Here is a 113,506-nt window from a genome sequence, read left to right as displayed (position 1 = left end):
TGCCTTGTAATTGGCATTTGCCTTGGACTGCAGTGCATGGATCTGGGCAAGCTCAGAGAGCTGCTCTGGGGCAAGCCAGTGCCATTTTCACAATGTCTTCATGGCAAGGGCTGTCCTGGCCCCACGTCTGTGCACAGTGCTTCTCTTCACCTCCAGCCAGGTGCCACGTTTCACCTAGGTAAGTCCCTGCACACCATCACCCCTTAAAACTGGCTGCCATCCTCGAACTCTTCCTTTTTCACGAATGTTTTAAAGGACATTTCATAGTGTATTCTTAGTAAGGCTTTTAAAAAAACATCTCTTGCGACCTTGAAAATGGGGAATTTGAATTAATAAAAGCTCAACTAAAATGAGCACTTTTCAAACCCAGCAGAAGAGAGCAAGCCATGAACACGGGGGCTTGGCTCATCTGCCTGGCTCCACACAGCAGCAGCAGCAGTGCCTAGGGGCAAGAGCTCATCCTTGATATACAGCTTGTGTATGTTGCCTTGTCACCCTTCCTATCCCGACTTCCCCTTAAAACAAGAGAAAAATCAGCTTATACAGCAAGCGCGGAGAACTTCTCTTCTAGCAGTGGAAGGTGGAAAGTCATTTCAAATGGACTTTCCTGTTCTCCCTGTACCAATCCTCACAAAACCATGTAGCTGACCCTATAGGAATCACATATCAGGAGAGCAAAGCCTTCAGGACAGGCAGGCTCTGGGTCGGTGCTCTTACTGTACCTGCCAGACTGAGCTTTCACACTCATTGGGATGGTCCTACTGAGTAATACGAATTACGGTCGCTTTTAGAGGACCCTTTCTTCGCATTCGACACATCAAAGCTGAGCAACTCTTGGTTCTGCAGTTTCCCCACAATTTGAAGAAACGCAGTACTTGAAAGTTCATGTTGAACTTTTCCAGGAAACTGAAGAGGATCAAATGAAGCATTTTATTGCATTCTAAATAGGTCTTTTTTTGTGTTGTTTGCACGCTTGCTTTCATCAAAAGAAATGTTCGAAACAAAAAGCCCATGGCAAATTAGAGGGATGAAATGCCACATTTTCAAAGAGCCAAAATTAAAGATTTCTGCTTTGGAAGTTTGCCTCTTCCTCTCCGTCGTGAACCATTCTGGGATTTTGATATCTAACCGTCACATTTTTCACTTGACCTGATAGATATATTCATTACAAAGCCCAATCTTTTTTGCAAAATGCAAATAAACGTTTTGTTAATCTGGCCAGATAGGATCACCACACAAAGAAGAGTGCTTTTGCTTTTGTAAGCTCATAGTTCACAGGGACTGGTATTAAATAGAAAAATCAGTCACATCAAAATGACAGGCTTAAAAATCTAATTGAAAATGGTAAGCTGCCAGTTACAATGTTGCAGGAGATTGTCCACTAAGTATTCACAAACACATCTGCAACACAGCGACGCATCTTCTCCAAAGCCATATCTGATCCTGACATCAGAGCTCACCATAAAAAGCAAGTGAATTCAAAGCAACATTTATTGGCTATTTCCTCTGTGAAGCTTCACTTTCTCTATAGCTCTTCTGTTCTCATAATAATATGCTGAAATCTAGTCAGAATATCTGAATCTTAGAGAAACAAAACACAGCTGAAGTAGCTGGAAGGCGAAGGGCTCGGGAGGCAATTTCCTCTGATTCATCGGGAGACAAAGGCAGAGCAATGACTGTTTTTGTGTTAATAACCGCGGAATTGCCTCCCTGGCACTGTTATCCCCATTTTTCTTTGGCTTTTGCTGTCATGCCCCATCTTGCAGCCCCCGACTCTTGCTCTCAGCCACGGTCAGGCTGGACGTGTCCATGGGAAGTCACAGCAGGACCTCCTGCCGTCCCCATCCCGGGGCACTGCCCTGAGCTCGGTGGGGCTGGCAAACCGAGCTGCCTGGCCCTGTGTGGGTATTCCTATCACAGCTGCCTGCTTCACAATCAAAGTCATGTTTTCCTTACTTTGAGCAGTCCCATCATACCCCATTAAAAATCAAGCTGAATTCACCATTTCTATGACCATGGCCCTTGGGTTGGGATCCCCTGTTGCGTGCAAGGATGGCTGGGAAAATATTGGCAAGCTCTTTCGCTGAGAGCGGCTGGTGGGACCCAGCATCCCCAGCAGCTCTCCTGGGTGCTGCCAACGCATGGTCGGAGATGACACCTTCCCCACGGGATTGTCCCAGGGGAAATGGTATTATTTGTGTGTCTGTAACTCCCCAGGCAGTGGCAGAAAGTAGAGAGTGCAATGCCATCAAATGAGGATTAAACTGTGTGCCACACCACAAAATGTCAACTAAATTAATTCCAGTTGTAAGCTCCCTCCACATATCCCAAAAGGCAAGGGAGGGCTATGTACACAAGGCTAGAGAGACTTTCATACGCAGGCATTGCAGGGGAATTTCCACACCAGAGTAGGCCCAGAGAGAATAGTATGTAAATATGAGTTTAGTCAGCCTCTGCTTTCTTTCCTTTGCTATCTTCAAGATATTTGAGCTTGTAGAGAGAATCTTTTGCTCTAAGCAATCCCTGCTTGATCCTATGGGATTTATAATCCCCTGCTCTGAAGTCCACTGCAATGAAAGGCATCTGATGGTGCCTCTGCTTTGTTTAGATATGACTTCGAGGCAGGACTTTGAGATGCAATATCTAATTTCAAGAGCTTTCCAACCCACAGCCCAGGAGGGACTGAGGCCCCCAGCAAAGTGCTCTCATCACTGCGGTCACCCCGTTTTGTTGGAGTGGAGGGGTCGCTAGCACCATGGGTGCTGTGATGCACACAGCCATGGCTAAATACCACGCACCAAGGAGTGATGGGAGTCTACACTTCCTTAAATGCTAAAGAAGCGGCTGTATGTGGGTATATATATGCATATACAGATGTATGTATATATCTATTTACAGATCCAAGGAGAGTAGTTGACTACTTCCTAATATATTTTTAATTTATTTATACATATGTATAATATATATTTTTACATGTGTACACACATACATAGATATATAGATACATAAAAGAGCGTTTATGGGCTTTAATTGCAGAACAAGCCTATTAAAAGCAAGCAGGATGCTTCCCCTGTTTCTGCCACTGCAACTGTGTCCAGACTAGATCTCCAAATTCCGAGTTATAAGTACTGCTCTTGTAGAGAAAACAATCTCCTAAAATAACTCTGTTTCTGCACTTTGCCCTTTCAAAGACATTTGGAGAGCAATTGGTGGCTGTAAATCACACAGAAGACTCTTGAGTGGTCTCCTGTTGTGCAGCCCTTGCGCCTATTACATCCTACCAGCCCCGTAAGTGCCAGCAGAGCCAGTAATACTCATCTCAGCGGTGCCCTGCGGTTTGAAGGGCTGCGTCCAAAAGCCCGCATCTCACCATAGCAGCAACACCGGCTTTGACCGAGGGGCTGCCTGTCCCTCCGTGACCATTAACAGGCATATAGGAAATACAGAAGAATATGGCAAATATGCAGTGATCCAGGGCCTGGTGAGTTCACTCAGCTTCAAGGTTGTAAAGACTATGCTATTTCTGCAGATGTATGGATGAGAACCGGCTGATGCAGCTTGCAGCCACTAACATCTGCAAATCAAAAGTTAAACCCATTTATTCTGGTAAATCAGGAAAGTAGCTTCTCTTCTCTTGCATCTGTAATACGCAGGCATAAGCATCAATCCTGCTTTGGAGGGGCATGCAGAATCACACTATCAACCTCTACCTCTGAGATTTTAAAATAAACTTCATTTTCGCAGATCCCATTGTCTGGGCCGTGGACTGGCCAGGACACACGCTCTGTTCATGGCTACAGTCCATGAATATTCTTCAGAAAGCCTGGATCTTCAAGAGGATAACAATTACATGATACAGTGAAACGAAGTGGCTTCAGCAGTAAATCATGGTTATTAGTGTGTGTTCTGGGATTTGTGTCACGAGAGACAAGAAGTAAACTGAAGTGAGACTGTCTGAAAACACAGAAATGCCCAATGAACACTGCCAGTGGTTCTAGTTCTTCCCTCCTCTGGAAGTGCAAAGGACTCATCCGGCAGCGCCACGAGAGATTTACTGTGTTTGGCTCTGGGTACCACAGAGCTGAAGTTACCGCTGGCTGCAGTTTTGATTTGTAACGCTGCAGCGAACTGCAGGTAGAAATGTTTGGTGCTCGTTGCGGCTCCCAGGGCCTGGTCCTCTCATCCATGCAAAGGTCTCTTGGCAGAAGAGTCCCTCCTGCTTCGCGCCCAGCAGTGCAAGAAGGAAGCACAGGCACCTCTGCCTTTCGCCCTGCCCTCTGCAAAAGCCAAATATTTCAGTAGAGATCAGAACAGCGTTTCTTAGAGATGGTAAATAATGCATAACTAATCCATTAGCCCCTAAACACAGAGCTAAAGGTTGTAGTCACAACACACCCAGTGAAACAACAGTGGTGTAAATTTACAACAATACTGAGTAGCTACCATTATGTAGATTTAGAGCAGAATAAATCACAGAATCACAGGCAGTCACATGGAGAAAGAGCGGAGAGGCTGTCCGATGACTCCTCCTCCCCACGATGGAACAAACTATACTTCTGCTGTTCAACTGAGCCTCTTTTTTATGCTACGCTCTCTAAAGTGTGCATCCAGAAATAAAAATGTTCTGGTAAGCCTCAGGAAAAAATACATCTATTACACAATCACAAAATCACAGAATGGTAGGGGTTGGAAGGGACCTCTGTGGGTCATCTAGTCCAACCCCCCTGCCGAAGCACGGTCACCTACAGCAAGCTGCACAGGACCTTGTCCAGGCGGGTCTTGAATATCTCCAGAGAAGGAGACTCCACAGCCTCCCTGGGCAGCCTGTTCCAGTGCTCCGTCACCCTGAGAGGGAAGAAGTTCTTCCTCATGTTCAGACGGAACTTCCTGTGCTTCAGTTTGTGCCCATTGCCCCTTGTCCTGTCACTGGGCACCACTGAAAAGAGCTTGGCCCCATCCTCCTGACACCCACCCTTCAGATATTTGTAAGCATTTATAAGGTCCCCTCGCAACCTTCTCTTCTTCAGGCTGAACAAGCCCAGTTCCCTCAACCTCTTCTCGTAGGGGAGATGTTCCAGTCCCCTCACCATCCTTGTAGCCCTCCGCTGGACTCTCTCCAGTAGCTCCTCATCTTTCTTGAACTGGGGAGCCCAGAACTGGACACAGTACTCTAGATGAGGCCTCACTAGGGCAGTGTAGAGGGGAAGGAGAACCTCCCTCATCCTGCTGGCCACACTCTTCTTGATGCACCCCAGGATCCCATTGGCTTTCTTCGCAGCCAGGGCACACTGCTGGCTCATGGTTAACCTGTCGTCCACCAGGACACCCAGGTCCCTCTCCGCAGAGCTGCTCTCCAGCAGGTCCACCCCAAGCCTGTACTGGTGCATGGGGTTGTTCCTCCCCAGGTGCAGGACCCCGCATTTGGCTTTGTTGAACCTCATCAGGTTTCTCTCTGCCCAGCTTTCCAGCCTATCCAGGTCACGCTGAATGGCAGCACAGCCTTCTGGTGTATCTACCACACCTCCCAGTTTGGTGTCATCAGCAAACTTGCTGAGGGTACATTCTAACTCTTCATCCAGGTCGTTGATGAAGAAGTTAAACAAGACTGGGCCCAGTACTGACCCCTGAGGGACACCACTTGTTACCAGCCTCCAACTAGACTCAGCGCCGCTGATGACAACCCTCTGAGTTCTGCCATTCAGCCAGTTCTCTATCCACTTCACCGACCACTCATCCAGCCCACACTTCCTCAGCTTCCCTAGGAGGATATCATGGGAGACTGTGTCGAAAGCCTTGCTGAAGTCAAGGTAGACAACATCCATGGCTCTCCCTTCGTCTACCCAGCCAGTCATGTCATCGTAGAAAGCTATTAGATTGGTCAGGCATGATTTCCCCTTGGTGAATCCATGCTGACTACTCCTGATAACCTTCTTTTCTTCCACTTGCTTGATGACGGCCTCCAGGACGAGCTGCTCCATCACCTTTCCAGGGATGGAGGTAAGGCTGACCGGCCTGTAGTTCCCTGGGTCCTCCTTCTTGCCCTTTTTGAAGATTGGAGTGACACTGGCCTTTCTCCAGTCCTCGGGCACCTCTCCTGTCCTCCAGGACCTCTCAAAGATGATGGAGAGTGGCTCAGCAATGACATCCGCCAGCTCCCTCAGCACTCATGGGTGCATTCCATCGGGGCCCATGGATTTGTGGACATCCAGATCACTTAAGCGATCCCTCACACAGTCCTCCTCGACCAAGGGAAAGTCGTCCTCTCTGTAGGCTTCTTCTCTTACCTCCGGGGCCTGGGATTCCTGAGGGCCAGTCTTAGCACTGAAGACTGAAGCAAAGAAGGCATTCAGTAGCTCTGCCTTCTCTGCATCCTCCGTCACCAGGACACTCGCCTCATTCAGCAGCGGCCCCACGTTGTCCCTAGCCTTCCTTTTGCTGCTGATGTAGTTGAAGAAGCCCTTCTTGTTGTTTTTGACATCCCTTGCCAGCTTCAATTCCAGGTGAGCCTTGGCCTTCCTCGTCACATCCCTGCATGCTCTCACCACGTTTCTGTACTCTTCCCAAGTGGCCTGCCCCTCTTTCCACATTCCATGGACCTTTCTCTTCTGCCTGATCTCCGCTAGAAGCTCCTTGTTTAACCATGCAGGTCTCCTGCCTCCTTTGCTAGATTTCTTTCTCAGGGGGATGCATTGCTGCTGTGCATGGAAGAAGTGTTGTTTAAAGAGCAACCAGCACTCATGGACCCCCCTGCCTTCGAGAGCCCTGGCCCACGGGATTCCTCCCAGTAGCTCCTTGAAGAGGGCAAAGTCAGCCCTCCTGAGGTCCAGGGTTTTGATCCTGCTTATCGCCCTGCTTCCTCCTCTCTATTCACAAAGATGTCTATTAAAACTGCAAGTTTTGAAGTAGAAATTTGTGACAGCATAATCTGAAAAAAATTAAGAGATAAATGAATGTGAACATTGTTTCTGAAGGGAAAAAAGAGACTGAGAAAGGATCCAAGAGCGAACGCTGTCAGCATTGACTCTGCTGAGGCACGGTCTTACCAAATGCCCTAAAAATCACCCTCCTGCATACTACCCATAGGCACTTTGGCAAGAGGTTGCCTGCAAGCCTGCACTGTCCCCGTAAGCCATTTATAGGGTCTGCCAGACTGTGGGTCTGTGCCAGTGCACTGGGGCAGGGGCAAAGGGAATCACAGAATCACAGAATCACAGAATGGCAGGGGTTGGAAGGGACCTCTTTGGGTCATCTAGTCCAACCCCCCTGCCGGAGCAGGGTCACCTACAGCAGGCTGCACGGGACCTTCTCCAGGTAGGTCTTGAATATCTCTAGAGAAGGAGACTCCACAGCCTCCCTGGGCAGCCTGTTCCAGTGCTCCGTCACCCTGAGAGGGAAGAAGTTCTTCCTCATGTTCAGACGGAACTTCCTGTGCTTCAGTTTGTGCCCGTTGCCCCTTGTCCTGTCGCTGGGCACCACTGAAAAGAGTTTGGCCCCATCCTCCTGACACCCACCCTTCAGATATTTATAAGTATTTATAAGGTCCGCTCTCAGCCTTCTCTTCTTCACGCTGAAAAAGCCCAGCTCCATCAGCCTTTCCTCATAGGAGAGATGTTCCAGTCACTTCATCATCCTCATAGCCCTCCGCTGGACTGTCTCCAGTAGCTCCTCGTCTTCTTGAACTGGGGAGCCCAGAACTGGACACAGTACTCCAGATGAGGCCTCACTAGGGCAGAGTAGAGGGGAAGGAGAGCCTCTCTCGACCTACTGGCCACACTCTTCTGAATGCACCGCAGGATGCCATTGGCCTTCTTGCCAGCCAGGGCACACTACTGGCTCAAGGTCAACTTGTCATCCACCAGTACTCCCAGGTTCCTCTCCACAGAGCTGCTCTGCAGCAGGTCAGCCCCAATCCTCTACTGATGCCTTGGGTTGCTCCTCCTCAGGTGCAGGATCCTGCACTTGCCCCTGTTGAACCTCATCAGGTTCCTCTCTGCCCAACTTTCCAACCTGTCTAGGTCATGCTGAATGGCAACACAGCCTTCTGGTGTATCTACCACACCTCCCAGTTTGGTGTTATCAGCAAACTTGCTGAGGGTACACTCTAACTCTTCATCCAGGTCACTGATGAAGAAGTCAAACAAGACTGGGCCCAGTACTGACCCCTGGGGGACACCACTAGTTACCAGCCTCCAACTAGACTCAGCGCCCCTGACGACAACCCTCTGAGTTCTGCCATTCAGCCAGTTCTCAATCCACCTCACTGTCCACTCATCCAGCCCACACTTTCTGAGCTTCCCTAGGAGGAAGTTATGGGAGACAGTGTCCAAAGCCTTGCTGAAGTCGAGGTAGACAACATCCAGTGCTTTCCCCTGAGTCTGGAACGCTTCACGAATGTGCGTGTCATCCTTGCTCAGGGGCCATGAAAATCTTCTCTGTACCATTCCAATTTTAGTATAAGTGCTGCCGAAGCGAGCACGATTTTTTTTTAATTAACTTTTTCTCCACTACCACAAATTATGCAGTTGAGTTTCCCGTGTTTGGGGAAATCACAGAGGTCAGGACACCTGGAGTGCAAGGCATGAGCCTCGCCCTGGGAATGCCACCTGCCTGATCACGGTGTCTCCCCTGCCAGGTAAGTACACTGACTCCAGCTCTCACTAAGACCAGCTCAGCAGATTTTGGAGAAAGAAAGCTGGGTTTTGTTTTTTTCTTTTTTTTTTTTTTCTTTTGTTTTTTCATTGTTAAGATATGTTATAGTACGGTCAGGCCAACTGTTGCTCCTGCATTCCAGGAAACTCTGACTTCAGGGAGGGTTGGGGGGCTGAAGGTCAAGGTTGGCTCTCTATCTCTCCACTCTCCCATCACCCACCCATGTGTTTCCAACTGTGCCTGCTTCAGGGACAGCCCTTGGCACACCCTGCAGCTTCCTCCCCCTCCCTCTGTACACCCTTACAGTGCCAGGGTTCTTCAGGCAGCGGTTTGGTTTTCATCTGCCGGGTGACAGGGCAAACAGGCAAGGAGAGCAACAAAAACACGAGCAACAAGGAAACACGGAGGTGCGTGCTAAAGCAGCATCTGAGAGCCACAGCAGGGCCCAAAAAAAGCTTCCTCCCCGTAAAACCCTGGACAGACATCCCAGGACAGGCTTACCTGTCTGGGCAGGGGCATCTGGGAGAGAGGGAGAGGAAATCCCCCCACGAAGGGCAGGGAGGTGTCTGGGACACTTTCTTGGTACCCAGTTGCCCTGAGGGTTGGTGGACCTCTTCCCCTCGTTGTCCCATTGTCCCCCCTGTTCTGTCTGGCCACTTGTGTCATGGGTTCCCAGGGCCGTCGCAAAGGGGCAAACAGGGAGACGGGGGCTCCTGCCAGCTTGCAATACAGCCTGGAAATTTTGGCAGGGCTGCGGCAGCCTGGCATAGGGCTTGGGTGATAGAGGGGACAGGGATCTGCCGTGGTGAAGGATGTGCAAGACTGCATCCTTAGAGGTCGGGACTTCCCGACTTGCTGGAAGCAGGATGCCAACCTGCTAGCTCGTCACAGAGAAGGATTGGTACCACTAGCACCTGAGGCATCTTGCCCCAGGCAAGTCCTGAGAGGTTGCAGGTGACTTGCCCTTGTGTGTTTCTCCACAAGAACCTGGGCATCTCACTCTTGGACCCACCTAAGTCACAGTGGATGGTTTCAACCCGAGGGCTCCCTCGGGGGTGTTTTTTTTCTCCACATGTTGCATCCTAAGCCCTCTATGGCATGAGCTGCCCCCACGGTCCCCAGCACATGATCATCTTCCTCCTGTCTGGCTGCTCGTGCTGGGGGGTGGAGTGAATTAGTGACTCCTGCTGTCCTTAAAAAGGGCTCTCCAGCTTGGTGGGTTTTAGGTCTTTTATACATATGCCTTTTCTGCCCTCCCCTCCAGAGGTGAAAGAAGGTTGCTTCTTATTCTGGCAGCCAAGTATCTGAGCTGAAAGGTCCTGGGGTCCTGGGGAAATTGCAACCGCCACTGACTCAGGCAAACACTGCTTCTTCATTTCATTCACAGATTTCTTGAAAGGAAAGCCAGGTTTAAAGGGAGGGCTTGCTAAAGTCCAGCTGTGAGACGTACCGGTGGTGTTGGGAAGTTTGCGGCCCTTTCTCTGCTCTCTCCAGCTGTGTTTTACCCTTTGCAGCCAGTTGCTTCGAACCCCTCCGTGACACTCCAGGCTTGAGATGGGCCCGGGGGCTGACCTTACAAAATGCACAGAGAGGAATTCTCCCTTGTGCTCAGCAGTGCCTTGGTGAGGGTTTTTTTTTTTTGTTTTAAAGGGAACAAATGACAATAGGTGAAGCAAAACACCACAAGGTCAGCGGCTGGGCATCCAGGCTGCCTGTAGAACTTACTGCTTTTTGTTACCTGCAGCTCGACACTGCAGCCTGGTTTTCATCTTTTGTGGGACCAGCGGTAAAAATTGAACAAAAATGTCAACAGGTTTGACCTTTGCCTGTGGTCCAAGATGTTACAATTGACAAGTCAGCAGCTGGAGGGTTGATGGGGCTGGAGGAGCTTTCCTCCTCCTGGCTCCTCCTGCAAAGGACAGGGAGAAAGCACCAGATAATGATGAAAAACACGGTGTTTAGGGCCAGGGACAGTGCTTGCCCCCTCTCCCGGACAGCCTTGATTTAGATTTTCACCTTGTGTCCCCAAATTTTCCCTAAGGGTGCCCAGATTTGGAAGTTTCTCATACAATGGTGCTGTCAGTCAGAGGCTGGCGCTTGGCTTCCCGTTGCAAAACAAGGAGTGTTTTTGTGGACGCAGGGGGCATTCCCTAAAGTGCAGTAATTTAAATCAAAATCATGTATTGTACTGTGCATACCTCTAATACACTATAGATTTTATAATTGACTGTAATTTCTCACTAGGAAAAAGTCAATTCCTGCATGGTAGGGCAGCCAGAGGGAAGGATGCTCTAGTCTGCTCAGCAAACAGGGACCTATTTTTAATCCAAAGGCTCTCCGTTAGTTCTTACCTATTTAACGTAAAAGCAGGATTTACTACACATACAACTTAATCCCCTTTTTATATTTGCATAGAGATCCCAGAGCATGTGTATGAACAGTTTTTGAGATAAGAGAGAGAAGGCCTTGGGAGTCAAAGTCATTATTTTTGCATGAAGTATTTAATGCTAAACATAAATATTGAGAGGACTCAATTCCCATGCATTTGCAGACTTCACTCTTGTGCTCCCGAGGATTTTTGCTTTACATCCAATTATGAAGAGCACGGTTGTAAGTGAATGAAAAAGACTACAGGAAGCCTTTGTAGCAAAGACACTTAACAGGCTTCATTTTCCAGTTAAAAAGAAAGACAGATTACAGACAAAACAGAAGCAAAGGTGGTATCTTTGTCACCTCCCCCAAAAAGGGCGCGGCTAAGGAGTGGATATGTGAGGCAGCAGAAACCTAGTCCTAGGAAAGGACTTTCTCCAGTGATGACCTCGAAGGAGTTCCTGTGGTGCACATTCATCAACCCCGCTCATTATAATTCACATGATTTATGTTCTTACAATCATGATTAGATGGTGAAAAAAATGATCCACATGCGGGTTGACTTCAGAAAGCGACATTCTTTGTCCAAATCCAATCAAGCCCCTCAGCAGGCAGTCCTTTTGATTTAGCATTAATTTTAATACACGTGGCCCTGAAAATAACCCTTCTGGCTTTGGAAACCTCAGAGGTGAAAAGACTATTGGGTAAGTGCTGGGTAGAAGATTATCTCCAAGAGCTGTCATTCCTTCCTCCAGAGGCAGTTTTGCTGGAGTGAAGAACGGGATGCTGCGCTGGTGTGAAACTAATTTTAAAAACCTAGTCAAAGGCAACTTGGCAGAGAAATTTACTTCTCCAGACATAAAAGTGGGTCCAGAGGAACTCCACCAGAATGGCTCATGGAGTTGTTGTGGGCTCAACTGTGCGATGCAGTGAAGAGCAGACTTTTGCCATACGGGGGGCAACATAACCAGATTAATTTTTGCTCTTTTGCTTCTAATGGCTGTAAGAAGACTGGAAAAATGCATCTATCTTTGGATGTCAAAAATCCCTGACTCACCTGATGTCGTTGTGACTTCAAAGGGCCAAGATTTTATACCAAAGCTTCCTGCTGCTGCTACTCAAAGCTTTCCAAGATTGTTGAAGAAGGGCCTCACTCTTGTCTGCCGACAACTAGGCTCTCCATTGCAAATCAAAGAACGGAAACCAGCAAACTGCACAGTCTGATTCTTACTCCTAAACCAGGGCAAAACAGGAGGATAGAAAACCCAGGCAGCATCTCTCCAGCATGACGTTCTATATCACATTGCTCCATCAAACTCCAAAAGCAAATCTTCACCAGCTCTAATGAACAGGAACAGTCTGTGGCCAATCATTCAGGCAAACGGCCCATGGGTACAGGGGAGGAGGAAATCAGAAGAAATGTGTTGCTTAACTACTGAAGGCTGAAAGAATGAGTTTGAACCCCAAATTTGAGTCTGGTTCAATCAGGCAGACAAATGAACAAGAGCGTTTTTATTAGCATGCCACATACTGAAATTAAGGAACTGTTCTCTCCTAATAACTTTTTTGAAACCATTAACCAGTCACACTATGCCGGTGACAGCTCTTTCCTATGCTCTTGAGTGGTTCCCCCGCCCTACAATTTTTCTCCTATGAGCAGAAAGCTGTAGTGCTGATTGCAAAGGACAGATACCTAATTACAGGGCTTGTTATTAGTAGAGTCTGGGAAATAAAAAGTCTGCAGCAAAGAATGATGAAGCATCTCAAATTGCTAATGTGACTTAAAATGGGGTCTATTGGAATTTCACATTTTTTTCCCCGTTAAATCCGTGGGAAAGCCTATTCACAGCAAGATTTGGAAGGCTTTGCAGTTCTTTTTTCTTGACTTTTGCTGAAACTAAACTTTGAATGTTTTCCTGATGTCTTTATCCCATCGGTCTGTCAGTCAGGCTCACAATGCCCTTCATGCAAACCTATCAGGGCGTTCTATAATCCTGTGTTTAACAGATGTCTTGAAGGAAGGCAAAGTTTGATAACATCTTAAAGACTTGAGATCCCGCTGCACCCAGGCGCATCCCTGCAATTTTCTGGGACACGTTGTCCCTTTGTTACCCTTGGTGCACGCTCATGGCTGATTGCGGTGTTGCAGGCTCGTTGTCCTCATGTGTGGCTAACAGAGAATGACCTTGGGAAGGGAAGGGAGCGGGACTGTTTCCAGTTGGCACACACCTCTTTCCTTGCTAACAGTCTGCTTTATAGTTGCACTCAAACTAGATATATTGTTTAGACTAAAACAGGGAGAGAGAGAGAAAAGAAAGCTTCCAGCAGTAAAGATGTGAAGTGAGGGGAAACAGGCACTTCTTTCTGTGTTGCTGAAGGCTTCGTAAAGATAACAAGCCAATAAACTTAATGATGAAAGTCTCAAGGTAGTACGGGTTTGTTTTTTTATGCTGCAGTTGCCTGCACAATTTTCGGACTGCTTTTGACCCTTCTCCTCCCCTACTGCATTTTCCCCCCTTCCTCCTGCCCATTTCTGTGAGATATTCAATCCTTTGAATAAATTGCACCTATTCATTTCTCAAGGGCTCATTGTCAAGTCCAGCACCTGTCTCTTAAGGACAGTCCATCAGGCTTAGTTAACCTCATTTGGTGATGGTGTAAAGCACATCTGGGCTTTTCTCTTCTCAGTGGATATTCCTGGAAATTTTCTGTGCTGGTACTCGCTCAGTTGATGAGCACTGTGTCTTTATGGCCTGAAATACTCGACTCCAGAGTCCCTGTTATGTGACACAGGGTATACATGGAGAGAAAACTTTGGATTTCTCCACCATTTTAATCTGTGCAAAAACATAGAGGAAAGGGTCATTTCTAATTCCAGGCTTTTCAGTTTTCACAGGAAAAAATATAGATCCTCTAACCCTTCTTCCTTCTCACACCCTGCTTCGGGACTATTATATTTTAGGCTAGTTCTAAACTTTGGCCAAATCCCAGAAGAGACACAGCTCATAATCAGCAAATTACCACTTGTCAGACATAGAGGTATGAAATGCAGAAGTTAAAAAAGGAAGAAAAAGAAGAAGAAAGAAGAATGGTGCATGCTTGGAACTGGATGAAAGGAATTAGAGTTTAATGTAATGTGCAAAGGAGCAACAGAGCAACTTAAGTTAGAAGGATGTGGCAGTTAAACCCCCCTAAATATTGGAAATCTTAGTCCTTGTAAGTTTTGTGGGAAACCCAAGGCAGTCTCCCAGAAGAGAAATAATGTGATCTTGACATTGCTAATGAGCTGGCAGCTGTGGGATTCTGAAGCAGCTGCAGATGATATAAAGAGTTTAGCAGGGAAATTGAAGAGGAGAAGAAAGCAGTAAGTAGAGAGAGTGACAAAATTATGTTTCGAGGATCCTGCTTCTCCTTGACATAACATGTCAAAATCTGGAAATATCCAGGCATGGGCTGTAAGTAGCTTTGACAATCTGATTGATGTGGGCATTAACTGAAGTTACGACATAAAATATATGATCCTGCAAGTGCTTATATTTCCCCATGAAAGTGATTACCACAAGCGCTTTGCGCAGTGACGTGTATGTGAACTTGTACCTGTGGTTTCTCAGACACACAACAAAAAGCTGTCAGTATAATGAAAAGCCACTATCTCTATTGTTTATTTTATATGTATATGCAAGTGACAAGGCATTTAAAACAAATATCTTTCTAATAAACTCTGTGGTCAGACCAGATTTTCGTTCAACTCGTTACCCATATTTGCCTTTTTTTACTTAGGCAGTTTTTTAGTGATCCTGTCATTTGGGGGGGAAAAAAAGTTGGGTGATGTTACTTCTCAGATACTGGTGTTTTATATGCATAATTTGGAGGAAGTGCTGCTTCAGATTACTGTCTGTGTCTGTGCTATGTATTTTTGCTCTCTAAGAACACAGGTATCCAATAGAAGGATACAGTTTTCTCTCGATATTGACATTCACCGAAATCTCAGAAGCAGTTTCTTTATCATGCCTCTCAGGAGATCTGCAGCTCAGTCCTAGCCATCACCTGGGCATATCTGCACTTTGGTGGCAGTTGTGCATCAAAGATGATGTGTTCCAACAACGAGGCAAGAAATTTCTGGTCTCAATTGCTCAGCCATGCTTATTGCATCTGAAGTTTTGCCTTTAAACAGTACTGCCTGGGGCTTCCTCAAAAGAGGAAATGTGAGGGCTACATTTATGTGTAAATGGCGATGGCTGTAAATGATCTCTAAGGGGTGGGTTTGGTGGGTAGAGCTGGTGCAAAAAGCAAGAAATGGAAATAGTGGTGGGTAACAGAACCGATAGGACTGTAAGGGCTGCTAATAATCACATTGGCCAGAAGAGCTGGACGTAGCTAGCTGTCTAGTTATCTGTCTGCTTTTCTCTTCTGAGACAGACTGGCATGAATTAGATGCTCATAGTGTGGTTTTTTTCTCCCTATACAACAAGGAAACACATGCTGGCAAGAAAATCACAGAGCAAAAGTAAATATGGTAAACCAAAGACAAACAATTAGACAAGTGTCTCATTATTTGTAAGAAAGCATCCGCTGTCATCAGCAAGAAGGTAACTTTCTGCCTCCCATGGGTGTGAAGGAAATCTGACCTCCATAAAGATCCAGATGTTTCTGGGTCTTTATGGAGGTCAAATGAAAAGAACATCATGTCAAATGAAAAGAATCTCACTTTTTTATTTTTTAAGCTGTCTTTGTTTTTAGCACTTTTTATGATTGTTGAAGGCTTGGGGTTAGCAAGGTTGAGCCTAGTCAATGAGACTGCAGAGTACAGCAGATAACAACATCTTTGATCAATCAGGCAAAGCAGATACAGATAAAGTGGAAAAAATGGCCCACAAGCCACAGAAATATCTTTTTTCTGTCATTCATCAGTTCTTGGGATGAGACTTGTAGAAATTAATCAGCATTGGGGTGGAAGGTGAGGGAGATATGGGCTGATGACATGTACCTTGTCTGTAAGCTTATGACAGGCTTTGGTTCAGTCATTTCAGATGAGGCTTCCCAGGTCACTGGAGTGCCCCTTTCTGCCTCGAAAAGGCGGTGTCGGGCTGCTGTCTTCTTATTAGTGTCAGGTAGAAATCTTCACTAGAAATAGGAGGACAGTCTCCAGGTACCTTGTTAGATATAGAAGATGTGACAATCACAGTAGCAAATAATACAAAGCATTTCATGGCTCAGGAAAGACTTTGCTGTCTCATAAAAAAAGGGTTTGCAGAGATTCTGCAGCCAGAGCAACTGTTCTTTTCTGTACAGTTCAAACTTGTGAATAAATGTGCAAGCAGGCACACATTTCAAGGAGCAGTTGTGCAGCTTCCCACAAGCTAAAGGTTAATGACAAGTTGGCTTTAGACAGGACCTATTGACCCATTGTTGTCCTTCTATTAGAAGTACAGGAACCAGTGTCCTTGGTGTTTGTCCATTCAGCAGTGAGCACCATGGTACTTGGTCCGTGATAACCTGCAATGCTCTGACAAGTATAAACAGTAAATCATACTCCTGATAGTCTGTCCATGTAGAAAGCGACTTTGATAAGACAGGAAGAGTAACATCAGCACAATGTGTAACCTCAGTGTTTGTATTATGCAAAACAGTGTTCCAGTTAATGGGCTGACTGCCACATACTGTATGTTTATCTTGTACACAAAGTCCAGGTGGCTTATGGTTTCTACCACAATCCTCAGGTTAAATACCATGGAAAATATTTCAATGGGCATTGTGTATTTCTGCCACCTCATGCCTGTTAATGGTTGGAAAGAGAAGAGCTGTCTTTTCCCCAAGCAGAAGAGGCTTAGCTTTGCTTCTTGTACAGCCAGCACTGCTCAGACCAGGAGTGATGCCTGGTGGTGTCTGAGATGGCTGGCAGCTCAGTCACTTAACAAGACTTATGTTGTAGGAGACACCTTGCATAAGAGACAGCGTCCCTGACACTGTAATACAGAGATCCAAAGCTTATGTATACATAAGTGAGCCCGTTGAACAGTACACATTTCAATTTTCTGCACCCTAAAGCCACCACATCAGAAACCTTGCACAAGGGGTGGTTGCCATCACTTGAGCACACTAGAGAAGAGCAGGTGTAAGAAGGCCACTGGAAGGGAACGAAGGACACGTGCAAGCTAGTAGCACACAGTGAATGTGCAGCTGCGTGGTCACAGACCTTACTTTTGGCCCCAGAAGGGTCCACTCCAATACTCTTCCCATCAGTTATAGTATAATCTGACTGCAGTTCTCACTGAGCAATGCGGGACAAAGTTACAACTGTGTTTGAGGGGTGCTTCTCCCCATCTCGTCCCATGCCTCGCCACATCTAAGTTTTTTCTCAGACTTTGCTCACTGAATTGTTGACATTACAGTAATGTGAACATCTTCAGGGAATTTGTCCCCTCACATAGCTGAGATCTGTGCTTTGACTGAGATCTGTGCTTTTTTTGGCTTCTGGGTGGTTGAGAGTGAAAGCACTATACCAAGTAAGGAACAACAATAGTAATAAAAAGCAGTGTAATATTTTTTAAAGCCCAGTAACTCCTTAGTTGCTCCTGCTGAGATACACCTTACTATGAAGCTTATGCCACTGTTGGGACTGTTCATTTGAGCGAGGCAAAGCAGCAGGGACATTATAATTAATAATACTTAGCAGGAAACAAGTTATTGTGCTTGGGGCGAGAAGGACGAATATTGTTCTCTATTATTTTTTGAAGAGTTAATTGGTAGTAGGCAAAGATTTGCTGTGTTGAGCCAGCAGGTGCTGCTTTATGACTACATTAATGTTAATTATATCCTCCGGACACATATGAAGACAGTTTAACCTATTTCTTTCTCATTGCATTTCTCTGGGTGGATGTGTGTTCTGGTTCCAGTTCTTTTTTGAGTGCCACCGCAGAACACTTGGACAGACAGTGACCTCATATTTGCACAGATGTTTGCAGGTAGTTTTGTAAGACCAGGTAGGTAACTTTAGTAACCTCCAGTCACTCCGGAACAGACTTTGCAGGTTAAAAGTTGAGGGAAATGAGTAAAAGGGGCTGTTTCTCTGGCATCAAATCATTCCTAGGGGTTGCATAACATTTCTACAATTGCCAGTTTAACTGTTCCTAGATGTGCTTAATAGTCGTATCTGGGATCTAACTGTTTATCCTCTTCTTTTATCGCTGAAACCTCTCTTCTTCTGGCACACCATTAAAGAAATACTCTGGCAGCAACTTAAACCGTGAGAAGAACAGGTGTTAAAATTGTGTTCCTCTAAGCAAAGCGTGCCGTGGCCCATCAAAGCATGATACAGGCTAGAAAAGGTAAACCAGTGGAGCCACAGAGCTTGAAATGGTCTCATTTCAGCACTGCTCCACATTTTAAGTTTTGTTATGAGCCTATATCCCCTTTGTTTTTCCTGTGCTTTTTGCGTATCTAGTTTGGCAAACCTACTCTGTCCAGCAATAGGCTTCAGAGACCTTTCAAGCTATTCATATTTGTAAAAAGATACTTGTTTTGAATAAGCCCACTGGCTCCACTCAAAGCCTGGGTGCAATGGTAGCAGCCAAAAATGCTGCAGAAGAACAGTCCTTGGAGCTGGGTGCGGACCTCCTTGAAAAACTCAGGCAACAAAGCTACTATTAGAGAAACCCCTCAGGTAGAGAATGTTTCTGAAAGCCAAACCTGATTTTTAATAAGATTAGCACGTGGGTCTTGTACCCATTGACAGTACAGCTATCTCCCTGCGGCACACGTGTGTCCCTATAGCATGGCTTTGTGTATAAAATAATAACTAGTTATTATTGTTATTGAAAATACACCCTGTTTAATTCAAATTGTGGAAATGTTACCAGTCCTGCTGGTGACGTGTAGAGATCAATGTGGTTGTGTATAGTCAAATTTGCTTAGTTCACGTCTTTAAAAATGTCAGAAAACGCACATACACCAGCACATGTTAAATGAACATTAAAGCTGTAAAGTCAAACAGTCAAGAGACAGGAAACAGCTGAGCTTGCCAGTATTTCAAAATGAGAGGCGTCTTTCTTCCTGGTGGGTTTCTACCGTGCTCTGCCATTTAATCATCTGGGTTAGCATCTGAATGGATTTTTTACATTGCTTTCATGATTCTTCGTGCAGCATTGTTTATAGCATACCATCTAGTAAACCCTAATGGGATACTAATTTTTTAAGAACTTAACGTCTTCTTCTTTACAGCTTTTAAAATAAAATGAAATGGTTAGATTTCAGTTAAACAGATCCTTATTAAAGCAGAAGCTAGTCTGATAATGGCTTAAATTGGTGCTATGTGGCCATCACATGTTATTTGATAAGCAATCCATTACAATTAACATGTGGCTAATAGACAATTAATATACAGGATTACACACTTAGCTAATTAGATGTTGGGTTTTTTTTTGGTTAGATGAAAATGTACAGGACCCCATAAATCACTATAGGAGATTGTTTAATAAGCCTGAATCCTCAATTTTCTCCCTGTCAATCATGAACAGAGCCGCTGACTTTTCCTCTCGCCCAGCGAGACTTCTTGTCACAAGGAGAAAAGCTGCATTCCAAATGAGATGAAACACCCTCAACTCCCAAACCTTGCACCCATTCACAGCACATTGCAGCTCAAGTGTGTGCTCTCATCGTTCGCTCTGCTGGTCGAAATTCTCAGCTCCTGCCCTTGCACATGAGATGGGACATTCCTTAGTGTTCCCCCTGTCCCCACACTTTTTGCAGTCTCTTGCTTGACGCCCGTGAGGGACAGGGATTTTGCAAGTGGTTTTATGTAACCCCTGGGAAAAGGGTGCTTATTTTTAACAGACGTTTTTCAGTTCTGCCAAGGTGGCCTTATTTAGGTGTCTCAGGCCATTCAGCAGTTGTTGGCTTGGCAGCACCTTCCCTTCCCTTAATTAATTATTAAGTAGTCCAGCGGAGGGCTACAAGGATGGTGAGGGGCCTGGAACATCTCTGCTATGAGGAGAGGCTGAGGGAGCTGGGCTTGTTCAGCCTGAAGAAGAGAAGGCTGCGAGGGGACCTAATATATACTGACAAATATCTGAAGGGTGGGTGTCAGGAGGTTGGGCCAAACTCTTTTCAGTGGTGCCCAGCGACAGGACAGGGGCAATGGGCACAAACTGAAGCACAGGAAGTTCCATCTGAACATCAGGAAGAACTTCTTCCCTCTGAGGTTGACGGAGCACTGGAACAGGCTGCCCAGGGAGGTTGTGGAGTCTCTTTCTCTGGAGATATTCAAGACCCGCCTGGATAAGGTCCTGTGCAGCCTGCTGTAGGTGACCCTGCTTTGGCAGGGGGGTTGGACTAGATGACCCACAGAGGTCCCTTCCAACCCCTACCATTCTGTGATTCTGTAATTCTTTGCATAGTGAAACAGCTTCAGCTGGACAAATTGAGTAGTCTGAAGCTGTGGACAAAGCACTCAGCTGGGAAGTTAGTTCAAACCCTTCTTGCAGAGCAGGGGTTGCTTGTCTCTTGACAGGGAGGGGAACACACTCAGCATTATTTCTGCCTTTGCAATCTTGTGAATGACATCTCAATCCTTTTGAGAGTCCAGCTCAGAAATCAGTGTAGCTGCTATAAAAAATTCTGCAGTGAGCTGTTGCAGCATTTCCAATTCTGATCTACATGTATACACATCTGATGATATTCACTAAATTTGATCCAAATTTCTGGTATTTGAAGTCATAATTTTCAGCAAATACATGACTTGCCAGAAGAATGTTATCCAACTGTAAGGAAAATATTGCAGAAGAAAAGGCGAAGGTACACACTGCTAACAGTTCTCAATGGCTCAGGATTAAGAAGGCTTTGTCTGCTGATCAGTCCTATGCTACACTTGTCTCTAATAACTCTGTTTCCAGTGGGTTCTTAAACATTAAAATGTTCATCCAAGGTCTGTTCCAGTGGGCCACAGTCTCAGTTCTTCAGAAGTTTGAATTGGCTGTTTCAGTCACCCCTCCTGAAAACTGGCTGCACCTGGGCAGCACCCATAAATTCCCACCTGATGGCAGGCAAAGCACAAGCACCCCATGATAAAATCTTTTCCTTTCTCTGTTGAGGACATTTTCCTGCTTTCCTGTGCAGGATCCTGGAGCACGAATAAAGGAGAATGCTCCCTGGGGAGTTGCCATAGTAACCTGTGATGTTTTTTGTTGTCTGAGATTAGATATAAGCAAGGAAGAAATTACAGATGAGAATTTCACACTGGAGTTTATCATCTTCGTGTAACACCAAAGCTGAACTGTACCCCCAACTTCCTAAAGCAATAACAGTCACCTTGAGGCTGATGTCAAGCTGGTAATTTTCACTGGAAAAGAAATTAACTGCTGTATTTATTATTCAAGAACCCTGATTACAAAAAATTTCCACATCTGAAAGATGTAGCGAATAAGAAAAAGAATGAGATCACTAGAAATGTTAAGACATGGATATGGGAATAGCTGCTACAAATAATATCTAAACTTGCAATGCATGAATGCCCTCCATATTCCATTTTCCTCTTAATAGGTTCAGTGACAGTTTGCTCTTAAACTCAGTCAAAGAAAAACTCCAAACCCATGTTGTTCTTGTTGTCTCATAGCACACAGAAGGAAATGATTTTTGAACGTGTCGATATTGGTTCAGCAACAAAAATAATGCAAAGATTCGGAATAAAAGCAAAAATTGTTTTAAGAGCATGTGATGGAGAAAGAATCCACGCAAACTGCTATCAGTTACGAGCATCAAAGGCAGATGGGGAAGTCTGGGATCAGGAAAGGGCATGAGAGCTAAGCTAGCAGAAAGGTAATTTCCATGAGAAATAACCCCAAAGCTGGGGAATACCAAAGACAACCCTGGGAGGGCAGCGGGGAAGGAGCGTGGAAACGGGGTGTATGAGGAGGGTGCACAGGAGCTCCCAGCCCGAGTGAGGAGGGAACAGGGGGCTGGCTCTGGGGCGAGGTCCCCGCCACTGCTTGCATCACAGTTGGTCCCTTCTGTCCCCTGCTGCGCACCCCGGACACCCTGGCAACAGCAGGACCTCAGACTGGGCTGCTTGACAGCGGCATGGTGAGAGGGAAGACCATCGGACCCCGTGAACAGGTGAGCATGTGCCGGGTGTGTAATTTAGCGCTGCCAAATTACCCATGCCGGCTCGATTTCATGCACCTTCCCCCCAGCCGGCTGCCCTGCCCGCACACCCCAGCTGCCCAGCATTTCCTGGGATTATTTAGTTCAGAGATGGGGGGAAAACCCGATGGGATGTGGGAGGACTTGAAGCATCTCTCTGAAGCCTGGTGTCTCCCTGCAGGCAAAAGAGCTGACAGAGCAGCTGTCAAGTTTAATTGTCCCCAAGATGATGTCCTTCAATGCCGTATATGTTCTACCTTTCTGTTTATCCTGAAAACATGCCGTCTAAGTGCATAGTGACTTAGACTTTAGATATAAGTGACTTTAACTACTCCAGCTGCTTGCCCATGGTACGCAGCGGCAGGTGGGCCTGGGCTTATGGTGCTGGATGTTTTCTGCTTCTCCTCTGGATAGGTAGATGTCCATTCCCCCTGATTTACCTCTGAATCCTGGGGCTGTTGGTGGATACAACGGGACTGGGAACCTCGAAGGAACAGGACTTGTCGGAAAGTCTGCAGAGAGGAGGGTGCAAGGAAGGAAGCGATATATGGCTCTGAACACAGCATGAGCAGAAACCAAAACCTCCAAAACTTGGAGTTTTGGGGGAAGTCCCTTTTAGCAGGGGAATGATATTATGAAAACACAAGTCTGATGTGAGATAAACCAGCTGGTGATGTGGAAGACAACCCTGAAAATCAGATGGAGAGCCTGTTGCCATAAAATCAAGTGTTACTGCAAACAGACCTATATTACAATTGCCCTCTCCTGCATGAAGGGATTTTGGATTTGAAATGCAACCAATAATTCTCGGAGCTTTTGGACGAGCTTGGGAAGGGGGTGAGGGAAGCATCTATGGATGTTGGATCTCAGAAGTAACCTGAAGGAGCCCAGAGATGCAGTACTGCATGGTGGAGATGGCAGGGAAAGTGGGGAGCAGCAGGTTTTGGAAAGGAGAGGGCGAGAACAGGACAGGGGTACACAATGTGATGGCAGGGCTGGAGGGTCTGAGGAGCTTGTGCGTGGTTGTCACCCCACGCCTAATGCTCGGGTCAGAGACATGGGGACAAAATTCGTGAAGGTAAAGCTCTCCTGACTGACGGAAAGGCAGAAGTGGATTTCCCAAGGGACGGAAGAGCAGCTGGGGGACCTCAGTGGGGGAGAAGGGTAGATCTGGGTGAAATATGACAGCCAAATTCTTTTTCTTTTTTCTTTTTTTTCTTTTTTAACTAGAAAAAGGCACATCTAAGCAGTTATAAACACTGTGCATAAACCCTAAGAATTCCAACAATTTGCTTATAAAAAATAGTTCGACCTCAGTTCAAATGACTTAATCATGAAAAAACACACAAATTTAATTTTGGTAAAAACTACAGATTTTTAGGGGGGGGATGTTCTGTTTTTTGTGGGTTTTTTTGTTGTTGTTCATGTGAAAAGACTGAAATCCATCATTTGCCCAGGTTTACTTATGACTAGAAGGTGAATTAAAGCACAACATTTCTCGCAGAGGGAAGGAGGGAAGAGTGTTGAGCAGATAAGTCTGAGGTTTCTGTGACTGAAATAAGAAGCATCGGAGGTGCGGCCCCGCAGTACGGATTTTAAAGAGATGGGTTTTCTGATGATGTGAAAAAGAGGCAGATGGACTGTAGGAAAGGGATGAGCAATCACTATTGCAAGACTGGAAAGCAAGAAAAATAATGGAGCTATCAAAGGAAATAAAGAAAAGAGGGACTGGGGAGAAATGAGAAGTAAAGATGGAGCATTACCTATTGGTTGTGACAGTTTTTGGACTGTGGTGGTAGGAACTGGTCAGGAAAACATGCAAAGAGCAACAGATCTCTCCAGGTCCCGGTGTCCCAGGGCTGTGGTTTGGAGTTGTAATTATTTGTGCATGTTGTATCTCTCGGTGCACTTTCTGTTCACAGTTCCGTGGACTTTAAGATCAAAAAACACAACTGCCACTGCATTTTTGTGGTGCCCTGTCAATACAGGCTACTGAGCATCAATAAGAAAAAGCTACTCTCAAGGCCAGTTTTTCGCTGTGATCCTTTAAAAATATTTTACTTTGGAAAGTTGGTTTCAGCCCCACGACATGTTTTAATTCATTTGTCTGTCAGTCATTTGGGAACAGGCTATTCTGAGGCACAAGATATTCTTACATTTTACTCCCTTACATGTCTGTAAAAACGAGGTAGACAGATAAAAGGAGAGTCCAGGTTTTCATACCAAAGCTTGAGGTGCTACCATAGAGCTGCTTTATCTACCAAAGCCAATTTTCTCAGCTTTTATAAACTATTTTTCTGATGTACTCCCTAACTTCTAGGGTCAAAAAGCAACACAGTCAATTGTGGGATCTGACTTTTTTGCTTGTTCCTGTCACCCAGTGTACTTCAATTCTGACCTTGAATTTTGGCAATAACTTTGTGCATTTGTGTTCCCTGTTCTTTCAGTCCTGATCAAGGTTCTCCAGCCCTGCAGTGTCACCTACTCCTTGCCGGTGGACAGTGGCCTCTTGCAGAAGTTGTGGAAGAAGTCTTTTTGCACAGCCCTCCCTGATTTACTGAAGAAAGGCCATGTCTACTTTTGATCTGACGAACCAGAGCATGCAGTGCACAGAGCCTGAGGTAGGCTATATTGCCCCACGGATGAAGCTGAGGGATGAGATGTTTGTGTTTATTGATGGCAAATGGGTGAATGAGATCTACTGCCAGCCACCTTTTTCTTCCCACCAGAAACTCTTTAGCAAGAAGACATAGAATGAGTGGAGCATCTTGGAGGAGAACAGGGCACTCTGGCAGGAAAACCATGTCCTCCGGATTGAGAACAGGATGCTCTGGGAAGAAAACAAGGCTCTACAATGTCTCCAGCCACAGAACAAAGCTGTCCAGGTTATTTACACTGATGCCACTCAGCAAAGCCTCCAGAAGGAAAATAAGCCATTCCCGTTCTTCCAAGAGAGGAACATAGGCTTTCAGGTCAGCCCAGGCAACAAAGCTCTCCAGGTGATCCAGGAAAAGACTAGAGTCTTAGAGGGTTTCCAGCAGGAGGATAAATCAGTCCCCGTCATCTGGAAAGACCATGAAGCCATCACAGTCCACGAAGAGAGAAAAGATGCCAGCTCAGATCTTCAGAAGGATACTGATGCCATCACATCTGTGGAAGAAAGTAACCCTGGTCCAGCCCCTCAGCAGGAAGATGAAGCTAATAAGAACATCACCACTTCAACCCAAAATAAGATCAAGACTACCCCAAGCACACAGGATGAATATGAAATCCTCCAGGCTCTCCAGGACTTATATGAGCTCCTCCACATCTTCCTGAAAGTGAACCATCTCCTTGGGGAGAATCAGGGCGCTCACATTCTCTACGGTGTAAACAGATCCTTCCAAGAAGATTCCAATAGACCGAAGCTGCAGCTCAATGCTGTGAAAAACATTGTGTCAGACATTACGGCTCAGATGGAAATGCTGGAAAAGGAGCTAACTGCCATCACTTCTCCAATGTATGAAGAAGTAGGACAGAAGCTGGCAACTGAGCATCAGCTTGGAGAGCTGTGAAGCTTGTTGCTAAGACCTGCTAGCTCAACTTCCTGGAAAGCTTCTGTCCTTGTTTGAGGGAACCTAATAAAAATCCCAGTCGAGCCTGAAGACATCTGGGGAATATTGTGTTATTCTGAAATTTTCGTACATTGCTTAGATGTGTTTCACTTTCTGATTACACAGACCGGGTGATGGTCATGAATTTGTCTAGTGTCGGGAAAACAGGTTTTTCAGCATTTTTTTTCATAGTTTCTGATAGTAAGGCCTATATTTTCAAAAAGCTAGTCATTCTTTTCACACTTAATTTGAGGTACCTTATGTTGGCCGTACTTTTCAGAACGATGGGCCTTTCCTGAAAATGAGGATCCCAGCTGTGAGCTGATTATGGATCCCTGGTGGTCCCTTTCTTTCTTATGGCTGGCCAAGTTAAATGGCTGAACTGTGTCTTCTGCCACACACCAGCCTTCCCTCTCTCATACAGGGTAAGCAGTGGATCATGGAAAATGTAGATTCCCAGAGGAGGCAGGCCCATGAAAGACAGTGGCACACAGAAAAACATACTGAGTATGCCATATATATATATATTCTTGCTGTTTCCTTTTCTCAGTCCCAAGTTGTTGTCTCTTTCCGTTATTTAAAGCTCTTCACCCAAAGAGAATCCATCTCTTGCCTCAGAGTATAACCAGACCATAAAGCAAACACCGCCCACTGGAACAGCACCTCCCCTTCTGCCTTCATTATCTGTAAATTATCTTCATTGTTTTGTACCTTAATTAGGCCTAATTCTTTTCAAATGGCCTCATTTTGGTGTAATTGAATAGTCCTACTGATTTCAAGTGAGATTATCATTTGCTGATAAATGGCACTTTTAGGATGCAGTGTGTACAGGAAGGACTGCTTAATGTCTTATTTATAGCTCACTACTAAATGCAAAATTCCTGTAGAATTTGGTGGTCTTTTTGGACCAGCCCTTCTTTGTGACCAGGAATTAATTGTGTCTTTGTCTGCAAACAATCACATGTAGTTATGGAGCTAACAGCATTCTAGCCTGGAGGAACATCGATATTTCTGGTGTCACAGGGCAAGGGAAAGGGCAGTGCCCTTCCCCAGTGCATCAAAATTGCGTGAGCAGCTTTGTGAGTCTGAGCTCTCTTTCTGAAATCTTCCGCTGGACTTTGAGACTTGAAAGCAGGACCACATGTACCGCAATAATTTACTGTCACATGCTGAGGACTGGGCTGGGTTGAGCACACTGCGAGGCTAAGCCCCAATACCCTCACCAGCCCTGCTCCATCACCCAGTGGGTCCCCTTTGGCCAGACCACTGCAGGCAGGTGGGGAGGGACTGACCTGCTCTGCACCTTGGTCCTGCTGCTGCTTCTCTTAGAATTTCTACACCTTGTCTTTTCAGAGCTGTTTTGTTTGAATGTCTGATGATTTCCCTCCTTTATTTTAAACTGTTGATAATGGATATCAACTCAGCAGTCCCCTCGCCATGTGCTTTCTTCAGCTTTGCTTTTGCATCTCACACAGCTTAGCAGCCACCATATTGTCTTGCATACAGACCAGCTGATGGGACATCTGCAGTTCACCGTCAAGCTGCTTTCAGCAGAACTGTGCTGTTGTCTGGCAGCTCAAGAATTTGGGTCCTGCCTCAGGGATATGGCCCAAGAGAAAATGAACGGAGGTCAGGGGTATGTCCTCGCCTGCGACAGGGGCAAAGAGAAAGGAAAGAGTTGTCACACTCATGTGGGCGCTCAGGCTGTGGGGGAAAAATTTTCTGGGAGAAATGCCTGTTTCTGCACCATCACTGAACTGTCGCATGCAATCGTAGCCTGGGACGGGCAGGCAAGAAGACTACAGTGAGAAACGTGGGTCCTAGCTCGCAGTCCAAGCACATACTCACAGCCCTCTGCTACAAAGTGCTGACAAATAAAGGAAGATCCCTCCTCCCAGACATGATGGTGGGGCCACAGGAGGGAATGAAACAGGCAGCAGGGTCACATCTCCTGCACAGAGCAGTGAGGTCCCTCTTTATTTCTTGAATGGTCAGATAAGGCAGGTTTTTAGCTGCTCCACAGCAAGCAAATAGGTTGCCAAAAGCAACATTCTGGTGGCTGTTCCACAGCTTAATCTGGTATTTGGATGCATATCTGCTCATATTGTGAATGGACATGCCCGTCTCAAGCAATCTGCTGGCACAGGAGATGGAGAGCCTGTTGATATGCTCATGTTTAAAAATTGGGTCTAGTCTCAATTGTGTGGCTAGAGTGTCTGGAAATGCATTTTCCTCTGTCTTGGACGTCCCTGGTGCAGTGCAATTTGTCACAGTCTTTCAGGCAGAGTACAGACATCTTTAGGTAATCTAGCAAGACAGGTACAAGGAGACTTCCGCAGAGCAAGTGTAGGACCGTTATTGTAAAGCAAAGGGAAGGTTATGGTGAGGTTTATCTCTTGCAACAAGACTTAAGAAGCAGGTTGTCACTCTAGTTTATAGGTCTTTAAGTGATTTGGCACTGAATTACCTAAAGGATGAATTGTCTTTCACCTTGTATCTCACTCAACAGGCCAAATACCAGCAATGACTATTTACTTCAGAGGCCTAAAGTAGGGGGTATTCTCTTCTGCTGTTCTGTTCTGTTCGGGCTTCAGGATGCTGAGGCAAATCTCCTCTCATGGTTGAAGTTGAAGGACTGGCTCTCAGTGGTGCAGGGAAAGCTGAATGTGTAAGGACCAGGAAAGAAAAAAAGGAGCAATGTCCGTGAATAGGAGGATGTGCAGACAGCAAGTTGCTCCTGCTTAGTGACAGGATTACAACTATATTTAGATAATTACCTCAGCTCCATGCTGGGCAACACATTCATGCTTCTGTGCCTTCAGACACACTCCTTTTCTCAGACGCACTCCTTTTCTCCTAGCTGTCTCCCTCATTGTGTTTTAGCATAATATTTGTTAAGAGGCAGGAGAGGGTCTATGAAGACCCTAATGCCAAGCTCTGGAGGGAAGTAGAGGTAGTGACAAACTTTGGTGGTGTGTTTGTATTTTATCAAAGTGATTTGTGTCCTGTTAGAATAAAAAAAACACTCTTATGCCAGTGGCCAGGGCACTGACTCCTACCATGTCCCTGTACATGGGCAGGAAAGACACATGGACTCACGGCTTTCAGCCAGGTGCTTGGGAGGAGTCATCTCACCTAACATCAGGTGTCCATCCAGGACAACACATCCATATCTCAGCTAGTCACCCCGGGCTTCCTTTCTAGTCTGTAGGGAGAAATGGGCAGAAAGGCTGTGATTTATGTGACCTCTCTTAGACAAAAGTTTTAGCATGGGCTGAGTCACCAGCTGGAGTCACCTGCTTCTCTCTGTTGCTTCTATAATTGCTTTGGGAGCAATTATCTCCAACTTAGATGTCCAGTTTGGAACTCTCTGAGTTAGAGGGGACGTATCCTGCCCTCTGAGTGAGGACCTTGGCAGTCCTGAGCAGAGGAGGTGCTTCACCAGGTGGTGAAGTGGCACAAGCTCGAGACAGTGTGCTGCTGGTCCCAGTCCCTGGCTTAGCTTTCTGTGAGATGCCTTCATTAGGCAGCTGACTGAGATGTCTCCATTGTGTGGGGAAATTATTACTTTGTGAATAAAATGGAGTTAGTCTGGGCAGAGCTTAGCTGTCAGGAACACATGTAGGATCCTCAGGGGAACATGATACTTCTCCCGAATGCTAACGATGTTCCTGGAGGGAAATGAGTTTTGTGAGCCCTTCAAGCTTTGATCAGTGCTTTGGATCTTTGATCTTCCTGGTTATAAAAAGTCTATACCTGGTGTATGTTTTTTGGCATCTCTCACAGAGAAGTTGAATTGACTCATGCCTTAAAGGTTCCTCAAGCCTGTCAAGTGCTAGATAGCAGTGCCCATAATGACTGCTCAGTGCCTAGCCTTGCAGAGGATTGGGTTATAAGCAAACTCTTATAATCCCAGAAGGTACCAAATCTCCAATCTGTGCTTATTTGCTTACAAACTGGACAGAGATGGTGACAGTGGGGGAGGATCACTTCTGGATGATGGGAGAAAAGCAGGTGATTATGAGTGTTGCTTGGTCTACATGAGTGTAGCTGAATCTGTTACTCAATGCTGAGGGCACAGATGGTGAGATTTGACTGAGTTGCCTGCAGAGTGCCACAGGACTGCATGGTGACAGTCCTGAGCACTGCCCATTCTCTGCTGTGCTCCATGCTCCCAGGCAGTGGCATTAATCACTTCACAGGGGGCCATCACAGTATCCCATGGGCCTCCATCCAGAGTGGGTGCTGGTGAAGAGGGCTGAGCTCACAGCTTTTGAGGCTATTTAAAGCAGAAATGGAGGAAAAATGCAGCAGCAGGTATTTACAGGATCAGCTTGTTAATTATCGTAACATTTAGGTAGGTTTGGGAAAAAATGGTGTAAGCTTAATTTTTTTTTCCTGGCCTGGTCACTGATTTACAAGTCTCTGGAAACTGAGAGCTATTCTGGTTTGAAATGGATGGATGTCATTACTAAGGTGCATAATTTACCTTTTGCAGAGAGACAAACTTTCTGTCTCTCTCTTTCTTATTGTTGCTGATTAGCTCCTCATTTTTGCACTACTTATTTGTCAGTACTATTTCTGGAAAGCTGAGTTTTTGTCAAGGTCACCATCAGCCTCTTGCTTCCCTGTAAATTGGATTATTGCCTGTAGCTGGGCTCTGTGCAAATGCTGACTTTCCTATTCTTGTTTCTTATTAGGCAGTCTAATATAGCTCTTTTTGTACTGTCTTCATATAACACCCACCCTGGCCCTTTTCTCTTGTCTTAGCAGCCTAACCACATCCTCCCATCCCTAAATTGAAATTTAGGAATTTTTTCAAAGCATTTTGAGCTTTCTTAAGCCCTGGCTTGCTCCTATTAACTGCTGAAGACAGTTTTCCCAGAGTTTTACCTGTGCTTTCATGAAGTTGGGGATGTGCTTCAGTGGATGTGGCACTGGCCAGACCTCATTTTCTGTGGCAGTGCAGGCTGTTTCTTGGGGTTCTCAACAGCCCAGTCTGGTCCTCCCAGTGTCAGTTCCAGTTCAGCACAGAATTAGCCATAAGTGTACTTTTAAATGCGGGATATGGTGGAAGACATTCATTCAACCTTTGTGCTGGAACAGTACTAAGTCATCTTTTTTTGACATTCAGATTTGAACGCAGACTACTCACAATATTGATGCAGTGAGGTGCAAAAAAGTAGGGGAGCAACTCTTCAGGTAAGGTGCATGAAGAAATTGTTTCCTATGGAGGCCATTGCCCTGCCTTAAAGCAGAGAGCTTTAAAACACTATCACATTTTCCAAAGTGGTATTCATCCCACCTAGACAGAAGCACTTAAATTAAAGCAGTAATCGAGATCCATGGTCACCTGACGTGGCTTCTGCAACGGATGGAGGAAGGCAGGCTTGCCAGAAAGACCCTCTCCAGGGGTGCAGGTCTTTCCCCACTGGCTGCAGAGAGCTTGGAGGGGCCAAGGTTAGGTGAGAAAAGTCCAGGCCTGAGCGATGGTCGCATCTCTTAATGCATTTGCCAGGCAGAACCCCAAAGGATACCACAGGAAAGGGAGGTGGGGGAGCCATAAGTGAGTTGGTCACTTGTCTTGCTTTCCTTATTGGCAAAACCCAAAAGCTCATTTCTGAACCCAAGATCAGCTCCCCAACCTGATCCTGGTGGCTCACAGACATTCACACAGCCTCAGAGTTAGGGATTTAGCCACCAGCATTGCATCTGAGGATTCAGTCCTGCACTCCTTGAAGTCCCTGGCAAAACTGCAGCTGAGCTGGAGCATGGAGGAGCATGGATCCTCAGCATGGAGGATCATAGCTAGATCCTCCTTTAGGACAAGAGGAAATGGCCTCAAGTTGCATGAGGGCAGGTTTTGGTTGGATATTAGGAAAAATTTCTTTACTGAAAAAGTGGTCAAACATTGGAACAGGCTGCCCAGGGAGGTGATTGAGTCACCGTCCCTGGAGGTGTTCAAAAAATGTGTAGATGTGGCACTTCGGGATATGGTTTAGCAGGCATGGTGGTGTTGGGGTGATGGTTGGACTTGATGATCTTAGAGGACTTTTCCAACCTCAATGATTCTATGATTCTATGATCCCAAACAATACAACCAAATCTCACCAAACTCATTGTAAATATATACATTTTAGCTTTTCAGCCTTTCTATGCCTTTAGGTTAAAGGGGTTTTATTTTGTTTTGGGCACAAAAGGTAAAATCACAGAACTTTCAATCTTTCAGAAAAATACAATTGGCAGAAATGTTTTCTAAATGCAGATTGAACATCTTCCTTTTGAACGTGGGCTATGCCAAAGCTCTGACATACATCTTTGATCCTATGGCAGTGTCTGAAGAAATTATGAGATTCTAATGTGGAATAATAGATTCTCATCAAGACTTCTAGCTCTAGGAAATTGTTTAATCTCCATTCTCTGTGGCTGTTTCTTTGATGCAGCTGTGACAGAAGGGTCCCAAGTGCTGGGAAAAACAGCTCACCAGCTCAGAACAAAGCTGATTATGTAAATTATGCATTAAGATTCGGCTTCAATTTAATTTTATTCTGTAAATAAATATCCCATTAACATCCATCTGTTAAAAGTCAGGTAAAACATTTTCAAAACCTCCATTGTCATGGCAGATGTGACTGTACCATAAATAGTGACGGGGTGGTGGCATGAGGACATCAAAGTATAAAGTGCGAAGCACATTTTAAGGAGCAAGGAAGGTGATAACATTTAATTATAACAAAAGGAACCTTGTCTGATTGAGACAGACAGTACTTCCATTTGTGCTGTACTGTTTGCATCGTGCAAACTGCTTTCTCTGATCACCGTCTCTGAGATCACTAATAGTTATAGCTCATTAATTCACTTAAAATACAAAAACATTTCAGCTGAAAAAGCTCATTACTAAATGACGTTCAAGCCTTTAGCTTAATATTTTTTTTATTGCAACAGCTTTCTTTTGAGTAGTCATCTTCCCTTGGTCTAGTTGGTACTCCACTGCCAACCATGTAAAAGATTATACTGATCAGGAACAGAATTATGAACCCTGTCAGGTTTTCTAAATTACTCTTCAAAGATTACAAAAAAGGTTCAAGTGCTCATAACCCATAGCTGGTTTTAATTATTTTAAATAATCAGAGATTTCATGGGCACAGCAAAAGAGCACTCGACAAAGAAGCAGGTAGGGGATAGGAGCACAGTTCACTTATGTTGGAAGTATAAAACCGTGTGTCTCTGTCAGATGGAGATCAGAAACAGGTTCCTTACATATTCTTTAACATCCTGAAGGAGGAATAGTAACAGTGCTAATTTAATTCCATAAAGAGAATGGGAAAGCTATTTCCTATGGGACACACTGTAGGGAAAAGTTAGAGGTAGTGCCCTGCTGTAGGTGTCCGAGCAGAACAAACCAGCAGAAATTACAATTCTTCAAGGGACTAGCAGACTTGAATGCAACCTTCCAGTGCTCTGCTATTCCACCTAAGCTTCTTGTTTATAGGAAATCTGCATCATAAGTGCAAACCCTTACTGCTTGGTGGAAGCTAGCCTTAGGCACAAAATTGCATGTCTGTAAATACCTAGTTGTTGGTACAGCAAAATACCATATGCTACAGTAAAGCCAACAGTCCAATTCCCAGTAAAAACAGTATGCGTTAATGCTGCATTGAAACCTTTTTACCAGAGCAAATAAAAGCAGAGTCTGGCACCAGGTTTCATGAATGGTTTACTGCTCAGTGTAAATGTGTTTGCATACCCAAGGCAGCTCAGTGTTTCTCCAGGTATTGGATATCACAAGCCCTGTCCTCATTCCTGTGCAATATTCCAAAGAAAGTGTGAGGTCACGGGGACTGTAGATACATCTGAAGAATATGGTTGATATTATGGGCTCTCCCCATGCATCAGTATGCAGCAAGTCTGTTTTGACTGTACATTTTCTCAGCTGCCTTAGGTTTTCACCCTCAACTGGATTATCCAGTGGTGTGGGTGTTGGGGAAGGAATAGAGGGCCATGCATCTTTCATCACCTCCCATGTCCCCAGCTGTCACAGGTGCTGTCAGATTAGAAAAGGGAGGTTATCCCACCCGACCAGGCCAGAGCTGGAGCTCTGAACTGGCAAGAGTGACCTCTGAGGAGGACATGGTAGGAAGGGGCCCTGAGCTTTGCTGTATTTGGCATTGCTGTCGTGTCCATTGCTGGATGAGGCTATGAAGGTCTTTATGGATCCCTCCTTGAATATCCACATGTTCCTCCCCATCAGCCCAATGTGAATGGGTCCATCTGCCACCTCTCCTATAAGCATGTCTTGGCCAGAAACCTCTTCTTCATCACATGTCCTCTAATACTTCCAGGCTGCAAAGATACCAGCAGCCTGGGGAAGCCGGACTGTAATAGAGGAAAGTGCATTGGATGTTGTTGCCTCAAGCAAAGTTTTGCTCAGGTGTGGTCTGAGAGACCCTGGGGGTTTCTTGGCTCTAACACCACATGTGAAATACAACAAACAAATGTAACCCTCCTCAGAAGATCAAGCAGACCTCACTCACAACATTGTTCAGGCTGACGTGCTATGCCAAGATGTGGTGGGGGGAAGCAGCAAGGGATCCTACTAGAGAACATCTCTAGAGCTGGAGCATTGGATTGACCAAGATGGCCCAAGAAAGTACTATTTTCTGGCATGGCTACCAGCTATTTCTGTAAGTGGAAAGCTCAAACTGCTCCTGGGAATAAACACAGATAGAGCGTGGGTGCACACCGTCTGTGGAGTTGTTCTCCAGGCAAATGAACAGCCATAAACAAAGCATGTGTTGCATGATCTGTACTCTTTCACAACATATAATACAGGTTTCATCTCGTCTGGTTTTCAGAGGATTCAGATGCAAAAATTAAATTAGTCTTAGAAAAAATATTTGTGTTTCTCTCCTCTTGACACCCCATGTCACAGATTTGCTCTGCTAATTATGTGACACCATGGTTAGTGATTTCCTCACTATATTCCTAATCTCTCATCAAATCTTTGCCCACTCTTGTCTCCTAAACTGCTAGAGCCTTACTTGGAAAAAGTTACTGTAAATTACATGACACACATGTTGAAATCAATGCTTTTCTGAGGGAGAAGGTTTCTGGGGACCCTTGGATGTGTGGCTGCTTGTGCTAGTATCTAAAACTGGGCTTCAATTTCAAGCCCAAAACTGGTTTCAGAAAAGACTTGAATGCAGGACTGGTCAGAGCGATTTCTGTTTCACTTACTTACTTTTGGCAAGGAAGAAAAAACTTGCCATAGCTGATGGGTTTTGCATCTTGTGGCAGAGGCAGACAGTAGTAGACTGTCTGGCTGGGTGGGCTTGGTGAATGCCCCCTTCAGCCCATGCTCGCAAAGAGACATTTCCAATTCATTACATGTTGCCTATCCAGAATGAAAATCTTTTTAAAACAGGATTTTTAGAAGACACGTGTTATTCTAATCAGATGCCTCAGTGACATTTGCAGCAGAGAGGCCGGGGATTGTTGGCAAGCTTTACTGAGTATGACTTAAATGCATTAGATTAGAAAGCACTCAGTTTAGCTAGTTGTTTTTCCTGATTTGCTTGGCTATTCCAACCATCTCCCCCTCCCGCTCCCTTATTGTGATGGAGATGCCATGAGGCTGGCATGCAGAAAAGACTGCATGTCAGCATATTCAGGGTCCTAAAGGCGAGATGCATCTATGATTGCATAGCACAAAGACGAACAGAATTCCAGGGCTCCCTAATTAACCTATCTAATTTATCTTCCCACCATATGGTAAATCTGAAGTTAAATACAAGAGAGGAGTAATTCAAGGCCTCATTTTCAGAAGGTCAGCCTTGCAATTTGCATGGACTCTTTCCACCTGGGATTAAAAAGCAGGCTCAGATAAAACTGGTGCCACCTCCAGCTATTTGCTGGGGTAAAGGGGAGTGGAGAGTGATGCAAGTACACAGGAAAATATTTTGCAAATGCAAACATGGAGGTGCAATTTTTACAGGTGAAAAATATCATCAGGCAGAAGGGAGGGCCAGGCCTTGCCCTATATGAAACGTTTCCTCTGAATAAGTTAGCTTAAAGATTTTTACCACTGGAACTTGGGGCAAATCTGTAGGGTGAGTGCAGCCACATGGCTGTTGCTCCAACATGGTGGGACTTGACGTAGCTGTGGTTCAGAAGCGCCTATGGGTTGAGGGCTGTGCTACTCTCGTAAGACATACTTTCTCCTTTTAAACCTCTTTCTTAGGTCTCAGCAGGACAGACTTGCTCAGATGTGGAGCTGTACTTATTTCTCTGAAGAGATGTTTAGAAGAGCCAGGACAGCTGAAGTCCTTTGTGGTTGTCTGTATCCAGAAGAATTCTCCATTAAAAGGGAGATGTCGCGTTAGAAAAGTTGGCATACCGAGATCCCATATGGATTGCCAGGAGTCTTTACTCTTGAAGGCAAAAGGCACATTAGTTCTGGCCCTGTTAGAAGCAGTTTGCAGGGTGTGTGAGGGAGGGTGGGTTTAGGCGAAAGACCTGGTAACAAGCCCCTGTCCCAAGGCTTGCAACCTCTTGGGAAGTCAACCATCAGTCCTCAATCCTTTACCTCATCCACTCCCTCCTTTGACACCCCTGAGCCTCCCACCATAAGAGCACCCTGTAATAACTCTATGCTGCTCCTCTTTTTTTTCTGGAGGGGAACACACAGTTTTCAATAGAGAAAGGAGGTAAAGGAAGAGAGAGGGGCACGGAGGGAGCCATGAGCCTTTCCCAGGACTTGCTTCCAGCCCGACAGCTATGACAGAGGGGCAGGCAGCACCCCCTTGCTCTGGGAGAGATGGCGTGAAGGCAGAGACCAAAAGGCAGCTGCCTGGTAATTTGTTTTTACAGTGGTTTAATAAATGAGATCCCCTGTCACAGAGTCTCCAGGAAAGGGATTTAAACACGTGCAAACCAGCCCGAAGACCTGCCAATCTTACCTTAGGGCTTGACATGTCCTGGAATTGGGCCCGGCTCCTTGACAACTGCTACTTGATGTGCAGACAGTGACTTAACCACCTACTGCACCCAGCCTTGGAGAAATGAGTCTTGGCACTTGGGCTGCATCACCACTGCAGCCTTGCCCAGAGCCTGAGCATCACTCCGGGATGTCCTTTTTTACTGGCGGATTGTTCTTATATAGCTATGGCTTTCCTTTCTTCCTGGCCTCCGGCTCCCCTGCTATTAAGCTAACCAGTATGTGCACCCACTAAATACGCCAGGAAACACTATGGTTGGAAATGTCCTCATCACTGGGGGAGGCAGGAGCCCTCTCGCTTCCTCAGTACTGTGTCTTCGCCATCCCATATCTGTGTAGCAACAGGCTGAGGTGTCACTAACACAGGCAGCGACAGCGAAAAGAAGATGATCATGCAAATATATGTATCGGAGGTAAAATGAAGGTGAAGAGGCACAGTTAGTGCCTATTTAATTCTTTTTCTGGATCATCTGTTTCCAATACAATTCCACATTATTCTGTATATATATATGTACACAAAATATACATAAACCACATACACACATGCATACATGCACAGACATATGCACACACAAAACCATATATATATGGAATTCATTATAATTAATTTCCAGATTCTTTAAAGGTGTCCAGGAATAAACAAATGATGGTCTCTCACTAGACAGGTTTTGTGGATGTTTACGATGGATAGCAATATGCTCAAGTGTGCAGCAACAAGGCTGGTGACGGACAGTCTTGAAAACACTGTCCCAGTAATACTTACATGGCACTTTGAAGCTTCAGAGTGTGCTGAAAACACAAATAAATCCCATAAACTGAACAGCTTGGTAGTGCTACCTGCCTCTCACAAATGGATTTTGAAAGAAGAAATGCTGCCATTATCAGCAACCAGCCTCATTTTTTCACTGAAGAAAGAAATCAGTGGCTTGAGCTCAAAGCTGAAAACGTGGGGTTTCTAAGTTTTAAGGAAAAAGTGGGCTTACCCTGGAGGAAGGCTGTGGAGACCCATCCTGACCGCTGAGAAGGTCTCCAGCGTGGGCACAGGGGATCTCCTCTCATAACTGCCTGCACAGGGGACCAGCGGCAGCACCCCACTAGTCCTTATTTCTTTGGCTATGAAGGAAGACACAGTAATGGTCTTAGATGTAATATCTACATTCTAAACTATGAAGCTGTGTAAGAGTTCTCTGATTCCTTGTGCTACAAGATCAGCTGCTGCAATGTCCAGGTTTCTGCATGACAGCAAAAAATTGAAGAGGTTCCACACTACCATTTTTTACTTTTAGCTGTAGGAAGGAAGAGATGGCTTTAGCACAGACACATTTTTCCATCCTGAAAATGTTTACCAACTGTTCTACTAATAACACATTGAGTATTAAATGCATGTTTAAATACTCTGCATTATTAGGACCTAAAGCAAACAACTTCAGTCCACAGAAAGTTCAGCTGGTGAAATGAAAGAAAAAAGAAAAGTGACTAACCTGTTTTTGTGTTGTCTGTGACAATGGCTAAAATGAAACCCCATGGGATTGCATTTCACTAAAATAAAACTCGCAGGAGAGATAGTCAGAAAATGGTCGTGAGTCAGTGACACACATTGCTTGACCCCTCTTACCTCTGCACAACCCCACAGTTTCCATATGGAACTGATGTTACTGCTGATGCTGAAAAGCGTTTCTGTGTGATCCGTGTTTGTGGTGTTATTTCCTAAAGTGCAATTTGCTTTTAGGTAGAAACCGTTGGAGAAATTAAGCTGCGAGCAACCAAGCTTGAAGCAATATTGCAAATGGCACTAAAGGTTCCTTACAACACGGTACACCTGGCAGAATGATATACTCTAGTTTAAAGGGCAGGTGACAAAGAGTATCTTCTCTGAGTTTTTCCTTTCTGATTGAGCAGCTTAGATAAATTATAACATCCCTTGCACTCCTTTCCCCTCATAGTAGAACTTTTATTTTAAATTTCATACCATGCTGGAAAGAAAACAAACAAAAGCAAATCACAGAATACATCTACTGGGGAAAAGAAAATGATGGAGAGCTGCTCCAGTGACTTCCGAACGTTAGAGGTGTCCACTTGATTTCATGGGTAATACAGTTTCAAAGTGGTCAAGCTACCTCACTGTATTACAGTCACTGCCGTTCAGGCATGAAGGTTTGGCTTCCAGTTTTCATTTCAACCTTTTTAAATCCAGAATGAAAAAAAAAAATCTCAGGTAATAGCATATTTCCTGGACTTTGACCTGCCGAAGCATGCAGCCCATGTTGGGGGCTCACACATCACGTGTCCGAGCGAGCAGTAACAGTGGGGACAGAGTGCTGAACAGAACATTAACAAATCATTTCATTCTGACAGGGCTAAAGTTTACTTTTTCTGCAAAGCGTGACCAGTACTAAAAAAGAGGGCACCATAAGCAACACCCCTTCTGGATACTCTGACATCTTGTTTTCTCACTAGTGACCTCAGAAGGCAGTTGGATGCCCTCCTAAAATGCATGCCATAGCTCAGCAGGGAGTTTTGAGCTCAGTGTGAGGGTACTGAGAGAAATCAAATGGCCCTTAATTCCACCAAGGAGCTCAGACTAGACAATTAGTTCCTTTCTGGCCCAAAAAGATTATGAATTTTGTACCAGCAGTGGCTGGCACCAGGAGCTTTAAGCCAGGAGAAAGTCTTTGTCACAGAGGATTTCTCTCTTGGCTTGCTACCATGACCCAGCCCTTTATGGGGGACCAGAGGCCACTCGCCTTACAGAGAGTGGCAGAAGTTATCTCTTCATAACAGCTGCAGAACTGGGTGAGGGTGAGACGATGTTCTAGATGTTGGACTCCAGGGACAGCAAGACATGTCTCTTTGAGGCTGTGTCCTTTAAGATGCATACAGATTTAACCCTACTGCTCAGATACAGCTTCTCAAACGTTCAGGGTTAGGGAGATGTGGTCCAAGCAGAGGACTACAGTGATGCTCTCTTCATTGGACAAGGGAGAAATCTTCCTTGCCTGAGTGTCCTCTCTACCACTGAGGTGTGATAAGGCTGGCTCAAGCTATCTAAGCTGGAACTGCAATATGGAAATCCACCCCTGAAACTGCAGGTGTCTTGCTCTTTCCTCAGGCTCCTGGGAATTTCTGATGACATCGGTGGAAGAGAGTGATGCAGATATACACAGCAAATTCAGCTAAGGAGGGATGGATCTTTGGAGGACTGACCTTGTCTGTCTGGATTCATATGACGTGTTTGAATGGTAAATCTCCAGCTCAGATGTGTTTGTTCACCATTATTCTCAGTTAAGGCAGATAAGTCCCTTCAAGGTGTGAGACCTCTTCTAGAGCAGAGGTCCAAAAGATGTCAGATGGATTTGATGTTAAATGTGCCCATTTCTTCCCACAGACAGGGATGGGAACCAACAGTGGGCTGTTCAGGTGGAGGCAACTGTTCTGTTGGCACCCCAAGCTAGGTGAGACAAATCCTTGGCCATTCTTGCCCGATTAGCAAGATCCCATCCCTCCAGATCTGCTTCACTGATGGAAAGCTGTAATGGTACCCTCATGTCAGTATGCCACAGAGGTGAGTGAGAACATCACTCACTTCCTAGCAAAGAGGGAACCTCTAAAAGGTGTGCATGAATACGTGTATGCGGAGTAATGAGTTCCCATGTATTACTGGATCTATACTGAATGCCTAATTGGGTGCATGTGCTCCTGGAGGACAAGGTGCACTATGTCAAGAGCCTCAGCTCCAGCTCCAGAGGAGGAGGATAGGTGACTTCCAGGAAGGATCAAGTAAGCTGAGATGTGATAAGATGAGTGACTAGCAACCAGTGGCCAAAGCACGTCCAAGAGCCTTCTCCACTCTTCAGCAGAAAGGAGGTGGTCAGGCTCTAGCCTCTCATTGAGGCAGACAGCAAAACCCCGAACCACGTTTCTTTTCCAGGACAGTCACAGCTGTGGCCTGTAATGCATCGTTCACTGTCTTTATGTACACACCTTGCAAGTGCATCCCACCAAAGACAGAGATCTTCAGGCTAGTCAAATCAAGAAAATTATCATTACTTGTAAAATTACTGCAAGATGATTTTCTCATTAAAATTTCATTAATTTTTTTTTCCTGACTCTGCTAAATCCTGTACTTTTAAAAGCATCTCATTCTATTATATTTCCATTAACACTAGCCACCATATTAATAGCTGGAAAACACAGGTTGGTACATTTGTGCTGCTAATGAGCACTGCCCACCTTCTCGAAACATAGTTATACCATGCAAAGTAAATATTACGGCTAATGCTTTGCATTCCTCCCATGGATGTGCTTGAAAGACATCAGCAGGGTTTCCAGTTGATCTCAAAGGTCTCATTCATGTTTGGTTTGGAAACAAACTGACACCGAGTTATTATTGTCTCCATCCAAGCACAGTCAGAGCCCGGCTGCAAAAGAAAAGTGTCGTACTAATGCTGGCTGCTGCTTTGTCATCTTCTCTGGGCTTTGAGAAGGATCATTCTGCAGGCAGAGGCTCGTCCTGGTGCCCCTCAGCGGGGCTTGCTGACTCCTCCGGTGGCATGGGTTTCTGCAGTGGGTCCCCTGCCGCGTGGTGGCTGCACTTCTCCAGGAGAGTTTCTCTTCTCCATCTGTCCTCCATAAATGGTCTTTTCCTGCTGAAAACCAGCAGCCCCATACGGAGGAAAATTGTGTAAAGAAGCCTTGCACTCCTGCCTCTACCTTGGCTAGGATGTCAGCCAGGAAAAAACCCACCGGGGGCTTAATGGAGTGGAGGACAGCGGGAGGATGCAAGAGGGGAGAGTGTTTCACCATGTTCCAATGTTAAGCATCATCCGAACACCTCTGCCACTGGCCGCTGCCTCTGTCCCCCATCCCTGGAGGACATCAGCCATTGCAGGCCCTTTGCTGTGGGGTGTGAGCTCCTTAGTTCAAAACACATAAATGCTTCCCTCCGGTGATGGCCCAGGAAGCTGTCTTCATGGTGACATTAGGGTTGTGGAGGTTTGGGTGGATCAGGAGCCTCAGAGAGATCAGGATTGCCCCTGGTGCGTGCAGATCACACAGAAAATAATCCCGTTAAAAGAACAGTTCGTGATGACCAGAGGAGCTTGTGAGACCCGAGGAGGCAGACCTCCAGCGCGCCAGCGCTCTGCCCGGCCGCACGCCTGCTTGCTGCAGATTCACACCAGCGCAAATGGGAGGAGAAGTTGACGGATTGCTTCAGCATTTTGCAAAACACCACATAACCCCCAAGGGCTGGAAAAGGTCCCCGTCGCTCAGTCTCCCTGGCTGTGTAGGCAGGCTTAGCGTGCTAATAAAGCAATCAGAGAGCACAGAGGCAGCGCGCTCTGCTGTGCCAGTTACTGTGCAATCAGCAGTGTTTACTTTCTTATACTTTACTAATTAGAGGGAGAGAAAAAGCAATATCCATGCATGCCGACTCCTGGGAGGAGGATGAATTTTAACGCGCAACTTAAGGAAAAGATAGAGTTATATTTTTCTGGGACCCAGACTAATCTCCCCTTTCCACAGGGGGGGGATTAGGGTTGGGGTTGTAGGATTTGCTGTTTTAATCAGAGAAGCCTCGACAACTTTCATTGTCTGCTCCAGATTACTCTGGTGTCTCCATATCCTCCCTTCCCTCTGAATAATGAGGAGCCGTGGACTGAATCTTATCTTACCGATACTGCCAGACATTTATGGCTTTATGGAAATTGGCAGTAACTTAGGCAGCTGCCTCTCTTTTCGGAGTAAAATAAAGGTTTCGTTGGCATTGAGTTCTCACCCTGCTCCCCTCAAAGACCCAAAGGATCTGGAGAGCTTAGTGAACTTTTTTCTACTGATGGTGGGAGCAGCAGGTCTGGTCTTGACTGTGACTGACTTGAGTGATGGTTGATGGATGGCCCAGAGCAACAGCTAAAAAGAGGGAGAGGAGAGGAGAGGAGAGGAGAGGAGAGGAGAGGAGAGGAGAGGAGAGGAGAGGCGAGGCGAGGCGAGGCGAGGCGAGGCGAGGCGAGGCGAGGCGAGGAGAGGAGAGGAGAGGAGAGGAGAGGAGAGGAGAGGAGAGGAGAGGAGAGGAGAGGAGAGGAGAGGAGAGGAGAGGAGAGGAGAGGAGAGGAGAGGAGAGGAGAGGAGAGGAGAGGAGAGGAGAGGAGAGGAGAGGAGAGGAGCTCTCTTCAGTGGAGTCTATCTGACCTCACCACGAGTTTAAGCTCACAACCTCTGAAAGACCTAAGATTTAAGGGAAAAAAAATAACATTTTTCAGGACTGGATGATTCAAGAAATTGATGAATTGTTTCGTTTAGTTTTATTTTGTTTCATTTTCCTACAAGAGTAGTGTTGTTATTAGAGGCCAATGTATTTTGGCAAACCACTATTTATTTTTGCAGAATGAAATCTCATTCCCCTGACTGAAGTAGAGCCAAATATACCTGGCACTTTCCTGGCTCAGGAATCCCATTCTGGTGAGTTCTGTCACCAAAAAATATCTTCTCTGTCCTTGCATGGCCAACTTACTATTGCATATCACAGATACTCTCACACGGCAAACCTAGAGGATCAGCTCCTGCTTGTGCAATCAGAAAACCCCATGACCTGCACTAATTGGCAGCGACCAGAACTTGAGATGAAGGTAATTTTCTTGGTTGAGAAGCTAACACAGTGTCCACCTACCTGACAACAGAAAGAGGCTTAATTTTTATTTCAGCTGGGATGTCTGGGAATAAAATATGTTTAGGAGAGTTGCAGAGAGAACTCTTATTTTTTTTTAATTAAAAAATGTATTTTTCTGCTAGCTTCTTTTTTTTTTTTCCCAAAGAAGATGTTCTGTGGTCATATATTGATTACGACCATGTATTGGCATTATGCTTTAGTGAAGTTTGAGGTGGACTGTCTGGGTATATGCTTAAGGGAGGGAAACAGAGGGGGAGAAATACAGGAAGACCTGAAAGCCCTGACCTTTTCAATCTTCCAGAGGACCTTTGCAATCTGCTTTGACATAATCCCCTTCTGTGAAAACCATCAGAAGCTATAGGATTTCTTCTAGTGGGAAAATTTAAGCAGATTTCAGAACTTCAAAAACTCTATGACACCAAAGTGAATTGCCACCCTCCAGCTGTCCCTTGTGCCTTGCACAGCCAGGTGCTTCAACCTCACCCACAGCTGGCCTTGAATGATAGCTTGCCTGCTGGCCACCACTTATCCCTCTTGTCCTCATGAAATGAATACTTTGGTTTACATTTAGCAGGTCCGTGCCAAAGATGACGGTAAGCAGCCCCAGAAGAGGGTCAAAGAGAGGAGAGAAGGGCTCCCTCTGTGTGGGAAGCAGAGTGTGCATGTGGGAAAGAGCCTGGCTTGGGGCTCTTGGAGGCAGGACACTTGCAGATGTGCAGCAGGACACAGCAGCTGGGGAGACTCCTGGGTGCAGTTATTTAGATGGATGTAGGCACTGTGAAAAAAAAACATCCTTTCACATTGGGGTAGATGTGAGGGTGCCTGGTGTCTCATGTGAAGACCTCCTACTTGCTAGGGAAAATAGCCCTGAATGATTTCTCAGGGGCAGCAGTGAGCCGGAAAGGGGAAAAGCACATGCATAGAAGGTTTTCTAAATAAAAAAAATTAACTGCTCTCTCAACTTCGGTGTATTTGTCTGGATTGCACATAGAAATGCTTATGTTTGGAGTTGGATACTCTCAGCCTAGGGACACCAGGATCTCCATCCACTGGTGCCTGGGGGCTGCTCTGTATTCCCTGAAGTGTCCTGATATAGCCAATAAGGACCCCAAGAAGCTGGCATTGTACTTCCTGGGAGAAAGTCCAAAATTTGCACAAGATTCTCCTGCAGCTGTGCAAATTGCTTTGGATTAATCTCAGTCATGTTAGTGATCCTGGCAGGTTGATAACTGGCCTTTTTCCAATTTCTGCTGTATTGGTTGATGCAGGACTGACTAGCTTTCAGTCAAAGCTGATATTTTTATAAATAAATCTGGAAGCAAATTGAGTTTACATTCAGTCTCTTTGTCTATAATGCAGTTTTCACTGATGCAATAAGTTAGGAGAATGAATTTCTTCTGAGAGTTTTTATTATATTTGTTAACAATAGCAAGGCTATTCCACTGGAGCGTTTCTACTATAGTATTTTAAATACAGAGACATTTTAATCTCTCAGTTATTTTCATTAAATTTAGTGGCTTAAAAATCATGACTCCATGTGGACAGTTGCAGGCATGAAGAATATATCACTTGTTCAAAAATACTCATATCCTTCCTGAATCCACCCTTGTTTTGCCTGTAGCTCTGGGAGAACCACTTTTTTTTTTTTTTTTTTCAGATGTCTGCTGCCTCCTGCATTACTCTGTCACTTCCAGAAAATAGGATTTCTCACCTACAGATGGTGAGGAGAGAGGAGAATAGCCGTGAACATTAGGTTGAAATTACTTGTCAAGTTTGATCAATTCACAGAAAGACAAAAATACCTTTTGAAAAGGCACAGTTGATTTTTGAAGATTAGTAGCAGTGTCCTCGCAGCTCCATTGTTTGGGTAAATTATACAAGGGTGCAGTTTGTTACCTAAATGAAAGATACATTTGCATGTAGATGGTACATAAATTATTTCTTTCTGTGCTGGACGGTGCAATAAACAACCACTCTCCTAAACACACACGCACACAAATGCACATTCACCTACCTGCGACTTACGACACAGGGGTTGGTTCTTCTCTTTGTGTTTTCTTTACCCTTTTCTTACCTTGTAAGTATTATTGTTTGACAAAACACTGGGGAAGGAGTACATGAATCTGTTAAAGATAACAAAGCTCCATTATGACCTGAAACTCAAGAAAGCAGACAAATAAATCTTTCATAGTGTGGAATAGCTAGTCCCTAGCTCTTTAAGCAAAGAAGGAGTTCATGTCAAAAAGAACGCTAATCTGAATCCTGCTGTTCTTGCGGTGACTTCTTGTTGCAGCAATTTCTTCTTACAATTTAGTCATGTCATGATGCATTAATTACCATCTGTGTGGTTCTGTTTAATGGGAGCTTTAAGAGACAATACCTTTTTCGTTCCCTCCCGGAGTAGTATTTATAGGAGACAAGTGTGCGTGTGCCAGAAAAGAACTCCTGATCTGCTGCATGCTTTATGGTCTACCAATGTAGACTGTTAACAGGCAGGCAGTTGGCTGTCTCTGACAGGAAAACAAAGATATGTTTCATAAACACTTCTAGCTTCCTGCTCTGATTTTCAGCCTGGTTTCCTTCAGAGAAGTGGTTTAAGCAGCCCTGCGCCTTGCGATGTCCTCATTGTGCCTAAGCCATTGGGTGGTTTTGCCTGGGTGCACCAGAGCTGGGGGCAGCTCAGCCTCACCACCAGCAGCTGTATCCAAGGATGGATTTTGGTTCTGCTGTGCCCGTGCTGCTCACAGATGAGAGCAAGCCTTTTCCTCTACCCCGTCACTCTCCCAGCCTGGTGAGATGTCTCCTTCCAAGGGACTGTCCATGCGTCAGATGTACAGGCAGCTGGGGAAGCAGGTGTCCCATGAAAGTGAGTGTCCTGGGCTAACCTGGAGCTGCCAGGCGGATTTCAGGAGGAGAGGTGACCAAGCTGAAGACAGGGAGCTCCCAGCAGTGCCTGCAACAAAGGACAGGCTACATCACATGTGCTCCCGGGGGACAGTGTAGAGCCTGGGAAACGGCTGTGAGGCTGCAGAAGCATCTCATAATTGCAGAAAGGTCCAGCTGGAGCTCACAGTCCATCTCTTACACAACCCACATGTCTAAGCTTTGGGCTGGAATAAAAAAAGTGTGGATGCTTCAGCCCCTAATACCTACAAATTAGGGAAAATCAAAGTATTTGTGTATAAGAATTATCCCAATCCCCCATCTTGGGCTGTGTGGAAATCCACCTGAAATGTTATGAAAGCCCTCTCTGACCCACTTTGTTTGCTGATCACATGCTAGCAGCCTTGGGAAAAATAAAGCAGCTCTTGTTTCTAGTCATTTTCCCCTTTGTCCATTAACATTTAATTTTCCTAAGATAAAGGAGAAATATTGAAGACCCAAGCAGCCTCATGTTTCTGAACCCTATGCAGCAGCAGAAAGAAACAATGAAACAACCCCTTAAATTATTGCATTTTCAAAAAGAATCATCATCTTGTCATACAGGCGGTGTGTGCCAGGCCCTCATTACTATCCCAGGCTATTTTTAGACCCTGTTCTTGCTGTGCATGAAATTTGGCTGTATTAAAGGAATTACCACACTGCCTTCCCCAAACATCATGCCAGTTCACAAAAAGCACTCTGACCCTTCCCGCTTTGGGTTTGAAGGTTCAACTAACTGCCTTCTCTGCAAACTAGTGACTGCTCTGCAACCACTGGGATATTCATGCATGGGGAAGTGGAGGAAAATCATCTGCCAGATATCCCTCTTCCATCATCAGATCTTTTTTTTTGTCTATCATGAAGAAACCTGTTAATCCTGAAAGAGATGGAGCCCTGCTCTTTAGACCTTGTTGCATCAGAGTCTAGGATTCTGCTGGCACGCCAGAGAAAGTGAAGACAATGGAAAATAAATTCTCTGTTTGCTGCTGAACTGGAGACCGATGCTATCCCACATCCTAGGATGCTCCTTTGGTAACATTTTGTTATTGCCAGCTGGTAAATGAATAAACTCCCCAGGAAATTTTGGCATAAGGCAGGAGTGCAAGCACAAGGCACGCTTTGTTTCTAGCCTGCAGAATTTGGGGTGGGTTTCACTCTGGTTTTCCTGGAGATTTGAGCCCCCAGCAAAAAGTGGAGGTTGATGTGAGCAATGTAATGACTTTATTCCTTTCCTCCCAAAGTAGGTGTCTAAATAGCTGAAATGGGTTACATCCTCAAAGTGCCCTACCTCCACCCTCTACAGGGGAAACGAGGGACGACCTGTGCAGACTCAGGCACTTCTCTTCCAGCTGTCTAAAATGAGAGGGGACAACATCCATGCTTCACGTCTGTCCTGGTTTCAGGCTGGCATAGAGTCAATTTTCTTTCTGGTAGCTGGTGTAGTGCTGTGTTTTGGATTTGGGATGAAAGTAATGTTGATGACATACTGATGTTTTTAGCTGTTGCTAGGCAGTCAAGGACTTTTCAGTTTCTCACGCTGCCAGGTGCATGGGAAGCTGGGAGGGGACACAGTCAGGACAGTTGACTCCAATGGACCAAAGGAAGTTTCCATGCCATATGACATCATGCTCAGCACATAAAGCTGGGGGAAGAAAAAGGAAGGGTGGGACGTTCAGAGTGATGGCATTTGTCTTCCCAAGATGGAGCCCTGCTTTCCTGGCGATGGCTGAACACCTGCCTGCCAATGGGAAGTAGTGAATGAATTCCTTGTTTTGCTTTGCTTGTGTGTATGGCTTTTGCTTTACCTGTTAAACTGTCTTTATCTCAACCCATGAGTTTTCTCACTTTCACCTTTCCAATTCTCCCCCGTCCCACTGGGGCAGAGCGAGTGGCTGTCTGGTGCTTAGCTGCTGGCTAGGGTTAAACTATGACCATGATGTCCAATGGGAAAGGTTGGTTCTTCTAGTCCTTTCAAGTCCACTTTCATTTGCACATATGGCAGGGAATTTCAGGTGCCTCCACTCTGGATCAGATACAATATTCTTTCACTGTTTTGCTGAATTATTCAACACGAGCTCAATGTTTCTTGCAGCTAGGTTCCAGAGGAAAGAGTGGTAATAAGGCAGCAATTTGTGTGAGAGTCAACAGGTCAGCTGAAGGTACCCTGCTCTGAGAAGAGGGTGCAAGTTGCTCCAATAAACCATGAATATTCATCTTGCACATCTGGCCAGTTTTGATCACTCGGCTCTTTTCAAGGCAATTTCTATCAAGCTTCATGAGTGCCTGAAACAGGTTTTGGCAATAAGCAAGCAGAAAAGAAGATTGATGTTAAAAGGAATTTACAGGCAATATGGTTAGAGATCTTGCCCAATTCTAATCCTGTAAATAACCAGCTTGAAATTAAATAATTAATCTGTGAAGGTCCTTGACCACTTATGGGGTAGTGCTAAAGTCTGTTCCCTGTTAGTTGTCCAGAAGAAAAAAACAACCAAACAAAAAACAGCTCCCAAAGCCTGAAAGCAATGAGGAGCAGCCTCTTGTTGGTTCCATTTAATCAAATAAGAGAAAGATTAGAAAACATCAAGAACCCCTTTCTTTGTTTACCCGGATGACCATCTTTGGGCTAGACACAGGACCAAAACTCTGATTCCTACATCGGTTTTCAAGCTCCCACCACCAAATGCAGGCGGTGCTGAATCCAGCTCACAACAGCAACTGGCGACAGCCCAAGCTGGGAGTGTCGGGACCTGTGTTTCGCTCTTGGTGATGGTGACACTTTTCTTTTGAAACTGGTTGTGACTGTAGAAGATTAAAGGTAACAAATAGTAAGACAAGATTTTGCAGGCAGTACACTTTGGCAATTGTTCTTTTCTTCGTAGTATTTCATTTCTACCCTCCCATGATGCACTACCCTCTTCATAAAAGCAGCCCTCCAACACAAGCAGGTGATACAAGCTGAGAATGCCAAATAGGATTTAATGGCGTTTTTCACGGCAGACATTGTGAACTATTTTACAGATACCAATAGGAGGGTTTATTGCTGCTCTTTCATGTAATACATCATCATAAAGCTTTCTGGAAAATTATATACATTTGTTCAGATTAAAAAATTCTCTCTGAGGCATCATTGCATGTTAAAGCAGAGCACTTCATACAATGTAAAGTATTAAGCCAATGTCAAATATTTAGGGGGGACAGTGGAATATGAACACTAACAAATACAAGTAATATTAAAAGATGTATGGAAGAAAACCCTTCTTAGGGTTTGTACAGTAAATTTCTTCCCTAATCCTATGTCACTTTCTTTACTTAAATTCCAATCTGGCATACCTCACCTGAGTTCAGGCAGGTTACCCATGCTTATCTTCAAGTCTCTGCTTAGTCCTTCCCTGCCCATTGAAATGCTTAAGTATATGCCTAGATGTCCTGACTAAAGTCCTAGGAAAAAATTGCCGTGCATTGGTTCTTAAATGAAGCAGCTGCTTTAGGAGCTTTGCCACCGCAAGGCTCTCAAGTGGCACAGCCATGTACTGCTCATCCAAAAAGGAATAGTTTCAGTTTCTTAAAGGATTATTTTTCTAGAGCCAATAGCAGAGAGATACTACTTGAATTTTAAAAGAAAAAATGGGCTTCTGAAGATACTGTCATTGATGCTGACAGATGGACACTCCTCAGCATCTCAAAGGTTAACATGAGCATTTTGGATTAAGTGACCTGAACTGTAATTAAACCACGGAGTTGTCACGTTCCAGAAATGCCTCTTCTTCTCCACAGTCCTCTGCTGAGCTTCAGGGATCCAAGGACTCCTTATTGCACTTCTTGATGCTTCTTTCTAGCTGACTGAAACTGGAAGCCTCTCTCTTCCTGGTTTTCTGCCTGCTGCGCGCTTTGCAATGCCTTGTGCTAGTTTGCCTTGGGGTTAAATGTGTCTATCCTAGGAAATGACACTGTGTTACGACATGTGGCATCTAGCACAAGGCTGAAGAGATAGCCAGGATCCCCTAACCCTTTGGGAATGTGGAGTCTTGTGCAATTACGCTGACATAACATAGAGATGGTTTGGGTTCACTTTTACAGCTGGGAAGTTTGCTTTTCAGAAGAATTAAAATGAGGGCCATTAAGCATTGCAAGGGGATGGGATTGCTACCCGTGGAGGAGTAAGGATAGTTTTGTGGGGTGTTTGGGCTGGAGGCAAGGCTGCTTGCCAGGGAAGGAGACTGGTCTGAGGTGATGAGTGGACATTCAGCTCTTCTGCCTTGGGAGTGGTGATCCTGTACTCCATGACAATGTTTGAGTCGGAGCTGCAGCCTGAAGGCTGTGGTCTGAGCACTGAGGACTGTTCTCAGGATCATGTTCCACCAGGACCACAATCAAAATCTTCCCCAGACAAAGTGATTTGGATGCGGTTGTCACCACTGGATGAGAAGACAGCAGTAAGCTACAGGCATTTTAAGTGACAATGAAAACGCTTCCCAGCACCACCACTGTTATTTCTGCCTTTCCCTAGAGGATCTGAGACCAAACATTTGTGTAGCTGAACAGTCAGGAGGACCTCTCCTGATCACAGCTTTGTGTGGGAGCTGGCCAAAAGCAGCCTTTAACTACACAGCCCTTTTCCAACACACTTCTACTTGACAACAAATAAGTCCCCAAGCCAGCTCGGATAGTGCTTCTGTGTTCAGAGAAGACTGCCATCGAGTCTTTTAACATGCAATTATACTTTGAAAGGTCACTCTGTGAAAATGGTGCCGTGAGGCTCCATGTTTATTGACTCCCTTCCCTGGGCAATTTGCTCAGTTTACATGTAATGAATAAATGCTGTTCTTGGCTGCTGCCCAGCCCAGCAGGTCTGAAAGCCAAGCTGTGTCAGCTTTCTGCCAGGACATTATCACCAAAACTAAAGGTTGCTCCAGAAAAACCTCTTGACCTGTAGCCCAGGAGTGTATTTTTCCTGTCATATTTGCCTTTGAGCACTTTGTTGTAATCCTCCTTATCAGCATCCCCATTTCTTCTTATTTTCAGCTGCTGCTGAACTCCACCACTCCTTGTATCAGAGTTAGATTTTGGTGTCATTTTGTCCCACTGTCAAGTTTCACCTGCAGTGTAGCTCCTAACCTAGCTGTCATGGTTCAGACCTGTCTCTAGAACTGGTTGTTGTGTCTGCTCAAGGGAATCAGAAGAGGAAAATGGGATTTGTTGTGTTAGACAGTGCATCAGCCTTGTAGATGGCTGCAATACGTGGGGTTAATTTAGCTCCAGAATGGGCAGCTGACCCACGATGGGCTGAGCAAGTGACTTAACCTGGTAAATTGGTGGGACTATTATGGTAGGATGGCTTCTGATGCTTCTGCTGGCTCACCTGCAGCCGGATCATGGACCTCACAGCAATGCAGTGTGAATGTAACTGCTTTACAGTTCTGGGGCTGGAAAGGATCATTCTGATCTTGTGGCTGAATGGTGCAGATGGGGTTTCTGCAGCAAACCTGTACCTGGGTAGCATTATCAAGTCTCGAGAAGAGCTACACTGTGCCTACACAGAAAAGCAGTCATGTCAGTCAATGAGGAACTAAGAGCCCAAAGTGTGGCCCATTTGACCAGACAGCCATTGAGTCTGAATGTGAAGTGAACTGTCACTGTACAGGGAAACTTCATGAGTAGTGGCAGGGCTTTCACTTAGGTTGTAACTTGAGCGAAGACAAGTGCATTTTGGAGATAGAAATCCTGTTTCTCTCTGGATGGGGAGGATCTCTGAAGGTAAGGCTTCTGTTCAAAGACCTCTCAGCATTTGGGCCTGCGCTGTTGGGAGTTTCTCTCTATGCACAGCAATGGGCCCTCCAGGATGGACACCCCTGTGATGCTTCTGTGCTGACCTCAGTGGCCTGGACAGCTTCATGACCAGTGGCTTAGCTCTGGTTCCTCCAGGTTTCCAGCTGAGAGTAGTAGAGCAGTCAGGAAGCATGGGTGAGATGCCATCCAGTACAGACAGTATGATTAAGTGCTCGCCCTCTATACACTAAGGACATATCTCACACAGAAATGTGTTTTCAACGTGACTTCTCAGCGTATACATAACCACCAGTCAGTTCTGTGTAACAGGCTATAGGGCTGGTGAGTTTGCCATAACACACAGCCTGGCTGTCAACATCAGCTGGTACAGATGTGCACTGCTGGAGGGCCCAGGTTTAATCTCCACTGCTTTTCAACGTGGGAGTTATCACACACAATCGCTGTACAACAGCAACAACAATTTGCAGGCTGTCAGGAATGCAGCCAGTCCTCCTCAGACCTGGGGCTGTCCCTGTCTTCTGCCAGTCCAGCCAGAGAAGTGCGTGGAGGCTTACCCAGAGGAGGCTGGATAAATCTCCTTGGCAGCTCTCACACTGGTCACACCGTTCAGTGGATATTTATACTCTTTTTTTGTGTTCCGGTTAAGAATTTTTTTGTGCAAATTCTGGAAGTGACAGAGCAGGGGCTATGACATGCTGAAGTTCAACCCTCTCTGCCTACTGGAAATTCTTTTCCAAGGATACATGTCACAAGAAACTGCTGCCCAGAGGCAACAGCAATATATTTCTGCTTTACTCAGGACTCTCCTAGCTATTTTTTATTTAGTTCAGCGTTTCTTTGAGTAATCAGGGTAGCCCTGAGACTGTCACTCTTCTGGATATCTTCTGCCACATCTCAATAAGGCAAAAGCACAGGCATCACCCGAAGCTCATTTTGACTAACGATCCCTTTCAGTATCAGCTGCTGCTTTTAAAGATGTTATCAGCCCTAAAAGGCCTCACTGCATTATTATTTTATGTTAGTATATTGTACTATTATTCATTTATATTACTGTAGTTCCCAGAGACCTTTCTGTCAATCAAGACTCTACTGTGGAAGGTGCAGTAGCAGCTGGACATGTTTTGTAGCCTACTGTCATCATCAGAATCCAGAAAGGAACCAGTATCCTGAAATAGGAGCTCTCTGATGGAGATATGAATGGGCCTAGTGTTTCTGTGCAAGATCCTGTTTCAATTTCTTCAAGCTAAGGGAGGGACTCATTTGGCTGCTGTTGGACCGAACATCTCTAGAACTGGTGACATCTAGTTCTGTGGTCCAGCCATCTGCCATAGTTTATTAGGAGACACCGAAACTGATCCCTGTGGGTGTATCTAGTGCTCCTGCTGTGAAAGGCAGAGGCAAAGATGGAGGGCTTGCCTGCATCCCTCCCAAGAACACACACCGAAGAGCCTAGAAGAGCCTCAGTGGAGCCTCGCTGTCTCGTTCCCTAAAACCCTCTGAGCCTAAAAGTCAATATTAGTAGATTTTTAGAGAACAGTCTTAAAGTCATCAAAGGCTTCAAGCCAGCTGCCTGACAGCTGTTATCTTCAGTAGCTGAAGCAGGGATTGTAACATGAAGAAAATGTCTATGGAGGTTGTGCTTGCAACCCTGGATTCACCCTGAGCAGGTAGGAGATATAGCCCTCCCCCCACAGCCTGCTGGCCAGGCAGTCTGGTCTGAAAAGGAAAATGCTTTCCAAACATGTTTCATATGTGACAGTGTTTCCTTTACTTCTTAAAGTGGTCTCCCTTAGTAGAGAAAGGAAGAATATCTGAGTTTCTCTTGAACTCAAGCCAATAGGACCTGACTGGCAGTGAAATAACTCTTGCTATGAAGACATACAGTCTGCAGCAAGAAGGAAAGTGCTTTTAAGATCACCTGAAAACTCTGCCCCGAATCTCACATTTGCATTTGAACAAGTTTATTTCTTTGTCTAAAATCTCCGATTTTTCAGCCTGCTCCACATGGATGTTGAAGCAGTTCATCACTGTTGCCATGAAAGTTCAAAGCCATTTATCTTCAGTAAGGTTACTTGATGCAATTTCTAACAGCAAGAACCCCTCACTCCTGGGGCTTTCTACAAGATTAAGTGATGTATTCAGATAGGCAATGTCTCAGGAGGATTTTCAGTACCTGGAAGATATAAAGCTCACTCTAGTCAAAGGACAGCAGGCTTTGCAATTGGTGTTTCCCATTTGCCTGCCACTAAGGTTTGTTAGGCTTCTTTTCGGAGCCTGGTGTCCCTTTGTGAATGTACTATGAGAACAGCCATCTTTGGAATGAATGTTAGTCCTCACCCTTTTCTTGAAGGTGATCACTGCCTGCTAATCCTTCACATGCGTGTTCTGGAGGGAGAGAGCCAAAAGGGGGATAAAAATGCTATGTATTAGTCTATTCCCTTTGTGGAGAGAGAAAGAATGAGTGATCATAGTCCTAACCAGGGTATAAGGTATAGGTTAAACTTGTTCTACCAAAGATTTTTTGGGTGGTTTTCAGCAAATACTTTCCTACCTTGATGGGAGCTATGCAGGTGAAAGAGAACAAAGCTGTCAGGTGCCAGGGCTTAGAGGAACCGCTAGCAACTGCAGGTAGCTGGGTACCCACTAAAACCAGAGGAGCTGTGGGGCAGGATTGGGTCTGGGTATCTGCACTCACTGTGCTGCATCAGGGCCGTCCGCACACAGACCCACAGTGCCAAGGGCTGATCCTCTCATCTGCACTGCTCCCAAGACAAGGCTCCCAGCAGGTGAGAGACCCTTTTGCAGGGTGGAAGGTGCTGATGTGAAGCGACCCGTCTCTACACAAAGCCTCAGCTCGCTGCTGGTTTGCTGCTCTCAGGAGGTTTGACCATTTTCCTGACAGCCCCTGCTGTGACCTCACTCCAAGTGGTTTCTGTTGAGTAATGTTTCTGTACCGAGGTTGAACTCTGCCCTCGGTTGCATGTGTACGCCTCTGGAGCCTGCAGGCACTGCCCTGTGCTACCCTGCTGTGAAAACCCCTCGTTTTCTACAGGGTCATCTCTAAAGAAGATGAATCACCTTTTTGTGTGAATAGTTCTTCTGATGATACATGTGGCAATCTTTGTTTTCTGCCATTCACTCAGACAGTGTGAGAATGCAGAGTTAATTGGATTAAAAAAAAATTTTAAAAACTTATGCGTGTGTCTGAACAGTTCATAATCTGCAGCTCCTTCAAGTGAGAAGGTGTTTCTGATCCAACTGGAGCAGAAGTGCTTCTCTGAGTCTGTTCTGGTGGACTCTTCTCCAATCAAAGTGTTTTTCAGGTGTGTTCTGGGCTAGAAAAGCAGATAAATCATCTATACTACAGTACCATCAATCAGGTTTTATTCATCTCATGCCAGAAAGAGAGAGCCAGGCAGCAGTATTCAGCCATTTATTGCAAACCATTCATTTTGTTATAACCCTTTCACTGTCCAGAATTTACCATCCCTCCTTTCTTCAGTAGCTTACTGGCCTGTATTCATAAAGGATGGTATGCAACTAAGGATGTGATATCAGAGTGCAGTGGAAGAGGACTACTGCCCTACTTCTCAGCAAGCCCCTGGCTGGCACTAGCTCAGCAAGATTCTTTGTCATCTTCAAGACGATGAGAGTCGAGATGCTTCAGCTCATTTATAAGGAGTCATGGATATATGATGTGAGCTTAATTCATAATGGGATTGAGCTGAACTCACTAATGCTGTTTTACTGCAGATCTGACATTAACATTCACACTGTGTCTGACAGATAGCGCAGAAGAACCAAAGTAGGTTTTCCATGAACACAGAGAAGCAAAAACTCTAAAAAAAAGGAATGCTATTTTGACAAAGTAAAAAAAAACCTAAAATGAAGAGGCAACACTGCTCTCAGGTAGGCAGGAAAACAGAATTTTGCAACGTTTGCATAGTGACTTTACAAGACCTCAGTTTCTCCTGCACCAAAATAAGGGTACTTCGTTACTTCACAGAGTAAGCTCTTTACATTTTTTTAAGGAGTTTGGAATGACTGAATGTAATACATTATAAAGATGAAAAATATTAGAGTACAAAATTAATTCTAGAAGTCCTAAATTCATCCCAAATTTGTTAAGCCATGCTACAACTGTCTTTCAGCCATGAGTAGTGACGTGTAAAAAGTACTATATTATGGGCACTGAAAGAGTGCATGTAAATTGAGTTTCATTGTTGATCCTACTTGTCAGCCTTTTAGGATTTATGTCCCATCATGCAGAATATTTGCTTCTCCTTTGCTTTATGGCAGTGAAGGGTTGCTCATAGACTTTGAATTATGATGCGATTAGAGTGTCTTCCATGGTAGAAAGTCCTTAAATATACCCTTAAACATTGGAGTTCTATGTTGAGATGCTTATGAAGACTGGATTTACGTACCCATATCTCCTTTCTCCCCTAAGTGTGTCCTTTTCTGTACTGGGAGTCTTACTGGGCAGATTTTCATCAGTACTCCACAGTATCCGGATTTCTGAAATCCCTGCCAAAGCTGGGGCTTTGCAGCAGTGGAGAGAGCCAAATGAGGAGGTTTCTTGGTTGGCTGCAAAGAGCAGTGAGAGAGATTTGATCAATGGCGCCCAAGATGCAGAGCGGGAGGAGGCAAGCAGCGCCATGGGGTCTGCAAGCTGTAAGCTGAAGCCCAGGCTGAGACCTTGAGAGCGGACTGAGAAGGGTGGCCACCAGACAAGGACTGGGAAGGAAATGGAAAGGCTGAACCTTTGGTGTGGTCATCAGAAAGCTCTGGAAGAAGGACATGTGGGATGTGAGGAGGGAGGGAGGGAGGTCACATTTCCACCGTGCCTCCTGTTCCTTTGAAACCAGAAAACTAGGGCACTGGCAAGGAATAGAGATGCCCATCCTGGAGAAATGCTGCTGTCACACTCATCCTGCCATAAATACAGAGGTCTTTTGGCGAGGGGCATGCCCAAAACTACCAACAGCGCATTCATCATTTCAGTAGATATTTCAAGATCAAAAGGTGCCAACTATCAGGAAGTAAATAATCTGGAACAAGTGAATTCCCGAGAAAGTGGTTGTGATTAGGCAACAAAAGCAGACGTTAGGTCTCTACCACAGTTTACAAAAAGCTCAGGATGTTTAAGCTAGAGGAACTATTTATATTGGAGTTTTATTGCTTTTGCTTTATTTTAATTCAGTAGCAGAATATTTGCCGGAGGAGCTAGAGAAGCCAGTTTCAGTCCACAAAAATGCCAATGATTTATTTATTGCCATCATTTAGGGAAAGGGCAGCTGTGGCTGGTTCTGAATATTTAACATCACAGGGAAAAAGCAAGCCACTCTGAAGCCTGTGTGTTCCAGTGAAGCACTGCAAACCAGCCTGCCCCCTTGACCCCCAAATTTGGAGGCGGCAGAGCTGAGATGGTATGCCCCATCACAGAGGGACTGTGACTTCTTCAGACCTTGGCTTATGTGGTTGTAAGCAATTGTTGAACAGATCCTGGCTCCTCTCTGAGAAGTGACCTGCTATGAAAGCTCTGGTAAGCAGGTGAGGTACATCTGCAACTCAGAAGCCATTACCTGCATAGCATTTGTCTCAGAAAAACTGCAATTTGTTTTACTTCACATGTCTTTTGTAATAATGTCCAGGAGAGCAGCAGGTGGGAGAGATTAGTGTCAGTGATTTTGCCTACCTGAAGCGAGCTACAGTGAGATGCCTTCTGAAACACCAAAGCGCTGCTCTCCACTTGCTTCTCTACCATCCTTGGTTTTCCAAAAGACTCAAGAAACGAGTCTCATTCTCTCCAGCTACTAATTGACCCAACTCACCAGATGTTTCTCAGAAAAAGCATTCAGGAGCAGCCAGGCCACAGCCACACACAGGCAGAAGGGAAAACAGGAAAAGACAATTTCCCATGCTTCTCATGTGTCACACTCACTGTGGAGCCCCCTCCTTCAACACATTCCCTACTGTGGTGGGATTTCACTGCTGTTGTTGGCTATGGAGTAAACATGTCTGACTGCAGATGAGACCAAGTGTCAGGAGACGGCCAGCACTTCCCTCTGACTCTCCCCACGGAGCCATCCAAGGCAGAAGTTCTTAGAGAAACCCATATCTGCTTGTGACCATCGTCATGTGTGAAACACTCTCAGCAGAAGAAAGGGACGACCCGCTCCCCCCCTCAAGTGCATGGAAGAAAAAAAATTAGATTTTTTTTTTAAAGGAAAGCATTTCAAATCTCATAGCCAATTTGCAAACAGATGTTCTGGCTTCATTGTTTTAAATCAACATTTAGCAACACACACTGTGGGTCTAAGGGGCACAGAATTCAATAGCAAGATCAGTATACAACTTACAACTGTCCTGATACTTCATTTTCTGAAGATCTCTTTTTGAATGCTTGAGGAAATAGAAGCTAAAAAGGTGAAAGGCCTGATGGCTGGCTATGGTTATATCCACCCTGGAGCCGGACAGCCTAGCAAGCCTTTCACTTCTCATCGTGATAGAAGAGTGAGATTTAACCATGCTCACAGTGACCATGCACTAACTGCCATCCACCATTTAATGCAGGATGAGGCTTCCCAGGTCCCGGCTCAGCAGAGGTGGTGATTCTTACTTCTGAAGCATTCATTGTCTGGGTGGTTAACATTGCCTCCTCGGAAGCTGAAGGAAGCTCTGAAGCTACGAGCTCCCCAGGGCTTGGCTGTGACCACAGTGTAAATCGCTGTTGCTAGTATGGAAAACCCATCACAGGGAAGTAAGTAAGTAGATAGTGGACAGGGAAGGTGGGAAGGGGACACAGACATCCTCTGATAGTCTGAGACCTACTGCAGTTCAGTCCACTTGAGGTCAATTCGCTGCAGCACACCAGTTTTGCTGAAGTTGCTCTTGAGTCAGTGATCAATGATCCTGTTGCAAATCGGGTGCTTTTGTCCCTTAGTGGAATACTTTACCTTTTAACAGGTGTAGGAGCCTCATTAATATCAGGCGATTAGGCAGACAGTAAATGAAACACATTTGCATAGCATGCTCAGACCAAAGGTTTCTATGAGTCATCCTGGTTGGACTTCCCAGGAGAAAGTGTTGTTTACAGTGTTACTGGAGGGCAACAATAAATTGATTTACCTCTTCAAAATTTCTCATAAAATTGTATTAATAAAATGGTAAATACATTACACAGAGACTGTAACCACGGGATGTTTACATAATGCCCACTGTGGACGAGTACTAAATACCATAAAAGACCTGAGACCCCCCCAAAAAGTCCACGAGTTCTGGCTCTCACAAGGCAGCTAGAGCACCATTGTTTCTCCTCCTCATCTTCCTCTTTTCCCTCACATTTCAGCTTCAGCGTTGTGAACTTTGCTGGTGGTTATAGCAATTCCTATCGCTAGGCTTCCATTGTCGGAAAAAAGCTGAGCCAGAGAAGTGTTCAGCACAAGGCAATCCCCATCTGAAATGACAGAGTCAACACACTCCAGTACCGATCTCGGGGTCGCCTCCCACTTTAGGCGCCTCTGGTTCCTGTTGAGCTCCAGCCGGTAGGTGAAATTGTCGGCTTGGGTTGGCGTGCCAATCAGCATCATCATGGCAAAGAACTGGGGGTGGCCTTCGTACTTCTCCTGCTTCCTGAGGACCAGCAAAAACTGGTGGCCAAGGCAAGAGTGCATGATGATCCAGTCTGTGGGTGCGGGCAGGTGCATGTCCGTGGCCAGGAAGACAATCTCTGCCCCCTGAAGGATGTTGATGCGGTGGGTCTGCCTCAGATGGGACACCACCACCTCCAGGTGCCCTTCCCATGGGCAGGAAAAGAGTGGGCACGTGCAGGGAACCAGCTGGGGGTCGTGCACTGCTTCATGGTGATGGCAGGGGGGAAGGACGCCTTGCTCCGCAGACGTCTGAGCAGCTGCACAGCGAGTTGGTGCATACTACGAGAAGAGAGCAATTACATGTGAAATTACAGGTGCAGATATGAAAGGTGCAGACCCGACAGACATCGGTCACCCAACAACCCGCCTAAAATAGCACCAGTGGGAACACCAAGAACTCAGCACTGCTAAAACCAGGCTAAGATCAGGGGCAAACCAGACCTGGATCTGCATAGCAAAAGATGCTGGCAGTTGCCTTGTTCTCCAGGCAAACAGAGAAACTGAGCTGTGATAAGTCACTTCAAATGAAAGTGATGTATGTGCTTAAAGAGCTATTTCATTAGTTTGGGGGGAGAAATCTGATTAAAAAGAAAAAACAAGCCCAACAAAGGTAGGACAGTATGGGGCATTTTATATAGTTAAGGCTCTTGCAGCTCAGAACAAGGAAATGAAATATGTATGGCTTTATTATTCTTTAATGAAACACACTGGCAAATACAGGCATTCCTCATGAAACAATATGCTTTATAACACCAATAATTTGTGAAATAAAAGTCAGTTTTTATTGTATATGATGCTTTCTTTTTTTTTTTTTTGTCGATGTATTTGCGCCTAATTGATGCGCTTACCTCCGTAAATCTTAAATGACTCTCAAAGGTGGATGGATGGCAAACTTACAGAATTTTTATACTGAAGTAAATTTGAATTAAGGAAAGGCAGCAGCCCTTGCAGAAGGATTCCATGTGAGAAGTAGGAGGCAAACCTCTCTGCCTCTGTCAAGGGGATGTTGTTGAGGAGAAATGAGTAAGTCTTATTCAAGCAAAAGTGTATCCACGTGCAACACTATTCAGGAAGAGTAATGGCTCTCCGCCATAACTCTGTGCAAAGACAAACCCCCACGCACAGGCATGCTGGTCGTGATTCACCCTACCCAGTTTTAAACATTTACTTCAGTCACCCGAGACGGAAACCTGGTTACCTTGGACTGCCTCTGCAGTCAATAGAGGGAGGCAGCCTTGCCCCGTGGCGGATTCAGATCCTAGCTGGAGTAATTCACCTCCTAAAAGGTGGCACTGCCTGCTGCCAGAGTGACTAAGGTTGAGATCCATTCTGTCTAGTTGTACCTAAAGTTTAGATGCTTAAAAGTAGGAGGACAATGTCTCTGTCTGAACTCCTTTGGAGAAGCTTATAAGAAGAATTAAGAGTACATATACATATACATACATTTTGCTTTAAGATATGTTTTAGGAAGATACAAGTAATTCCCCGAATACTGCCCCAGGACTGCTCATTTTAACTTATGTACCCAAAATTACAGGAACAACAGTATGGTTCTAACATCAAACAGTTCTTCTGCTCCATGTCATGCCCAAGCCACAGAAAATCTGGGATTTATTCAGCTATTTTTTAGCAGAAACTTGTTTTAACCGGAGGCAAGCATAATCCCTTATCATAGATGTGAGATACGTTGCAAATAGTGTGTTGTCTCATCTCTGTATGGATACCACTATGCCTTTCATTACAGCCTTGATGTGAGAGTAAGCGTTCTTACTGCAAGCAGTTTTTCTCACCAGAACTTGCACTGTTTCTTTCAAGGATGTTTTGGAAGGCAATATGTTGGGTCAACTGTCCCAGCTCTCAGATGACCAGGGCTTCCTTGCCAACCAGGATGACGAAGTCTTGGAACTCCATTCTCATTTTATCAGTAGCAGCCAAGGGACATGATGGGCAGAACAGGTTTGTGATTGCTGCTGCTGTGAAATTCAGGGTTCTTCCCAAGGCACTGGGTGTCAAAGGGAGTAGTTTCTTCTTCCTCTGACATTTGATATGAAAAATAATTGACTATTTAAGCCTTATTACTGAACCTTGCGCTTTTTCTTCTGAGAATTATTACTTCGACAGTGCTGTTCTACTTTTCCCATCCTCATATTTTATTTGTTTTACTGTGTAAAATTTCAAGAATATAAACTTTCCAAGAAGATAATGAATTGAGGACAGATAAATGACTATCATTGTCTGGGAGATAAAACAGGTCATTATAAACTAATCGAGGTTTGTGGCTTTAGCTGCCTGCTTATCGCGGTGGGATTGCTGGTTTGCACTTAATTCTACATTAATTTTTGCATCCCATTAGGATGAAAGTTATGGTTAATTTAAACTCTTTTTGGTGAAGGAGGCTACTGCAATGGCAGATCATAAAAGCATTTAAAAAAATCCCTGAAATGCTAATTGCCTCATAAAATGAATTCTAATCTCCCAATCTAATACAGTGGGTGTGAGCAATTACTTTCTCTCACCAAACTGTTAATTCAACATTAGTGATTATACTAATTAAAACTAATGAACTCATACTCACATGCTGATAAACCTCTCAACCACTCCGCAAGTTCCAGCCTTCTATCAGTTTTATTTAACTCCTCTTTAGGAAGATGAATCTTAAATTAACCTCTTGAATAACATTCAAAATTAGGTTTTGAAATGTGAAGCTTTATAGACTGTGTATAATTCCTCTCCAAAGATTACCAGAGTCAGAGAAACCATTTCCACTGAGGATGTAATTGAATTTAGAAATGCATTCTTCTAATTTGATAACCATGGAGAGCAATGGTAGCTCATCCATCTAAACTGTATCCAAGGTAAGAAAATCCAAGTATCTTCTAAAATCACTATATCACAAGCATGTTTCTATGGCTCAGGAACTGGAAAAATAAATTAAAATGAGCAATTTTTTTAATGCATCTTTCTCCTTTCCTTCATTTGTGATTTTTTTTGTGTGTGTGCAAATAATTGAGAATTCCCTTTCACATCTCATATTTCTGAAACGTTTCCATGAATCAGTTCAGCAAAGGATTTTTGGTCTGACTTTGCTCAGTTCAAGTTTATTGAAAGTTCTGGAAATCCAGCCCAAACCACATGAGCTATTTTTATTCTCCAACTAGGTGAGAATCAGCTTCAAAATCTGGTTTCTGAATTATTCAACATTCCTGTTTCTAAATTTTGAATTTTGTAATATTCTGAAAGAAACATTTAAAAACTCCCCATCTCTGTGAAAAAAAATCTCACAGAAAATTATTATTTTACATTTACTTTTGAGGTATGAGTGTAACTATTGGGGTGCCTGTGCCCTTGCTGGTCTTTCATATACCTGTGAATTGAATGTCTAAAACTGAAATGCAAAACGGGCATAAAATGGTCACCTTGAGTGCATTTAAGTGCTTGAATAAATATTTATGAACTTTTTTTGCATGTTTAGTCTGTTCCAGTATTTACTTTCCATAATTTATTGCCCAATTACCTAATAAAATTAGATTTATTATATTGTTGTGTCCATCTAGGATTATTCTGATTTATCTTTTAGCATGTTGGCCAATTTCAGTCAAATTTAACTGTGTGATAGAAGTCTCAAAGACTTTAATTTTCAACTGGTTTTCTGAGAACAGGCAGCAGGGTAGAGAACTGTGACCCTTTCGCGTCTCCAGGGAGGAACAGTTTGTCCACGTGGGCAATATTACATTGTCAGATAGGAGAGAACCTAAATAATGGCAGTTTGATCCCAAATGTATGACAGACACCAGAGAAACCACATAAGACAGTGTCTTTCTGAACAGGAGAAAAGGCTTCAGCCAGAGTGCTCCTCATTAGACACGAGATAATCCCACCACGAGACACCAAACTGCAGGAAACCAGGCTCTGCAGCTCACAGAAAAATTTCTTTTTAATGGTGCAGCTTATTACAGTGTAATTCTCTTTAAGAACAATTCATTCAGTAAAGAGCAATTTATAAACACATAGTGCTTTCCTTATGAAAAAAAATAGAAGTTATATTTGGACCTGGGACACAGGACTTCTAGGTCCTGCCCCAGCCTTTCTGCAGACTTTCTGCTAAAAATGCAACAAACCACTCTAGGTGTGACTCATCTGTTCCAACTTTGACATCTGAGGAGTAGGTGGCAAACTCTGAAGAACATCAGCTCCTTTTACAGCCCATGCAGAGCCCCAGAGTGAAACTCACTTCATCCCAAGAGACCCTGAAGGAACATCCCCCTTGTCACCAATCTCCACACATAGTCAGGACCAAACCCACCCTTGGGGCAGACCCACAGAGGTTTTACTGGTTTCTAGACAAGCAGCAGAAGGGCGGCCCTATTTCAGACAGGAAGAAGTTGTACCTCTATAGGCTTCTTCTGCTGTACTGGAGACAACACCGTTCATGGAGAGAGAAATGGATGCCTGTTCACGTGAGGGTGTAAATCTGTGGCTCCTTACCACCATTACACTTGCAGTCACCAGTGACTTGATAGAAAATTGAGGGGAAGATCAAAGGGAAGGTCCAAGAGGTAGAGATCTCCAAGATCTCCAAGAGGGAGAGAAGACACAAGCACATCTCTCAGGGTGCAGATGCGAAGCTGAGGCACCCACCCAGAAAAGAGGGGTTTGGTGCTGCTCCTCAAGCTCTGGGGGGCCTTTTGTATTTTAACTAGCAAAGATTGTAGGTCAACTCTGGTAAAAATAGTGGAAATGGAGGCAGCAACCCACACTGCACCCCTGCTAGCTGAGCTCCCGGCCCTGTCGGGTGCAGGCACCCGCTACACTGCGATCCCTCAAGCCCCGCTTCTCTGCTGCATACCAGCACAACTTCAAACTGGAAAGAGAAGGTGTCTGCTGCCCTGAGCTGCCAAATGCCTTGCAGTTAAAGTCCTGACTTGCAAATGGGAAATTTCCTTGGTGGAAACATCTCAGGGTAAGGGAGGATTGAATCCCACCCTCCCATCCTACGGGAGAGGACCCAGACCCTGAAGATCTAGAGTAAAAGGAGGGTGAGTAGCACTGCCGCATTGTGGAAGAATAAACTGCTCAGTTCTTCAGAGTGAAGGTTAAATGTCACCTTTCTGCACTTTCTAGTGTTCCCCAGTGTTATACTGGGAGTCTGGATGCCTCACTCATGCTTTTACTTACAGTAATGCACATAATGTGCAAAAACTCAGCCTTTTACATGCCTGTGAATAGTGCAGTGTGGGCTGAGTAGAACATCCCAAGGAGTGAGGACAAGGACTCATTTGCTGCCCAGTCAACAGGGATTTTGTGACAGCAAAGCAGGTGCTGTGAATAACCACCCTGTTCCAGATACTTCACATTCGTGCAACTGCATTTTATCCAGCCATCACACACAACTTTGCAAACACGTGTTAATTCACCCATGGGCTGAGCTACTTCCTAGGGGAAGTCAAAGATATAGTATGATGGCCATCACAGTAGAGCTTCTGAGTAGGGTCACACAGATAATGGCAGAGATGATGAAAATAAAGCCATCGGGCATGCCAGCCAGCCCGAATTAGCAGACTGCTCCTTCTCTTCCCCTGTCCAGTTTTACCACATGCCAAGACACTGCAACCTAATCCTCCTTCTGACAGGGAACACATACCTGTTACTTCTGTGGATCCAAACGACTTCCTACTCAACCACAGCTTTCTTGGCTGGATTATGGGACACTTGGTAGGAGCTGTGCATGTTCACGGTGGCTGTGGCCTTTGATGGGAGCCAGGGATTGAGTGGGGCTTGTGCTCACCCCCTCTCTGTTACAAACCCACCATCTGTGCTAATGCTGCCTCCTGCTACAGGTGACCTCACCCCGAGATCCAGTTTCACAACCTTGTAAAAATTATACTGTTTGGGATAACACCTGATTCAGGTTGACTTTAAAATATATATTAAATTATACAAGCTCTTACATAAACACACATAAATATATTTATATACAGACTCATAACACAGGTCTGTTTCAACCGTTTCTGAGAATAATGCTGTGGGGAAACCCACATTGTTTTGTCCAGGTTAAACCATTCTGGGCCCTTTTTTATTTAAAAAAATTGTGGGACCTGGGAGGATGGAAGATCATGCATTTCGATGATGAGCTTATTTTTGCTGTCCTTGAGACTGCAAATTTTCTTTTTTTAAACTGCCTCTCAAAGAAGTTCATCTTGCCATGTATATTTTCTATAAGACTCATTGCTGTGGCTGTCTCTGTGCATCATAGGCATCTGTCAGCTGATACCTATGATGTGGAGTTACATACAATGGCAGTATTATTTCCCAGTTTAGGGTCAAGGAATTTAGTCACAGAGGCATCCAAGTGTATTGACCATATTTTGTTGCTCAGCTTGTATCACACAGCCCTTGATTTTCTGTAGTAGAATTGCTTTCTAGAGCACGTGATATTTTCAAAATCCAGCCTGCATTAAACTCAGATGCAGATACCAGTGGACAAACTATCTGCAAATGCGGTCTAAGGCTTCAGGTTGAGCAACTCGAGAGCAGAGACTGACTGACTAGAAGACACCCATGAACAACTTGCTGTAAATGACTCTCTAGTATCATATAGTATCATGAGTAGAGCCCAGCTCTCCAGGGCAAAGTGGTCTTCCTCCTAGCTACAGGACCTCTTTGCTAACCTGCCATCACTTATGTCCTCTCCTCTCCTCCACCTTACGTATGACAAGGGACAACAAGGGATGCAGTCACCCTGTAGGTAGGTGAGCAACCTGGAAACACGCCATGAGAACTTGGTGGATTTTTGGCTTTGACCTAAAGATTTCTGTAGTCAAGGAGGGACCCAGGCCTGCAGCTTTGGGATGCTTTGAGTGAGAGCTCCATGGTGACTTTCAGGGTTTCTGATGAAACAAATCAGCTTTTTCTTTGCCAGTGAAATGTGCCATTTATTCAGTTTTCTTTCTCTCTTCCTCCTCTTCCCTGGCTTCTCAGGGTCTGATCGCTTCTTCTCATCTGTATGGAAACTGCCTTCAATAATTTTCTAATTCTCAGCTTCTTTCTGCCTCATAAAAGCTTTTCCACCCACTAACACCCACCTCCACATTACTTACACCCACCACACAGGGACAGATGCTCAAAAGACATGAAGAAACTAGCAAGTCTTTTAATCCTGGTCTTCGTTTAATTTCTTTTCTGCTATTTTTTAGTATGCTAATGAGATTTTGTAAATCTCTCAGATGAAAGAAAAGAGAAGGAAGTAAAAAAAAACACCCCTCAACCTATTTTGTCAAAAGCTGTACTTTCATATCTGAAATTAAGCAGTCCAAACCAGGGCTCATGTTGGGGATTTATTTAAAATTTTAATTACACAAAATCCTAGTCATTATGAATGCATTAGCTGAATTTCGTAAGTACTGAATATTCGTTGCAACTTTGGCAGTGGAAAGATTTGTTTTCCCTACTATCAAATGGCAGCAAGAGGACAACTTCAAGCTCGTTTTGCTAATCTCACTTTGCAACATAATCAGGCATGATTTGGTGACACAGAACATGGGATGTGTTAATGACTGTCCTCATGCTAATTACACACCTGAGAGTGTGCAGAGAAAATGCTGCTTTAGTACATGTCCGCACTGTAGCACCACACCTCTCTGTATCAGAGGACCCTGAATTTTAGGTGAAGCCACATATTTTTAGAGGTATTTTGGAAAAAAGAAATTTGTTTTTGCAGTAGATGCAGCAAGAATATGTTACTGCATTTTAAATGTATCCCAGATGGAAAGAAAGCCATTATTCTCAAATTAAAACTTCTTGCTCGCTTTTCAAAACTCAGTGTTTTCAACGTAAAAGGTCATGCAGTCTTGAACTGCAAGCAGGAGATATCAGAAAACATTATATTCTTCACTCTACTGAAAACAACATAACCGAAAAAATATAAACAGGATCCATATTAAAGCATTTCTGTCTCATAGATGCTTTCTAAGAGAGATCTAAGTATAGACACTGGCAGGGTGAAGTGAGGTCACACTCCCCAGCTCTACTGCTTTGAAACCAAATTTTATGAACCATTCCCAGCCCACGCGGGGAGGACATGGAAACTTCCCATGTTTCAGGTTGAAGGGAGATTCACCACCTCACTGACCCTCAGCCAAAGCTGCAAATGGGTTGTGGACACCCAGACCAATGATCCTGGTTTAGCTGCTGTGCTTACTGGATCTTGCTCTGTGGCTAACCCAGGACCACTTTCTGTGCATTCTTTGAGGAATAAAATATGTTGAGTAGGTACAAGCAAAATCATGCACATGGGCAATTCCTGTGGAGAGTCTGGCACGATTATTTGCTAGCCAAAATAAATGAAAAGCATGGAGACGAAATGGATGAAATGGAAGCATCTGGACCTGCAGAGGTCTGGCAGGTTGGCAAGTTGATCTACATGACCTGCTCCGAGGTAATTGCCCTATGCCTGCTCCATGGGCTTAACCGAGCATGAATTTTAGCTTTAAGATCTGTAACAACAGAAAAAAGGCATCTTGGCTGGACAGTAGTAGACCACGACTGTGGGAGTGCATAGGACCAGACATGCTCATAGCATTCGGAGTGTCCTTGCTCAGTGCAAGCTTGTCCTGCACTCATGATCACTACCCTCACCCACATTGCCTTTCTACTCTCCATTATTTGGGTTTGGGATACCCTGACAGAAATATAGGCTTCCTGGACATTTTGAAGGGCTTTTAAAATCAAGGGGAACAACAGAAAAGGGCAATAAACTACTCCTGTCCCTCAAGGAGAACCCATGAAGGTTGTCTTGCCAGTACCATTTAAGCCCTTTGCAGAGGCACCCAAGAGAGGAGCTGAACTGAGGCTGTTTCGGTGGAGCAGGAGCTGATGTCCCCACTGCGACCGTGGAGGGAGCGGAGACAGACTCTGCCTCTGCCATGGGGAGCTTTCCTGAAGCGCAGATGGCTACTGGGGATGAATCTAGATCCCCGATCCTGAGCTACAGCCTCCATCAGCAATAAAGGTGCAAAGGGTGGGCAGCTGCAGGTTAGAAACATAGTTTAGAGATAATGTGAACATTTCCCTCTACTGTTTTGTTTCTGGGGGACCCTGAACCTCCTCCTGGCAGACTGTCCAGCCTTGCAGAGGGGCTATAGCCGTATGGATACAGAAGAAGCCAGGATGGAGAGTGGGACATGCCCTCAGGACCTGATTTGCTACTTGAACTCCCTTTAGAGCATTTTAGGGCTGGGCACACCACGGTGACAACAAATTGTAGTACAGAGTATTTGATGTTGCGTTGCAACTGCTGATGGACTGGGGCATGGAGAAGTTTACCTTCTTCTCCTTGGACTAGAAGAAGGTTTTATGCCTTGTTTAAGCAAGAGTGATGCCTCTAAATACCATACCCTCTGGCCATACAGGGAACGTATCTAAAGCCAAGGCACACACTACCAGGTCTTACCCCAGAAGGGCAGGGTGTAACCACTGTTTATCACCAGATCGCTTATGAGGCAATGCTGGTTGTGGCTCTGGGTGATGTAGTGAATGCCCTGCTTATGTAAAAAGAGATAATCCAAAATGTAGAATTATCTGAAGATTCACTTAATCCTTTATCCACTTTGTATTTTATATAAAGCCTGTTAACAAAATGCAAAACCTTTATAGGCTTTAATTAAAAGCAAAGTGATAAAGTAGTTCCAGGCTGCATCTACTCTGTCTGATAGGGGAGGCAGAGTTCACAAGAGCCCTATATCTGACCTGTGGATTTTGTGTTTTACATTCACACTGAGGAAGAAATTAATATGGAAAAAGAAAAAAAAAAAAAAAAAGTGATTGCCCACTGTGCTCATAAACTTACCAGTTCAGACTGGCTCTAATAACTCATCATCCAATATTCATTTACAAGTTACTACAGTAACAGCATGTCTCCTAGAGGAGCAGATTTGCTGGTGTCATCTGAGATAATGAGACCAAATCCACCCCGAGACAATCAAAATGTTTCCCGTCCATCAGGCAACCTCTAGCTATCACAATTATATGACATTTATATTCACTAACTGCTCTTTCAGGAAAGCGTCCCGGGAGTGCCAAAGGATGACACAAACATTACCGGTCTGCTGGAAGGAAAGAAGAGATGGGTTGGTGATTGTTGAGCAAGCCCACAACCTCGCTTGGTGGAACCCATGTCTCTGAGCCCATCCACACACACCTCCTGGGCAGGGATTTACTCTGTGGTCTATGTCACATTGCTCTTGTAGCTGGCACGGGATAATGAGAAATTAAGCTCATGTCAGGCAGGTCACAGCTGAGTTCAGATCCTGGGCTGGGGCCTCATAGGTGGAGCAGGGAGGGAGCACGCAGTGCTGCCAGCACTGATTCCCTGTCCTGTCTCACAGGCTGTGCCCGTGCCTTTATTTCTGTAGCGGTCACTGAGCAACGTGTCAGCCGTAAGACACTTCTCATTTTTGGTTAAGACCTTTTCCTGAGAGCTGTATCTGGGGGAATGCAAGAGTGGCTTAAAATCATGCCTCCCTCTCTCCTGCTGAGGCACTGGGGAGTGACTGGCATCTTGAACCCATACACAATGGCTTGGTGCGGCAGAGGTCACGCTAAGGTTCCAGGAGCATTAGGAAAATAACGGAGGGGAAAATAAATTGTGCCAGGCTCAGAGTAACCCTCCTTTCCCCTACACGTCCCTGCCCTTTCTCCACTAGTGACCTAGCCTTGAGCTTTCAGCTTGCCCTTGCTCTGGGTGCCCGCAATGTGAGTGCAGCACCGAATGAAGAATGTCTCCCTGTTACAAGACAATCGAAAATTCATCATTATTTCAGTCAGCCGAGTTTGTGCAGTCAGTCTTCAGAAAGGGGAAAAAATGCCAAACAATTCACAAAACCAATGCAAGCAATTAGCTTTGGGCATGAAAAACAAACTGCAAAACCTGAGAATTTTTTCTCGTTTGTGCAATGTATTCTGATGCTTCGTTAATATATTCTTTGCAGTATGGAAAGAGACATTTCTGTGGGAATATTTGGTTTGTGTCACAAATACTTCTTTTAATTTTGTGTAAATTATAGCCTGTTCCTTCTTTCTCCCCCTCAAATTCTCAAAGAATAGTTCTTCTAGAAGCTTTCTTCACATGGGAAGGACGCAGGTGGAAAGAAAGAACAGAAAGCGAGGCTCAGGTTAGCCAGAGAAGACAATGTTCCACCTACAGCAACAAAAATATCTCTGTTAATAGAATGAAAGTTTAAAGGGTTTTGTTGAAGGAAGAAAAAACCCCACAGCCTTCTAAGTTAAAATTCACGCTTACAGAAAGGTACTGTGTTGACAGGCTCCGAGTTGGCAGTGCTCTGCCTGCAGAAGGAGCAGAGCACAGAGAACAATGGCGTTGGTTTTTTTCCTGCTTGTCCTGTCAAAATGCCTCAAACCTGAGGCAAAATGGTCTCCCCTAACCAGGAGAGGTTGTGTCAGTCCCCACGCTGCCCCTTCTGCAGCACTGCCCTTCTGGGAGGGAATCCCCTGGCATCCCCTATCCTGCTGACGCCTCCACTCTGACCTCATGTGCCACCAGCAAGAACGAGCACAGAATCACAGAGTGGCTGGGGTTGGAAGAGACCATTGAAGCTCATCTAGTCCAACTGCTCTGCCATGGGCAGGGACATGTTTCACTAGATCAGGTTGCTCAAAGCCCCATGCATCCTGACCTTGAACACTTGCAGGGAGGGGACACCCACAGCTTCTCTGGGCAACCTGTGACAGTGTCTCACCACTCTCATCATAAAACATTTCTTCCTTACGTCCAGTCTAAACCTACCCTCTTCCAGTTTTAAACTGTTGTTCCTCGTCCTGTTACTACAGGCCCTGGTAAAAAGTGTCTCTCTGTCTTTTTTATCATGTCCCTTTAGTTACTGAAAGGCTGCAATAAGGTCACCCCAGAGCCTTCTCTTCTCCAGGCTGAACAACCCCAACTCTCTCAGCCTTCCTCACAGCAGAGGTGCTCCAGCACTCAGATCATCTCTGCGGCCCTCCTCTGGACCTGCTCCAACAGCTCCATGTCTTTCCTGTGCTGAGGGCTTCAGAGCTGGATGCAGGACTCCAGGTGAGGTCTCACCAGAGCCGAGTAGAGGGGCAGAATCCACTCCCTCAACCTGCTGGCCAAGCTTCTTTTTATGTAGCCCAGGATATGGTTGGCCTTCTGGGCTGCAGGTGCACGTTGCTGAGTCATATCTGATTTTTCATCCACCAGTACCCCCAAGTCCTTCTCCACAAGGTAGCTCTCAGTCCCCCAGCCTGTATTGATACCAGGGTTTGCCTCAACACAGATGCAGGATCTTGCACTTGTCCTTGTTGGACTTCATGAGATTTACAACATCCACTCCTCAAGATTGCCAAGGTCTCTTTGGATGATATCCCTTCCCTTAAGTGAATCAACAGCTCTGCTCAGCTTGCTGTCATTGGCACACTTGCTAAGGGCGCCTTTAATCCCACTATCTATGTCATTGATGAAGATATTAAATAGTATTGGTCCCCGTGTGGACCCTTGTAGGACAGCATTTGTTACTGGTTTCCACTTGGATATTGAGCCACTGACTGTAACTCTTTGGACACTGTCATTCATTTAATTCCTTATCCATATAACAGTCCATCCATCACACTGGTCTATCTCCGATTTAGAGGTAAGAATATTGTGGGGGACCGTATCAAAGGGCTTACATAAGTCCAGGTAGATGACATCCATGGCTCTTCCCTTGTCCACTGATGCAGTCGCTCCTTTGTAGAAGGCCACTAGATTAGTTAGGCATGATTTGTTCTTGATGAAGCCATGTTGACTGTCTCTAATTGCAACCCTGTCTTCCATATGCTTCAACATCTTCCAGGACGATCTGCTCCATCATCATACCAGACATCGAGGAGAGGCTAACTGGTTGGATGTTACCAGGGGATGACAACATTTTTCATGGGTAGACCATGAATAATCCAGAGGCAAAAGTTCTATCACCCAGCAGAGATACAGTTCCTGGAGTCTAGTTATTTTTAAAGTTCATGAGTCTTTTGATGGAAGTCCATTGGTGTAGGCTGTGCAGCTCTGGCTGCAGCACCACAGGCTCCTTCTATTGGTTCTGGTCTCCTTGGCTTTCCATCTTAAAATTGCCTATTTCAGTGCAAGTGTAGCATTGGAGAAAGGGGACAGAGGTGCCACATTTCTTATTCAAAGCCATTCTTGCACTTTAATGACCCCCCCTCACACACTCACTTGTCTCGTGGGAAGGTTTTATGTTTTCACTTCAGCCAGGTTCTCCCCATGCAGGTAACTTAATATATGTTCTTGTAAACTTGTCTGGCTGTATAATACTCTGTACCATGCGCATCATAAAAATGAATAATTGTGCAACTATTCTGATACACTTATGGATTTTGAGGATTTGAGAGAGGGGTGGATTTTTTTGTTTTGTTTTTTATTGTCAGCTTTCTATAGAGAGATTTTTATAGAGCTTTCTCCATGACATGTTATTGAACAAGATGACAGACCACTCATTTCATCGCGTCAAGGGCATTTCAGCCTTTCTTTCCTGGGACAAACCTCACTCCTTCTTCCCAAAGTGCTGCTAGGGCTGGAGGGAGGAAGCATGGTGGCTCAGGGATGAGACGCCGAGGGAAGATCTACTCCCTGTCTCTCATGCTGCAGTGTAGCCTGCCTGCTCCCTGGCCAGTGTGCACGAGGGCAAGAGAGGGCATGAGTCCACTGCCTAGGACTCAGGCCACCAAGCTCCTGAATGCAGTCCTGGCTGCCTGTCAGGATGTCACCTGGAGTGAACAGCATGGCTTTGCTGCAATGAACTGCACTCCCCTGTGACAACCTGAACCAGCTGGGATGGGCACTACATCCCCTTCTGGTGTCTTACAGGGCTAGAAGAGCTCTGGGCAAACCTCTGGGACCAGGCTTAGCAAGCGGGAATGGCTGGTTGGTGTTTTGAGCAGCTTGTCAAGCCAAAGGCATGAATCACTGCAAGAGAGACACCCACACTCCCAGGCCAAGCCTTCAAGAAGGACAGTGTTACTTAGGAGAAAAAACACCTGTGACGAGCAACCTGACAAATTTTGGGTGGGATTTGACTTACCTAAACAGGTATGTCTAAAAGATAGACATGGTCAAACCTGAGCTACTCACCTAAAGCTCCTTTAATAATGAAGATAAGATATACCTCCACAGAGCAATTCATCATCTCTATCTTGAACTTATCCATCTTCAGGGAAAGATGAAATAACCGTGCAGCACCTGCAGGAGATGTGCACTTCTCTTCTGCGGGCAGAAGTGGAGCTGGGGTCACTTGCCCAGAACTGGATATCTGACTTGAAAATTTTCACCTTGATCAGTGCAGCAGGAGAGTCACGACTTGGAGTAGCAAAGGGTGTCAGGAGAGAGCCGCTCTGACTTTTTAATGGGTGATTATGAGCTGCCTATTTGCCTAATGCAGAAAATCCCTCGAGCTGATACATTTTCTTCCCAGCTAAGAGCAGGTCATCCTAATTTTCAGATCTCTGGATTTAACAGTGAAATAAAACTAATTTACAGCTCTTGCCATTAGTAGCACAAATTTTCATCTCCGTCCTTCGGGTGAGAGGCACTGTAACAAATGAATGATTACTGACCCTTGATACCTATTAGGGATTGCAGTTGGGTCATCTCATTTGTTGTTTTAACACAAGAAATTAAGAGCCCTAGCCAGGCTGTCACAAAAATTGAATTGATAATGACATGAACACTGTCTTTACCAGAGGCTCTTTCTAGAACTGCATGAGGGAAAAGCTCAGCCACAAGAGGACCTTGAGCTGTCGACCTGAATCGTGGAGCTCAGTAGGACTTTCCGCTTGCACTGGCTTCCTCCCATTGCTACCTAGAAGCTCCATCTAGCTGCTGCCTGTTGGACTTCGTACAGACAAAGGAGCAATTAGCAGTATATTTACTTGTCCCTTCCCCCTCCATCACTGCCCACAGCTAAATTGCCCACCAAAGTGGTTTTGAATCCAAGAGGGGTCAGTGGACAGGATGGTTTGCTCCCAGTAGTAGCTGTCGTGACACACTCCTGTGTGCTCAGCCTGATGCTGATTCCAGATGTGTCCCTGCTGCTGGGTAGTAAAGCTGGTCTCCTTCAAAAGCATCCTCAGTGCTGGGAAAGAAATAGCTTTCAAGTTCCAGGGGAAATACTGAAGAACATCATGGAGAACCTGACTCTGAGCTGTGTGAAGGTAAAATTAGACCCCAGCAGTCCTGTAGAGTCTTAAGCTCAAGACATAAATATTTGGCTTCTGCTCAGACCCTCCTGTCCCTACAATATGGGGGCTGTACATCATGCGTGTGTAGCTCAGCACCCCACCACCTGTCCTGGTCTGAGACTGTGCTGCAGCCCCACCCTGGGGCCTTGGATACACCAACCATCGCTGACCTAGGAGTGTTGCTCGTCAGTCCAACCTGGCCTGACTCACCAGGCATTTCCCATCATGCGACACAGTGCCCTGGCATTGTCTCATGTATTGAAGGAAAGAAAATTGTAAGAAATGACTGCCACTTTATCAACTACTAGCCAGTCATTAGTCGACCAGTTGTTTCTTTTTCCAATCTAACATAAGATGGAGAACTGTCCCATTGCCCTCAGTTCACAGAGGTCTGTTCAGTGCATCCATAGGCAGAGAAAGTACTCAGAGCAGTATTCTACCCTTGCTTTGTGGAGTTGGGTTATATCTTTCCTCTCCACACTGGGGTTTCAACCTAGCACTGGACAGAAGAAAATCAGAACTATAACCCGTTCTTCTGCAGCAGAGCGTCTGAGCTGACTGCCCTGATTTCACAGGCTCAGTGAAGTACAAACAGGAGGATCTGCAAGGTTGTGGTGTGAAGCTGTATGGCAAGATCCACTTCAGATTTAGACCATAGCTCAGAAGTTAAATGATCAGTCAAGAACTTAGTATCTTCCCTGCTTTCCTCCATCCCCAGCCACTTAGGCCCGTACACTGCAGCACAGAACAGGGCTGTATGAACACAGCTCCTCCACGGCTGGAAACCAGAGCAGACCCAGTACTTACCAGCAAGGATGCAGAAAAAATCGTAGGAACATAGAATCATTTAGGTTGGAAAAGAACTTTCAGATTGTGAACTCCAACTGTTAACACTGCCAAGTCCACCACTAAACCATGTCCCTAAACACCACATCTACACGTCTTTTAAATACCTCCAGGAATGGGGACTCCACCACCTCCCTGGGCAGCCTGTTCCAGTGCTTGACAACCCTTTCAGTGAAGAAATATCTCCCAACACTCAACCTAAACCTCCCAAGGTGCAACTTGTGGCTGTTTCCTCTAGTCCTATCACTTGTTACCTGGGAGAAGAGAACGACACCTGCCTCACTACAACCTCCTTTCAGGCAGTTGTAGAGAGCAATAAGGTCCTCCCTCAGCCTCCTTCTCCACACTAAACGGCCCCAGTTTCTTCAACCGCTCCTCACAAGACTTGTTCTCCAGACCCCTCACCAGCCTCATTGCCCTTCTCAGGACACGCTCCAGCAACTTGTAGTGCCCTTCTTGTAGTGAGAGGTCCAAAACTGAACACAGTGTTCAAGGTGCAGCCTCACCAGTGCCGAGTAGAGGGGCACCATCACCTCCCTACTCCTGCTGGCAACACTATTCCTGATACAAGCCAGGATGCTGTTGGCCTTCTTGGCCACCTGGGCACACTGCTGGCTCATGTTCAGCTGGCTGTTGACCAACACCCCCTTTTCCGCTGGGCAGCTTTCCAGCCACTCTTCCCCAAGCCTGTAGAGTTGCATGGGGTTGTTGTTACCCAAGTGCAGGACCCAGCACTTGGCCTTGTTCAGCCTCATACGGTTGGCCTCAGCCCTTCAATCCAGTCTGTCCAGATCCCTCTGCACAGCCTTCCTACCCTCAAGCATATCGACACTCCCACCCAATTTGGTGTCATCTGCAAACCTACTGAGGGTGCACTCGATCCCCTTGTCCAGATGGTTAAAAAAGATATTAAACAGAACTGGCGCCAATACTGAGACCTGGGGAACACCACTTATGTCTGGCCTCCAACTGTACTTAACTCCATTCACCACCACTCTTTGGAGTCAGCCACCCAGCCATTTTTTTACCAGGGCTAGAGTGTGTACATCTAAGCCATGAGCAGCCAGTTTCTCCAGGAGGATGCTGGGAGAAACAGTGTCATAAGTTTTACTAAAGTCCAGGTAAACAACATTCACAGCTTCTCCCTTATGTACTGAGTCATCTTGTCACAGCAGGAGGTCAGGTTAGTCAAGCAGGACTTGCATTAAGTAACTCAGCCTTTTCCTCATCCTTTGTCACTATGTTTACCTGTGCATCCAACAGAAGATGGAGGTTCTTGTGGAATTATTAGTAAAATTAAGGTTTTACATCTGAAAATTAAGGTTTATATGAAAACGTAGCAGTGTTCATCCATTGAGGAAAAGCAAAAGGAGCTCTGAGGATGGGACACAGCTGCAGCAGGCATGCGAGGAATCCACTAACACAGCAACTCCCTGCAATGTACCATAGAGGCTGGAGCGGAGTGGAGACTCCGTGGCCATGCTCCGTGATGATAAAGCGGGAAGAAATGGTCCTCTAGAACTGACAGCTCATCTGGCCCCCTGAGCCAACAGGTTTTCGAAACCTTGCCAAAGTGCTACCCTCTCATGAACTTTGCTCATTTTAATATCATTTTAATACCAAAACACACCTCCATCCCGAAGGCTACCCGCCTCTGAGGTGCGACCACCCCTCTTCGAGTCTGTGCTCTCAATTTTTCATAAACTATACCTTTAAATGTGAATCGAGAGAATTTTACACCAATCATGATAAAAGGTATGTATGACTACAGTCACTCAAACGCCACCTTAAATATAGAAAACATATAAAAATATCCAGGGAAATAGGGGATTTTCGGAGAAGAAGATAACACCGTAGATTTTTGGAGGAGAAGAATATAACACCGTGAGCAAGTCAAGGGAAACTCCACCTCAGACTGCCTCCGACAGCCGAGATTGGCCGATGGGCTGAGCCTTGCTTCTCCCCCCCTTGGGACGCCTTGGGTGAGACTTAAACTAAGCGCTTTTCTCAGGTATAGTTACTCCCTAATGTTTATAGCCAGGCTGTATTATTTATAACCTTTTCACGCATTTTGTATTTGCACGTGCTTTCTTGCAGACAGTCACTATCACCGGCAATTCAAAAAACCTCTATACCTGTTGCACAAATAAAACGTCACTGTTTCAGTAGCCAGTTGTCACAGTTTCTCACTGAACGCGACCGAATGCGGCCATGCCAGTTCATGAGCACGACTGGACTGAAGGTGCAGACTGCTATTAGTGTATCCAGAATCGTGGTAGTTTAATGTACACATTAGACGCGACTGGACTGGTAGTGGCAAATTGGACATCACTCAGAATTTAAACCTAGCCGCACCTAGCCTCTCACTTCCGTGAAGAGAGTTAGAAAGCAAGGGGGTTTATTTTCTGCCAAATTAATGCGACAGTTCTCCGTAGCCCTCCTTTAGTCACGAATGTCTTTATAGAAACATTTTTTCTTGTCTTTTATGGCAGTAGCCAGACTAATTTCTAGTTGGGCTTTGGCCCTTCCAATTTTCTCCCTGTATAACCTCACAACACCCTTGTAGTCTTCCTGAGTTGCCTGCCCCTTCTTCCGAAGGTCATAAACTATCTTTTTTTTTCTGAGTTCCGTCCAAAGGCCTCTGTTCAGCCAAGTCAGATCATTAACATCATCCCTCCTTGGGGTCTTGTCAGCACTAGTGAGAGCAGCTAACTTCAGGGCAGGCAGTGGAGAACCGGTTTCCACATAAAGTGCTGATGCAGCTAGAGTGGGAAACTTGCCCCTCCCTTTCCATCACTACAGTCCCAACTTACTCATCAGAAATGCTCTTTCCCCATAGCTGCTTTGTCTTTCTGGTGGACCTGAGGCTGCAAGGTCAGCATTGCAAAATTGAACCTGCAAGTCACATCTCCATTTTCCTTCCCATGTGAGCTTTCTCCTCATTTATTCCTGCTGCCTGTTTTACACTAAGATCTGCTTTAGCGTCTGGGTTTGCTCCAGCACCATTTGCTAAAATTATATGAAGTGTTGATTGGTAACAGATATATTACAGGGGAAATGCTATTGAGGATACATTAAGTAAATGGAGGAGCAGGCCCATGCTACTTTCTTCCTTTCGCTCTGTTGCAGTTTATCAGCATGGCACTCAGCAGCAGCAGAGATGTTCAGGATCTGAATCAGCTGTGGCTCAAACTGGCCAGAGATCATCCAAATTAATAGGTTATGAAGAAGACTCGGTGTTGTGTTAAATAGCTGTGGGCCTGGTACTTCCTGTGGGTACACAATAGTTACATGGATGATCTTGTGAAATGAGCATGGTTGAAGGAAAAAAACCCTTGTGATTCAAGAACCTCAGCATTGTGGTGATCTGCCATACTGCTCCGTGTTTCATTTCACTTATTATCACTCAATATTTTATTTCCTTCTCTACTTAGAAAGGTTCCAAGCTCTGGTGACAGTGATGGCTGGCTACTATTTTTCAAGCCAGGCAACCTGGGTGGTGAAGTAGGAGATACAGTAAGAAAGCAGGAAAGGGGAGATGCAGTTGCAACTGCGGGTGATGGACATCAAGGTGACACTGGCAGAAGATAAGAGGAAAGTGGTGAATGTTTCAGGTTCAGAAATTGAGGTAAAAATGAGTTATAAGCAGCAAAATTACACTAAGATATGGAGCAAACTACAACTCTTTCGTAACAGTCAAGTGTGAAAATGAACATCAGTGACACCAGTATCGACCTAAACTGACTTGCAAATACCTTTTTGCTGGAGTTCGATGCTACTGGCCTTACACAGGTGACCATAGTTGAAGGATGATCCACCTGCCTGTCCCTGCACTGGCTTGTTCCCACATTGCCTCAGACATGGCCCCCTTGTTGTTGCCGTGTCCTTCTTCAGATTAATACCTTCATGAATTTAGGCTCTCCTAATAACCTCTCTGTTCTACCTTGAGTTCTGCCCTAAATGAGCCATGAGACAGGACTGTCAACATTTCACTCTAACCCTAGACTGTTTCCAGGATCTCAGATAGCCAGCTGGAGTACCTCCATACCCTTTCTTTGCTGTGTGAAGACTTACCTTGACACTGGACTTTACTAAGGGCTTTGACACTGTTCCCCACAGCATCCTCCTGGAGAAACTAGCTGCCCATGGTTTGGATGGGTGTACTCTTGACTGGACAAAGAATCATAGAGTCATAGAAACAGAGAATCATAGGTTGGAAAAAACTTTTAAGATCATTGAATCCAACCATCCACCCAACACCACCATGCCCACTAAATCATATCCTGAAGTGTCACATCTACATGTTTTTCAAACACTTCCAGGGGTGGTGAATCCACCACCTCCCTGGGCAGCCTGTTCCAATGCCTGACAACTCTTTCAGTAATGAAATTTTTCCTAATATCCCATCTAAACCTCCCCTGATGCAACTTGAGGCCATTGCCTCTCATTCTATCGCTAGTTACCTGGGAGAAGAGACAAACACTCGCCTCACTACAACCTCCTTTCAGGCAGTTGTAGAGAGCAATAAGCTGTCCCCTCAGCCTCCTCTTCTCCACACTAAATGACCCCAGTTTCTTCAGCTGCTCCTCATAAGGCTTGTTCTCCAGACCCCTCACCAGCCTCATTGCCCTTCTCAGGACACGCTCCAGCAACTCGATGTCCTGCTTGTAGTGAGGGGCCCAAAACTGAACACAGTGTTCAAGGTGCAGCCTCACCAGTGCCGAGTAGAGGGGCATGATCACTTCCCTACTCCTGCTGGACACACTATTCCTGATACAAGCCAGGATGCTGTTGGCCTTCTTGGCCACCTGGGCACACTGCTGGCTCATGTTCAGCTGGCTGTTGACCAACACCCCCAGGTCCTTTTCTGCTGGGCAGCTTTTCCAGCCACTCCTCCCCAGGCCTGTAGAGTTGCATGGAGTTGTTGTGCCCCAAGTACAGGACCCGGCGCTTGGCCTTGTTCAGCCTCATACGGTTGGCCTCAGCCCTTCAATCCAGTCTGTCCAGATCCCTCTGCAGAGTCTTCCTAACCTCAAGCATATCGACACTCCCACCCAACTTGGTGCCATCTGCAGACTTACTGAGGGACCACTCAATCCCCCCATCCAGATCATTGATGAAGAAGTTAAACAAGACTGGCCCCAAAACTGAGCCCTGGGGAACACCGCTCGTGACCGGCCACCAGCTGGATTTAACTCCATTCACCACTACTGTCTGCACTCGGCCATTTAGCCAGTTCTTGACTGCCTGACCTCATATCTCTAAATTATCAGCCTTTACACAGGTCAATAAAACAGGCTGGAAGCCATTTGCTGGCCCTGAATACAAGTGGCACAGCTTACGTCCCTCTCACACAGGCTGGCCTCTACGTTGTGCCTGGTGGGAACAGTCCCTGATCTCTCCAAGCCCATCAAGAAGAGCTCTTGCTGGCATGGGGCAAATTCAGGGAGAGTGCTGGCCATCACACAGCACAGATGATTGCACGTTGGTGCTGTGGCCTTGGCCTGCTGCAGCTTGGTGGATACAGCCATACCCAAATTTCCCATACTCGGAGGTGGCCCAGTTTGCTCAGGCGAGAAGCAGAAATTCGTGTCAGGGGAGTTCATGTGCTGCTTCCCAAGTCTTTGAAGGTTAATGCTTGCACAGAGACTGTCAGCCTTCGGGGACATCCTTTGGCACCTTTCCTAAGCACTCTGTCATTTGGAAGGGAAAATAATAAGCGCTTTCCTGTGGAAGGCTTTTTTTTTGGCATCTTATGTCAAGATGTAGTTACATGTCAGGTACGTGTTTGTTTTCATCGGGCACTACGTAAAAAGCATCTCTTCCTTCAAGCGCACATTGTGTCAGCAGCACTTTTGGACTGATTTCAAGTCCTCAGCCACACCACAGCTCTTCCATGGCTAGAAGAAGGCATTCAGGCTTTACCTTCCCTGTCAGCTGAAGAGTCACACCTCTCTGCAAACTGCCTTTGAAATCAATGTGGTTGCTGTATTAGAAATACTTAGCACGTAAATTACAGGACATGCAGGCAGTGCATGTTACAAGACATGATAAGTGCACAGTGAACCTGCTGTACAAGTTCACTTCAAAATCTGTCACAGACTCCTCGCTCTCCAGCCTCCTTGGTTCAGAGCTTTAAGGGAGGGTGTGCTTGTGAGGGTACATGGCTAACTCCGTCCAAACTCCAGTCAGCCAGAAAAGGGGCTGAGCTCTCTCTGCGCACTCTATTTTTTTTATGCTTATATGCCCACACTGCAGGTTTGATGGTAAGCCCCTCCAGTTTATGCACTTTTGCCTGAATCTGAGGATGTTACTGGGTGGTCAGTGGTTAAAGAACAATAAAACAGGAATACAAGTGGCATACTCAGATTTTAATAGGTGCATCCACAGGGCTTGATCGTGTACACATTGATAAATAATTATAAATGGGCACCTTATTCTAGATTAGTGAGACAGCAAGGGACAGAATGGGAACTACCTGCGCAAGTTTTCATGTGCCCGGGCATTTGAAACCCAAGGAGACCACGATAAGGATACATCTAGAAGCTGTTCTTGTTTCCAAGCCCACCAAGGAGAGCTATGTCTATGCATGTAACTATGAAAGGCACGTCTTCAGTGTTTGCAAACCTGAGCCTATAAAAAGCCAAGCTCATCTACCAGGGAAAGTCTTTCTCTGTGAAAAACCTAAAGGCTCTTTAGACGTGCCAAATTGATTTCTTTGTCTTCAAGCATGAATATCAATTAAGCTGAGGTTATGTCCTAGCTTAAAAGCAGGGTGAGATTTATGTGAACAATCAGTTTCAGTTACAGGGAATTAATCTTAAGTGTATAGTATGGGCATAAAAGTGCATTACTTTCCTTTGATGTCATTTGTTTCCTGATACTGGCACTCTGGAGCAAGGGTATCTCGAGTAAATTTGGCTTCTCATTACACATCCAAGTCCCATCAGCGCAACTACAGACACCTGGCAAAGGGTCACATTCAGTTGAACACGCTCAGCTGTGTGCAGGTGACATCATGTTTCAGTGGAGGCATCTCAAGTTTTTTTAGATATTGCTGGTAGAGGAGCCGTGGCTCCGGGGAAAAGAGCAGATGCTGAGCGGCCAGAACAGGTCTCACTTGTGCTGGAACGGTGCATTTCTTGCTTGGCTGCTTTACTGTACTACCACCCTTATTATTTCCGCTATTACTATTTCTTTAGCACTGAGTGTAACAGGTACCTTGAAAAAGGACCATACAGAAAGGGTGAAACTCTATAAATCCAAATTCTTAGCTGAACAAAGCCAGTACAACTCCACTGCAGCCATGGTACTTCTGCTATGAAGCTGCACTTCTAGGAGCGGGGAGACGCAGGGACAGCACAGGCTTTCACAGTTTGTGTGCTGACGTGAAGGAAGATAAATTTAGGATCTAGTCCTACTTTTCATGGATTGTGTTTTACAGGAGACAGTCAGTAGCTAAAAGAAACCAGGCTGCAGTTCACTGTTTCCACAAGACACGTGGATATGGAGTCATATATCTCTTCTAGCCCAAGACGCTTTTGGTTTTGACTGCATGGTGACCTCACTTCAGCAGAAACAGTGGAGGGTGATCCTTGCCCTGATCCCTTCCACCATTAGGGCACTCCTGTGGGAAGTAGGAGATGAGGCTCTCACCCCATGGGAGAGACTTCTCACTTCTAGGTTGCTCTGCAAGCAGTAAATAAAACATAGACTGAAAGCTTCTGCTGGGGAGTTGTGTCTTCTCATGCCCCCCATGCTGTCACTCTGTGCTGGGTACATTCACAAATGAAATACAGATCTGGTCCCTCAGGGAGCATGGGACTGCCTGATTTTGCACTCAGAGAAGTGGGAGAATCTGAGCTGAGCAAGATAGTATCCCAAGATGTGAGCCCTATGGATGTGAGGAGGCACACTAGGCACATCAGCACATTTTCAGTGCCAGCTTTGGTTTACAGCGGTTCTTGCTGTGTTTAAGTGATCAGGTGAGTCTTTTGGAATTAGAGACCAAATAACATCTCATTGTATTTTAGGAGCTGGAGTTTGCCCTGGGTCCCCAGCAGGTCATGTTCATAGACAGACAAAGGAAATACCACAATTTGACCCTACACTGGCTAAGGCACCATCCATCATGGAAACTTATCCATCCCCTGTATACTGGTGGTATATTTTCAGTGGTGCCCAGTGACAGGACAAGGGGCAATGGGAACAAACTGAGGCACAGGAAGTTCCGTCTGAACATGAGGAAGAACTTCTTCCCTCTGAGGGTGACAGAGCACTGGAACAGGCTGCCCAGGGAGGTTGTGGAGTCTCCTTCTCTAGAGATATTCAAGACCCGCCTGGACAAGGTCCTGTGCAGCCTGCTGTAGGTGACCCTGCTTCGGCAGGGGGGTTGGACCAGATGACCCACAGAGGTCCCTTCCAACCCCTACTATTCTGTGATTCTGTGATTCTGTGATACTGCAGGACCACTGAAAACCGTGGATATCTCAGCCTACTGACTGCAGAAGAGTCGCTCTACTGTGTGACTCCACAGCAGAGCTTGCACCAAATGGGTCTCATACAGCTAGCTGAGAAAAAGGGGACACCTTGAATGAAGACATTAGGAAAGTGCATTCAAAAGGAGGTGCCAGGTACTGGAGATCTCTGCTCTGCCAATGGGAGCTGAGCCTGCTGGTGGCTGTGGCTGCAGAAGAGGATGGGAAAAATAAAACTAGGCTCAGCCAGACTAGGGGTTCAGTCTGAAATGCTTGCACAGGGCTTCCCTAGATGAGGGGCACATGATACCAGTGGCATGTAAGCCTGGTGTGGTGCCAGGAGCTATCAGTCATAATATGCATCCTCGTCAGCACTGGTGATCTTGGTGTCTGCTTGTGGATTTGTGCATCCAGAAATCACTTATGCCCTGACACACTTGCAACCTCCCCTCTTCGTAGAAATGCAGCTCTCTGTGATCCAGGCATCCAGCACCTGGCTCTGGGTCAGCCCAGCTACATAGCTTTGGCTCAGACCACTGGGGAAGAGCTGGGAGAAAGTCTGTAGAGCAGTGTCTCGTGAGACGAGAAAGGTGAAAAGGCCAACAGAAGTAGGATCACTGAGATGGGGGTAGGAAATGACTCAGGGATTCAAGAGGAAAAACACCATCACAGGGAGATATACAATCTTAGATGGCAACACATAGAGTTGGAAACTGGATACTCGGCAGCTCTGAGGACCTGTCTCAAGTGCAGTAGAAACCAACCCTTCTCCACCTGATGGCCGACTGCCTGGCCAGCAAGGACTCTTCAGGTGTCTTATCAAGGACACTAAGCATACTGATGCTTAGCCTGGTAGCACGTTAAATCCCAGCTATCTCTTGTCTGTGTCAACCAATAAATAACTGTGTTATACTTCAAAGTTGTGTGTATTCTGCTTACTGAATCTCTTTGTGAATAGCAAAAGGTGCCTGAACAAAGTGACCTAGAAAAGGAGGGTTACAGTTTCCTCTCTCCAGCATAGAAAGCCAGCATGACCAATAGAAGAAAATCCGGTTTCTTTGTTCTTGTTCTCCCTTTTAATCTTCATCATCCCTCTGGCTAATCAAAATGAAACACTTTCTTAGTGACTTGTTGGTGTTGGGTGTTACAAGAAAGACACAGGGGTAAAAAATGCAGCCAGAATTCTATTTCCACTTGTACACAAGTGGAAAATTATGTATGTACAGTGTCATGGTGTTGACTCTTTTTAAGGACAAAAATTCAGATTTTAGTAAGGGTTACAGAACATAATACCTTTGAAGATGTGGACCACTTAGGTAGTGGAAGGTGACAGTCTGTTGGGCTAGAGTATCAATGGTTTTAAAAAGAGCAATCTGGTTAAAGTTTTATGCTCTGTGTTTCAAAGTTTGGAGATCACTGAAAGGTTTCACAAACAGCTCAAAGAAAAAGTGTGATCCATCTTACCTAACATCACAGGTTCACAGGTATCTGCATGTAATCTAGTCAATATACACTCTCTAAAGAGTCAAAGTAAATAGCATAGTCCTCTGGGCTCACCTCCTGATCTGCTTTTGCATCTGCTCTAGGCATGCCTATTTCCCTCCATCGGGTAAAATGAGACTCTCCATTTAGTCAGCTATCGTTTATATTTGGCACCAGAAAAGAGCAGTGTGCAAGAACTGAGGAGTCACTGAGGGTGCGGAGTGACAGCAAAATGGGGAGCACTGGGTCTGACTGGGATAGAGTTAACTTTCTTCACAGCAGCCGTATGGTGCTGGACTTTGGATTTGTGACCAGAACAGCACTGATAACACAGAGATGTTTTAGTTATTGCTAAGAAATGCTTGCACAGCATGGAGGTCTCTGTTTCTCACTCTGCCCCCCCAGCAAGTTGATGGGGGGTGGGTGAGAGATTTAGAGGGGACACCACTGGGACAGATGACCCCAGCTGAGAAAAGGTATATTCCACAATGTCTTGCTCAGCAATAAATTGGAGGGGGGGACTCTTTACAAAGTAGTCTTCACTTGGAGACCAGCTGGACATTGGTCTGCTGGTGGGAGGTGGCAAGTGACTGCATTTGCATCGCTTGTTCTTTCTTTTCTCTCTTTCCTTCACTTATTAAACTGTCTTTATCTCGACTCATGAGTTTTTCTCACTATTGCTCCTCTGATTCTTTCCCCATCCTGCTGGTGGGGAGTGAGCAAGTGGATAGTGGGTGCTTAGTTGCTGGACAGGGTTAACCCATCAAAAAGGGCAAAAGGGCAAAGTATGTCAGTTGAAGATCAAAAGGAAAGGAAACCAGAAAATGTACATTTGCACGAAATAAATCAAACTCCGTAGGGCCCTAGCAATGTTGCTGAAACATGAAGTAAATGGGAATGGCACTTCCAGGGCTCCAGTGCCACAGGACAGGCAAGGAGCCACAGCCTGAAAGTAGAGATTTCACTGGAAGTTTATAACATCTGGTTGCATCAGACACGGAAAGAACCTTCCCACTTTGTATAAGGTCTCAGCAATATTATTACTGTAATCCTGAAAATCCTGTTTGAGCAATGCCAGCTGCTGGGGCACCCACACTTAATGAAAGTGCAGTTTGGCAAACGAAGCTGAAGCATGAACCAAAGCTAAGACCAGAAAAGCAGGATGTGAAAAATTTTGAAATACTGAGAATGACACATTTGGAAACAAAATTGTGTTTATGCCACTTACGTAAATGATAGTTCACAGTGCTGAGCCATCTCTGCACTTAATCCAGTAGTGGGGAAAGACCTTGCAACACAATGCCGAGATAAGGTAGAAGGGACAAACAACAAATGAGCTGGTCCATGTCATCCACAACCACGACGCAGAGAAAATGCAGAGTGTGCAATCAGCACAAATGACAGCCCCCAGACCTACACTAGAAACACCTATGTTGGGGTTGATGTAGCTTGAGAGTTAGCATGACTAGGCCGCTTAAGCAAAACAGTTCGCATAACTGAACAGGCTGCTGGAAAGGACAGCTAAGAATAACAACTGAGAAAGTTCTGATAGTGCACATGATGTGGGTTAGCAAAAACAAGATGTGTTCAAGGACGTGGAGGCGGTCTGTTGCTATTGGCGTTAGTGCATAGTTACCAATCATAAGGGAATATGGGGTGCGTGAACAGCGCGTGATTTATGTCTGTAGCCTATCCGAATAAGCGTGATCGTGTGTGCAGGTATGAAAAATGTATATAACCACGCAAGCAGACCAATAAATCAAATTGGCTGTGCATTGTATCAATGTTTGAGAGTCATTCCTATCCCTGTATGGATGCTGAAACTTGGCACACCTATAAGGAAAAGACAGTAGGAAACATTCGCCTGCCCAGTTTGAAGAGCTGATGCACCCCACACACCAGTTGTCTGCAGCAGAGGAACCACACAGGCAGCAAGCAGTGTGGAGCACCAGCAGCTGGAATTGCCAAGGTAATTTTGTGATTTGCATCATGATGACCAGAAAATAAGTGCAGAAGAAATGAGAGGTCAGGGCGGCACATTGGCATGAGGCCAAGACCCGCACACTAACTTTGTCGGAGGTGTGCCCCAAGGAAATGGGCTGAGCTGGTAGTGAAGACTGGACGCACAGTTTTCCGCCCCTGCAGATGAAGGTTACCCTGTGCTGTGGTAACCTGCTCGTGTTTTAGCTGTGATGGTAAAGGCAAGGACTGAGCAGCTGCTGCAGCGATAGCGTAACACCACCTTCTTAAAATTAGTTCATTTGTGATCTCTGATGGAGAACTACAGTGGAGGGAAGTGGTAATTTACACCCGACCCTGTGGCCAGACAAGAGTGCCCATATGAAAGCTCAGTGGTGTTTCTCTCCACCCAGGCCTGCTCTAAGTGAACGCAGAAGAAGACAAGTGGTCTTCTCTTTAACCTATCCATACACCTCCTTGGTGTAACGCGCTCTCAAAACACAATGTCAATGTGGCCTTACCACAGACACATTCAGCATCACTTACATCATGTGTCTGTCCTCTGATGGGCTTCATCCTACAGCTCTGCCCTTCCTTCCCTGCGGCTCCTTCCCCACTCTGGTGGCATGTAGCTCTGAATCCAGCATGACGCCCACACCCCACCCTGACTCTCTGGACTGCAGCTTGCTACATGTGATGTTCCCCATGCTGATAGACAAATCTTGGCCCACTGGCCAACACTGCAGCAAAATATCTTTAGGGCTTCCTCCCTGTCTCAGTTACTACTATTATTTCACAAGAACTCCTGATGGTTTGGGAGCACCCTGGTATATTCTGACTTTAAGCTAAACTTCCTTATGACTGCATAAACTTCTTCTTGTCTGGTTGTGTATGATATGAAATGCTTAGGAGGTCTGGCAGCCAAGCATGTTGTGTCAACACTTAGACAGCCTGCTGCCCAAGGCACTGGGTTTCTTGTGGTCCTCTGCTACAATAAGGTGAAGCTGTGTGATAAATCAGATGTGGTGAACCCAGCCTGATCTGGTGCAACCACAGCAACCAGGTTTGGGACCCTCTTTTTGCACAAGATGTACTTGTGGAAACATGGAAGCCCATTGTTTCCAGACAAATGCAGATAAAGAAGGAAAGACTAAAGTGGGTCTGTCTCCCTTGCATTTGGATGTGATGAAGGACACTGCATTAACAAGTCTCCTATCCGCCACAGTAACACTTCTGAGCATGAAGCCAGCACTGGCATTCTCAGTGTCTCCTTTCCCTACCTCCTCTGAGACAAATTGACCCTGCCTAAATAAGAAAGGACTTTCCTAATCACATTAGGATCAGCTTGGATGGCAGAGAGGGTAACAAAATTAGAGCTTTTAAACCATTATCTCTTCTTCATGAACATCTGTGCTGATACAAGCCTGCAGAGAGTTAAAGAAAGCTGAGCTATGGCTGATCTCATTATAGCTTTAAAAAACAAAATATGTGATGGAGAGCTGGTCCACTGCTATAAGAAAACCATCAGTCTTATTGTAAGAGTCAAGGAAGGGCTCTGCTCAAGACCAGAGTGGCTATATTCCATATCTTGATTTAAAAAATAAAATGAACTCCGGTTCCTCAAATCTTTTTCTAGGCCCTATATGCAAACTAATATATACACATATACCTAGTCAGGTAGTGTGCCTAAAATTTTATATTATATGTGTCATGCCGTAGTGTTTTAATCCTGTTGTCTGCATCCTGTTTGATGTAATAATTTATTGTAGTATTTTACATAACCAGAGTTGATATATTGCACGGAGAAGCCAGTGAGCGTGTCTGATCTCCTTGCTATGACAGCAATAACTGAAGTGATATGGTTATTGTACTTGGAGAGAAACATGAGCTCTGCAGAAAAGCTGGACTGGATGAAATAAGGGCTAGGACTGGATTTTGGCTAGTGCAAAGTAGACACCTATATGGCAGATGATACAGTGGTCAGGAGTTTTACCATGCAACATGTTTTCCTTAAAAGCACTAAACAGGAACTATTCATATATTTCTTAATATATATATTAGGAAAAAATAGGACTTCCTGTTGACTTTTTCAAAGTATAATTTACTGTGAAAAAACCTCCTTTTATTCATATATTTACATATATAAATACAATTAACAAGGTAAAAAATCAAAGCCAAATATTCTGAATTTGATTACATCAGACAAGTGGACCCAAAGCACAAGGCCAGCACCTGGAGCTGGGTATGTCCAGTGCAGAGGGATAGATGGCTGTGTCCAGAAAAAGAAGATCAAGCAGTGAACTCCAGCACTGGACTTCTGATCATTCACATACCTGAATTATCAACTCACTCCCTGGCTGTGCTGTCACCACTCCAGCTACGTCTCTGCAAGGTGAAATTGCTACAGGGAGAGCTAACCTTAACCAGCTGAAGAAGTCATTGGCATTCAGCTTCAGGCGTGAGGTTGCTTCCTGTCCCTCTTTCATTTAGCACTATAGACACAACCCAGCAATCTTGGACTTTCATACTGTACTTTCTCAGTGCAAACATCACTTCTGCGGTGCATCCATACTGATGTGTATAACTGCACACGTGGACGTACACACACGCACACACACGTCTTTTTCGTTGCTCCAGTTTGGCAGAAACCTGAGCTCAGTTTTGAAATGTCACAGCTCAGATATAATCCCCCAAAAGAGTTTGCAATGCAGATCACTTCAGCAATCTGGTTCACAGCACAGCCCCAAAAATGGTAATACTGGTAACAGACTGAGATGAGAGAGCAGAAACTTTTTAAGCCAGCCTCAACACTGAGGTCTGTTATGAAACTACTTTCTCCATCTACAGACATTTAACTGCTACCTGGCTTTTGGCCTCATTAAATTCCAGATAATTAATCCCCAAGTACTAGATTTTCACTCTGCCCCAAGACACTTCAACAGGTTTTCTTCGCAGTGGCCCTGAAGTGATCATTTCTTGCTCTCAGTACTGAACATGCTGTGCCAAGCAGTTTAATGCATGCCCATTAATAGCGGACCACTTTGCTATATTAAGGGGAAGTAAAAGACAGGAGGAAAGTACAAGCCCTGCACCATCATCAGTTTGGCTGTGAATTCGAGCGATCAGAAAAATGCAGATTCGACCACTCACGGGACAAGTACCCCGTTGCTCTCTGGAGAGCTTGGTTTGCAGAACAGCCAAAATCCTGAGCTGAGCTTCAGAGCTGCTGCTTCTCCAGAGCTCTGTCTTGCACCTCTCCCACCCCAGGAGTCGTTGCCTGCCCTGCGGGGAGTTAGCCAGACCCATTCCAAGGGAAGAGACCTCTTTTTGGCATCAAAATCATACTTCTACTCTCTGTTCTTCAGTACTGGTGCATAAGTGGCTGAAACCTCAGGGAAATAATGCACTTCCCATTGTGAAATAGGGACATAAAACTTAGCTGTAATTTAGCCCTAAGCAAATTCTACCACGGATTTAATTCAATCAAAACTTTTCTCTTCCTCTTAAACAACCAGCAGAAGGCATTTGCAGTAGGTGTCCCCTCTGCGACCATCACCGGCAGAGACGTAGCTGGAAGCCAGCATCCCGCAGGTGTTGCCCAGGAGCTGCCCTCAGGGACAAACATAAGGCATCTTGCATGAAATTTGCACTTTTGCCTCTGGAGATGCAACAGCATCTTCATTTTTTCTATGGTTTGGATAGCAAGTTTAATGTATTCTTGAGACGATGCAGCACAGACTTGAAAGTAGCTTTCTTAATTTATTTTCTAGACTGTTGGGGCTGGCACAACAGCCCTAGCAGCAGCTGAAATGTCCTCTCAAAGCTCCTAGTTCATGTACTTTGAGGTGAGACAGGGAATAGTGTCTGTCCTTCAACAGGCACCTTTTCTGGACTATAAATGCTATCAATCAGCTTACATTTACTTTTCTTTTTTTATAGCACCGTGTTTCTGTTTGTTGTACGTGGCAGGTGCCTAGACTGATTATCTCAGAAAATGGCATAATTAATGGCTTTCTGTGACTTCAAAATCAAATGTATTTTGATCAACTTCAAAAAAAGTCCCTTTTGTCTGCTGATGGGAGGTGTGAACCTGTAAGTGCTGAGCCCCTGAGACTTTCCCTGACTTCAGAAGAGGTTTCATCTTTCAGTCTGCAGAATTACTGAGAACAAGCGCCTCCTTAATGAAAAGGGAGGAGACTGGGGTTTTCTACTTTCTGCGTGGCAGACCTTGCTTTAACCTCAGAAAGGCCTTGGTTTTTCCAGCGCTACAGCACAGGTGATAGTATTTATAAGCAGACTGGGAGTTTCTACTTGAGGAGCATTTTATGAAAGCCTGGCGACTTGCCAAAGACAAGCATGATATTTTCCAGACCAATGAGCCATGGCCTCTCTACCGCAGGAAAAGAAAAAAAAAAAAAGTACAAGAAGATCCAGTCCCTGAAACAGGTGTTTCTATATTTAATCAGAACAGAAGTGAAGCTTTAAGGCATACTATCAGGCTGCTACATCCCAGGCTGGGGGAGCAGAAAGCCTGATCTCCCTGATGTGGGTTGACCAGAGATGCTTCAGGAGCCCGCAGAAGCAGACGCTCTGCTCGCTCCTGGATGGGGAAAGCAGCTGGATGGGTCAGGATGTGACTGGGGGAAAAGTAAAGAAGCAATCTGGCAAAATGGGGAAGGATGCTGCCGCTACTGTGGGAGAGCAGTGGAGAGAGCTGGGGGTCTGCTGTGGGAGGTAAGCGGTGTGCACAGACATTGTTGACTTTTACAGAGTGCTGAAGCACCAGTCAGTGGTTTTGCAAGCTGGGGTGACTTTCACGAAGCCTCAGAGGACAAGAGGTGCTGATCCAGCAGTTGAGACGAGCTGTAACTGCACCTGTGAAAGCTGGGAGAGAGAGGAGCACAGGGGAAAGCCATCGTGGAGGGAACAGGCTGATGTGGTGAGCACCGAGGGAATGTAAGGCTGCTGCAAAACTACCCTGAAGAAGGGGAGTCTCACCAAATCGATATAAACCTCTAGTGTCAATCAGCTGTAATTGATTTTCCTGGGATTATTTCATTGCCTTCCCCCCCATCCCCTAGCAAAGTTACTTTGGTTTTTACAATAGAGGCACTGTTTCTGTGGGGATATCAAAGCTCTCCCAAGCAGGAGGGAGGGGATACTTAATTTCCAGGCTTTTTTGTGGGTTCTCAAGTTGCTGCTATTTTGTTGACATTCAGGAAAATGAAAACACTGAACAGCCCCTTCCCAGCTTCCCCAAAGCCCGTCCAAAGTAATCACATGTAGCCTTTTTTCTGCTGACAGTACCATTTCTAGAAATATCATATTTTGCCCACAGACGTGCGATCTCTATCAATGAAAGTCATTGTGCCCAGGCTAGAGGTCTTTCTAAAAGACATCAGGGAGCTGAATGATGGACTTAAGCTCCTGATAAAGAATCTTGGATTTGTGCAAATGGTCTGGTTAGGTTACCATAAGAGACTCCTTTAGTTTTAAAGAATGTGAATTTATGTCCGAGAGGCAAGAAAATTTCGCTGTACCCTCACCAAAGCTTCACCCCGTGTTATGTCAGGGAAGTTTCAGAACTAGATCCCTCCTTTTGCCTGCCCCTGCCGACAGCTTCGCAGGCTCCCTCTGGATGCATGTCCCCAGTGATGAATATGCTGCGAATACACAAGGTCAATGATGAGCAGTGGAAGATCCTCAGCTTTTCAACTCGCACTTCATTTAGGCCAAAGAAGACACAAACGTGATTCCCTGTTGTTCCTGGGGTTGATGGCTAAGAGGCAGCTCAGTGATCCCAGAGGATGGTGGTATGAACCTTGTTTGAGGAACCAGCACTGCACCTCCCAGGAGGACTATATCCCTGAGCACGATGCAGAAACGGAAGAGCCATTTAACTTGTGAGATTCCCAGCTTGTCCAGGGAGCTATAGCAGAAGGAACACTTGAAGGATCACAGTGTTATCAGGTCCTGACAGACACAAATTCCCTTCCCAATTAATATTTGTTAGCGTGTATATATTGCTTAACCCGGATCTGATGCACAGAAATGTGTTGTTCATGGTAACAGGCTCCTTTCATGTGATCATGACAGGCCAAGAGTTTTACGAAAGTCTTTGGTACCTGCTGTGTCTACAGAAGAGTTGATTTATGGTTCGCTTAATTAAGGCTGTTCTATTGCATATTGATTTTCTGTGTGGCTAATAGTCTAACTTGAAAATGATGTGAAGGCCATAACTATGTTAAGCCTGTATGAACAGCAGCAAAACACCCCGACATAATAAAGTAAAAAATTGTTGCTGACCTGCAGCTGGTGCATCGTCTCTGAGAACCTGCTTAAGCATCATAGCTAGCATATTCACTGAAATAATTTTTCTCAGAGGTGAGCTCATAAGCAAGCTAATTAAATACTGAATTGGTTATTGTGTGTGCATTTGCTGGGCATGAAATAGTGATGCATCTCTGACATTTCCCTCTGTAAATACATTTTAAGTAAGTAGTTGCTAGTTAATTACCATACTGTAAAATTAAGTCAAATAGATATATTTTGGATGCTATAAGGCAGCTGCTTTATGGTAATTAAATAACATCAATGGATTATGCTTAGATAAAAATTCTGGAAAATCAGGAGCATCACATCATGGTATGACATTTATTGCTTCCCCAGGCATAGCTTCTAGATTAGAAGAGGTGCAGAGGATGTGTCCACATTAGCGATGAAGGCAGCACAGAGCAGGAGGGAGTGTGCCAGTTTGCAACAAGCCGTTATATTTTGAGGACAACCTGTCCACACCCCCTGTTTCCCAGCCATGAAGTTTGGGGTGGCTGCCAATGCTGTGTGTACACCACAGGTCGCTTCCTACCAGGGTAACACCCACACGTGAGCCGCAGGGCACAGCTGCAGGCTTGGGACCTCGGGGGGCCCTGCACCCCTGATGCTCTTTTCTGGAGAGGATTTACTCACAGAATCACAGAATCACAGAATCACAGAATCACAGAATGGTAGTGGTTGGAAGGGGCCTCTGTGGGTCGTCTAGTCCAACCCCTCTGCCGAAGCAGGGTCACCTACCGCAGGCTGCACAGGACCTTATCCAGGCGGGTCTTGAATATCTCCAGAGAAGGAGACTCCACAACCTCCCTGGGCAGCCTGTTCCAGTGCTCTGTCACCCTCAGAGGGAAGAAATTCTTCCTCATGTTCAGACAGAACTTCCTATGCTTCAGTTTGTGCCCATTGCCCCTTGTCCTGTTTGGACAGGGTTTGGCCCCATCCTCCTGACACCCACCCTTGAGATATTTGTAAGCATAAATTAGGTCCCCTCGCAGCCTTCTCTTCTTCAGGCTGAAGAAAACTCCCTTGAACGCATGCATTTCTTCTCTCTGCACCTTTGGGACTGGGTTTGAGAGGCAAGCCCACCAGAAAGGCAGGATGCCTGCTCTTGCTCCTCTCTTTGCTTTGCAACTAAAGCAGCTGCCCAGGATTGATAGGATTTGTGCCTTTTTGGAGATTTGGCTGTGACACTGTGTTGCATCTGAGATGCAATTTAGCAGGTCCCATAGACTAGTCAGCACATGAGTGGCCTCAGCACACTGCAAGTGAAGATAATACAGGAAAAAATCATCTGGGACAATGACAGCCTCAGTACTCCTTGCCTATGGTGACAGCTATCTGGAAAATTAAGTTCCGTTGCAGGACAAAGGAAGACCTTGCCTTTGGCCACATAGTATATGTACTTTTACTATTGCCTGACACACCGCTCCATTCTCATTTTACCCTGTCCAAAGGCAGTACAAAGTACCCCCTTGAATCTTCTGCCACCTAAAAACCTCCTGAAGGTCACTGATCCATCAAGTTCTTTTATTTGGCGTGTGACATTAGGACATTTTCTACAAGAACTAATGCCCCCTGGAATTAAAGCCCAGAGACTGGCTAGCTCTACTGCAAACACTGTGATTTCCGCCTCTGCTTCAGCGCTGGGAACTCCTCGTGCCTGGGACTGAACAAGGAACAGTCTGAGGAACCACCAAGAAAGCTCAAAATGACAGAGAGCATTTTTGTTTATCGTTAAAGATAAGGTAGGTGAATACTCCTCCCCATTCTTTTTTTTAATTGGGTCATTGGTGTAGTAAAGCCTAGATGACTTACGATTGACCACCCAAGGGTTTTGCCTTTGAGAGGGAAGAGCACAGAGGTTCCTGCACTGACACATACCTTTCCAAAGCTCTACCTTCATCCTTGACCTAGGTGGCTGAATTTTACTCTGGTTAGAAGCTGAAAGTAAAAGGCTCCTACTTTGCTCTCTTTGTTAGGGGAAAAGTCAAGAAGCTGGTGCGGACCTGCCTCAAAATCCCAGTGACAAGGGAGGTTGCACATGCTTTGTGGTGTCTACCTCAGATCATTGTTCTCTGCCCACCTCCACCTCCTCACGCAGTCCCAAGCAGAGCGGGCATCCTCCGCTTCCCTCCTGAAGGCAGGCAGGGATGGCATGCTGCGTAATGCTGCAGCAGCATGATTGCTTCATTCCCTCTCAGTGGTGGATGCATATTAACTGTGGATTAATGAGCCCTCTAAGTATTACTTAATGCTCCTAAAATGCTCTATATTTTCTACTTACAGTATAATCATCATTAAGGGATTAAGGTAAAAAAATTACAAACGTAGGAGACTACAATTAAGATTCAGCATCCTCAATTTGCATCTTCGATATTTGCAGCCCGACTGGGATACTCGGAGAACATAACCCCCCAGTGTCACTGACACCAAAAGGATCGCCACCTTCACAGCATCTACGGCATCACGATCCGTTCTGCAGATGGGTCCCTCACACACATACAGCAGCTTAACCAACAGCAAGAGATCTCACTGTTTTGGCCTCCATCCCAAACCACCTAACTGATGTCAGAGAACACCATCCCCCACCACATTTATAGAGAGAGAAGTCAGAGGTGTAGATGCCCTGCAGAGCACCCCAGCTAGCAGACCCCCCTCTCTGCTCCGGCAATGTTGCAGAACGTGGATGTGCCCGTCAGGTTTGGAGGCAGATAAACCACAATGCCTTGGCAGGATGCTGCAGTGAACAGATCCTGTCTCCTGCAGGGCTTGTTAGTTCAGGCACAGCACCCGCCTAATGCAGCTATTTAGCTGCTAGGCTCAGACTGGCTCATATCCAGCCTCTGCTGCATCTCCACTCCATCCTTTCTTGCACCCCAGCTTCTGGAGCAAGCAGCACAGGAGATGGGCAGCCTGCCGGTGCTGCCTGTGAGCTCAAAGCTTGTGTTTGTACACAGGGGTGAAAAGCAGTTTTTTCTCTCTGTCACAATTAGCTGTAGCCCAGGCCCATAGCGTTGGGTCAGTCATCACCCAGTGCTCTCCAGGGAGCTCAGCCTGATTTTGCCCATGAGCTTGCTGGGGAAGTATGGTGGTACCCACCAAGAGGAAGGGTTGTTCAATGCCATGGAAACAAATTATCACAGAATCACAGAATGGTAGGGGTTGGAAGGGACCTCTTTGGGTCATCTAGTCCAACCCCCCTGCTGAAGGTGGGTCACCTAGAGCAGGCTGCACAGTCCCATGTCCAGGTGGGTCTTGAATATCTCCAGAGAAGGAGACTCCACAACCTCCCTGGGCAGCCTGTTCCAGTGCTCCGTCACCCTCAGAGTGAAGAAGTTCTTCCTCATGTTCAGACGGAACGTCCTGTGCTTCAGTTTGTGCCCATTGCCCCTTGTCCTGTCGCTGGGCACCACTGAAAGGAGTCTGGCCCCATCCTCCTGACACCCACCGTTAAAATATTTATAAGCGTTTATTAGGTCCCCTCTCAGCCTTCTCTTCTTCAGGCTGAAGAAGCCCAGCTCCCTCAGCCTTTCCTCGTAGAGGAAATTATCCACAAAATTATCCACAAAACTGGACTTAGGCTGCAGAACTTCTCGACTGCCGAGGGTTCTCGTGTGTCTTACAACGCACAGCTACTTGCAAACACCGGGTGGCACAGGTCTTACTGGAGTACCTGAGCTGTAATTACCAGTCAGCCAGGAGTGGAGCTGGCTGCAACCCACTGCATGACTTGCCTGTAGAGAGTATGAAGGTCCTTTTTAATGAAAAACAACTCAGAAGCTACTTGATCTACAAGTTTCCTCGGAGTTGTAAAAGTCAAGAAGCAAAAGTTACTATTACAAAAAATGCTGAAAGGCTGCTTTCGGCATCAATTAGTTTTCCCTATGAGTGAGTAAAGAAAAGGTCTTCCCTCCCCAACATCTGCTTCATCAGACTGTCTTCTCTTGCTGTAGGCTGTTGATGGGCCTCTGGCAAATAAAGTTGCTTTAATTAAAGCAGCAAATAGGCAAAATACCCAGACATAGCCTGGATTTATCTGTGAACTGGGATGTTATTTTCAAATCACTGGCTTATTATTAAAAAATCATTAAAAGCTTAAAAATTATTAAGAGATACCACACCAGTAAGACTGTATTTAGCTGCAACACTAAATTATCTCCTGTTGCCTTATGAAGCTCCTGGAGATTAAGATGGCTTCAGATCTCTTTTCTGATAGTGCCTTCATATTTCACCAACATCCTGAAAGAAAATTCAGTCTTTATAATCAGTTATTTACAAACTAGTGGTTATATTTGTGCAACCTTGCATGACCTTAACATTTTTGAGTTTCTTTTTTGAAATAGTTTCTGTGGTGGAAGAAACCCAGTAAAAGTTCTGTTTTATTTTTTAAGCTGTATTATTCCCTGTATGATTTAGACATTTGAGACTCCAGGCAGGAATTGTAGTGAGATGAAAGAGTCCAGTTTGGCTGTAAGGGGGAAACCAGATGAAGTGATGGTGGATTACCGCAATTATTTCTACCTGTTTTCCTGCGACACTTTAAATATTGACCTGGGCATAGCCATGAAGTGTGTGCAAGTAAACGCATGCCTATTTGTAAGGAAACTGCTCCTGCTGCATTGCTGCCTTCTTTGTGTTTGCATTCTGCCAAGGTTGGTGTGTGGCTGTGGAAAATGAGTCTTTTCACCCACTCCTAAAAGCACAGCTAATGAGAGGTCTAAAGCTGTCTACATGTCTTCAGGCAACTATTTATATGGAACACTGCTTGACTCAACAGCGGTAAAGAGGTCCTAAAAAACTTTTGCTAGAACGATGGCAGAAAGGAAACTAAGTGAGCTAGACAAGGCCCTGACCACATCCTAACTAATTTGTAGGAGTACAAGGAAAGAAAATGAAATGCAAACATCTCCTCCAAGCCAACAAGTCTTAAATATCAGCAAAACAGTTTTCAAGGACTGATGCCTCAGGCTCCTGTCAGATATCCTCTGGTGAAGCTTGCTGTGGTGGCCTTGGACATTACCGGTCCCGGTGCCTGCAGGGCCATTGTTGGGAATCACGTTCCCCCAGCCAAGGCAACAAAGGGGAACACGTGCCTGCATTTCAGCTGCTTCTTTAGTCTAGGATACTATGGCAAACTCTTTTAATAAACCCACAAAATCCTGTGAAATGGGTTGGGGGTGGCGTGAGGGGCAGGCTTATGTCCCCCTCTGTTGCCTCTGCACCAGGGCAATGACAGCTTTTAGGGGACCAAGTCATGTGGGATGGCAATATTTTAGGCTGCCTCAACAAAAAACAGGTAACTTGCAGACTTTCATAGTGCAAACCACGAGCTGGCTTAAAAAGCCCAGGTAAATCAGCATTGCTTCACCTCTAGTGATGCTATCTCATCCTAAGTCACCAAAATCTGTGTAGCACCTCTGGCTTTCACTGATCAAAGATAAATAGAAAAAAATCCCATCGAGCCTGGGATCAGACCCAGAATCCAGGCAGGGAGCAGAAACGACACTACCTAAGTAGTCTCTCTGCTTCGTACCTCTTTGCACAGCTAATTAACACAGCTCGCACGCCAAAAGCGGGTCTGAAGCATTAGGAATACTGCTGTCGGGGGAAGGTAATCATGAAGCAGTTAATTGAATAAACCCAGGGAAAGTTTGTTCTGCTGGCAGCCATCCCATAAGGAGAACAAAAGGCAGATTGGTCCGAGCGGATTGTTTGCTCCACGTGACTTGCTCCATGTTATTTGCTCCACTCAGCACTCTTTAGGAACATGTTTACCCTTGTGCCACGGTGCAAAGTTTTTGCAGATAGATGTTGAACGGTCTGCACTCTCCCCTTCAGAGTTTATTTTGTATTGTTAATTACCAATAAGGGTTCTTATCCCAAAGCATATTTGGAAGTATGTCTTACTCTTTTTTGCCATCCCTCATCTGCCACAGTGACCCTATTCCCAATCCAGACTGATTTCATTAGCTGGTAACAGCCATGGGTTTTGGACTACCATAAGCATTTGTATTTCTGATGAGTTACCAGATAGTCGCGTAACCGGTATAGCTCATACTTTTTCACTGGTGTCAGTGTTCTGTGCTAATCCTTGGATTCTTGAGTGTGTCCCGCATATCTATCTGTCTGCCTTCTTCATTCTTTTCAGATATGTCATTTACATATGATTTGGCTTGGTCGTTGTTGATGCAAACATTTGATGATTGCTCTAGAGACCCTTATACTGCTGCATCCCTCCTTGCACACCAAGCTCTGATTTTATACAGGATTGTAGAGTCAGAACAATTCAGATGGGAAAGGACCTCTGGGAACTGTATTGTCCGACCCCTGCTTGAAGGACAGTCAGCTGAAAAGATAGGTCAGATTGCTCGGGGCCCCACCAAATTTTTAAAATCTCAGAGGTCACAGATGGCAGGGTCTCTCCGGGCAGCCTGGGCTAGTGTCTCACCACTCCCACGAGAAGGACTTTTTGCCTCGTATCTAGTAAAAATATCCCTTGTTTCAGCTTATATCTGGTCACTGTTGTCCTTCTAGCATACATCTGTGGGAAGAATCTGGCTCTGTTTTCTCTATACAGTCCCATTAGTTAATTGTAGACAGCAATTCTCTTCTCCAGGCTGAGCAAGTGCAGCCCTCAGCCTCTCTTCTTCCATCTTGTGTTCCAGCCTCCCGACCAGCTTGGTGCCCCTCTATGTCAGTGGCTTTCTTGTGGTGGGGAGCCCAGATGGGGCTTGGTGCTCTGGAGGTGGTCTCACAAATTACCCTTCTGCTGGTTACAGTCCTGCTAACACAGCCTAGATTGGCCTTTGCCATGAGGGTACATTGCTGGTTCAATTTAATCTTGTCCACCAGGACCCCTTTGTCCCTCTGTGTTGCCTGGCAATGGTGACAGCAGCTATGGTCTATTCACTCGCTTTGCCTGAAACTTTCTGTTGTAAGTCCACAAAGTTATCCCCTACTTGATGAGAAGTTCCTTCCAGTAGAAATAAACTGAAACCTCTCACCCTTCAGTTGTGTTGCCAGACCTTTTTTACTACACCTGAAATCTCCCTCAAAGCTTGCTTTTGGGGAGTGGAAAGGCGATTGTAGTGAATACAATATTCGGCGTTACTGTGCCCAAACTTCCTGGATTTATCTTAAGGAGACAATCATCCTGACTGGCTTTTCTTTTGCAAAAGTCAAAGGAACTGTAGGTTATTGGTGGAGTTCATTTCATCTAACTTCAGCTCGATAAAAGTGACATATCCATCCCAAGCTACTCTTCTGGCTTCCTTGATGGTCAGTGGCAAGCAAGACAGTCTTCCTTTGAGGACAATTCGTCTCACTGATCCTAGATTCCAGAAGATGTTGCACCTCAGAGATGTCCTCAGCTCTCATACAGTACAAGAGGGAACTCACAGTACTGCCCCACAAGTCAGCCTGGCCCCACTGGTCTGTAATGTGTCTTTTCATACCATGGGGGTCCAACCAGCAGAGATAACACATCCCTGCGTGCAGCCAAGCTTCCTCACCTGAGCAGATGTTGCAATGCAGCAGAAAGACATCCAGGCTCACTTCCCTACTGAAAAGGAAAACGTCTTCAATCCACTTTGGGCTTTTCAGAAGAGATGGATAAATTTGCTGGAGTCCAGCAGGATTTTCCATATGGTCTTTTGCTGGATCAAGTTTGATAATTTTTAGAATAAGTATGTCGGAATAAGGGTCTGATCCTGCAGAACATACGTCATTTGATCCTGCAGAACTTACGTAATTTTGAATCTGTGCGCATGCTTGACACTGAACCCCTGAGTGGCCTTGCTGAGTTCAGGGCACTACCGTGATCACCGCACTTGCTGCCATCCTGCCATCTCCATTGCAGCCTCTCATTCCTGCAAAGCCTGAAGGTGACCCTAACCGTCTCCTTAACCCAGCTGCCCTACGTAATCCTTGTGTGGTGGATATTTACTCCATTTTCACACTTACTGCATTGCTTATTTTCCACATGGCAGTCCCTAAGAGTGGAAGAATTCATCCTCTGCTGATGTGGTTTTCTGCTTCACAGCAGCCGCGTCCTTGCTCATCTGTAGTGTTTGTCTTCTGCACAAGGGGAGGTTACTGATTTTATCTTTTTCTGTCTCATTTATGCTCCATTTCTCTGTTTCTCTTTTCATTTCAGCTGGCACTTGATGTGAAAGAGTGTGTGATATTGTGTTTGAGATATTCACAAGGACCTGTGCCTCTTCTCTGCCACGCATTTCCCAGGAGCTGACTGGCAATTCACCAGCCACTCTGGAGCTTAATATTTCTATGTGTAAAATACTGGTAGCATCACTAAAGCTGTGCAAATGACTTACTTCTTAGTGGGGAGGCCAGTCTGAAAGGAAAAGTGAATTCAGTTTGGATCAGCTCAGAACGAAATTGCTCTGGAAGAAAAGACTAGAACTGAAAGCACTGCATCTGGTCTGGAAATAACTAGTTAATTATTTTCCAAAGTTGTTTCAAACATTTCTTGCTTTTAAAAAAAGCACACCAAATAAACATACAAAGCTCTCAGAGGTCTCTGCTGTTCTCCCCCAGTGACATTTTCATGTTGTTGCTGAGAGTAAAGGGGAGAGCTAAAGATAAACCCATTAATGTTACGCAAGATGCTCAGAAATGCCTCTAAATAAATAAAAGTGCTTCAAATTGTACACTGCAGATGTGTCAGGGAACTCATCAGCAGTGCCAGAATGCTCTTCGGAGAACGCTGTGGGAGACCCGAGCAGGAGTATTGCAGGTGGCTATTAGCAGTAGGTCACCCAGAGCAATTTTCAGGACAACTCCATGCGCCGCTGAAATTTTGCCATTCAGTGCAGCCCTCAGTAATCCCTATGGGAAAGAGCTTCATGGGAGGTTGTGAAAACCAGCTGGGGCCACCGCCCTGCCCAGCCACTTATTCCTGCAGCAAGGAAAGCAGAAGGGACACTTGTCTACTTTGGCGGTGCACATCCCAGACTGCAACTTAAATGCCTGCTGAAAGTGAATTTGCACTGCCACAGTGAAGCAGAGTGAAGATATTCTTTTTTGCCAGCACTGGTGAATGGATCGTGATCGTGGCTCACCGTGCTGAGCGGACAGTGGGTGTCTATGCCAGCTCCAGCCAGACCTGCCTTCTTGAGTCCTGATCCAGTGCCCAACAGCAATAAGGTTTTGCAGGCACGTAAAGTACTTCATTTCCTCGCCAGCTGCAACGGCGAGTGGTAACAGCAACATTTCACTGATTTTTGTAGCTCTCCTTGTCTTGCTGGAGATCGTTTCAAAGCGGGACTTCGTCTGTCAATAGGTAAGTTAGTGGCACTGAACAGCATGAGGATCGAATGATTGTGTTTTCTTCTGGAGGAGCTTAGAGGAAAATAAGACAGCCATAGTTGCAGTGAAATTAGTCATGCTTTCCCCTCAGTGGAGTAAAAAAAAAAAAAGGCAAAAATTATGTTGTTGAACAACGGATGATGAGAGTCCTTTGCTCTAAGACTTTGGTGTAGCAGGGAATGGGCAGGATGAGGAGGAACAATAGCACAGAAAAAAAGGTATTGAAGGAAAAGAGGCAAAGTATGGAAAGAAAGAAAAATAATGCAATCTGATAAGGCATTTAATGTCTCTTCATCCTTGCTTTTCATTTCCAAATGCAGCATGTGTATACAGAGGTGGGCTGGGAAGTTGCTGCCATGTTCAGCCAGACCCAAGTGGAGAGCTCAGGCCCAGGCTCTCCTCAGTTCTATCAGACGCTGGACCCAGATCTGGTGAACACGGTGGCTCAGCGATGCTTGCCTCTGTTGCAGAAATCACACTACAAGTGAGCACGTTGTATTATCTAAATCGTGTTCAGCTCTTTAAAGGAATTCACTCCTTTTTGGTGGCACATGTACCTCTTGGGACCCACCTCCAGCAGCTTCAAGGTGGACCACAGCTCTGTGCCGCACTGTGCCGTGCCATGTGTGCCAGTGCCAATGCTACCGAGAGATGCTGAGGGCAGTCTGTCACAGTCATCACCCCTGTGGTCATTGCTCCCAACATGCTGGGGGAGCAGCAGTCCTCAGCACCTCAGCCTCCTGCAGCCAGAAGAGGGTGGCTGTGTCTCTCACACTACTCACTGTCTCAGTCCCCGGCAAAGCGGGCTAAAACAGTCCCCCCACACATACTCCTTCCCAAGAAATTGTAACAGGATTCACTGTTTTACCCTTTTCTGCCCCAGGCTGAGGGATTCTGATTGCCCGTTGTGATGGGAAAGGCTTTGGGGGTGCTGGGGAGTACACCCACTGTCACAGCTCTGAGCCAGGCAGGACAAGGAGTACGGGCTTTCTGCGGCTTAGGAAGTGCCAAAGCCCCAGGGAAACACAGCGCAGCCACAGCAGCTCCTTTCGCTTGCTTTACCGGAACTCACAGAATCACAGAATCATGGAATGGTAGGGGTTGGAAGGGACCTCTGTGGGTCATCTAGTCCAACCCTCCTGCCAAAGCAGGGTCACCTACAGCAGGCTGCACAGGACCTTGTCCAGGCGGGTCTTGAATATCTCTAGAGAAGGAGACTCCACAACCTCCCTGGGCAGCCTGGTCCAGTGCTCCGTCACCCTCAGAGGGAAGAAGTTCTTCCTCGTGTTCAGACGGAACTTCCTATGCTTCAGTTTGTGCCCTTTGCCCCTTGTCCTGTCGCTGGGCTTCACTGAAAAGAGTCTGGCCCCATCCTCCTGACACCCACCCTTCAGATATTTATAAACATTTATAAGGTCCCCTCTCAGCCTGCTCTTCAGGCTGAACAAGCCCAGCTCCCTCAGCCTCTCCTCGTAGGAGAGATGTTCCAGCCCCCTCATCATCCTCGTAGCCCTCCGCTGGACTCTCTCCAGTAGCTCCTCATCTTTCTTGAAGTGGGGAGCCCAGAACTGGACAAAGTACACCAGATGGGGCCTCACTAGGGCAGTGTAGAGGGGAAGGAGAACCTCCCTCGACCTGCTGGCCACACTCCTCCTAATGCATCCCAGGATCCCATTGGCCTTCTTGGCAGCCAGGGCACACTGCTGGCTCATGGTTAACCTGTCGTCCACCAGGACACCCAGGTCCCTCTCCACAGAGCTGCTCTCCAGCAGGTCCACCCCAAGCCTGTACTGATGGATGGGGTTGTTCCTGCCCAGGTGCAAGACGCTGCACCTGCCCTTGTTCAACCTCATCAGGTTCCTCTCTGCCCAACTTTCCAGCTTGTCCAGGTCACGCTGAATGGCAGCACAGCCTTCTGGTGTATCTACCACACCTCCCAGTTTGGTGTCATCAGCAAACTTGCTGAGGGTACATTCTAACTCTTCATCCAGGTCATTGATGAAGAAGTTAAACAAGACTGGGCCCAGTACTGACCCCTGGTGGACACCACTAGTTACCAGCCTCCAACTAGACTCAGTGCCGCTGATGACAACCCTCTGAGTTCTGCCATTCAGCCAGTTCTCTATCCACCTCACTGTCCACTCATCCAGCCCCCACTTCCTGAGCTTCCCTAGCAGGATGTTATGGGAGACCATGTCGAAAACCTTGTTGAAACTCTCGGGATCTGTTGTGCTTCCTTTAAACTGAATTTTTTTGGTTATTTAAGAACCTCAGATTGTGTCTCAGAAAAAAAGGAAGTTTCCAAGTGTCCCTCAGCTAAATGTGCTGGGAGGTCTTTGATGCTGGGAGAGAATCTTGATAGTTAAACAAGAATTTATAGGCTCCGTAAATTCTGACTTTGGGGCAAAATTCTCAGCACTTGGGAACCTGGCCTGGGACTTTTTAACATCTGAGCCTTTCAGGATCACACTCAGTGCTTGGCTTCTCTACTGAGGCAACCAGCAGCCTGTGCTAATTAATGCTAATTGTGACAAATGTCCAGGGGTGGCTTACGTCTGCTGGGAACCAGGTTGAGACCTCACCACTCACAGAGTCACAGAATGGGAGGGGTTGGAAGGGACCTCTGTGGGTCATCTAGTCCAACCGCCCCGCCAAAACAAGGTCACCTACAGCAGGCTGTACAGGACCTCATCCAGGTGGGTCTTGAGTATCTCCAGAGAAGGAGACTCATTTCATGTAATCAAGGCTTATATTAAAAGGTCCCTCCTTCCTCCGCGCTCTGTGTGTTAGCCACAGCAACAGTTTTGGGGCAGTGCTTCTCCGGAGGGAGGTTTCTGGGCCCTTATGTCTAACGCAAAGGGCTGCACTGGGAAATTCTTGAAATACTGAGCAGTATCAGAGTAAGTGGATAAGACAGCGATATGTGGCCGTGTCTGATGGCTGCTCCTCATCCTGCTGTCCAACACCCCGTCGAGAGGAGAGGCATTTCTCTAATATTATAATAACAGCACTGTTTTCCATTGTTAACATCTGACTTAAAATGTCCTGCAAACAGGTCGGATTCATTATTGAAATTCACCCTCAAAATCAAACATTTGTAGGAAGGGACTCAATGCTTGCCCACTCTATCCCATCTCTAGAGCTGTAGCATGACAGGCAGCACCAGTTAACAGTGGTGATTAATATTCTGCAGTGGATTTGGGGCAATAGGTGGGGAGAAGGAAGGCAAAGCATAGTAACACAGAAATTTCTGGGACTGTAGCTCTTTCCCTCCCTCTCCCTCCTCTGAGGAGATGCCATAGATGTTATTCTGGGACACCACGCTGAAGCTCAGAGCTGCCCTGCTTTGCGGCATGCTTGGAGCGAAGCCCATGCCACCCCGCTCTGTGGCCCCATGGGCTGTGCAGGTGTGTGGGTCTGTGGGCTCAAGGTTAATGGTCTAAGGGAGAGGGGTGCTCCTGGGACCAGGCAGTGGCATCAGCAGATGGAGAGCCCCCGGGAGAGCTGCTGCAGCGTGTTTTGCCTCCCCTTTGCAGAGCATCATCACGGTCACATCTGCAGGCGGCTGTGGACGCACAGACGGAGGCTCCCGGGGTTCTCATGGTCAGCTTGGCCTACAGTTTTTCCCACTGAAACCCCTTCAAGCAGAAGCAGCACTGCTTGCTGCCATCTGCATTCCTATGAAAGGATTTGGAATTCTGCAGTGCCCTGTGCTCACACAGCCCTGACCCGTAGCTGGGGTGGGACTGAGGTGCCTTGCCAGGAGCCTGGGTTTGCAGGCAGCAGGGAGTTTTGCAGCCCCTCTAGCCATGGCTGTCACGATTCTGCTGGACCCTGGGGCCAAACACCACTCAGGCTCCCCAGATCACAGCCCTGAACAGGAGATTTGAGGGTGCTGGGGCTGAGACAGTGGTGGAGGATGGCTAGGAATTGATAGCAGCAGGTTTCAGAGTCTCTCTCCACCCTTGCACCAAAAAAATATATAAATCTCGTGGGGGTATAATGCACCATAACACTTTAATCCTGCTGGGGATAAAGTGGATTACAACGCTATTTGGCTGGCTACTGCGCACAGAGCCAAACTGTTATAACAGGATTGAAATCCTTTCCGTAACTCAGAGCATATTTTCTTGTTGCTTTAAAAAATAGCTGGAAGACACCTTGGCCCTGTAAACCATGCTATGACCAATATAAGGTTGAACTATTTATGCCCTCCTTTAAATCTGCTTTTCTGTAGTTCAACGAGTTCCTGCAGAGATGGAGAAGGGTGTTTTTTACAAGAACGTTGTAAACCCACCTTTTTACTCTTTACAAGAATGTTTTCACACTCTCCAAAGAGTTAAAGTTGCGTGTAAAAAGCTAGTAACTCCTTGAATGAAGAGGATGTTTTACCCAGCCGTACACAGCACCCGGATGGGCTGTGATTGCACTGAAGTCCCCTGCCACGTACAGCTGTTTTTTGGGGCAGGGACTGATGCCAGCTAAGGAGCAAGGACACAGCTGCCTATCTTTACCTTCTCGGTGGGGTGCAACTAGCAGTGCCGGGGAGAATTTCTATTAACAGGGGAAAAATGCAGAGGAATTCACTAAGCCTCAACCCCACAGGGACCAGCAAACAGTGCTCATTTCTTCCATGCACACAGAGCGCCTTAAAACTTTCCCTGCACGCTGGGGCCTGCAGCCAGCAGCATAAGCGGTGCTCCTCTAATTAATACGGCCTTGGAGGGAGCAGCCACTTAGCTGGAGAGCTCTGTTGCCTGGCTGTGCTTCTCCAAGGGGAGACATCAGGACAACCGTAGGCTTGAAGGAAGATGGGTCACAAGGTAATGCATATAATGCAATCAAGAATGAAGGTGACCTGTAGAAGTGCAGTAAATATATGATTTTCTCTTCTTGGCAAGCGAATTTTGATCCCAGCGTAGCACCACATCGTAAGGAGCTGCTGCCATGCCTGGGAAACCTTGTGGGAGGACAAAGAGCAGAAAGCAGCAAGAAGCACAAAGAGCCTCCAAAACACCTCCCCCCCATCCTATTCATACCCCTGCCAAAGAGGCAAAAAGGAGGGTGATGGCTGCAAAATCGTCTTTCCTTGTTCAGAGCTGCCTGTGTCAGCCTGTCGTGCACAGGGAAAATAGCAGCAGATCAATAGAGGTGCCTGCGCTGACACTCTTACCATCTTCTCCTTTAAGATACACTGAATCGCTCATCAGCCTTCTAGTTAATGAGCCTTTCAGTGGGAAGAAAGACACGGATTTCTTTCTAAGCGTGCGCTCCTCTGCCAAACGCCGGACCTCTCCTAAAGGAAGAGCTAAGTGCTGGGCCCTGGTCACGGTCACAGGTCTGGGCTGTTACTGCAGTGACAGTGTGCTGATATAACCTCACCGGAGACCCCCCGCCTTGGTCTAGCTATGGGTCTGTAACAGCAGAAACTGGTGAAACCTTTCCCTGGAGGGTACCAAGGCTCCTCTGCGCTCTGCTGCTCGCTGAGTGCTTTACGTGATGCCAAATCACTGACACACATAGGTGATCACCAACCATGGGTCCACAGGGTGGGCTGGATCCCATCACTACCCCTGAGCACTCCCGTGGATGGGAGGAGTGAGAATGGAGGTCCTGCTGCGATTTGACTTTAACAGTCATGCACGTTGGCACTGATTGAGGACATGACCTATGTGAGGGGTGTCAACGTGCATAATCACACCAGAATATGATACCTGTCATTTATCATTTGCACCAATCAGCCAGGAGCTCCCTCGCCTGGGTGCTGTGGAAATATGGAGTAAAATAATCCCTTTGCAAAGAGCTTACAATTTCGGAGTAAGCAGAAACATTTAAGCCTTGAAGGGAAGGGAGAGAAACAACATTGCACCTAGCCCTTGTTTCCTAGCAGACTTGTATTCATCGACCGCGAACCTTAATACAGTTTTCACTCCACTTGTCAATTGCTAAGATAGATTTGGGGGCTGTCAACAAAATGTTACAGTTGAAATGACCCAGCTAGAAATAGTAGACTATGAAACATCAAAGAGCTCATAATACTGCAAACCACCATGGAGGAATACGTTCAGCCCCTTCATTTTTGACAGTCTCTCAGGTGTTGTTCAGCATACAGGACAGTTTTGGGGGGATTTTCCTGTCCCAGCTTCAGAAGTCTCCATGCCAGGCATCTGGGCTGGAGGGAGCAACCATAATCTTCCTGCTCTTCCCCAGGGGAGAAACAGGCACACCAAGAAACAAGTTCATCTGGCTTCTCTTTGACACCAGTTTTTGGGCTAGGTGCCTTGCCAGCTGGAGGTGACCTCTTCTCCACCACCAGGTAAGAGCAGTGGGGCGAGGTGTCTGGCTTGGAGACCGCTGACATTGGCCCACAGGCTCTTGCCACTCGCTGGTGCTGCAGGATGGGAGCCCTTGATGCTGTGCTGGGCATAAAGGGGTCTGACCCACACGTCTCTTCTGGGTGCTGGCATGAAGCAGTGACACTTTCCTTACAGAGCTGGTGGGAAACCAAACTGAAGACCTCAAGAGCGGATCAGTGCTAAAGCCCACCATATTTACACAGCTGGATGTGAGCTGGGTAACTTGGAGCACCTTCAAAGCATATTTCACTTTACAGTCAGTGGTGTTTTTCAGAGCAAGGAGGTTTCTTGTCAGCTTGTCTCATCTACCTGATGTCTCAGCAGGCCCGTGTGGAAACATATGCCCTTGGGTTCCCACTGCTATCCTCTCACAGGAGCAATTCCCACCGAGATCAAGATGATTCTCACTGGGGCTTCACTGACACTTTAGATGTTTTCCTAGAGGCTTCCATTTGTTTCCAAGAGAGTTTTGCATCCAGTCTCTACTTTCAAGAGCTGCCAAGACAGTACCAAGATTACTCATCTCTCTACTGGGCTTTGGGTCTGAGCAGTGAAGAGCTTGGCTGTGAGGAATTTTAATACACTAAAATGTGCTCTGTGTTTAACAGAAAGGAACGGAAGCATCAACTTTTTTTGGTACATTCAAAGGTAAAATGCTGCAGCTCCCACAATCGCAAATCTGCAGCTCAAGAGGACCTGAACTGATAAATTCAGGTCTAGTCCTAGAAACCAGTGAAGCAGCCAGTGGACGCCTCTCTGTGTGCTTGTGGGACTTCATCAGACAGTGCCATTGGCACTGAAATAGTACTGTGACCTTCAACAACCTTTTTTCCGCCCTTTTTTTTTTTAGTAATTAAAATTATAGTTGGAAGTATCAGGAGACTGTCACCTAAAAGGGGTTGAGCACAGAAGCATTCATTTACAAAATCTCCCCGTGCACTTAGGAACACAGCTACTTCTTTTATCTGTTTGGACAGCCAGATCCTTTCAGATAATGACAAGGCTGTGGGGTTTTTAAATAGCTTGTGTCAGCGGAGGAGCAGAACGCCGGGAGAGTCGAGCCCGCACCCCGAGGTGTCCGTCTCCTGGGAGCATCTGCCCCAACCGGCAGTACTCACTGGGCTGCGCACAGCCTTGCAGGGAAATCCTCCTGGAACTGGTGCCCAGCTAGAAACAACCTCTGCCTGCCTGAGTGCTGCCCGAGACTGGAAATATAACTCTGTGAAATCTGTTTTTTTGGGGGGAGGATGCCGCTCCGAAGAGGGATTTACCCTGTCGGAGGACCTCTCGGGGGCCTGCAGCTGGGGAAGGATGCTCCCTGCAGCCCCTCAGAGTTCCTTGCGGGGACCCCAGCAGAGCCAAAGATAACTTGTCCTGAATCAATTTCATTTCTGAGCTTGTGTTGGGCTAGCGGAGCAGCATCGCAAGTCCGGTCCACAAGGACTTCCAGCAAAACAGGAGTCACTTCATTAAAGTTGGTCATTCACCACCGTAATAAAGTAATTCAAGTCTCCCAGTCGCTTTCTCCCCCTGCTTCTCTTGCTCTATGTACAAACATTCAGGCTGTGGCATAGATGGAGCTGTTGACACTTTGTCAGTGAAAACTCAGGACCGTGTGAGTAAGAGAAACATTTTATGGGGACTATAAATAGTTTTGCATTAAGGCAAATGTATTCTCCTGCCTAAAATGGATTCACCTTGCAAACAGCTTAAGGACACATTCAGCGCCAGAGAAACACCTTCAGACTCCCCTCAGGAGTCAGAAAAAGCATTTTTCCCCCAAAAGCAAACAGGACTATCGGTCAGAGACCCCTGTACTGCTGCTCCCCCTCTCTCTCAGCAGCCGACCGAGCTCGAGTGTCAGCCTGGGAGACCACCCATCGTCCTTCCACCAAAAAGGGACGTTAATTCATCCAACTAACTTTTCCAATCATCTTTTTCCAGATGCTTGCAACACGCGTACTCATTACATAGGTGAAAGGGATGAAGAAACTTTGCAGGGGAGGGGGGGAGCAGCGACTTCCCGCGGTCGCTCGGAGCGGCGGGTTGCTTTCCTTTCGCTCCGAAGGGAATCATGCAGGCAGACAATGCAAACCTCCTCTCTGCCAGGGCTGCAATACGTTAACAGCCCTCTCCCCTTGCTGCCAGAGCATCGTTTCATTCCCTGCGGAGAAACACCAGTGGTGGTGATGGAGAGGGAAGACGAGAAGATGTCAGAAGAGAAGAAATATTTTTAACTCACCTTCAGGCTGTGCGTTGGGTTGACGACGCAGACAAGTTGCCCGGCAGCGGAGAAAACCCTCTTTGCCTTGTAGTGCTGAAACCGCAGGTGAATAAGATCTAACACAGCCCCAAAGCACTGGGTGAAGAAAAGCATCACAACTTTTGGCGTTGCTGCTGCTGCTGTTGCTGCTGGCAGTGGGCAGGGGAAGCAGCGAGGGAGCCCCTGAGTGCTTGAGCCCGGGGAGGGAGTGCAGTCGGCGAGAGCTACACTCCGGCACGGCTTAGCATGCCTTCATATTCATCATCAAAATAAGACGGGAAGAGGCTTGCAGCAGCGGGGTGGCCAATGGAAAGGACAGAAGTGTTATCCTTGAGGTCCGGAGACAGCCAATAACGGATGCCTCCCCTCCAGAAACTCCCTGATGAATTGAGCCGGGCGGAGAATGTATTATTGAACATTACCATACATCAGCACATTGCATTTATCTTGTGATTACAGCCAGTCATATGTAAGGCTGGGGAGATATGCAGGCAAAATTGATTGCTGAACGTCTCCATTTATTAATTGCCTTAATTTAACAAAAGAGCGCCCGGATACCAAAGATAAACATAAGGCATGGGCAAGAAGCCCACCAGCGAAAGTGTTAGAAAGTAGAAAAAATAGATTTAGCAGACTGTGATTTACTGAGCGAAGCAGCTCAGGAGAAAAACCAAATATGCAGAGCTACAGTTCCTTGCAGGGGTTAAGCAGAAGTAGCGCTCGCTATATAAATAGACTCACGTCTGTGCATCTGCAGGCTTTGATTTGGACTTTCACTGCTCTGAAGTTTTCTAAATTTTATGTTCTGCTACTTCACAAGGGTCCCAGCACAAAATCAACATTTCCCCCCACCACTAAAAATAGGAGAGGTCAGGTCTCAGGTCTCCCTGTAACCTGGAATAACTCTATTTAAACTCAGCGATGTTTTCCTCATTTACACTCGCCAGCGGATCAGGTCTGTTGCACACAAAACACAGTAATTACTGGATGCTGGAACTATGAGAGCATAAAAAGGCACAGAGCATGCTTCTAAAAATAATGAAATACATGATGCATGAGAGCACACACAGAAAGAAACTTGCACTGAGGGAAAAGTGGCTTCTAAATCAACAGAATAATTAAACATGCAGAAGGCTTTTGCTTGTCATTCATCTGCATATTGGTGGGCAGGAAATTACTAATTAGCCATTAGATTGTCCTAGGCATTAAAAAGGAATTAGGAAGTGCAAGGAAAATCACATGCTTTTGTGTATTATTACCAGTGTGTATATCTCTGTTGGTGGGCAGGGATCCTTTTCGAGCCATTGAGTCTCATTAAACTTGAGTCCCCATAACCGGGTTTTCTGGGAGGTGACTGCGCCAAAGCAGCCAAGGGAGTCAGAAAGCACATTCATTTCATGGGACAATCCCGTGTGATATGTTGCTCTGCTTGT

The 113,506-nt window shown here is 45.8% G+C and overlaps 2 protein-coding genes and 1 non-coding gene across 3 annotated transcripts; 1 reads left to right on the top strand and 2 right to left on the bottom strand.

Moving 5' to 3' along the window:
- Positions 1-8,468: 8,468 nt before the first annotated feature.
- Positions 8,469-8,640, bottom strand: LOC142364339 (U1 spliceosomal RNA). The gene has a single exon (XR_012766243.1). It is a non-coding gene; the product is annotated as a U1 spliceosomal RNA (small nuclear RNA).
- A 16,085-nt stretch (positions 8,641-24,725) lies between these two features.
- CBY2 (chibby family member 2) lies at positions 24,726-25,709 on the top strand. Its single transcript, XM_009942799.2, is given in 1 exon segment — positions 24,726-25,709. A coding segment is annotated over 1 exon segment (984 nt).
- A 30,316-nt stretch (positions 25,710-56,025) lies between these two features.
- On the bottom strand, positions 56,026-112,365 carry SIAH3 (siah E3 ubiquitin protein ligase family member 3). The gene is made up of 2 exons (XM_009942798.2): positions 112,053-112,365; positions 56,026-60,051 (listed from the first exon to the last, which is right to left on the bottom strand). Exons 1-2 carry the CDS (start codon positions 112,185-112,187, stop codon positions 59,458-59,460), a joined length of 729 nt encoding a protein of 242 aa, XP_009941100.1. The 5' UTR covers positions 112,188-112,365; the 3' UTR covers positions 56,026-59,457.
- Positions 112,366-113,506: the final 1,141 nt, after the last annotated feature.

The sequence above is a fragment of the Opisthocomus hoazin genome, chromosome 1 (genome assembly GCF_030867145.1).
Source record: "Opisthocomus hoazin isolate bOpiHoa1 chromosome 1, bOpiHoa1.hap1, whole genome shotgun sequence".
Lineage (NCBI taxonomy): Eukaryota > Metazoa > Chordata > Aves > Opisthocomiformes > Opisthocomidae > Opisthocomus > Opisthocomus hoazin.
This window is presented reverse-complemented; position numbering and strand designations above follow the sequence as displayed.

Coding starts and splice junctions, on each gene's coding strand:
- SIAH3 (XM_009942798.2), bottom strand. CDS start 112,187: ATGCTTTTCTTCACCCAGTGCTTTGGGGCTGTGTTAGATCTTATTCAC. Junction 60,052..112,052: donor ACCCAACGCACAGCCTGAAG/GTGAGTTAAAAA, acceptor CTCTTCTCGTAG/TATGCACCAACTCGCTGTGC.